This window comes from Cricetulus griseus, chromosome 4 (genome assembly GCF_003668045.3).
Source record: "Cricetulus griseus strain 17A/GY chromosome 4, alternate assembly CriGri-PICRH-1.0, whole genome shotgun sequence".
Lineage (NCBI taxonomy): Eukaryota > Metazoa > Chordata > Mammalia > Rodentia > Cricetidae > Cricetulus > Cricetulus griseus.
The window spans coordinates 47,730,314-47,874,492 of NC_048597.1; the positions used below are offsets into that span (position 1 = coordinate 47,730,314).

The 144,179-nt window shown below is 39.5% G+C and overlaps 2 long non-coding RNA genes across 3 annotated transcripts; both read left to right on the forward strand.

Annotated features, from left to right (window-relative positions):
- The first annotated feature begins 21,736 nt into the window (after nucleotides 1-21,736).
- On the forward strand, nucleotides 21,737-51,046 carry LOC107980349. The gene is made up of 3 exons (XR_003484847.2): nucleotides 21,737-21,784; nucleotides 22,199-22,243; nucleotides 48,300-51,046. It is a non-coding gene; the product is annotated as an uncharacterized LOC107980349 (long non-coding RNA).
- Nucleotides 51,047-66,123: 15,077 nt separating this feature from the next.
- LOC107978428 lies at nucleotides 66,124-80,159 on the forward strand. 2 transcript variants are annotated; one of them, XR_003484849.2, is made up of 4 exons: nucleotides 66,124-66,182; nucleotides 66,659-66,878; nucleotides 79,565-79,618; nucleotides 79,969-80,159. It is a non-coding gene; the product is annotated as an uncharacterized LOC107978428 (long non-coding RNA). The 2 variants fall into 2 exon arrangements; XR_003484848.2 differs by lacking the exon at nucleotides 66,124-66,182 and having other exon boundaries at nucleotides 66,423-66,878.
- Nucleotides 80,160-144,179: the final 64,020 nt, after the last annotated feature.

Consider the following 144,179-nt stretch of genomic DNA (forward strand, 5'->3'; position numbering starts at 1 on the left):
CATTCCATTCTTGTCCATAAATCTTCACTGATAGGTGTACCAATCTACTATTTTTCTCACCCTTTCCCTGACTTATCCTGCTTATTTTTAAGATAATATGTTTTAAAATTTCTCCAGAAGTGAAAATAGATTGTAACTCAGGCTTTTGTTGCTTATTCTTTCCTTTATTTCATGGTCATTCTTGTTCCAAGCTGGTCCTCGTTGACCTACTCAGAATCATTACTGGGAACCAGAAGATGGTATGTAATTGAATTGGTATCGCTGCTGTCACCATCAATTTGTGCAGGAAAAAAGGCTGAGGAAACACAAAGGCAGAACCTATAATTGAATTTGGTTACTCCAAAGGTAAAATACAGGAACAATTTTCAGAGAGCATGGCAGGTCAGTTGGTGAATGGGGTAGGGATGAGTGAGATAGATGGCCCCTCTAAGTTGGGAAGGGGATTATGAAAGCTGAACAGATGGATTTTGGATAACTGCTCAGAAGTCACCAACACTGTAACTTTCTCAAGGTCAACTGTTCTCTCTATTCAAGTACAATGAACAGTAAATTAAAAACAAGTAGGAGATCAAGAGTAGGGGGTTTTAGTTCTATTTCTTCAGCAAATATGAATTAATAACAAAATTATTTAATGCCTCTGGCCCACAGTTATCTTATTCTTTTTTTCCCTTTTGTTTTTTGAGACAGGGTTTCTCTGTGTAGCTTTGTAGCCTATCCTGGCACTCGCTCTGGAGACCAGGCTGGCCTAGAACTCATAGAGATCCACCTGCCTCTGCCTCCCCAGTGCTGGGATTAAGGCATAAGCCACCAATACCTGGCACAGTTATCTTATTCTTAAGACTGGGACAGTAATGAAATTCTTTTGTCTCAAGCCACTAGAGGACCAAATGATGTATCTTTGTCTTTGTACAGTGTGTCACTGTGTGAAATATTTAGAAGCTAATCCTAATATTATTCTATGATCAAAGCTTCATCCCAGCAGTGACTAATTATTTTAGTTAGCTTCTTTATTCATTGCAGAAAGCATACCACAGAGAATTGTCTATCTCACATTATATTTATTTAGCTTTCAACCTCCTATAAATATGCATTATCACGGTTGGAAATTTACCAACCCAAAGCCAGGAATATGAATGTGACATCTGATAAGGGTCCTTATATTTCAGCATTTATCTAGCCATAAAGAAGGATGATGTTTGCTTTGATAATGTTATATAAATGTTATTATTTGTTCACTTTTCTGCCTCTGATTTTTATGGCATTATTCATTTAAATACTAATTCTGAGGGCATCACATGACTAGACAGGAACCCTCAGAGATAAGATCGCCATCCTCTTTTCTATACAGAATTTTTCCTTTCCGCTGCTTTTGCTCTTCACATCTTGCTTTGTTTTATGATATTCTGAAGTCCTTTTAATGTTTTAATCCTGGTCTCAGTCATTTAACAGGAACACTGAACTGATTAAAACTTCTTCCTTCCAAATAATGTCACAGACTGTTGGGAGGTTAGCAGTGTTCACAGGCTTCAGCTCATTTCATTTCATTTCATGTCATCTTTTTCTTATGCTCAGAAATATTAGGAACTGGAAAATAAAAATTTGAGATTCCAATGAGAGTCTGAAATCTATTGTCCTTTAAGGACAGTGTTGTCCTAGTTACTTCTCTGTTGCCTTGAAGAGACATCATGACCAAGGCAACTCATAAAAGAAAACATTGAATTGGAGGCTTGCTTACACTTTCAGAGGGTGAATCCGTGACTATCATGGTGGAGAGCAAAGCATCAGGCAGGCAGCCATGGTGCTGGAGAAATAGCTGAGAACTTACATATGATTTTTGGCACAAGGCAGAGAACAGGAGAATAAGAATAGTGTGGTTTTTGAATCCTCAATGCCCACTCCTGTGGACACACATCTTCCAACAAGAACTCATCTTCCAATCCTTCAAAAACAGTTCTAACAACCAGGAGGCAAACATGCAAATATTTGAGCCTATGGGGACCATTCTCATTCAAACCAACACAAGGTCATCATATAACACACAGCACTTAAGCTTCTGATTTATACTTCTGTCTGAGAATAATTATCAGTAGCATTTTATTTTTCCCACAAAGACGTTTTAGTTTTAATTTAGATAACAAATAATATGACTACCTTATTAAAGACAATATTTTCACAGTTCCTTCTAGTTCTCAAAATTGTGCTGTTAGAACAAGAAGTGACTTTGGAGTTTTTGAACCTCTCACATGTACACTGAAGAACAGCTGTAGTAGTTCTGAACAATCAGACACCTTAGTGTTGCCAGAACTGGCCCTGTAAACTTAATGAACCAAATTATGTCTCTACTCTTAAGCATTTAGTTATAAAATTATAACATTAACCTAGAATCTAGAGATCCTCTTTCTTTCTTTAGTTGATGTTATTTTCTAATTATGGAATTATATATAATCTTCAAATAGTGAAATACCATGAACTTTATTATATAAACTGCTCTCATATGAATAAAATAAAGATAAAACCAATGTTCAACAAATTTACCACATATTTAGGACTTCATTAAGTACTTTTGTGTGTGTATATGTACACTAAGGGTCTATGGTAGTTTGAATGTAATTGGCCCATGAAATCTCATAAGGAGTGGCACTATTAGGAGGTGTGGCTTTGTTGGAGAGGGTATGGCCTTGTTAGAGGAAGTGTGTCACTGTTTTGAGGTTTCCTATGCTCAGGATCCTGCCCAGTGTCTCAGCCAACTTCCTGTTGCCTGCAAGTCAAGATGTAGCCAGCACATTTGCCTGCATGCCACCATGTTCCCTGCCATGATAATAATGGACTGAACCTCTGAAACTGTAAGTCAGCCCCAATTAAATGGTCATGGTGTCTCTTCACAGCAATAAAAAGCCTAACTAAGAGAGTTTCCTTGCAGAAGAATTCTACAAGCTTTCTAAAAGTAACAGGGATCTTTCTGTGTGGTCCAGAGCCAGATGACCCTTTACATTGACTATTCTGGAAATCTGTTCTATTTAGTAGTTCATGAGATTGAAATAATGGGAGGGAAGCTTTCTTTCCTCTCTTTGTTGCTCTCTCTCTTTTCATCAGAACCTGTCAGTTGGTTGTACAATGGGTTCTATTTTGAGCAGTTCAACCTGCTAAGAATTACCTGGTCATTGCACTGTGACTCTTGGCCTGGAACACTAATGGTCCTCTTTAGCTTGGATGGCTGTATGTAATTGCAGTGATATGTTTGATCAATGGTGACAGGAGACAGACGCCCTGAGAGCCCTCATTTCTCAGGTTGATCTGGCTTGGTGGACAAAATCTCCATTAGGCATAGAACCTACTTTTGAAACCTAAAGCATGGGTCTACAATAGAATTTTGAGATTTCTGCTACAAGGAAACCAATGAAATCAAACCAATTAATAATTATGAGTCCTATGTTTACATATTTAGCTTTTTCCCACTCATTAATCTGATAGAATGGAAACAGATAAAGTGGGAAAAAATTGACATCATAGTACTATTTTTGTTTTAGTTCCTACAGGAAGTCTTCTGCAGTCCATGGAATCATTTTGAAGAATGTAAAGGATTATTCAAATGATAGGTATACTTAAGTTTACTATACCTTCTTTGTAGCATTTATATAGATGTTGTGGATAGGATATTCAAGTATTGTATCCTGCCTAAGTCAAATGAGATAACCATAGTTTATGCCATTTGGCCCTATTTGGCAGGTTTAATTCCAGTGTACCTTACAGGGTTAAAATATTCTGGAGAGAAATACTTTAACACAGGTTGTTCCCATTATGATTAGACATACACTTTGATATAATGTAAAAAATGTCTCTCCACCTTAATAATCAAGTGGTACCCTTCCATTCTTTATCCAACAACAATTTTGATATAAATTATCTCTAAATTGTTCCTCACCTTAAAAGCAGGCTTCTTGAGAATTCTCTACTACTTCTCTCTCATCTTCTATTTTTTGATTTTCTCATTTCTAACACTGATCCATTCCCACAGGGTACCTGGCCTCTGCTACCTCTGCTATATTTTAAACTCATCTCTGTTCCAATCTTCACCTTCAGGGCCCACTGCTAATTCTCCTTTGCCACTATCTTTTGAACTCCTCCGAGCTGGGTTATCAATCCTAACAATAGAAAAAAATACTTTTTATGCATAGCACATTTATGGAAACATCACAAAAAAATCAAAATAACAAGGTTGATGACATTTTTCTGATTATTCAGTTCTACTTGACTTGGATTTGATATCCTGTTTAACGAAAGCAGCAATAGCAACAATAGTGGAATGTGGAGGTGTTTGTAAAAACAAAACAAAGCAAAACGCAGCGCATAGGATTAGCCCAGCTCTCCTAGCCATTCTGCTAATCAAATCAGTGATGCAATCTTCAGTTTTTCCCAGAAGGCCCCTCTCTCCATAATGACAGAGAATACATTTGATGCTTCTTACTATGCCCTAGATCCCTGACCCCTTATCCCTTTAAACAGTCACTGCAGCTAAAAAGAACCCCAATGACCTAGTGGCATTTACCTTCAGCTGAGTAGCCCACCCCCCCACCCTGCACCTCCCCTTACTTGTCATTGAATTGCAAATCTGGGCATGCCTCAGTGAAAGCACTTCAATTTCTCATCTGCATCTTCTCTCCCCTCCCCCTCAGGGACAGCAAAACCCCTAAGGAAATATAGTCAGCCTCAGCTAGGCTGCACCTCTGATCAGATTAACTCCATATTTAATGAGACATGTGGTAACAACCAGCTGCACTCCATCTCCTTGTACTCAGTGAAGGACCAATGGGTCTGGAAGACCCTTATTTGGAAGAGTTGGGACTATGGGTGGAACTTTGGAACCTGTACCTCTGACCCAAATCTTTGCAGATTTCAGTGGATTAGGCTTAAAACCTCAGAATAAACCTGAGTTTCCTTACCTATCAAGAGATGATAGAGTTAGGGATTTATCAATTTATGGGTTAAGCATTTAGCACTTAAGAAAACATTTCTTTTGAATAAGGTTATAACCTTTCTGTCTCTTAAGACTTCTGCCTTCCTTTTTCCTAGTATGTAGAGTGTGAAGATAAGTCAAGATAATACTTGAAAAGACATTGATTTGGTGGCTAGCTTCTTGACTTCATTGTAGATTTTGGAAATCAGCCCTCTGTCAGATGTGCGGTTGGTGAAGATCTTTTCCCATTCTGTGGGCTGTGGTTTTGACTTACTGACTGTGTCTTTTGCCTTACAGAAGCTTATCAGTTTCAGGAGGTCCCATTTATTAATTGCAGATCTCAATGTCTGTGCTACTGGTGTAATGTTCAGAAAGCAGTCTCCTGTGCCAATTCATTCAAGGGTATCTCCCACTTTCTCTTCTAGAAGACTCAGTGTGGCTGGATTTATGTTGAGATCTTTAATCCATTTGCACTTAAGTTTTGTGCAGGGTGACAGATAGGGATCTATGTGCAATCTTCTGCATGTCCGAATCCAGTTGTGCCAGCACTATTTGTTGAAGATGCTATCTTTCTTCCATTGTATAGATTAAGCATCTTTGTCAAAAATAAGGTGTTCATAGGTGTGTGGGTTAATATCAGGATTTTCAATTCGATTCCATTGGTCTATCTGTCTATTTTTATGCCAAAACCAAGCTGTTTTCAGAACTATGGCTCTATAATAGAGCTTGAAGTCAGGGATGGTGATGCCTCCAGAAGATCCTTTATTGTACAGAGTTGTTTTGGCTATTCTGGGTTTTTTGTTTTTCTATATAAAGTTGAGTATTGTACTTTCAAGGTCTGTGAAGAACTGTGTTGGGATTTTGATGGGGATTGTATTGAATCTGTAGATTACTTTTGGCAAGATTGCCATTTTTACTATCTTGATTCTACCTATCCAAGAGCATGGGAGATCTTTCCATTTTCTGGTATCTTCTTTAATTTCTTTCTTTAATGACTCAAAGTACTTACTGTACAGGTCTTTCACTTTTTGGGTTAGTGTTACCCCAAGATATTTTATGTTGCTTGTGGATATTGTGAAGGGTGATGTTTCTCTGCTTTCTTTCTCATTGGATTTGTCATCTGTATATAGTAGGGCTACTGATTTTTTTTTTGAGTTAATCTTGTAATGAAATTAAAAAGTGGGGTGCAGAATTAAATAGAGAATTCTCAACAGAGCCACTTCTGAAATGGCTGAAAGACACTTAAGAAAGTGCTCAAAATCCTTGGCCATCAGAGAAATGCAACTCAAACCAACTCTGAGATACCATCTTACACCGGCCAGAATGGCTAAAATAAAAACACCAATGACAATCTATGCTGGAGAGGATGTGGAGAAAAAGGAACACTCTCCTCCATTGCTGGTGGGAGTGCAAACTTTGTAAGATCACTTTGGAAATCAGTATGGCCGTTGCTCAGAAAATTGGGAATCAGTCTACCTCAAGATCCAGCAATTCCTCTCTTGGGCATCTACCAAATAATGCACGTTCATACAACAAGGACATATGTTCAACCATGTTAATAGCAGCATTGTTTGTAATAGCCAGAACCTGCAAAGCAACCTAGATGCCCCTCAACTGAAAAATGGATAGAGAAAATGTGGTACATTTATACAATGGAGTACTACTCAACAGAAAAAAAGCCATGGAATCTTGAAATTTGCAGGCAAATGAATGGAACTAGAAGAAACCATCCTGAGTGAGGTAACCCAGTCACAAAAAGACAAACATAGCATGTACTCACTCATATATGAATTTTAGACATAGAGAAAAGGATTACCAGCCTATAATCCTCTTCACCAAAGAAACTAGGAAACAAAAAGGACTGTAATGAAAAAATGCATGGACCCCAGGAATGGGAAGGGGCAGTAACTCCTGACCTAACTGGGAACATGAGGGTAGAGGAGAGGGAGCTGCCAGAATGAGAGAAGAAGGAGAGGAGAGGAGAGGAGAGGAGAGGAGAGGAGAGGAGAGGAGAGGAGGAAATGGAGGAGCAGAAATATTGAGTTGGGGGAAGAATAGAGGAGAGCAGGATAAGAGATACCATATTAGAGGGAGCCATTATAGGTCCGAGGAGAGATCTGGCACTTAGTGAGATTTCCAGAGACCTACAAGGATGACACTACTGACAATCTAGGCAATGGTGGAGAGGATAACCTAAATGCCCTTCCCCTATAATGAGACTGATGAGTACTTTTTATGCCATCCTAGAGCCCTCATCCAATGGCTGATGGAAGCAGAGGCAGACACCCACAGATATACATTGAACTTAATTCTGGAATTTAGTTGCAGAGAGGGAGGAATGAAGAACAAAGGGGTCAGTACCAGGCTGGTGAAACCCACAGAAACAGCTGGCTTGTACAAGGGGGAGCACATGGACCCCAGACTGCTCTCTGGGAGGCCAGTATAGGACTGATCCAGACCCCTGAACATGGATGTCAATTAGGAGGCCTCCACATTCTAGGGAGCCCCTAGTAGTGGATTAGTATTTTTCCCTTGTGTAAGAAGGGACTTTGAGAGCCTATCCCAGGTGAAGGGATGCACTCTTGGCCTGGACACATAGGGGAGGGCCTAGGCCCGACCCAGGATGATGTGGTGGATTTTGGGGAGCCCCCTTTGAGGGCCCTACTCTGCCTGGGGAGTGGAAGGTGGATGGGATGGGGGGTAGATGGGGGGGAAGGAGAGCTTGAGGGAGAAGGGATTGACACGTGAAGCAAGCTTGTTCCTAATTTGAACTTAAAAAAAAATTACAAAAAGAAAAGGTATTGATTTATTTGATTTCATGTGTATGAGTGCTTGTTTCCATGTATGTATGTGCTCTATGGGCACACCTGGTGCCTGAAGAGGCCAGAGGAGGACTGCAGGATATAGAAGGTTGTGTCCATGTACAGTTGTTAGGATCTGGACCTGGTCTTCTGTAAGAACAGCAAGTGCCCCTAACTTCTGAGTTATCTCTCTAGCACCAACACAAACTAATTGTGAAAGCTGCTCTCTGTTCAGACTTGTTTGGGATTTTCAGGACCTGGAAGACTTCAGTGGAGCAAGATACATTGAAGAAAGAGTGGGGAGACCACAGCATTGGCTATATTCATTGACTTCTTTATGTATTTGGCAAACTTTCAAAGAATGCTCACTAGATATAGGCATTCTGGTGAGTAAGGACAGTGGTTGACTGCAAAGAGCTCATCCAAATGGGAAGATAATGGCCCATCATCATCCTCTGTGGTCACAACATAATCAAGATCCATCTATACAAAGTACTATGGGTTCAAAGTAGAGCCTAGTAGATCTATTTCAGGAAAAAAGATTGCCATGCTCTGTGCATGGGCTAAGAACAATGAACAGCTCCACCTCCTTTATCTTTTTTGAATCTTCATTGCTAATCATCTTGACTTTTGCTTGCTCTGCATCTTTTTTAATTAGTTCAAATTAGAAACAAGGCTGCTCCACATATCAATCCCTTCTCCATTTCCCTCCCCTCCTCCCAACCCCCCCAGCCCCCACCTCATCCCCCCTCTGCTCCTCAGGAAGGGTAAGGCCCTCCATGGGGGTTCCCCAAAGTCAGTCATATCATCCTGGGCAGGGCCTAGGCCCTCCCACATGTGTCCAGGCTGAGAAAGCATCCCTCCATGTGGGATGGGCTCCCAAAGTCCCTTCTTATGCCAGGGGTAAATACTGATCCACTACCAGGGGCCCCACAGAGTACCGAGGCCTCCTCTTTGACATCCATGTTCAGGGGTCTGGATCAGTTCTGTGCTGGCCTCCCAGATATCAGCCTGTGGTCCATGTGCTCCCCCTTGTTCAGGTCAGCTGTTTTTGTGGGTTTCACCAGCCTGGTTCCGACCTGTTGGTGGCTCAAGCCTTTACTCCCACCACTCAGGAAGCAGAGGCAGGTGGATCTCCGTGAGTTTGAGGCCAGCCTGGTCTACAGAATGAGTTCCAGACAGGCTCCAAAGCAATATAGAGAAACCCTGTCTCAAAACAAAACAAAAACAAAAAACATATATCGCTCTGCATCTTAATCAGAGATTGTTACTAGGACAATTTTTTTCCAACTATAAGGTAGATAATTTCTAGAAATTATTTGACGTACTTAGTGCTTGTTTTGTTGCTTTTGTTTTTTGAAATGGGGTTTCTCTGTGTGACGGCCCTGGCTGTCCTGGAACTAGCTTTGTAGCTGGCCTGGAACTCACAGAGTACCACCTGACTCTGCCTCCTGAATGCTGGGATTACAGGTGTGTGCCACTATTGCCAGGCTTTATTTTTACTGTTTAAGAACAATACATTCTAAGATTAGAGTCTGTTGAATCTGCCTTGAGATATTTTTCAATTCAAGTATGTCATCAAATGTGTAGTTGGACTTAGCCAAACAATGTCTCTACTTATATATCCTAACAAAGAAAAGAAAATCAGCACTGTTTTAAAATATTAAATGCACAATGCTTTAGAAGACAAACCAAAGCCAGGATAGCCTTCAACTCTGCTGATGTTAAGAGAGCTCTGTATTCATCCCCAAGTACCGCCCTAGGCCTCTACATTATCTTAGATAATGTGTTGTATAATAGAAAAAGAATATTTCATTAGCCAAGATACCTGGGAATTGATTTCAGCTCTGGAATTAACTAGCAAGGTTAGTTAGCTAAACTGTTTAAACTGAGGATATTTTCTGTTAAATGGAGTAGCTGGATGACATATTCCCTAAGTTTGCTTTTAGCTGCAACAGTCTTTGTTCCTCTGTAAGTCACCTCAAGGGTGTAGAGTGGTTGACAGCAGAGGTTAAAGGTACCAAAATAAGTATGAGGGTGTCCTGGGGTGGCTGCTCTGGATAGCTGCCTCTGGCAGAGGAATTATCAAGCAGATTATTTATAAGGGAATGTTCCGGACACCAGAACATAAGTAAAGGAAAGCAATGAAGCAGCAATGATCAGAAGACAATTGAATCTATGACTTCGTCAATGGAAAGTAGATTTCCCCAAGCTGAGCTGAGCTGAGCTGGGAGACTGGTATGAGTCCTGGTGCCTTTATGTCTAACTATCACTGGATACATACAGGCTGTAAGGAGTGGCTTTCTTTAGCTGCAGCAAGGCTGACAATGAAGACTTCCTATAAGCAGAACTCACTGGTAGTTGAAAGATCAAGTCTTTGAATCCTGAGGAGGGATGTGAGTGTCTACTCTAGGGGTCTATGCACTTTCACACACTGTGAATACCAGAGGAATGTGTGTGAGAACACCTAATGCCTTTCCATGCTCAGTAAATGCTTATCTATCCATTTTTCCATCCATCCACCTGCACCTGCCTCACTCATCCATCCGCTTATTACCATTTTTTTCTTTTCAAAGGTCGTAGAACTGGGCTGTCATCTCCCTTACAAGGAATAAAAAGTCATTCTTTAAAGTAGGTTGAATTTATTAATCCCCTCTCAATCTGAAGCTATTGCTAAACTCTGATTATTTACCAACAACAATAATAAACAACAATTAAATACTGCTGTGCAGTTTACAGTATCTTTAAAATATTTAAATATTTGCTCATCTGAACTAGCTTATCCTTTACAAGCTGAATACAGATATGTGGACCCAGAAAGCCTGACTGAACTTGAAGTCACAGAGGTAGCAGGATGAAATGATGAATGTCAGACTTGGAATCCAGTCCTGTTGGTTTCTGGTCCAGGATTGGTCCTGTTGTGTGAAGCCAGCAGGATCTCAAAGGGCAACCAATGGTTTCCAGGACCCAGGCATTGAGTAGCTGGTATAGTAGGAAATTACCAATACGGAGTCAGGTAGAAATATAAGGGTATTTAATAGGGAAAAGCCTTACTTACAGAGCGAACCAGCCAGCTGGTGGTAGTCTGTACAGCAAGAAGCAAAAAGAAACCGAAACCGAAACCCAGACCCCCTACTCACTCTCACCACGCCCTCACAAGTCTGCCCAGGTAGTCCTGTAGCCAGCCCCTAAGAAGGCATGGCTACAGCTTCCCCTACAAGCTGGGTTTGTTATAGTAACACTGATTTGATGGATCTGGGAGCCTCTGGCCAGTTCTCATGACGTTTCAGATCCCAGGAGCTCACATAAACTTATGTACTGACTATCAATTGACCCATTGGACTTTTAATTTCATGCATAGAGTTTTTTATACAGTGGTTTTTGGGGGATTTATGGGAAAAGGAAAAAAAAAAGTTCCCAGTAAAAGAATGCAATGTGTCAGTGTGATATAGGTCACTGATTCTTTTTTTTTTTTTTAGGTCACTGATTCTTAAGTATTAATTTGCACTTTTGTCTCTTAGAGGTCTATTTAAGATGAGGAACGATTCAGCAGGCCTGGGGTAGGTACTGAGAGCTGTCATTTTCAGTAAGTGGCCAAGTGATGTTGATCCTGTGTTCTCATGAATGGGTTCCCACTGCTCCTATGAGAGAAATCACTAATCTTTTACAAAGGGAACACAAGATTAGTCCCAGCTCTGAAGGCTAGTTAGAACCAATAATCTGAAAGAAATAAGTTGGAAGGAATAGGTCACAATGTAGTGGCACTTTCTCTTCTCTTTTACCTTTTCCCAATTTTTTTACCATATTTAAGTAAGAAAGAAGTAACAACAAAACGATGAAGAAAGGAGTGGAATAAGAGAAAAAGAAAGCTTGCTTGGGAATGCCTTTGTGTGTGATCAGACCAAACCTTGCTGTGGGTCTATGTGATGCTAGTCATACACAAAATGCATTGGTTTGGAAACCATTCTTTCTTTTAGTAGGGTCAATATTATCCATTTTGTAAATGAGAGGAAGTCAGATAGATGAAACCTGCAGATGTCAGAGGAAAAGATGCTATAGACTATCACCCAGAGGAAAGGGAACCCTTGGGGTTAGAAGCTCAGAGGAAAGCTGTATGGTCCTGTTAACCAGCTTCTGCTAATGGACAGTGACTGGGTATTTACACAGCAGAGAGTTATCCTCTCAACATCCCTAGGGTACCACTTTCCTCCTTGATGATGTCTGTACTGTAGCATGTGTCTTCATTTCCTGGCTTTTCCGGATAGTGGAAGGGATGGCTGGAAACATGTTTTTGAAATGTTTTCCCTGTTAAAACATTCAAATTGCTTTCTCCTATGGGGGATGAAATATTTTCTGAATTTTTCCTGTATGGTTTCTCTGAGCAGTAGGAGGCAGGGAATCAGCTTTAGTCAGGAATGTTCTTGGGAAGGGCAGGAGGCAAGGTGTGGGGAGGAGTTGTTTTTCCTACATAACATGTTCTTTGAAAGCAATGCAAACAGCTATGAAAACCAGGACTGGCTCACTAGAGAGCAGCCAATACAGTGATGTAATACACATGTGAATGGAATACCTTAAATAGATAGGATCAAAGCGTGTGAGGTATTCTGTTGAGGGGAAGTGGGCCTGCTAGTTATCTGTGTTGTCTCTATTCTGGTCTCCAGGTGGTAGAGTTGGGTTGGGTAGAATGGATACAGGCAGCCATTGTCTGTATTCTCAACTGTGTGTGTGTGATGAGACCATGTGTCCCGGGAGACTTTGTGGGGAGAACCCAGTTCAGGCTCTGGCGCCAGCTTTCCAGAGGGAAATCAGAAGCATGGTAATTAGACATCTCCCCCCTCAGGCAAATGGGGAAGGAGTTTACTTTACCTCAATGCCAGCCTGCAGTGATGAAAACCAGGAGGGAACATCAGGATCCACCTGCCAACCCAGCCCACAACTCCCCTGTGAGAAATGGCTATCTGACTCTGCCGCAAAAGCTGTGGACTTGAGGATCTGGGTTTTTTTTCGTAAAATTTCCCCCCACTTGTTTGAATGATTTATTATGCAGAATCACATTCAAGCTATCTGAGAAAATGGCACAGCATGAGTCGGGGAGACAGAGAGAACTGGGGATGTGTGATTTCGCTTACAGGAAACCTCCATGGAACTAGAAATAACTGAAATTTAGAATAGCCTGTTTTGCAAGAACATGCATAGATTTCTTTTTACTGATTTGCATATGTTTTTCTATTGAGTTTTGCAGCAGGCCTTAAGCCAGGCACGGCAATGACTGTTTCATATATGTTAAGAGCTCAAGACAGAAAGTGAGAGAAATCTGGCTATCCCAGGGTCACAATTTGTAAATTGCAGATTTGCAACTCAAAGGTGCTTCCAGTGATTTTCAAAACTGATCTATTGGCACCTTTCCTATTGAACTGTACCTCCTTCAGGGGCCTGTAACACGATAAATAAAAGACCCAGAGACTGATATTGGGGTTCAAGCTTCAAGATGAAGATCAGAAAAGCAAAGCTGCCAAGCCAGTAGATCTTACTTCTAACTCAGCTCAGACCAAAGGGGTGATCCTTAAACTGCTCTGACATCACTGCTCCTCAAATTCACTCAGACTTCTATGCTTTCCTCAATGTGGCTAGAGACTAACTCTCAGACTGAATGTCTCTACCTTTTGTACCTCTCAAATCTTGGGATTAAAGTTGTCAGCTATGATTCACTCTCTGGTAGCCCAGGGTGGTTTTGGACTCAGAGATCCATCTACCTCTTAATCCTCAATCCTGGGATTAAAAGTGTGTGCCTGGCTTCTATGGATAACTAGTATGAATCCAGTGGCTTTAAAAAATCATAAATAATGTATCACCGCAGGGGCCTATTTTACTATTATCTGTAGAATATAGACTCCAGTCCCATTTGCACTTTGAGGTTATACCCTATCTGACTTAACTAAAGACCAGAACTTCCCCGTTTCATTCTGAGAAGGTATAAAAGGGACAGAGGTCACCATGCCTAACCTACCTACTGTGATTTTAGGTAAGCATTGGGTATCTGCTTTGTACTGGTGCTCTGAGGACAATCTCAGAAACACTAGAAAGGAGTAGATATTTGCATGGGCTTTGCAGTCACACTGCAGTAATACTCTGGCCTTGCTAGGGATTACTTATTCTGTTGAGACTTCTTTTACCCATTCTATAGCAAGGATATTAATACTTATCAGTTACTATGAGGGTTAAGGAATTTGTGAGAAGTCCACAGTACATGTAGTTCTACAATGTTGAGTTAATGTTCTCCATTTGCAGTAGAACCTTTGAAATAATATTTGATTCTGAAACACAAAATTTGAAGTAATTTTAGTGCACTTCAACTCAGCAGAAGGGACTTAGGTTAGAGAGATGTCAGTCCTTTTATAAAATAAGGTTACAGAGACAAAATCAGAGCCAGGGAATAAGTATATTCGTCTACTTTGTTAATCTGTTGTTCATATGTGGGAGATTGACTTTGGTAGGTTTAAATATTAAGCCAACTTCAAATCCCTCTTTTTCTTTTCCATTCTGACCAAGTCACTATTATGTGTTTTATCTATAGAACATTAAGTTTTGTCTTTCTCTGAAACCTGTTTAACATCTAGGACAGTAAGATTATCTTAGGAAACTTTCACATTCTAATCCGTAGAAAGGGAAATACTTGAGGTTTTGCTTGCATTTGTGATGGTTAATATTGATAGTAAACACGACAGGCTATAATATAGAGTTACCTGGAAGACACACCTGTTCGTACATATGTGAGTGTGTTTCCAGATAGATGTAACTGAGGGACACTACCTTAAATAACAGCATCATCATCCTGGTCTAGGGTTCTGGACTAACAGATAAAGGAAGCACCAGCATCCATCTCTTGCTGCTTCCTAACTGTGGACACAGTGTGAACAATTGCCTCACTCCAGCCCTTACCCTATCAAGTCTTCCTCATCATAATGAACTGTATCCTCAATCTATGAGCCAATATGAATCCTCTATCTTTCCTTGAGTTGCTTTTCCCCCTCCCTAGTTATTTGATCCTAGGAAGGAGAAAAAGTTATGGGTACCATTTTAAAAACAAACAAACAAACAAACAAACAAACAAAAAACCAAAACTATAATGAGCCAGGTGGTAGTGGTGCACACCTTTAATCCCAGCATTCATGAGACAGAGGCAGGTGGATCTCTGTGAGTTTGAGACCAGCCTGGTCTACAAGAGCTAGTTCCAGGAAAGCCTCCAAATCGACAGAGAAACCCTGTCTTGAACCCCCTCACAAAAGCAAAACAAAACAAAACTATAATGAGGTAGAAGAAAGCCATCTTACTGGAAATGTTGCCCCTCTACTGATTCATGGTTGGTTTTTAGTAACCATACCTCGATTGCTTATTGCTAGAGACCCTGTCTTCCCCATCCATTCATTTACTAAAGCTGTGATGATTTCAGCTAAAGACCATTAGAATTTCTCAGAAATTATCTTAAGATGTTTGTGGTTTGATAGCGGTAGGTGGGATTCATCCTAGAGACTGGCTGCACAAATCTCCATTGCCTCCCCATAAGTCAAAGGTATTCTTTGCATTTTGGGTTCCTAGTGCAGCAATTCATGGGTGAATTTCCTACACTGGAACTCTAGTTCCTTCCTGAATTGGACCCACAAACAAATTGGTCCACCTGTGAAACAAAACAAGAAGTTGTAACACTTGCTGTGTTGCATCTTTTTTTTTTTTTTTGCTGCCCAAATATTAAGAGCTAAAAAAATTTAAAAATCCAAAACAATAACTCAGTTTCAGAAGAAACACCAAGAATACTCAGAGGGATACAAGAATTGCCTAGATGCCTAAACACAGCAAGAGCAATGTCCAGCTGCATTGCAGCTGTGTGACATTTTCTTCTTGTTGCTTTTATTATTTTTATTTGGATTACAACAGTAATTTAATTCAATTTTTAATGAGGGAGGGGAAAATGGCTTAAGGACAGTGTCCATCACATGTAATTGAGGGGAAAAGGCTGTTGTAAGATTATCTGACCAAGGAGTTCAGAGATACAACCTTGTCTGCTAGGCAGAAGCAAATAGAAGCAGTGAAGGCAATTGGAAACATTAGGATTTTGCTAACAATTTCTACTTTCATTTATTGAGCAATTATAGATATTTTTTATACTTAATTCTTGCCACTCTGTTACTAAGTGTGTTGTGGAGGTTCCATTAATTGCATTAAAAGTATGTGTAAGACATAGAGCATTGATCTAAATTTTATATGTAGGAAAGCTCATTTATTCTTTTTTTAAAACACTGACACACAAGAAAATACATATTTAATCTTAAAGAAGGAGGTAAAATAAGATCAAAATGACATAAAATATAAAGTACCAAATTGGTTTCAAGGATGCAAAGACTATACTCTGTGTACATCTATTTCCTCCTTTGTTCTTTGGGCTACTATTTCATTTTTTATTTATTTTTTTGAGAATTTGCTAAACGAATACTGTATTTACATCATTTTTCTCCTTCCTCCAACTCCTTCCTTATCCCCCAGTATTCTCAAACTCATGACTTTATTCTTTAATTATTATTGTTAACACACACACACACACACACACACACACACACACACACACACACACTGATTTATAGATAGAGTTTGCCAATTCCCTTTAGTGTTGCTCTTACATACAGGTGTTAAGGACTGTTAAGAAGATTCCATTAGGGGCCTCCTCCCTGTAGAAACTGATTCTCCCTTTCTCAGCAGCCACAAATTGCCTTCAACTCTTCATCAAGGGGTGGGGCTGTGGAAGATAACACACGTCATCCACCTTGGCTTGTCCACTGAAGTTGTCACTGTTCAAGTCTTGTTTGATCAACCTTATTGTTGTGATTGCATGGGTGTGGCTTTTCTGTCATATATAGAAGATACTATCTCGAATCAGATTCCCTGACCCTCTGATTCTTCCTTAAGGTTGCCTGAGCTTTAGGTATAGGGGTTAAGTTGTCTATTTAGAAATTAGGGCAGGACATCCTATAATCAGTTATTCTCTTCATTTTAACCAGTACTGGATTTCTGTAATATTCTCCCTTTTCCACAAAGAGAAACCTCTTTTTGTTTTTTGTAAAATTGTACTATCCCCCTTTTGCTTTCTTTTTATTCCATACACAGATAAGTGTTGTTTTGTTATTAATCATGCATTCTAATTACCTATTCAGCATTCATCCTAATTATCCATTCAACATTCATCTACTTGCCAGGAAATCCAAGAGATGCAACAATTCAGAAGGCCAAGTTCTATTCTGGAGGAGCTTATAGCCTGTTTGGGGAAATAACTATGATAAAAAGCACAGTGTAAAATGTGCCAAAAGGGAAGTAGGCATCTTGGCTTCCTCATTTCTCATTTCCACAGATAATCAATAATTAATCCTACCTTGTATTTTGCTTATACCTGTCTTCCAAGGAAACCAAATGCCTTGCATATATGCTCTTGTGAACACTCTCCATAGCAGAAAAGCCTCATATTTGAGTTATAAAAGCCCATCAGCTTGCAGCCTGTGCAGCCCGTGTCTCACATGCTCTCTCATGCCATCCATTGGCGCAAGGCATTAAAATTCGGGTTGATCATCTAATGTACACGGCACCAGCACTGGAGTCACACACCTTATTTTGATTTATTTCTTTCAGAGCACACACCGCAACTTTTCATTTACAGACTATTCATTGATGAACCAGTTATTGGGACAGGAATGAGAAACAAAAAAAAATGAAGTGATATTTATCCCACTTGGTCAGCAGTATGAAAAAAAAGTCTAAAGGCAAATTTGAGAACTTTTGGAATGCTGAGTTATATGAAGACTAACTGTGCAGGCATGGTGCTGATTGCCTGACCCTCCAATTTTATTTACCTGTTTGTTTGGGTCCCTTATGCTCTCATTTGATCCCCTCCCAACTTAGAAAGGTCGCACTTCATTCTGGGTAGCACTTTTATCACTCCAGGATTTGGGACTCAGATGTGACTTGGACAGGGTAGTGAGACTGTAATGAGCTGGAGTTCGGCCACAAATTGTTTGCTGAAGCTCATGTCGCTTATGGCTCTGCTGTTATTCTTCACAAGACTAAAAGAGCTTTAAGGAAGCCATGTGGAGATTGAAGCAGGATGTCTGAGGAGACTGGACAATAACCAAGAAAGAAGACAGGAGTGGAGGGGCACCAAGGTTTAAGATGAGCCTGTGGTTTGTATAGCAGCCTACCTTGTATGTGATGTGACAGAGGTCCAACTCAGGCTATCAGAACCCAGAGAACAACTTATGGCAGCATAGAATCTAGCAGCCTTGGTCTAAGGAAACCCTGAGACTTTAGGATATCTTCCTTTGTTTCCCCACTATTTAGCTCTGGTCTCCCTCCTTCCCTCCCTCCCTTCCTCCCTCCCTCCATTCCTCCCTCCCTCCCTTCCTCCTCCTCTCTCTCTCTCTCTCTCTCTCTCTCTCTCTCTCTCCATCCCTTGGTTCCTCCTTCCGTCCCTCCCTCCTTCTCTCTCTTTCCCCTCCCTCCCTCCTTCTCTCTCTTCCCTTTAATGAGATAAATTCTTCCCATGAGGGTAGTCTTATGACTATTAACTGTCTCACAATTTTATCACTGGTAAGGGAGAGCAGGAAATTCTTCATAAATCTCAGTTATGAACATCCCTGGTGGAAGCTCATGATTGGCTTTTCTCATATTTTCTTCTTTGAATTTTTTGGAACAGTTCTGGGAATCAAATGAATGACCTCAGCAAACTTTCTGCCATGGAGCTACATCCCCAGCCTTAAGTTCTAGGTATTTTATTTACCTTGGTGTAAGAACACATTGATTGGAACCTCACCCCAATATAACAAACTGTTTCCTCTCCTGGGAAAAAGGAGTGATGTAAGCTGAAGCATCAATAATTACAAACTAGAAACCAGATTGGTCATCAGAGCAATAGACATGAGAAGCAAACCATGCATGAAAAATATACCTTCAAATACAGTGTTTCATTTCATTTGTTTTTATTATATGTTTTCCTGCTGGGCTGAAAGCTAGTGCAAGCCAACCAAAGATCTATGAATTTATGGAATCAAGAATTCCTCAACCTTATGTTCTTCTTATTGCTTCTTGTGGTCCATCCACACTATCTTTCCTGTGTCTGTTTCTTTTTGCTCATGTGTTTGCTGTTGTTTTTAATTTAAATTGTTTTCATCCAATACATTTTGATCATGTTTTCCACTCCCCAACTTCTTCCACCTACCTCCTTACCCTCCCAATTTTATGGTCTCTCTCAAAAGAAAAAAAAAAACAAAAAATATAAACAAAACAAAAACATGAAACAACCTCACACACACACACACACAAACTATGAAAATGAAAATCCAAACAAATAGAAAAAAGACGAATAGGACAAAAAATAAAGTAAAGCAAAATGAAATAAATAGTCCAAAAAGTTCATTTTGTGTTGACTAACTAATCCTAGACATAAGGCCTACCCTGGAATGTGGTTGATATAACTAGTGATACTCCATTGGAGAAAACTGATATTCACTTTGGCAGCAGGTATCAACTTCTCCCTCTCAGTGCTGGGGTCCTGTCTGGCTTGAGCCTGTAAACATCTTGTGTCTGCTGCCACAGTCTTTTGAGTTCATATGTGCATCATTCCTATTGTGTTTGAAATACACTGCTTCCTTGGTGTCATCCATCACCTCTGACTTTTACAATCTTTCTGTCTTCTCTTCTGCGTGGATCCCTGAGCCTCAAGGGGACAGATTTGATGAATAAATCCTATTTAGGACTGAGTACTCCAAAGTCTCTCATTCTCTGCGTATTGTCCAGTGGGCCCTTGTGTTAATTACCATGTCCTACAAGAAGCAGCTTTTCTGATGTGGGTTAAGCAAGACACTAATCTATGGGTATATAGTATGTCAATGGAGTAATTTTCTTGGTGTGTTCCTTTACAGAATAATAGTATTATGCTTTTTCTCTAGGTCAAATGAATGAATGACCTGTCTAGTCTCAGGTTCTTGGTCACTCTAGCAGTGTCAGGTAAGGATTCCATCTCATTAGAGGATTAAATGGAATAGGGGATGGGAGGGCACGGTAGAGGAGGGCATACAGGAAAGAATAACTAACATTAAAGCCTTTTGAAAAGTTTGTATGGCAACTTATTCCTGTCAAAGCTTACACACACACACACACACACACACACACACACACACAAACCAGAGATTGAGGGATAGCTTAAATGGAGTTGTCTTATAAAGGGGAGAGAATTACCCCATTAAAAATAAATCATAGGTTGCTAAATTAAACCCTTATTACTAGTAATTGGTTACATCTTTTGTAGTTGTTGGGCCCAGTAGGGTCCAATAGACACAACCTAAACATTGCAGGCTATTATTAATGCCATTGTTTTCCATGTAAACTTGATCGTAAGACCCTATCACTGAAGCCATGGTATACTTGAGTCATACAACATGGAGAAATCTATCTGACACTAATCTGGAAGCTTCATCCCTGTTGCCTAGCATTTCTTGTGCTGGAAGATCCTATGCATACTACTGAAGGAGAAAGGTAGTCTTCAATCTTACCCAGCTATGAACTCTGAAAGCTACAATAATGACCTGCCCAGCAAGATATAATCAGTAGCAAAATAATGGCATGAGTAGGTTATGGAAGTAACAGATCATTTTTGATTGGATTTTAAGTTCACTCCATGAGATGGGACCCATACTCAAGGCTGTCCAGGTGGTCAAGAACCTGAGGCTAGTTAGATCATGAGCCCTAGGAAAAAACCTACCACTATTCTGATAAATGAACAAAGTGATAAAAATGACTCCTCACGACACTGTTATATCCACAAATTAGTGCATCACTTGACTCTTATCAGAGAAGCGTCTTCTTGCTTTAGGTTGCAATTAGATCAGAAACCCATAACCAGTCAATGTACAGAGAGTAAGAGACTTAGAATGCTTGCCTCTAAATGAGATCACATCCCCGCGCCCCCTCAGTGATCAGGGATCTAGGCAGAAGAGGATAAAGGAAGAATATAAGAGAAAGATGTAAGGTGAATGACTATTAGGGAGCAGTGCTTTTCTCAGACACTAAAGGGCAGATGCATATAAGGATTCACAGAGACTCTGACAATGTGTACAAAACCCACCCAAGCTCAAGACATACCAAAACCCAATATGGTAAAGGGCAGGTGGACATGAAATCCTACACCTAGCTGAAGGCTTATTGGCTTTTGTTTGGTGCTGGTAGAAGGAAAATCAATTTTATTCAGTGGAGTGACACAGTATATTGACCACACTCCATAGCAGAACCAATGCTTAGCGATAGTCAGCCAACACAAACAGGATTTTGTGTTTTTAAAAAATTAATTAATTAATTAATCCATTTGTTTTCATAGAAATAATATGGAGATAAGTGGGTAGAGATATCTGGAAGGATCTGGCAGTAGTTGGGGAGGGGATGAATAGGCTCATAATACATTGTCTGAAACTCGCAAAGAATAAACAAAAACAGTTTTTAAAGAAGTATGGCCTCAGATCAGCACATCTCCCAAGCACATGTTAGAAATGACATTATTTCTCCCCCTATCCAAAGAATAGAGGGAAGAATAGAGGAGAACAAAATAAGAGATACCATCAAAGAGGGATCCAGTATAGGTTTAAAGAGAAATCAGGCCCTAGGGAAATGTCCATCGATCTACAAGGATGACACCAACCAACCGTCTAAGCAACAATGGAGAGGCTACCTTAAATGCCTTCCCCTGATAATGAGATTGATGACTAACTTATATGCCATCCTAGAGCCTTCAGCCAGCAACTTATGGAAGTAGAAGCAGATACCACAACAGCTAAACACTGAACTTAACTGGAATCCAGTTGCATAGAAGGAGTGATGAGCAAAGCAGACAAGACCAGGATGGTGAAACCCACAGAAACAGCTGACCTGAACAAGTGGGAGCTCTTGGCCCCCAGACTGATCACTGGAAAATCAGCATGGAACTGATCCAGACCTCATGAATGTGAGTGTCAGTGAGGAGGCCTTGGAAATCTATGGGGCCTCTTGTAGTAGATCAGTACTTATCCCTACCATAGGAATGGACTTTAGGAGCCCATTTCACATCAAGGGCTACTCCCTCAGCCTAGACACATGGGGGATGGGCCTAGGCCCTATCCCAAAGGATATGACAGACTCTGCAGACCACCTCCATGGAAAACCTCACTCTCCCTGGGGAGTAGAAATGGTATTGGATAGATAGGGTTTTAGTTAGGGGGGAGTGGTAGGGGAGGAGAGGAGGGAGAGGGAACTGGGATTGACATGTAAAACAATCTTGTTTCTAATTTAAATAAAAAAATGGAGGGAAAATGACATTATTTTTAATGTTCCTTTAGCAGTTTGTGTCTTAGCAATGTCTCCAATTGACTCTGTCCCACAGCCACAGCTTTAGGACATTTGCAAGCCAATTGATTTCAGCTGAAAGGTAAGGAGATACCCCTGGGGAATTAGAGCCCACTGCTCTAGAGAATTGGGGATTGGATACTGACGGCTATCTGTCATCACTTGCTGCTCTGAAGGGATTCCCAGAACTTCAACTCCACAGACTTGTAAATATATGATAATATTAGCAAACCAGAATGAATTGGTTATTGTCATGTTTTATATTGCTTGTTTACAAAACCTCACAAAACAAAATAAAAACCACAAACCCCACAAAATAAACAGTTTATGATCTCACATTTTTGTAAGTCATTTGGCCAATACAGATATCAAGAAGTTACAATCAGAATGGGCAGGGAGGCAGAGATGTTTCTTTATAAGGTCTTGGGGAGAATCTACTTCCTTGACTTTCACATGTCCCAGAGCCTACTTTACTTCATGCTTACAGCTTTAACAGTACATCCTGGTGACTATTCTTCTGTAGTCACATCTGTCTCTGGTCATAGCCAGAGAAAGCTCATCAATTGTTAGGACCATAGATCCTGAACGTAGTTGATTGTTCAGTCCCTTTTTCCATTTCAGGGACTCTATTCCCAGAACCTAGGATTAGGATGCAGACATCTTGGACAGCATGTACTCTGCCTAAAACAGTTAGCATAAATGGAAGGCTGGAATGCAGGACCTTCAGTATGAAAAGCAGAAGGGTCTTGGGTAAAACCAGGACAAGGCCATCCCTTAATTGGAGAACAGGGCACAGAGAAGAGTGACACTACTGTGATGGAGGTCACATCATGCGGTGTTGAGAGACCCCGAGGCCAATCTACACCTCCGTGCAGAACTGATGAGGAGGCAGATCTGCATTCCGTAGTGGACTAGCCCATGATTTTATGTGACCTGGCTCCAACTTTCTCATTTCCTTGCTACAACAGGGCCTCTCAGTTGTAGACCTTTTTTCCTCATAGTGAGGATAACCATACTAATTTATGGCTAATCTCTAACCATGGGTAATTCATTGTTGCTTATAAAATGCCACATTAACTACCGCTCTCATTGAGTTATCAAGTTCTGATAGTAGCAAAAACAAATCACGACATTAATTGTCTGAATCTGGCTCTGTGTGTGTGATCAGCATGCGACCAGGGCCTTGCTGCGCCCTAAAGAGAAATAGAGAGACACAGTCACAGGAAGGCAGCCTGTAGTACAAGCTCTTGCAGGGAATCAATGTTCCATGAGTATTTTACTGTGTATGGTATATATTAAGAACATATTTGTCCTGGGTAAATATCTAGCTGTCTTTAGTTCTATCATCTATTTAGATGAACTTCTCCCAACCCAAATTCCCTTTACCATAGAAAGCTAGAAATGGAAGCATAGCCTGTTAATTATGCAGCTGAAGTTTTTAGATGCAAAGTCAAAGCGATGTTTACCCCTCTGTTTATACTGACCAGCTGGAATTCAAGTCAAGTAAGGATTTGGCTTTCATGAGGGAAGTGATAAGTAACAGACTACATTAGAGTCCAACTGGTTCTTTGTTAGGGAGACAGCACAGCTATTTGGGCAAAGATAGATACAGAGAATTCAAATTCAAGTTCCTTATTACTTGTGTTTCTTAGAGGCATTTTTATTTCCCCTATCTTATTTGCTTACCTTTAAAACTATGTATTAATACCTAATAATTACTATGATTATATTTATTGTATAATCACATATGTTAAGCTCTAAGTATCTGGCACTCCAGGGTCATGGCACAGATGGACAGCAGTTATTAATATCATTAGTTAGTAATCTAGGTATTTCCAATAAAGGATTTATCAAAGTGTTAACTATTTTCACACTTTCCAAAGCTGCCTATTCAACAAGTTCTCTGTGTTGTGTCAGATTAAAACTGAGAATTCTGGCAATGAAATGAACAACACCCATTCTCCAGGAATTCATGGGCTCCCTGTAGAGATGCACTCTCTTGAGCCGGAAGCCAAGCTGGTGATATTCGGGGGAGCAGAGTACATGTGCACTTGGGAAGCAGTATGAGTTGAACTAAGGTACAGAGATGAAATCAGTCTGATGTGAACTGGGAGTCACTTCTCACTTGGCATTGCTGCAGCACTGCCTACTAAGGAGTGACTGGAGCAGAGGATGGAGACACCAGTGGGGAGCTGGCAAGACCTTCTGTGTTAGTATACATTATGTAAAGGATGTGAAACTTACCTTGAATGGTAACGACCCACTGGGAGTCTTAAGGAAGGAATGACCTGATGTCATAGATTCATTTTAAATATCAGCCCACCCACTCAATGAATTACAGATTGAAGAGAAACCATGCTGAAACTGGGCAAATGAATACCAGTCATCATATTTATACAAAAGGGAAACTGGCTGAGTTGCCTTGCGAGTATTTAATTGAGAAACTATTTACAGAGTAAATATGCACAGTTAAAGGACTCATGACTTCTACTAAAGCAACTGGGAAGCAATCTTGGTCTTGCAGGATTATGAAGAAATAAAGAAAGGTGGGGCTATACAAAGAGAGAATCCTGATAGTAGCTAGAGCTTTTCTTAGTATCAGAACTAAACTCTGAGGCTTTCATTTATGAACTGCTTCCTGGAGAAAATAAGGAATAAGAGAAACAAGGAAGGGAAAAGATCAATGCATATGTACCACTGCTTCCTACCTAGTGGAAGAAACCTGATGTGCTAGAAGTGAGTAGGAGTTACAGTCATGGTACCAGCCCTTAGATACCTGATTTTCATCTTGATCATTGGTGAAGAGTGGGAAGTACATGCTTACGGAGCTACAGTAGAGATTAGCAAGAGTAAGGATTTGTGATGTGGTGTGCAAATGTCAGGTTAGAGTTCTAGGGACATTAAAATATTTTAAATACGATTGGTGTAGGAAATGAACTCAGAACCAATGTCACTAGGGAACCTGGGTTTAGTTCCTCTGGAGTCTATGTTGATTTTCTGTACTGATGTTAGACTCTGAACCAGTTCCTAGGCATAATTCACTATGTTTTTCCTAATGAAATATCCTAATTATTAATTTCATATGATAATAGAGAAATTAAGAAATATTCTTGTACTTTAAACTAGATATAGCACCAAAATGATGACATATCTGGTACAAATTACTATGACTGCTATATTTTAAAAAAGCCAATATGTTAAAAAAAAAAAGCCAATATGTATGACATGGAATCTCTGTGACAATGTGGGTTCTGTTGGCCAGATACTTTACTGTTACCCAGAGTTATTTGAAACCTACAAGCTCTGAAAACAAATACAGTTGTAGCCTTCTGAAATGATTTAAAAATCTATGTCTTGTCATTGCCATTTTGTGTTACCTTCGAAATTTCTCTTGATATCTGGGGTATAGAGTAGCTCTTCAAGTGATGCTAACATCTGTCAGATTAGCCTAGGGAAGAGCCTGTCTTAACATATGATTCCATTGTGATCAGCTCAGGTTACTTCCAGTGGCAGCAGGAAATACTGGTAACCTAGGCAACACTGGTAGCCCTTCCTACTTTCTTTTAATTGAAACAGCTGTTGCTAGGATACAGTCTAACACCAAAAAAAAAAAAATAGGGAAAAGAGAGGGAGCAAGTGATTGAGAGGAAGAGAATGAAGGGTTGAGAGAATGAATAAAGAGAAATGACAGGTCTTGAAAGACTAAGGAAAATGTGAAGTGGAAACAGTAAGTGGAACTAGAAGGACAGACTTACTAACACCAGGCTGTTGTGTCATAAAAGTTAGCATGGGGTGGGAGTAGAAGTGGAATGTTAATTTCTAGCTTACTAAAAATTAATAATTCATGCTTCATTTTGATTTTGAGTTTTCTCAAGTAAACTACTTATCTTTAATGTGAGCAGCTTCATACTGCCTTGTGAAGAAAATATTCATTAGCTTTCTTTCCCTTATTTTTAATCAACTCTCTCAACCCCCATCAGTGCTCCTTCTTCTGCTGCTTCATTTTTTTTTTTTCAGCTAGAGTCAGAGAATAGCGTATCTGCAGAGGCTAGCACTATATTAAAATTCAGTGGCTGTTTCTCTGTCAGAAGGGCACAGGAAGAGTTTCCCCTGTGTCTAAGAGAAGTCATGACCCTGTCATCCATACTTCTGGCCTCATACTCTTTTCCCCCATTCATGCATATGCCTGGATCCTGGGTAAAGACGAATAGCTTAAGCAGCTGACATCCTCTGGGTTCAGGCGAAAGGTTATGATTGCTTTGGTCAGTGGTAGCTTTTGTTTGGCAGGTGAGTCATGCCGTGCAAGACTAACAAATCATGAGCATTGGCAGTTCTGTGGAACATATTCTCCCATCAGGGGTGTGGGTGGGAATCAATCTGAGCACACCCCCTATTTCCAGAAAACAAATGTGTTACCCAAGACAGAGTTCTAAAGCAATGTGTGGTTTTGAGAATGTTAGACAACTTGTAATAATTTAAGAGATTTTGTATGTTTGTTTGCTATGGTGTCTCTAGCACCTAGAACATTGAGAGCATGGTGGATACTCAGTAAGTGTTGATAAATGAATGGGAGCAGGGAGACAAAACAACCTACTCTACCTTTCTTGGCAACTGTTGCATCACTATTTCCAATCTTAGTGTCCAACAGGTGCCTAGCTAATAGCCCTAAAGGCTCGCTTCATTATCAATGTATTGTCTTCTCACTATAGTGATGGATTCATGGATAAGTATGACGGAGTCAAAGTGGTGAAACTAATTTCAGGCAAAAAAGAAGAACACTTCTCATTTTCTTCCCATGGGATGTGAATGAGCAATTGGTTTTTGGTTTGTTGCCTTGCTCTGTTTTTTTTTTTTTCTTTCTGTAGCCATTTATGAACATTGCAGCCTAAGGATGAATTAATTCTAATGAAGTGAGCAGAGAAAGGAGAGCTCTGATTTTCTTTCCCAGTAACTATTTCCAAGACACTTTAAAGCCACAAAAATTGGGACAAGTAAATTTAAGGACAAGAGTGAACTTTATCACCTGTATTTCACAGTGTACTGGAGCCACAGGTACACATGTTTGGAGATGCCCCTTTCCCAGTGCAGAAAATGCGACATCATTGTTCTACCTGGAAATTGCCTTTGTGTTTCTGCTTTACCAAGTTTCTGAAAAACTAACTAGCTAACTAACTAATTAACTAACTATCCCTCATCTGTGTTTGTTTCTTCTAGTAGTTTCCATCTGTATAGATGTGGTCTGAATGCTAGAGGTTTGACTGAGGGAGAGCCTTCCTTCTAGTTCATCATTACTTCCCATCCACATATCTGTTCCTGAACTCTTCAGATATTTTATCCAATGTTTTTTCTTAACAATCTTTCCCACTGGGCTGTGGAGATGATGCATTGGGCAAAGTGGTTGAAGAACAAGCCTGAGGGCAAGTGTTCAGATCCCAAGCATCTGAGTAACTGCCGGGTGGGTGGGATGGTTTTCCTGTAGTTCCAGACAACACGGGGCAGAAACAGCAGGTTCTGGAGCGAGCTGACTAGATAGAGTATCTAAATCACTGAGTTCTAGGTTCAAGTGGGAAACTCTGCCCCAATATATAAGGTGGAGAACAACCTAGACATTTGAGGTCAACCCCAGGCCTATAAAGTGAGATACACTGCTCACATCTTCCCACATGCTAACACATACATGCAGACATCCATACATACAAATTGACACCACATTTATCTATACAAACACAGAATATGAAGAAAACAGTATCTCTCTTATGAATTAAAATCAAGAACAAACACAAGAAGCTGTCCACACCTAACCTTACTGGAGTCATACAAATGTATGTGAGTTTTAGGTAGGCTTCATCCAGGATCTAGAAATTGAGGAATGATGGTTAAATGAGAAATCCACCCCCCTTAACCCCCTGGCTAAGTGCACAAATTTGAATACTTAGTTCCCAGCTGGAGGTGCTGTTTTTTTTGGGGGGGGGCGGTTATGGACTGTTTAGGAGGTGTAACCTTGCTGGAGGGAGTATGTCACAGGGGCAAGCTTTGAGAGTTCATAATCTTGTCTCACTTCCAGTTGGCTCTCTGTTTCCTGGGTACAGATGGAGATGTGATCTCTCAGCTTCTTGTTCTACTCACCTGCTGTTATGTCTTCCCTGCTGTGGTAGTGTGAATGTAATTGGCCCTCATTAACTCAGATCCATAGTCTAGAGATCCAGTTTCAGGACAGCTAAGTTTAGGCAATGAAAAAAAGAAAGCTGGTGAAGATGTAATTGAATGAGGGGGCCATCTTCAGACCCAGCAAGCAGCAGAACTTGGCAGCTTTGGCCATGTGGTTCTGGCTTTAGAGTTAACGATAGCAGAGTTATGGAATTTGCCTCCATGCCAAAGGGAAGCTGCTGAGGCCAGGCATGTTGTCAGGGGTGTCCCTGAATGGAGACCTAGAGAGGCCATTTTGTGAAGCTGAAGTTGAAGCCCGGATTGCCTTGGAAACCCCAAGAAGTTAGAGATGCCAGAGCCTTGGGATACCTGTTGAGGAAAGCTGCTGGCAGGGAATGGAACCAGCCCAAGAAAATGAAGTGTTTTGCATTCAACAAAACTGAACAGAGCTGGAAATTTGAAGAGCATTTTGACATCAGATAGGGAGCTGCAGAGTTTGGAGTTTTGAGCCCAGCTGGTTTTTGGTCTTGCTTTAGTCTAGTACTTCTTTACTATGCTCCCTTCCCTTCATTTTGGAATGGCAATGTATATTCTGTGCCATTATATGTTGGAAGTATGTGATCTGTTTTATTGATTCTGATTTTATGGGACATTACAGTTAAAAGGTTGCTCAGAAGAGACTTTGCACTTTGGACTTTTAAACATTGTTGAGACTATATGGACTTTTGAAGTTGGACTACATGCATTTTGCATTATGATATTGTTACAAGCTTATGGGGGTCAGAGCTTGGAATATGGTAGTTTGAATGTAATTGATCCCTATAATCTCATAAGGAGGTAAGGCCTTGTTGAACTAGGTGTGGCCTTATTGTAGGAAGTTATCACTGTGATGGTGGACTTTGATGTCTTCTATACTCAAGATACCACCCAGTATAACAGTTCACTTCCTATTGCCTTCTGACCAAGATGTAGCCAGCACCATGTCTGCCTGCACACAGCCCTGCTCCCTGCCATAATGATAATGGGCTGAACCTTTGAAACTGTAAGCAGTTATCTCAATTAAATGTTTTCCTTGTGCCATGGTCATGGGGACTCTTCACAGCAATAGAAACCCTAACTAGGGCATTGTGGACTCTCTCTATAGAACAATAAGCCAAAATTAAATTGTTTCTTCTATAAGTCTCTCTTGGTCATGGTGTTTTATCACAGCAACAAAGTGTACCTAATACAGGAGAGATCATTTGTGGCTAAAATTCTATGGATTTGACAATACTGTTTGCTTTGTATAATCATCTAAGGAAGCATAGCTTAATATTTTTATGCTTCTAATTTCTATCAGGCACATACCTAAGCACTAGGAGATTGAATAAATTTAAGTAATCTCATTGGGATGGTAGTAGATACATCATAGATAAATAAGATTTCAGGCAATGATACAAAACCCAAAACCCAAAAAAAAGGTGATATGACAAAGGTCTCTGGAGTGCTCAAAGCCCACTTCAGCTACGGTGGCCAAAAGAAGCCTTTTAGGAGAAGTAACAAGTGAATCAGAATGTAAATGATGAGAATGCTCTGATCCTCTAAACAGACAGGTGGGGCCATGTGAGACAGAAAACTTTAAGTTTGATAATTCCATGCAAGGAATGAACTTGAAATTCTAGAGAAAATGGGAAAACACAAGTATCACTGAAGCCAAGAAATGGCAAGGATGCAGAGAGAAAAAAAATTGTAAAAAGTCTTATAGACTATGAGGAGGAGCTCGAAACAGGACAGGGCAAGAGAGGTCACTACCCGACTTAAAAGTCCTGTTTGAGGAGAATGGATAACAGGGAGACAAATGTCTGAGCCAAGCAATCTGGTAGGAAATAACTACCATAACGTACTTGAGAATTGCTGGTGTCTTGAGCTAGGGAGGAGTTGTAGTGGTTGTACACATTGGACATGGGCAATGACTAAAAGGAAAAGACTCAGGGTTATCAACTGGCTTCTGAGCAGCTGGGTGAACAGTGATGGAATGAAAGGAAGACATGGATTGATAACATCTGGGAAGATTAAAGCCAGATTCTATGTGTTAAGTTGAAAGTTCAATATATTAAATTGTGATAGAGGGAAGGAGTCTCAGGAGTAGGTACAAATTTTAGACTACAATGGTCTGTAAGGATAGAACTAGATGAGATCATGAGGAAGAATGTAGGTGTAGAAGCTCAAAGGGGATTTGAACAAATTAGAACTTGACAAGTAAATCCATGGACTGCGGAAACTAGCCAGTGTTCTCTCAGTCAGAAGGGAGAAAAGTAGGCTGTACTGAATAAGGCTCAGTGGTCAATTGGATGTGCAGAGTACTGTTAGCACCTGTGACTATAGCAAGGGCAGTTCCAGCAGAGAAGTAGGTTAGAGATCAGGCCAGACTGAGTGGGAGTGGAAACAGATGAACAGAGAGGAAAGCAAGAAGCAAAGACAGCTGTTTCAAGAAGGTTTTCTGTTGAGGGAAGGAAAAAATGATGCAGGTTTTGGAAGAGGGTTGGAGTTCAACCAGTCCTCTTGGAGCATTGGATTGGAGGTGTCTAGACCAGTTTTGAATGTGAAATGCGCCTTCTAATGACTGTCCTCATAATGACTTGAAGGTCTTGAGTGTGAAAAAGTAGTTTGAGGCTGTCTACAAACAACACTAAAGTCCTAAGATCAGAATCTCAATAGTGTGGTCCAGTAAGCAGTTACATTTGGTCTGTTCCTGCCAAACCCTAGCAACACAAGATTATAAAGAATTCAGCTCTTTATTGAACTGTCTCTATAAAGCCGTTAGTGCAGTGCTATCTTTAGTGACTAATGGAAAGAGAAAGCTTCCTTGGGTGATTTCAAAGAAACAAACCAACAAAGCAAAATTAAATTTATTCCACTGCTACTACAAGTAGAAAATAAGGATGACCAAAACCAAGACACCCCTGTTGAAGCAATCCATCTATTTTATTTTTCCATTTACCATTAATTTGGAAGAAAAAGAATTGGCCTTTCTTTTTATTTAGGGACCTTGATTCTTTAGGCACTTTAAGGAACTAAGGAAATTGGTCTCAGGCTAGGACTAAGTATAATGCTTATAAAAAGATAGAGACTAAGTTCTAATAGTTGAAGGCTGAAAAATAAAACATTTTATTTATTGTTTGCAAGTTTTTCCCTCTACAGTAGAAATGAGAATTAACTTTAAGGTAGATTATCAATGGTTCTTGAATGCTTTGCTTGTTTTGCTGCTGCTGCTGCTGTTTAGGGGAATGTGAGCATTCTATTTGACTGGGGAAGCTTTGACTGGAGACGTGCCTCACTGCCTGGAGATGTGCCTCAGACTGAAGTGGTTAAGAATTGTGTAGAGCATGCTTAGTGAACCCAAGGGATGATTTCCCTTGGAGAAATGCTTTCTGATGCTTTTCTAAATTCAGCTTTGGACTTCCTCGTGCCTACACAATATTAGATTTTCTCACAGAATTGCATGTACTTTCCCTTCAATAGTTGCTTGGAGAACAGGTGGACTAGAGGGATTTATGACCTGAAAACTGAAAAAAGATATAGATTGTGTTTTGCACTTAAACATGGCCTATTCTATTGGAGCTTCATCTAAGATCTTCTCTAAGACTCAACCCAGACAAGACCCATATTGTTAGATTGCTGATATTTTCTATTGTGGGAAATAATGAAGTTGGATTTTATCCTTAGAGTTAAAAGGATGATCCTCCACCCCCCAAAAAAGAGTGGACATGCATTTTTTCCAGCCAATAAAAGGAAAAAGCAAATCTAAAATTAGAGTGAGGATTTAGAAAGGTGGCTGTGGAATTACATGAGAATTCAGTTTTCTCCTATTTCTAAGGAATCATATTACCATAAACTGGCAAGATGAAAAGTCTAGGGAGGCAGTTAGCTGGCCCAGTCAATCAGATTTAACCAGATGTTGGGTAGAGACCTACTGTGCCAAGTGTAGGTGTTACGCTCCAACATCAATCAAATATGCAACAAGTTCTAGCCTCCCGAGGATCCCCAAGGCTTTCAACCAGTCTTATTAAAACTCACAGTCTGGTCTCAGCTCTACTTCAGGGAAAAGTATGGTAGGAAACAGTGGAAGGAAGTTATCTTTTGTTTTAAAAAATGTACCAAGTAGCTACCGTTTGTGGATTTCTCCTAAGGAACTATTGGCAAAGTTCATTGTGGTCACCATATGCTCATTACTTCTTTGATTACTTACTCATTCAATTTATTGAATACTTTCATTTCTTAGAGCCTATGCTCCATGAGCTAAGTACTGTGAAAAATAAATAGAACAGGTTAAGAGAGTTTGAGTAAATGGCCTTTAAAACATGATCTTTATTTTTAAAACAATTTTTTTATTTTATATACCAATCCCAATTTTCCCTCCCTCATCTCCTCTCACCCCCACCTTCCCCTCACCCCACCCCAATCCACTCCTCAGAGAGGTTGAGGCCTCCCATGGGGAGTCAACAAGGTCTGTCAAATCACATTGAGTTAGGACCAAGTCCCCGAGGCCCTCCTCCCCCCATATCTAGGCTAAGCAAGGTATCCTTCCAAAGGGAATGGGCTCCAAAAAGTCATTTCTTACACTAGGGATAAATCCTGGTCCTACTGCCAGTGGTCCCATAAACTGCCCAAGCCATGCAACTGTCACCCATAATCATAGGGTGTAGTTCAGTCCTATGCAGGTTCCCCACCTGTAAGTCTGAAGTCAGTGAGTTCCCACTAGCTTGGGTCAGCTGTTTCTGTGGGAATCCCCATCATAGTCTTGACCCCTTTTTGTAGATTATCACTCCTCCCTGTCTTCGATTGGACTCCGGGAGCTCTGCCAGTGCTTAGCTGTGAATCTCTGCATCTGCTTCCATCAGTTATTGGATGAAGGTTCTATGATGACAATTAATGTAGTCATCAATCTGATTATAGGGGATGGAGAGTTCAGACACTCTCTCTACTATTGCTTAGGGTCTTAGCTGGAGTCATCCTTGTGAACTCATGGGAATTTCCCTAGTGCCAGGTTTCTTGCTAACCCTGTAATGTTAAAACATTTTAAAGCAGAGATCTGGAGGAAATGAGAAAGCCAGCCATGTTACTATCTGATGGAGAACATTCCAGGCAGAGCAAGGAGGGAACAATTGCTAAGCCCCTGAAATAAGGTCATTGCCACTTATGTCTTGGTTTGTGATTATACAAAATACCACATACGCTTTAAAGATAAAGAAATATAATGCTCATAATTTTGAGCCTGGAAGTCTTAAGTTAAAGAACTGGCAGCATTAAAATCTAGGGAATCTTTCTCTTTTCCTAGGATGGCACCATACTGGTGAGTCCTCCAGAGAAGATAGACTCTACATCCAAACATGGCTGGATGTGTCCCCTGGATCCTTTCATAGTGTCATTGGCATCATTTATAAGGGTTCTACTCCAACAATTTAGTCAGCTTCTGAAGGCCCTCCTCTTTATGCCTTTATGGTGGGATTCTAAGTTCTAACCTATGTATGTTGGAGCAACATATACATTAAGCCATAGTCCTATGTTTGAGGACTATCGAAGAGTTGAAAAGAAGTTGCAGGAAAAAATGGCTCATCAGTTAAGAGTACTGGCTGTCCAGTTCAATTCTCAGCATCTGCAGGGCAGCTTACAACTATCTATAACTCCCAAGGGACCCACACCCTCTTCTGCCTACCTTGGGCACTGTACACATACAGTACATACACATGTATACATGCAGGCAAAAGTAGACATACACATAAAAATGAGAACTAAAGGAAAATTTTTTAAAGAGTTGAAAAGAACAGAAACAAAGAAAAGGATAGGCTTATAAAACAGGTCAGCCCTTTAGGGCACACAAGGGCTTCTGGCAGGTGTTCTCTGATCAAGATAGGAGGACTGTTTTACCAAGTGACATAACCTAACTTATGTTCTAGAAGGACAGTTGGCAGAGGAGTGCAAAGTGGACTGTATGGAATATGGGAGAGCCAGGATGCCATTGTATACTTTTTGTAATAACATAGCTGAGGTCTGGCTTTATGCCATCCTTCCATTTTCAGCCCACACTCATTCTGCTTCTCTTCACCTTCAAACCGGTTCACTCATTAGTGTTAATGTCTTTCTTATCTGCTTCCATCAGCAATAGTAGCCTCCTTTCACTAGGTGCTCAATATAGTGTTATTAAAATGAATATAAATAAATGTGGCTATGGGGAAAGGGAGTATGGTCTCCAGGTAGTCACTAAAATTAGAGCACATGATCTTCAGGGGACCACATTCAGTCATTAACCCAGGCATGTCCTTTGCAGTGGAGAGATCTGCGGATAAGACTGGTCTGGGGGAAAAATGCTTTACAGTGATAAGAGTATACATTCTAGGAAATGTCTGACCTACAAAATACTTGACTCAGAGTAAACCCCCTTTACTTCAATATGGAACAGACTTCCATTGACAGTAATGAGCTTTGTGTCTGTATGTGTGTGTGTGTGTGTTATGTTATCTCTCTTCTTCACTTTCTTGATGCTACCATGTTCTTTATTTTATGTAAGCGTGATAGCAATAGATGATAGTTGCTATTAGTCAGTATACTTAGAGAAATAAATTGGAGGCATACCATATCAATCACTAAAATGATTTTGGCATCACTGTCCTGCTATTTTACCACTGTGTAAATAAGAACTATCTCTTTCAGAGCATAGTAGAAAAAAGGGAGATAAACTCTCAGTATGATGACCTTTGCCCATTGACTGGTGACTGCAAAATTCTGAATGGTGCTCAATACAGACAGGAAAGATGCCATGGCTATGATGGCTCCTGAAGTTTCCATATTGTTTGGATTTATACAATAGGAATGAGGAATACAAATCGAAGTAACAAATGCAATACAAATGACTATTTCACTTTGCATAAGTGTGTACAATAAAGACTCAAATTTGATAAACTGTCGCATAGACAGGATATGAGCTCCATGCAGAAAGTCTCTACAGGGGTCAGAATAGTAACTACAGTTTACTGAGTACTTTCATGCTGGGCCAAGCACTTGACTTTAGGTTATCCCCCCAAAAGACTTTAACATCTTCAGAAAACCCTGAGGTTTTTCAAGGACATTAGGAACCTTTTACAAAGCTTCATCTGATTGAGAAAGTGGGATTTAAAATCATGTTGTTCTGATTCCTTACTCTTTGCTTCCTGCTCTTACTATCTCTGAGTTCAACAAAGTCAGAGGTGGGGCTTGTTAGATTAAAACTGAGTCCATATAAAGACCTGGAGAGAAAACTAATCTGGCCACCTCTCTTGAAGGAGTCAAGAATCCTTTGGTAGGACATGGACACCGAATGTATGAACTATATTGGAGCTGACCCTCCTGTGTCATTTGCAATTGATAGTCACACTTAAGTGAATGGCTAGTAGACTGTTTAGTCAACGTTACAGTCTCTTGTGACTTCCTTATGAGTCTATTTCCATCCTTGTGGCTTCCTAGTTAGAGGAACTCTTGAGGGGCAAATTGTTTATTCTTACTCTCCGGTTTGTCTAGTTTCTTATTTGTGTCAGCTAGGTAAACATCTGCCTGTTAATCCTTGATGCTCCCTGATAGTTAGGTTAAAGGTGAGAGGAACAGTACCCATGTGTGGTGTTTCTCAAAGCCTGACTTTTGGCCCCCTCACATCAGCATGAAGTAAGGAGTTGCTTAGATAAAAATTCACCTCTTGGGTCCCTCTCAGATCCACTAGATCAATATATTTTTAGATGAACTCAAAATTGGAACATTCAAATAACCTTTCTAGAAAAATTACGATCAGTTATGTAGTCTTTAATACTGGCATCTTGACATGGAAGGAATCAAGACTTACAATGTTACTAATTTGTCCCGATCTACTGCAAACAGAGAAAGTAGGATAAAAACCTGATAGTACTAAGGGGCTGTGTGGTGACTTCCTTTTTATAAAAGATTATTTTTCTTTTGTTCAAGCTTGCAGGTGACATTTATATTTAGTCAACTTCACTTTCAATGTGGGTTCTTTGTTTTCGCAAATAGACAAGTCTTTCAATTTGATAACTGTGAAGCTCAAACCTCTCTTTCTCCCCTTCTCTCTTGCCCAACTCATGTCTTTTTTAGTCCATCCCTCCACCCCACAGTATCAAATAAATATCCTCTCTCTAATTTGGGTTGTAGCTGCAGCTTCATTTTGAACATGTATTATGTATATTTGGAATTTCCAGGACTGCTTCTCCATCTGCCCTTCCTCCAATGGTATTTATATATAAAATGGGCTGAAAGAAATCAGGGAAAGGGGCTGTTCCAACCCGAGAGAGGGAGGCTGCTGTTTAACACTGGGAGCTCATTAGCTCTTGAGGGGATGAAACTGACAATATTCCACCTCCTCCACAGAGGCAAGCACATTGCTTCCTTCACCCCAAGGCTGACCTCAGAGCCCAGGTGCAGGTCTACAGCACCTCATCATTCTGTCACCCTAGACTACATCTGTCATAGTCTCCACTGTAAGCCTTCTAATGTCAACTTTTCTCCACACCTGGGGCTCGTTCCTGAACAATGATCTCAGAAAGATGATCCTAGACTTCCTTTTATCTGTTACAATGAGTTTAATGTCCACAGAGCCCAGTGACATAGAGAACTTAAGGGTCTGGTCTGAATTGAAATTCCTGGCTCATCCTGCTGTGGGACCTTAGCCAAGGATCTTAGTAGGTCACCCTTCAATTTTCCAGTCATGAATGACAAATAGCAGCCCAACCCACACTCGATTTCAGCACACGTGCACACTTATTTTGTGGGTATTTTTAAAGGATAGTAATAATATTGGGCTTGTCATCTCTAATCCTTTGGTTGGCCAGAGAACAATGCTGGAATTGTTTCGTATTCCATATACAGGTTTCTGAGTTCCAGAGCTTAGGAGGTGCACCTGTTCTTTTCATCCTCTGTACCACACAGAGCACCCATGTTGTTTCTAAAAATGCCAGCAAAGCAAGTTACAGAGTCTTCCCCAGCATTACAGCAGTAAGGAATGTTTTTAATTGAAAATAAAGTAATTTATGTACTGCAGTGTATTCTGATCATTGTTTTCCCTGCCACTCCCAGATCCTCCCCACGTCCCTACCTTTCCAACACCATGCCTTCTTTCTCTTTCTCTTAAGAAAAGAAACAGATAACTACAAAAAGACAAATAGGAATACAACAAAACAAACAACAAAAAGAAAAAGAAACAAAGAGCACAAAAATGTATACAAACAAAGAGGCACATGAGAAAAATGTGTAAGCACATACCATAAAATACAATCGGAAAGCTAAGAAAATGTCCACACAAAGGGATATGAGACAAAAATCTTTGAAAGAACGTTTTTGTGTTGGCCATCTACTGTTGGGCATGGGATCTGCCCCTGCCCTTAAGTGTGGTTTATAAATCCAGTGAAACTTCCTTGGAGAAACTGTTATTTCCTCTGCCAGTGGTTGTCAGTTGGAGATAACTTCTTGGTTGGGGATGGGAGTTCATGTCTCATGTCCTCCTCCCCATCTCAGTGCTGGGAGCCCAAATGGATTGGACCTGTGTAAGCTCTGTGCCTGCTACTGGTCTTCATGAGTCCATTATGTGCACCAGTCCTGAAAGGCACTGTTTAGAAATTATTTTATCTCAGCAAAGCCTCCAGTTAACCCCTTTATAATGCTTGTTTGTTTTCACAACAAATGCAGAACAGTTGTTCACAATTGGCAAAAATATCTATCTTGTAGGATAAAGATCTTTATAAATGTTCCTTTTACTCCTTTTACATCTTGGAAGCATAGGCTAGTACCCGATACTGAATAAATACCTAGGTAACTAAAGCGAGACTTTGCCCTGAGAATAACAGTAAAGGTTCTGTAATATTTACAATATCAAGTGGAAAGTGTAAGAAAAGAAAGACAGGTGTCAAATGGGGAAATTGTGGGGCTGCTGAGATGTCTTGCTACCAAGTCTGAGGACCTGAGTTCGATCCCTGGATCCCACATGGTGGCAAGAGGCTATCAACTTCCACAAGTTGTCCTCTGATCTGTACACATACACACATGTGCATATGCATACCAGCACACACACACACACACACACACACACACACACACACACACACACACACACTAAAATACAATACAATTTTAAAGAAGTGGAATTATTAGTCTCTATTTGAGGATGTGTGCATGAAAGGGTAATATGAAAATCTACTTTCTGGCTGGGTGTTAATGGTGCACGCCTTTAATCCCAGCACTTGTGTGGCAGAGGCAGGTGGATCTCTGTGAGTTCAAAGCCAGCCTAGTATACAGATCGAGTTCCAGGACAGGCTCCAAAGCAATTCAGAGAAACCCTGTCTCAAAAAACAAACAAACAGACAAACAAACAAAAAAGAAAATCTACTTTCTGTACTTTTTACTAGATGTCTTAATCATTAAGGCATTTTCCCCACTAAACCCTTTCAAATTGTCTTTGTATTGTTGATGACAGCTTTGAATACAATATGAATAAATACCTCTTAAGCACAGAGTTCTCAAATGCTTCTAGTGTCTAAGTATATTTTTCCATAGGCCTCTTGGCCAAAATAATAGCTAATAATTCTGTTTATTAGATCCAAACAACTTAAAATCATTTATCATCTAAGCATTTAGTAACTTTTTAAAAAGTGTAACATAAATTGCAAGTTAAAATTCTATTTTTTTGTACATGAGTGTTTTACTTCTATGTATGGATATGCACCACATGTTGGCCTTGTATCCAAGGAGGTCAGAAGAGGGCATTGAATACCCTGGAACTGGAGTTGCAGGTGGTTGCGAGACACCATGTGATTGCTGGGAACTGAATTTGGGTCCTCTGCAAGAACAGCCAGTGGTTTTTTAATTTCTAAAAATTACATTTAATTTTTAAAAATGCATTTTACATACCAACCACAGCTCCCCCACCCCACCCACATCTCCCCAATCCACCCCATCTACTCCTCAGAAAGGATAAGGCCTCCCATGGGGAGTCAACAAAGCCTGGCACAGTCAGTTGAGTCAGGACCAAGCTGTCCATCCCCATCCTGTACACCCATACCCTCCCCCATCCCCGTACTGAGGCTGAGCAAGGCATCCTACCATTTGGAATGGGCTTCAAAAAGCCAGCTCATGTACTAGGGATAGATCCTGTCCCACTGCCAGGAGTCCCACAAACAGAACAGGCTACAAAAGCGCCAAGCCATCTCTCCATCCCTAAATTGCAATTTCTTTAAATTTCAACCTTAGTCAGATGTAGTTATTTATCCTTGAGATGTGTGGTCCTGGTGGCTACCCCGTCCTTAAGTGTGCTTTATATATTCAATGAAACTCCCTTGGAGAAATTAATATTTCCTTTGCCAGTGATTGTCAATCGGAGATAACTTCTTGGTTGGGGATGGGAGCTCATGTCTTATGCCCACACCTAGGACCCAGGTTTGGTATTAACAACTCAAGTCCTGTTCACACTGATTGTCACATGAATCCTGCTTCTCATCACAGCTTTGACAGCTATGACATCCTTGAAAGTATAAAATGACCTTCAGTCCTGATGTGCATTTGCTGTGGTGCTCCAGAGAGTCTTAGCCTGCAGGGATTGTGGGCTTAACCACATCAGGTAAAACAGTTAGTAAAATAGTATTTGTGTCGGCAATGGGAAGATGGTGTGTTGGAGTAGGAGATTTATGGAATAGCTCCATGTTCTCCTCTTATTTTCCTTTAAATCCAAACTGTCTCAAAGACTGTCTTTAAAAAGAAACATGGAGCCGGGCGTTGGTGGCGCACGCCTTTAATCCCAGCATTCGGGAGGCAGAGGCAGGTGGATCTCTGTGAGTTCAACTACAAGAGCTAGTTCCAGGACAGGCTCCAAAGCCACAGAGAAACCCTATCTTGAAAAACCAAAAAAAAAAAAAAAAAAAAGAAAGAAACATGAAGTCACAAGCTAATCATCTTACATGAAGATCATCCCAACTCATTTTCAGATTATGCAGGTTTGACTTTGTCTAATATTATCCACCCCACCCCACCAATCTTTCTCAGGTAGAACTAGCTGGTACACCCATTCGCTCAGTTCTTTAGAGTACAAATAGCCCTACTACAGTGAGAGACAGCCCCACGGTGAAAAACAATACAAATAATTCAGAGATTCACATCTTTACTTTTATCCGTGATGTGGCAGATCAACCTAAGATAGCCTCTGTCTCTCTTCTCCCTTTAATTCTGTCTTTCTCTCTCCTTTTTCGTTTCATTGTTCATTTATGCCACCATCTATATCCAGCACCTATTTTGCATTAGGCACCAAGCAAAGTGCTTGACTCTGCACCAAGCTCAGCCGACTTGATCACCATCACGTAACACTTAGAGTTCCTTGAGTGCTATTTTTGTTCATCCAAGGAATGAATATTCACACATCACTCCCTGAGTCCAGGCTCTCAGCCACACACAGGTGTCATAAAACTGAGTCATGGGGAAATTGTGCTTGACAGATTCCAGGAGTAGATTTTTGATGTCTAATTTAAAATTTGTTCTTTACATCTTCTGGACCTAATCTTTTTTTGTGTGTGTGTGCTCCCTAGGATTTTTTAGGTTTCCATCTCCCTTGGAACCCCACTCAGAGCAGAATTACTTTTCTCCTAATTTCATACCACTGTTCAGTCAACTTGAGGAAAATATATATGGTTTGGAGCTCAGCATCTCTCAATTTACTTTCCCAAGAAGTTGCCTTTGTTTGTTTGAGAACTATTAGCCCAGTTGTAATACACACAATTATACACGGCATCAATATTTGGCAAAACAATGATACCCTTTAAAGAAAATGGGTTGAGGAGCCTGTTTTGGCAATAATAAAATACACCATCTTATATATGCTCTAATGATAATCATTTGATACTTTTTATAATATTGATACATATATATAATATATAATATTGAATCATTATATTGATTGTATACTTACTGAATTGTGCATCAAATACACAAGCAAATAAGCTAGATTCTGTAAGCTTGTAGCCTATTTTTGAAAGGGAAGAGGTACTTCATACATTCACATAAGAATATAGTATATGGCCAACTGGAAGTACTTTTAGAAACTTTAGTAATTAATTAAATAGTAAGCATGTCATTATTTGTCATTACAGGGATATTTTTGATGATACAAAGACATATTAAAAGATGTGTAGCCATAAATCCACTGGAAATATACGTGTCACAGCATGGATAGTAATTACTACTGAGTGACAGATTTATAAATCAGATTCAATTTTCCTCATTTTGGAAAGGTTTGTCTTCTCAATCAGTGATGACCAGCAGGAACAGAATGCAAGGTGGTTGCTAGTTAGCTTTCTCTAGTAGTTACATTTTATAAAGTAAAAAGGAGAAATCAATTTTCATATTTTATTTACCTCAACATATCCAAGATATTTTAGCATCGGTTGTGGTTTCATTCAGTTGCTGTGATAAAACATTTTGGCCCCTTGAAGGAACAAAGGGTTTATTTCATTTTGCACTTCCAGGTCACAGTCCATCATCGAGGGAAGTCAGGCCAGGAACTCAACAGGAGCTCCCTCACAGATCAGGAAGTGAAGCAGAAGCCATGGAAGAATGCTGCTTGAGGCCTGCTCTCGGCTCCCTCCTGGGGCTCCTGTTTAGCTAGCTTTCAACCTACAAATGTCAGCCTCAGTGGGCTGGGTTCTCCTACATTTAGTTAATAACATGATCCCCCACAAACATGCCTACAGGCCAATTTGATTAAGGCAATTCCTCAATGGAGTCTTTCCTCTCAGATACCGCTAGGCTGTATCATCTTGACAATTAAAGCTAACTAGGGCAGCATATAAGCAACATAACTTTTGTTAATGAGATATTTACACCATTTTTCAATACTAGGCCTTTAAATTAAGGTGCACATTTTTAAAGTAAGCACGTTTTTTAATTCAGAGGAGCTGGATGGTGTGTGTGTGTGTGTGTGTGTGTGTGTGTGTGTGTGTGTGTGTGTGTGTGTGGCATATGTGGGCATACATGCCTATGAGAACAGGAGGAGGCCAAAGGAAGATGTTGACTGCTCTGCTCTATCACTTTCTGCCTTAGTCTCTTAGACAGTCTCTCTCATTGAACTTGAAGCTTGCTGTTTTGTTCAGCTGGCTAGCCATTTAGCTCCAGGGGTTTTCTGTGTCTGCATACCTACACTGGGGTTATTGGCATATATGTCCATGTCTTGCTTTTTACAAGGGTCTTGCTTTTTAAAAAGTCATGTCCTCACACTTGTGCAGTAAGTGCTCTTATTCACTGAGCCATCTTCTCCCCCATCTTTTTTCTGCCCCCACCTTGGTGATGCTGGAGAAATGAATGTATGTTAGGCAAGCACTGTGTGTACCAGTCCACAAGGCATATTTTAAGGGCTCAGTAACTTCAACTGACGAATAACTTCTCTATCGCAGTAATAGAAATTTTATGTATTCTGTGGTGAAGTTTCGTTACTTCTCTTGTGAGAAAAACACACAGAAATTAGAAATCAAGAAATCTGTTGGGAAGGCAAAAGACAAACAAAATGACAAGTGCATTGTGGCTGTAGTAGGAGAGGTAACATTTGTTTGGACAGCTGTTTAGAAGGTAGCTGATACAGAGCTTGAAAGATGAATATGTTTTAATGAGAATATATAAGGTAAAAAAGACTGGCAAATCTAACAGATGGTTTCTTCAAGCCTATGGAGAAGAGATCAAGGTACTTGGGGGGCAGGGGTTGAGTATAACTAGTTTGGGGAACACGTGATACATGTTATACATGCCCAGAATTGTTGAAAGTATGTAAAGTGATGACAGGAGCGATGTTTCATAAGTTCATGTGTGATGGATATCTAAGAACTTTGTTAGCTACAGAGGAATTTGAGCTTAATGTAAAACCACTGTAGAGCATGAACATTGCAAGGTTACACACACACACACACACACACACACACACACACACACACACACACACACACTGAGATGACTATACAAGATAAAGGTAGGGACAAAGAAACTAATGACCATGTTATGAAAATGTATTTGTAAGACATTTTGGAGGTGGGTAGCATGTCATTGGTTAATTAAGAAGTTTTTTTCTTAGAAGGGAATAATGAGAATAATCCTTAAAATTTGGGAATTAGCAATGAAATGGGTGTTGGAGTCAGCCATAGTGTCTAGGAAGAAAGTGATGTCATATACTAAAATAAAAGATGACCATGGAAGCAATGGAAACTTAGGGAAAGTTAGTGAATTTGAATTAAGTTATTAAAGTTGGGGTGACCATTTGGCATCTAGGTGGACATAATCAGGAAAAAGCTCATACAAAGAGTCAGAAGTCTGATCTCCAGTCTACCCTCATTCCCATCTATAATATCCTATTATCTTTCCCCCTTTTCTTCTTCAGATTCTCCTTTATCCATTCACTTTTAAATTTCCATTCATATACTAATGGTAATAATAAGTAAAATCTCCAGGAAGCTTACAGTGTGACAAGCTTACAGTGTCTGAATCTCCATATTCATTCCTGTAACAGTCATGAGAAGGTAAACCAGATGAGGGAATTTGTGTTTAGAGCACTGAGTAGTTAGGCCAAGACCTTATCTCTACTGTATGTGGAGTTCAAACTCTGTCAACTCAAACTCAAGTGATCTACTTTCTGGTGACTCTCAACTTGGTTTCATGCATTGGATAATTCTGTATCAATATCTTTTCTGAAATCTAGATTTGTATGTCAAGGTGCTTATTGGGTATTGCTACCTTTGGAGGTTACTATTGTCATCAAATACCCTTCTTGATCCAATAACTCCTCAGGCATCTGATCCTACATTCATATCCCTCTTAAATTCATATTTGAATGTATTGAGCTTTCTACAGCTAAGTAAAAGCCCATGCTTAATGGGTTTATTGAGAGCCAGGTTGATACAATGCTTTCTCAGAGAACTTGATCAATGAACAAAGGGAACCTAGTTTTATGTCCTTGCTCAGGGGTAGACTTGGCAAGATCTGGTCTGGAGCTTGGACCAGGGCCTCAAAGGAGCTAAAGTTTAAGTTCCTGGGAACTGAAGAGACTGGAGTTATCAGTCCCAAGGCTGATAAGCACTCTGTGACACATTTGAGATATCCCATGTCTCTTTAGTGCAACACTGCTTGATTAGCTCCCTGCTGACTTTGTCCTGTTGTATGATGACTTTTTGCTGACTCTGTCCCATTTTTCTCCCTGGAGAATAATATATAAAATTCTTAATAAAATTTCTTGGCATAAGATACAGCTTGTGCAAGACTTTCTTCTTCAGGGGCCTGACACTGAAGAATAACCTGCTGGTCCAGGCCAGATCTTACGGTATCTTACATAGTTCAGTCTTTGAGATCAATACACATAAACCCAACGGCAGGGGCTGCTCATTGTTTGAAATCTTGTCCCTCCACCAAAGGGAGGTACCAACCACCAAGGTTGCACCCCTACCGCACATGCTGCCTGTATCCTATGGCTAAACATTGCAGTGATTCCAACTTAGCTACCTCCAGCTTCACAACTCCTCTCATAGATTGATTGGCTTAACCTCCTGTTAGAAAGTGTGTTGCTCAGCAACTTCTCCCTTTGTCTAATCCTGTTCCCTTACACTCTGACAAGTGTTTTCTTATACCCATAAATCAGATGCAAATCCTTTCCATAAATATACGTTCAAATCTTTACCTCACAGTCTGCTTTGCGAGAGGCCTGTTTTAAAAGCATTAACACCAGAGTGGTCCTAGGAAGCAGTTCTGGCAGGTGGAGTGTGTCATCCCTTGGCTGCCTGGCAGTTACAGGTGCTAGGTGAGATTTTGATGGCCTGTGGGTGTACTGTCACATGGCACAAGTTTCATCTCCCATCAATAGCACAGGGACTGTACTAGCAGTTGGGGGGTTGTAGAAGCATAGATGGTATGGAGATCTTGGGCTCAGATGGCTTTGGCTGTGTGCTGTTAAGGCCTTTGAGAAAAATAACGAGTGAGGTCAATTAACCTAGCATTTAGGACAAGCTGCGAGACCCAAAGAGCTTGTGGGTAGAGAAACTCAGGACTAAACCTAGATCACGTTTTTAAGTGTAGCAGTTTCATAGAAGATGGATTGGCAAATCCTGACAAATCTGTTTCACTAAGACCTGGCTTTAGCTGGGAAAGCAGGAAGTTTTGTTGCTGGGAGTACTTCATCTAGGTTGATGCATTTGAAAAGAAACGTTTTTTGAGGCAGTATCCCACACTAGCGCAGGTTATCTTGGAACTTACAAACTTGCCTTTCCAATGTGCACTGGCTCATAGGCATTATGCTGTAATACTTGAAAATCTTGAGCCCCAGATATCCTCTGAGCCACAGAAGGTTCTGCTCCTTCTTGCTGAAAGCTACCACTTCCCCTTGGATTACAATCTTCTGATATAATGTAGACCCTCTCTCCTTTTGTTTTCTCCACCTACCTCTGATTTTCACTTTCCTCCTGACCACCAGAGCAACAGCAAAGACCATGTAGTTACAGTACAACGAGTAGGGGAGAAAATGGACTGCATGTCTCACGCCTGCAGGACCTGGACAGCCTGTGTTAGTAGAGTAAAAAAGGCAGAGGGAGTTAAAACAGAAATCTGGATGAAAGAGAATTTATTAATATGGAAACACTTTCCATTGGTACAGGGCTTACTACCTTGTAAAGAGCACGGTAAAACATGCAAAGGTGCAGCTAGAACAGGTCTTAGAAGTTTAGGAAAAGCTACAGGTTATATTGAATAGTAAAAAGTCCAAAATCATGGCTCATTATGAAAAACGATTGACTCAGAAAGTTCACAGAAATACTTGTACTGGAAGAGACATATTGTGTAAAGCAGAGTGCTTACCTCCTAACCATGTTCCACAGGGATCCATTTACCAGCTGATAGACAAGTCACTGATGGGAGAGGGAAGGACATCCAAGAGGAAGTAAGTGGTGACTGTCCTCTGTAGACCAGGAACAGCAGGAAGATGCTATGAAAGAACTGAGAACCCTGATAGAAATAAAGAAGATGCCAGAGCAATGAGTACCCAGTAGTAGTTTATTACCATTGGATGGTATATGGTCACAATTATAAGTGGTCCCTGGTGGTTTGGATGAGAAATGCTCCCCATAAGCTTATGAACTGGAATGCTTGGTCATAAACTGACTGTACTGTTTGGGATGATTATAGAACCTTTAGGAGGTAAAACCCTGCTGGAGGAAGTAAACTACTGGGGTCAGGCTTTGAGGTTTTTTGTTTGTTTGTTTGTTTTGATTTTTCGAGACAGGGTTTCTCGAGACAGGTGTAGCTTTGGTGCCTATCCTGGCAATGGCTCTGGAGACCAGGCTGGCCTCGAACTCACAGAGATCCGCCTGCCTCTGCCTCCCGAGTGCTGGGATTAAAGTTGTGTGCCACCAATGCCCGGCAGGCTTTGAGGTTTTATAACCCAGATTCATGTAGTATTCCCCCTCTCTCTCTGCTTCCTGTATGCAGACCTCTGCTTCCTATATACAGAGCTCTGCTTCCTATATGCAGACCTCCACTTCCTGTGTGCAGACCTCTGTTTCATAAATGAAGACATCTGCTTACTATATATAGACTTCTGCTTCCTGTATGCAGACCTCTGCTTCCTATATGAAGATCTCTGCTTCCTGTATGCAGACCTTTATTTCCTATATGCAGATCTCTGCTTCTGTATACCCTTCTCTGCTTCCTGTACACAGATATTTATCCTGTAAGCAGATCTCTGCTTCTTGACTGTGGCTAGCCTCCCATTCCTGCTGCCATGCCTTTTCTGACATGATGGAAGTTATCTTCTTTGAAACTGTAAACTAAATAAATACTTGTCTCCTCTAAGTTGCTTTTGGTCATGGTTATTATCATGACTAATTCAGTGACCAATCTGAGTTATAGCCAGAAATGTTTGGCCCAAACAGGTCCATGGAGATGAATAAGGGGGAACCTTTAGGCAACCATGCAAGATATGCCTGACCAGTCCATTAAAATCAGTTAAAGACAGAAAAATCAGAATTTTGAGAGTTTTACCTTGAGGTGAAAATCTCAGGAAACTGAGTCAGTAAAGTTTTAGATTTTGCTGCTTGATAGCTAAGTTAGGTATCCAAGGAAAAGGAACTCATAACTTCATGTTTAGTGTTTGTTAGGTATAGGCACTTGGTTCTTCCTCAAGGAACCTATAACTAGTGATTTTACCTAGGGTAAGAGAGAACATGCAATTATTTGGACTAGTGTTCAAAAAGTCTATATTGACAATGATATCTGGGGTCATGCAGTGGGCATCTATGAGAGCCAGTTAATAATTGGAGATCTGAACCACTCCATTTCACAGTGGGTTCAAGTTCATGGAGTCAGTAGGTGGCCCTTTACTAGTCATCAAATATAAAATCAGAGTGAGTCTATATGGTACTTGGTAGACTGATATGCTTTCTCATTGGCCATTGAACCATCAATTCCTTCTTCCAACTGAATGAGACTGCTCTCAATCTTTTAGAGAAACCTGATGGATCCACTGGGGTACTCACTGAATTGTTCCCTTCATCACCAACATAGTTTCTAGAACAAGTGGGTAGATCATTGCAGATGGTAGTGCTCTGCCCAAAACAATGAAGCAATGGAACTATTTACAACTGCCGTGCTACTCTAACACTGTTAGAGCTTCATAGCCCCATTTTCATTGATCTTGAAACTCAGATCTTCTTCCTCCATCCTTTTCAGGAAGATGTACCAGTATCAGAGTGTGTTCATTTGGAATGAACGTAGTGTCGCATGTTCTTGCCTTGAACTGTTTTATCTTTCCTGCCCTTTGTCATAATATAGTCCCAAAGAGCATGGATGCTTGTTTAGATTATTTTTTCCTTTTTGTGTATTAGGGAAGTGAAACTAGGATTTCATAGAAGATAGGCAGTACTCTATCCTCAAGGTACCCCTCTAACCTCTCTCTCTTTCTTGTTTTTCTTCTGAAGAACATGATTGTGATGACACAGGTTGAATAAACTGGATAAGGAAGAAATGAGAAGTACTTTGGAAGCCTTGATAAAATATACATACTTCAAAAAATGGAAGATAAATGTCATGATCATTCATGGCTGTGACATGTAGTTTTAAGGGAGATAGTTATTTTGGGCATGTCCGGATACTCTTGCTGAAGAAGAGAATATTTCATTTTACATTTTCCACTTTTAAGGCCTCTGTGGTTTCTGAGGACAGCATATTTCATAGTTGGCACAGGCTGTAACCCATGCCCCAAGCAACAGAGAAGATGACTAACTTTAATTAAAACTCAGAATAAGAAAAGGTTCTGCAGTATGTCTGGAGCATATGGTCTTGAAGAAGTAATGTTATGTATGTATGATGTGAAAAGATGTTTGAAGGTTTTGGAAAACCCAAGTAGGCAAATTACATCATGAACTCTTAAGATTCTCAAGCAAGACAGTGTCATCTATAGAGATCTATAGAGGAGAGCTAGAGTCTAACGTATTATTGGTTAAGTATTCTGACTGTGTTACTGGGACTTGACAGAGAAAAACATGCCACTATCAATCGACTATGCATCAAAAACTTATTCATGTGAGCCATCTGATACATCAAGTTGGGCTGAACCAATTGCAATTCATCATGAACTGGAAGGGCTGTATGTAGGCTTGTGGATGAACAGAGCAGGAAAGCACACATGGATGGCAATTGCCACAGACATCTACGATAGCTACCATGTCACATGGCCCTTCTCCCTCAGCTCATTCTCAGGGCCACATAAGGAACCTTCTTATCAGATAACAAAAGAGAATGAGGAGAAAACTGTTCATACATAGGTTGTCTCTATACATGGCTGTAAGCTGGGAAAGCACTGCTATGACTCTCTAGTCCCATAAACTACAAATGAATAGTGTCAGGAGACCACAGCTGTTTCTTCTTTTTGCAAAATAAAAAAGGAATCATTGGAGATAAGGATAAAAAGGAAATACAGGAAGTTTCCTACAGTTCAGATGGGGTTTAAATGTCTTTGTAGCTCATGATAATGCCCACTAGAGATTGTTCATCAAGGAAGAGGCATTAGATAGCTAAGTAGACAAAATGACTCAGCCAGCTGATGTCGCGCAGCTTCTGTCATCGATTACCACAGTGTTGGCATAATGGTTACATTACATTATATTCTTGCCAAAGATGACTAAATGTCATTGGTCTCCACTAACCAGCTATTGATGCTACCTACATTCGGATGGGTTCAGTCTCCCCTAACCCCCAGCACTTGTCACTGTCCCACATATCAGTCCCCTCTAGATATACCTTGTAGACACACAGATCTTTGCATCTGACAACAACACGAATAATTAGAATCTTGGATACAATTTCATCCTTCAAGGACACCAAGCAGTCACCTAGGGGCAAGCTGATTATTTTGGAACCTATTTAATTCTTGAAACGGTAGTTATTCACCTTGGCTGGGAGAAACACATATTCTGGTATCAGTTTCCTTTTCTTTGCTGCTGACTCTCATTCATCACCACCATCAGAAAGATGCACAAAGCATCTACTGATACCACACACTTGAAACAATTCAATGTGCACAACTGTTTGTTTCTGACAGTGTTTAGTATTCATCTGACTTCATAGTGATAGCCCCAGCAATCATGCTAAAGGAAGATTAGAAATCAAGATGGAAACATTGGATCATAAATACAGAAGTGTGGCAGGCAAATGGGAGGAACTGCAAAGACAGGAAAAGAGGTGGGCCAGAGATGAGAAAAGATTTCTTAAAGCAGGATGGGATGTCAAGCTGCTCAGACATCTCAGGTAGCAATGTGTTTCACTGTGGAGTTCTCACTGCACTATCCCCCCGCCCACCCTTTATCACTTCAACAATCTTTTGTAGCCCTTTAACTTTATACATTTTAAAAAGCACTCTGTTGAATATTGGGATGCTCAGATTCTTTTCCTTCTTTTGAGAACTTGAGTTGGGAGAGACATGAGAAAGAGAGAGTTAATTATTGGAAAGGGGCTGAGACTACACAGTCAGCCAGCAGGTTGAGCCTAGGCAGACATAGCAGGCCTGTGACTGATTTAAATTCACTCCAATAAATAAAAAAATGACTATTATTTATTAGACCAAAGGGAAGCAAATGGTTTGGAGAGAAGACTGAGGAAGAAAGGCAGTGTGGTGGTCCAGTGGGAGAGACATTTGTACAGTAGATGAGAAAGTCAGCAGTGGGGGGAGAGGCTCCCTAAAGCTGTTTTCTCCTTAACTCAGGCAATGTCCTAGTTGTTAGAGTAAATATTCATCTTCTCTGTGTAAACTAAATGAGTTGTTTTGCAAACAGAAGAACACATGAAACAGAAGCATGCCACATAAAGACTTGTGTTTTCTTTTTTAAAATAGTACTTAAATTTTTTGAGATTATAATATAATTACATCATTTCCCCTTCCCTTTCTCCCCCCAAACCCTTCCATGTACATGCTCTTGCTCTCTTTCAAATTGATGACCCTTTATTCTTTAATTATTGATATGTGTATGCAAATAAAACCTGTAATTGAATATATATGTAAAGTGTAAGGCCAAATAAACTTGTTTCCCTTTAAAGCTTTTGAATCTCAAGCAGTTTGCCACTGTGAAGGAAAACCTATATCTGAGAATTCTCAGCCTGTTCTTCATGTTATACTTCCCTATTAATTTTAGAACTCTAGTAATATAAATAAATATAAATATAAATACAACCTGGTCAGTCTGTTTCCTATATAATGTCACTTGTATGTGTCTGTTTCCAGGACTTGATCCAAATCCAGTGATCTTACATCATCTTTGCACCTGCCTAGCCCTTCTTTATATACATCCTGATTAATTTTCTCTATTCAATCTTCAGTGGGATGAGGAAAGTCAAATATTTCTCAAGGTGTGATTCATAGAACCTGTTTTACTTTTTTATTTGTTTTTTGCATTATTGAAGTGATACTCATGAACTGATCATTTAGACCTTGCCAACTTGTCAGTTTTTTAAAACAATTTCATTATGTGTTTTCTTACAAAATATCTAATCAGTTCTCTTATTTTCTTAAGTATGGTCAAGTTTTTTTGAACTCTATTATACTTGTTTAAAACAAGTAGAAACAACGGAACATAAGAGTTAGGGTTGATGCTAGCAGGTCATTGACAACTTGTTCCTCTTTGAGATCTTACAATAGAAGACTTTCAGCTCAGCACTGTGTCAGTCAAGGTTCAAACAGAGAAGGAGTGAAGTAGTATACTGTATTAACACATTTAGTCCAATTGTTTTAGAATATTGGTTTATAGGGGCTTGCTCCATAATTCTGAGATTAGTAAGGGCAGGGTATGTATCAAGAATGTGCTTAGAATTCTCAAATAAAGGTTTTCTATCACTATGACAAACTGCCTGAGACAAAAAAAAGAAAAAGAACTGTAAAGGAAAAAAAAGGTTCATTTACTGGTGAGATGGGTCATCATGGAAGGATGCTTGCTGCTGAGACTGATTCCTGTGGGAGGTGAGAGTGGACTACTTCAAGTCGTTTCTGACCATGCTTCTCATGCTATAGCTTTCCCATCCTCTCCTCACACGAAGAACAAACAAACGTCATTTTAAAGAAAAATAAATAAATTTACTCTATTTCCTCACTGTCTTCATGTCACGGTTCAGTTATCACCTTCTCATGGAAGTCCTATGGTTCATTCCATAATCAGCACCCTCTTGCTATTTCTTATCCTTATGGAATTTCTCTCCCCCCTGTTCTTTTCTCCTTTGCCCCATCACTGCCTTACACAGCAAGTATTTGATATTTATTTGTGCCTCACATTTGACAACAGAGCTCTGGACTGCAATGTTTACTGCAGTGCTTATAACACAACCTGGGATGCGACTGGAATTCAAAAACATTTGTTTAAAGGATGAAAGGTAAATAATGTCTACTTTAAACAACAAAACAAAGTTAAATAACAACAACAACAAGTCTCAATTCCCCTCCTTTGAGTATTATACAATACTTTTGTGTTGAGGGAAAAAAAAATCCTTTTCTATATCAAATTTGGCAAGGAATTCTGTCTGCTTTTTTCTTTCTTGAATGGAATTGTGCTGTCATTTCTCCCATGGCTATTCATCGAATGGTTGTTTCTATGGTTACCATGTTATTTCTAGTCAGAATCCTGTTGAGGAGAAACCTGAATTTGGTATCTCAGGAAGTCAAGATTCCCTTGACATCCTATAAAGATACCAATGAATTTCCACAAATCAGCTTTCTGCCTTATTCAGTAAATTAGTTGGGGAGATGGAATGGAAGACATCTTTGGGGTTCAACACCAGAGTTCTAAAAAAATGCACCACAGGAAATAAATGAAATGAGTTACCAATATGTTTGTGTGGCAGTGATGGTCCCAGTGAAATCAATCCAATTTGTCTTTGCCTGCCACTAACGGGTCCCTGGCATTCTAAGTGTCACCATGCCCTCATTGTTGTACCTAATCATTCTTTAGATTCTATATGCAGTTTGTCCTTTATTCTGGGAGCAGAAATACAATTTCAGATGTATATACTTCTACGGTCCAATTTGTTAGTTCACCCTAGAAAACAAATGAACTATGCCTAATGATTGCTATTCAATGAGAACATCAGGAACTGGCTGAGCTACAGCCCAGAGCAGCTAGCTGCATAACTTAGAAACATGCCTTACTCCATATGCTCGATTTCTACATGTCTAGAGAATCACTATGAAGAAAAAAATTTATTCCCACCTGTCTCATTTTCTTTTTGTGTCCCTTCTTTGATCCTGTCTGATATTTGTTCCATTTGTCTCTAAGCTGGCTTCTATTACTCATAATCTGCCCAGGGCAAACCATGTGCAGCTGTGTCTTTATTGAAGAATGAAAATATAGAAGTACTTCTGCAACTATGCAGGTAACTTCACATAATCTTTAGAATAAGGAATATTGCAGAATACAAATTAATTTGCATATGTATGCTGCAAAGAAGAGAAATCATTATGCACAATGCCACCTCTATAAGGTGCCTTATAGTTTTTGTCTTCTAGCTTCCTTTCATAGGCTAACTCTCTTGGCCTAAATGTTTTTCAGTACATATCAACTTTGAAATATTTAAGCTTTTCAGGGAGCTTGGCAGTGGTGGCACAAGCCTTTAATCTCAGCACTTAGGAGGCAAAGGCAGGCAGATTTATGTGAGTTCAAAACCAGCCTGGTCTACAAGAGCTAGTTCCAGGACCACCTCCAAAGCCACAGAGAAACCCTGCCTCAAAAACAAAAACAAAAACAAAAACAAAACAAACAAACAAACAAAAAAACCCAACCAACCCCTCCCCCCAAAAAGAGAAAAACAGGGAAAGCTGGCTAGTATAGTATATGAAATATTTAAGCTTTCATTCACCTACAGCCCCAAGATTTATTAAGCGTATGTTATACGCTGTGTACTCTGCTAGGAATGATAACTGGTTTCTCCTCTCTCTGTTTCTCCCAGGTCCCCCTCCCACCCCCAGCCTCTCCTCTCCTCCATATCCACATCTCCTCTCTTTCCCTTCAGAGAAGGCCAGACCTCCCAGGGATATCAACTGAGCTCAGCATACCACAATGCAGTAAGAGTAGGCACAAACCCTAATATGGGCGAAGCAACCCAGGAGGAGAAAAAGGGTCCCAAGAGCAGACAAAAGGGTCAGAAACAACCCCCACTCCCACTGTTAGGAGTCCCACAAAACCCCAAGTGAACAACCACAGCATGTAGGCAGATGACCTAGTGCAGACCTGTCTGCAGGCTCCTGTCTGATTGCCTCCTCAGTCTCTATAGGCCCCTATGAGCTCTGCTTAGTTGATTCTGTGGTCTGTGTTCCCTGGTGTCCTCAGTCCCACTTGTTTCTACAATCCTTTCTCCCCATCTTCCAGAAGGTTCCTGGAGTGCCAACTAATGTTTGCCTGTGGGTCTCTACATCTGCTCCCATCAGCCGCCAGAGGAAGCCTCTCTGATGATGATTGGGCTAAACACTGATCAAATAGTGGAGTATCATTAGGAATCATTTGGTTCTTCCCTGTGTGCCCATGCCTGGAACACCTGGATGGCCAGAAACTGGAAGTTAGGTAGCCCATTGGTCTCTAGTTTTAAGAGAATACCCCAAAGCAACAGAAAAGATGATGTAACATCATATAATCAGGCAAGATGTTGTCAAACTGCTGAAACAAATAACAGCATAGACACAAAATAATTGCTGATCTATCTGGATAACTCTATCCCCCATTTCCTTGGTGAATAGCCTCATTGATTCTTCATCATTAAAGTTTTTCCTACACTACCTTTCCAATTTTAAAATAACCTAAAGCATGACATCAACCTTGTTTAAAATCTTCCTTCTTGCAGATGTATTTTATAACCAAACTGCTCTGTCTATATGGCATAGTTCATTAGCTTCCTGACTAAGATATATGACTTGTTCTGGGTCTGTCTCTGCACTAAGTACCTGATACTTCACAGATAATACATAAGAATTGGTGGTGACTGCTTGAGTGTTCATGGTCTACCTACTGGATTCTGAAACATGTCTTTCATTTTGTCTCCTAGGAAAAATGGCAAATACTTGTCAGAGTAATTGAGTAATTGAAAAAGTTATTTTGGCAGTTTCTAACCAACTTAGTTTTTAAAGGTTGAGTGAGAGTGAATAGAATCAGTGATAAGATGATGGGATTTCCTGGGTCTGGAGAGATAGGAAAATACAACATCTTATATAGGCCACAGGACAGTGCAGCTGTTTGTATCCTTATTCAATCAAATATGGATGAAAAGGAAATATTCATGTAATAATAATTCAGCTAATAAAATGGACTGAGTCATGCACAGTTGGCTCTGAGGCAGTTCTCTTCCTGAATGTGACTAGGGAGATACATTTGTGATTTCTCTCAGCCAAAAATGGCCCAGACTTCCAATTCCTATGAGGAACTCACCTAATTTATTTCTCTGATACTGAAATGAAAATGCTAAAGTACTACAAGGCTTATGGCTGAGTCCCCTGTGGCTTGGCACTCTGACAACAGGAACTGCACCAAGATCTCACAGGATAGTCTGAGCAAGGCTCAACATACACTCTGATTATCTCTTATAACATCAGAATGGCTCTGATGTTTACTTCACTGTGAGTTCTTGATTATTGATTAGAGTACTATATAAGGCTATAACCATAGATACTGAGATACTACCACAATATACACTTTAGCTTGTTTGGTAAAGATCTATTTTGAGTGTGTGTGTGTGTGTGTGTGTTTGTGTTTGTGTGTGTTTATGCTATATGTGTGTGTGTACCCATGGGGCTGTCAGATTCTCTGGAAATGGAGTTACTGGTGATTGTGAGCTGTGCACCATGCAGCTAGAAACTGAACTTGGTTCTCTGGAAGAGCAGCAAGTACTCTTAACCACTGAATGACCTTTCTAGAACCCTTATTTAAAGCATGAATGGACCTCAGAGACTCACATCTAGGGCTTGTTTCTTGGGAGGTTACAGAACCCTGAGAGGAAACTTACTGGAAGGAAATAAGTTAGGATATTGAGGACATATCCTTGAAGAGGGTATCATGACCCTAGAACTCCTCTTTCTTGCTCTTTTTGTTTATACTAGAATTCTTCCTTTTATTTCTTCCCCTATTTCTGGGTACCTGAGTGTACTTACAATCTAAACTCCATGATTCTTATATTTGCTCAGTCACATAATTTAGCCAACCAGATACTTTACCTCAGATATTTGTTGTAGCAACAATAAGTTGACTGCTACAACAAATATATAGTCAGAAAGCCAAATTTTCAGATTTATAGAAATACAACTGAAGTTATGAAATACATAAGATGTTTGGTGACAAATATTCATACATCATTTATCTTTCAACTTTCTAATTCATTTTATTCTGTCAGCCTCATTCCCATAATCATTGTTTACACTGGAATTCCTTCTTATATTTTTTATATTTCTGCTTATTTGACTATACTTATCATCTAAACTCCATGAATGCTTACACATGTATAATATCCCTCATAATCTGACCAAGCAGACAAACACATAAATAACATAAATAGATGAACTTTTAAATACCTTATTTTCCAAATCAGATCAAATCACATTCAGATTTGAGGTAATCTATATTGATTTAGGAAGTTAAAAGTTATAATCTTACTCTATTTTTAGCTGATAGATAGTATTTTGTATAAAGTGAATAGAACTTAGCTCTACAGACATACAGTAATAATGCTAAAGAACTTCATGAATGTAGGTATCCTGAGACAATATTTGGACTACTGACAATAATAGGCTCTGCAGAACATTTGAATTTGGATCCAGGGCATCCACTTGCTACCTATGCATTACTGTTTACTCTCTACTATGATGTGAGCTGTTGTATGGACTACTTATGAGCTACAGGTTACAGTAGAAAAAAACAAGTATCTGAAAGATCTACCTTCAAAACAAGGTGTGCTCCAAACTTGTGACTGTTTATGCTTTAACATTATGCTGCTGGATTACTGTGGGCTGGAAGCTTTAATATTCTCATTCAGTTTATGGGTGATTGAGGATACAGTGCATTTGTTTCCAAGTTAAAAACAAAAAACAAAAACAAGCTTGATAGCTTCTTGGATTCAGAACAGCCACCAGGTAAACAGGAAGAGCTCAGTTAATAGCTTCCCGGTCAATAGAAACAGCCTGTTACAAAGATGAAACTGAAGGGGGCTTATGGGAGTAGTTACATTTATCAAAAATTAGTTCCAAACAATTTTCTCTGTTCAGTTACACAGCTGGGCAGTCTGTGTTAGTGACATTCATTTGAATTTACTTTGCTTGAACTTGACTCAAATTACTCTAATTTTTAAAAGGTGTGTGTGTGTGTGTGTGTGTGTGTGTGTGTGTTACCTTCATGTATGTCTGTGCATCACTTCTTGTATGCCTGGTGCCCGGTGCCCACAGAGACCAGAGGAAAGCATTGGATTCCTTGGAACTGGAGTTGGAGTTTCAGATACTGAAGTTATCTGGGTGCAGGAAGTTAAACCCAAGTCCTCTGGAAAACACACACACACACACACACACACACACACACACACACACACAAAAAAAAAAAAAAAAAAAAAAAAAAAAAAAAAAAAAAAAACCAAAAAAAAACCAGCCAGTGCTCTTAACTGCTGAGCTCTCTCTCCAGCTCCAAGAGTGACTTAAGAAAAAAGCTTTAACAAAGGAGCTAAGATGGTGCTGCAGAAACAGTAGCGCTGACCTAGTGAGAGCATGGAGACCCTAGTCAGAAAGCGGGGGAAACAGCATTGGACCAAACCAAGCCCTCTGAATGTGGGTGCCAGCTAGGAGGCCAAGACAGTCTATGGGTCCTCTAACAGTGGAGCCAGTCTTTAACCCTAGAGCACAAATGGACTTTGGGAGCCCATTCCCCATGGAGGGATACTATTACAGCCCAGACACATCAAAGATGGCCTAGGCCCTCCCCCAAATGACATGATGGACTTTGAAGGTCCCCATGGAGGGCCTCACTATCCATGGGGATGAGTTGGGGGATGGGTTGGGGGGTTGGTGGGGAACTTGGGAGGATGGAAGGACGAGGGAATGGGGGGGATGGATATGTAAATATGAGTAGTAATTAAAGAATTTAAATAAATAAATAAGTAAAAAGAAAAAAAAAGCTTTACAAGTGAAGTCTGCGAAAGCACACAAAAAGTTACAAACAGTAACTTCCATGAAGCTCTCCAGTTTTTCTATTTACTAATACCTATCTGCAGAAAACAAAGCCAAAACCAAACAAACAAACAAACAAAAAAAAAACCCTTAAACTGATTTTCATATCTCAGTAATTCTTATTATCTACTAATTGTTTGGGGGCCTAGCCAAAAGCCAAAAATATATTAAATATGTCAAATTTGTATAGTGTTGTAAATTTGTAGTTTATTACTACCATGGATTTATAATGTGGTTAATTTTTAAAGTAGTACCTGCCGCTGATCCTATCAAATAATGGGACACTGGCCAGCATTTCCTTTCCAACTCTACCATGTCCGTGGCCTGGAGAACATTTTGGGATTCCCAGGACACATGAAATGTAACCTTATTGCTATCTCCCAGAAAGTTCTTCGGCTTGTTCATTTATTAAACCAACATCACTGAACATGAGAGCCTGAGCGTACCTTGCTGAACAAAGTGTAAGGGTCCCTGCCCCCCATTGAACAGCTAATGCAGCAGGATTTGAATAAAACTGGCTTTCATGGACTTCTCAGAACTGACTGGAACATATGGTGGGCCTGCCTAGGATTCTCATCCAAGTTCAATAAATGACGAAACAGCTGATCCAAGATCCAGGTTAGAACCTATTTTCCTGGAGTGTGGGGACCCTGGGATTGCCTGGAGGTTGGGAAGCTTGTTTTATGATAGGCCTCTATGTGGAGGATGCAGAACAGTTTCCTGTTCTTTGTTCCTCATGCTGTTTTAGTTAAGTGGATCTTGCTGTGAGGTTGCTCATCCCACATGAAATGAAGAGCAACAAAACAGCAAAACCAGGAGCAAAAGAAACATTCTATTTCTTGTTAGTTCTCTCTGTGAATATGAGAATCCCACAAAATTTTGTCTTTACCATCCATGATTTTAGAAACCACTGTTTTTGGCTGTAGCCTGGTCCAATTCTGCTCAGTCTGTGAGACTTGGAAAACTACCAAGAGATCTGAGAAGGAATCACAGTGACCTAGAACAATTTCTTTCTTCAGTCTCTGCCCTAAAGCTGATCTTTGGCTGTAGGCCTCTGGTACATGGTACACTTGCCAGGAGTTTCTATATAAAAATGAAGTAGAGCTTTGGTCTAGACTCCTCCAATGATAATTCTAAGTTAAATTTGTAGACCATCTTATTCTGTATATTGATACAAGAGATTTCTTTTTAAAATTTTACTATTTGGCACAGCAGATTGTCAAAGGATTGAGATTTTAAAGTGATTTAAATTGTCTTTTTGAAACACCTGAGAGTTATATAAACTCTAAGGCAAAAGTATCCTTTTGTTCTGAATATCTTGCATTCATTTAAGCACCGATCTCTAGTAAATATGAAAATCGACATATTGAGAAAGATTAGCAACAGCTTGAGACAAAATTGTGAGCAATTTTGCTCCATGGATGATAATGAAATGATAAAGATGACTAACAGCTGATCAATCTCCATGACTGTCTACAAAGATGCAGGGGTGTGTCAGCCATGACCCAAGTAACTTCTGAAGAAGTAGGATAATCTAGGGAAGCCTCATAACCAGTGTTGCTGGCAAGAAGATTTTGACACACTGGGAATATGAGGACACTGGAAAGAATTTGTAAAGGGTGGTAACGTCCATGTTTCACATATATAGTATAACCATTGCCCTGATCCACAACTTGACGTATGCTTGTTGCAGACATTTAAATTGCAGATGAACTAACAGCATTATCACTTCTCAACTGAAACTCTGCGTGCCCCCAAGGCCCACAGCACCACTCAGCTGTTGCCCACAACAGGCAGTCAAAGCTTTCTGTTGGATGGGGCTTTACAAAGAGGTTTTATGCTTGTTTGCTTGCGTGTGTGTGTGTGTGTGTGTGTGTGTGTGTGTGTGTGTGTGTGTGTGTGTGTGTGTTGTTTTATTCCCCTACGCCCAGGAGCAAGTGACACTAAGTACCCCAAGTCTCTCCACTGCTCAGTCCTTCCTCTATAAGTGTCTCCTCTTTCGGGGTTTGGAAGGTAGCTGTTTCTATGACTGTGCAAGAAATCAGCCTGTAATGGCCTTCTGTGGAAGCAGGAACAGTGCTCCTGTGGCCAACCAATTATACCACAGGCTAGACAGGACAACTCATATCCGCTCTGGTAGAAATCCAGGATGCAGCATGATAAATCTTTATAATGACTTCTGATTGTTGGACAGAAGGAAAAGTGACCCCCTAACCCTACCCCAATTTTCTTTTTCATTAGCCCCCTGATACTATCTTCTGAATAACATTAAAAGTAAGCAGCCTATAAATATTCCACAAGCTCCCAATACTAAAAGCTGATAAAGTTTATTGTACTTATAAAATAAATAGAAGGGAATGCTTTCACTTTCCTCTTTACAGGTCTGTGGGGAGATCCTAGGTATAATTTATTGCTTCAATTTTAAAAATGTAGTCTCCCTTCAAGCATGCGTGCACGCTCTCTCTCTCTGTGTCTGTCTCTCTCTGTGTCTCTGTCTGTCTGTCTGTCTGTCTGTCTGTCTATCTGTCTGTCTGTCTCACACACACACACTCTCTCTCTCTGGTATCTTATGTTCCAGGCAAAAGTATATGTGAATATGCTCCCTTAGACATTGTCAAGACTTCTGCTTCAGACTCTAATTTTCATTGTACTCCTTTAATGAGATCTTCAAAGGTAATTCTCTCAAGTTGTCCATTGTCCCCTCTATTTCTTTTCCTATTTCCCCAGTACCCCTTTACTGAACATAGTAACCATTCTTTCACTGTGTATAAGCTTCGTCCTATTCTGCTTTTGTTCCGCAGTACTTGTCAATGCAGCTATCCGCTTATAAACATATAAAGTAGACATTGGGCTACAACTGCATATGTAAACTCACCTCTAGGAGTGCACATTACAGACTTTGCCATTATTGAGTGTTGAAGCTGCTTTTGAGTGCTTGATGTACAGGATCTGAATGTCAAATACTCCCTGAATGCAGAGATAGAAAGGGGAGGCCAAGGTAACTTCTGGGCCTATATATGATCTTTTTTATTATCTTACGCTGTTTATAGATTCTGGAAAACCAAGGCTTTGTTGGAGATAAAAATGGCAAGGACATCATCATCCTTGGGCATCATCCTGTGGGCATCATCTGGTGTGATATCTCTTTCATTCACACTACTCATGGTTCCCCTCTTTTTGAGGTGCTGTCTCTTGAAAGCAAGTTTGGACTTGAATTACCATCTTATTTTTTGGAATCAATATGCATGTAAACACTTCCTTTGGTTAATACACCCTGCATACTATAAGGCAGAGGCAGTAGTAGCATGTTTGTTTCAGGATGAGATAGGACAATAGCATTGAGTTCCTTCATCACCAGAGTGGCCAATTAAAAAAAAATACAATCCAGGAATTCTACTTAAAGATTATAGAAGGTTAGCCTTACCAAGAGTGACATAAAGTGTAGGCATGTCTTTAGCAAGGCCTGCTACAAGAAGGTTATTTACACTCACACATAGAAGGGCATGTTACAAAAGGATATATACTGGTTTAGACCATTAAGAAAGCACCTTGTTCACACATGGAGGGCCCTAGGAAAGGGAAATAGTTAAGAACTCCTGGGTAAATGGGGAGGGTGAGTAGTGGGGAGGGGATAGAGGATGGGAGCATGAGGGGGAGGGATCCAGAGGGCGAGCAATGAAAGAAATAGAGGGGAACATTATGAGGTTAGGGAGAAACCAGGAGTTAGGGAAATTCCCAGGAATCCACAAGGATGACCCCCAGCTAAGACTCCCAGGTAGAGGGGAGAGTATTCTGAACTGGCCTTCTCCTATAATCAGATTAGTGCTTACCTAATTGTCAGCACAGAACCTACATCCAGTACTGATGGAAACAGATGCAGTGACCCACAGCCAAGCACTGTGCTGAGCTCCTGGAGCTTAGGTGAAGAAAGGGAGAAGAGAGCATATAAACAAGGGGTGGGGGAAGGTCAAGACCATGGTTGGGAAAACCACAGAAACAGCTGACCCCAGTTAGTGGGAACTCATGGACTATGGACTGACAGCTGGAGTTCCTGCATGGAAACTAATTAAATCCTCTGAATGTGGGTGACAGTTATATGGCTTGATCTGTTGGGGTGGCCCTGGCAGTGGGAACAGGACTTACTCTAGGTGCATGAACTGGCTTTTTGGAGCCCATTCCCTATGGTGGGATACCTTGCTCAGCCTTGATGGGGAGTGGGGGAAAGGGACTTGGTCCTGCCAGACCTTACTCTCTTTGAGGAATAGATGGGACGGTGGGATAGGGGGGTGTGGGGTGGAGAAGGGGAGGCAAGGGGAACTGGGACTAGTATGTAAGATGAAAAAAAATTTAAAAAGAAAGCACCTTGTTAATTATTATTTAAATACCAATACCAGATATTTATTGGGGCTGACTATAGTACAGGAGTTCAGATATATTAAAGTATTGTTTATCCCTTAAGTTTTATAATAAAACTGAAAAAAATTTGTCTCAGTTTAGAAAAGAAAAAAATTATATTCAAACAGGTGAAGTAAGATCTAGAAGTGGGTATCCACTTTTAGGCATACAACATTACAAGGACATCTGTTCAACTATGTTCATAGCAGCATTATTTGTAATAGCCAGAACTTGGATGAGACCTAGATGCCCTTCAACTGAAGAATGAATAAAGAAAATGTGGTATATTTGCACAATAGAGTACTACTCAGCGGTGGCGGGTGGTGGAGACACAGGACAATGGAATCTTAAAATTCTCAGGCAAATGGATGGAAATTAAAAAAAAAAATCCCGAGTGAGGTAACCCAGTCACAAAAAGACAAGCATGATATGTACTCACTCATATATGGATATTAGACATAGAACAAAGGATTACCAGCCTACAATCCACACCTCCAGAGAAGCTAGGAAGCAAGGAGGACCCTAAGAGAGACATACAGAGAAAGGGAAAGGGATAAGATCTCCTGAATAAATTGGGAGCATGGGAGGAGAGGAGAAGGAATTCAAAGAAAGAGAAGGGGAGAGGATGATATGAGGGAGAAGGAAGATTGAGTCAGGGGAAAAATACAGGAGATCAAGATAAGAGATACCGTAATAGAGGGAGCCATTATACATCTAAAGAGAAATCTGGCACTAGGGAAATGTCCAGAGATCTACAAGGATGACCCCAAAGAACAATCCATGCAATAGTGGAGAGGCTACCTTAAATGCCCTTCCCCTATAATGAGATTGATGACTACCTTATATGCCATCCTAGAGCCTTCATCCAGTAGCTGGATGGAAGCAGAAGCAGATACCCACAGCTGAACTGGAATCCAGTTGAAGAGAGGGAGGAGTGATGAGCAAAGGGGTCAAGACCAGGCTGGAATAACCCACAGAAACAGCTGATCTGAACAAGGGGGAGCTCATGGACCCCAAACTGACAGCTGGGAAACCAGCATAGGACAGACCCACTGAATGTGGGTGTCAGTTAGGAGGCCTGGGCAGTCTATGGGGCCTCTGGCAGTGGATCAGTATTTATCTCTACTACATGAATGGACTTTGGGAGTCCGTTCCACACAGAAGGACACTCTCTCAGCCTACACACACAGGGGAGAGCCTAGGCCTTGCTCCAAATGATGTGACAGACTTTGAAGATCTCCATGGAAGGCCTCACCCTTCCTGGGCAGCAGGAAGGGGATGGGATGGGGGGTAGATTGAGGGCAGGGAAGGAGGGGAGGGAGAGGGAACAGGGGTTGACATGTAAAACAAGATTGTTTCTAATTTAAATTTTAAAATCATATTTAAAAAAAAAGAGCTACAATTGTGGGATTTAAAGCCTATGTCTTCTGTCGTTCTTTAACCAAGTGTAATTTTGAAAGATCTGAGTTAGTGAGGTTCCAATGGTTAGCACTCTGAACTCCGGAAGATCTGACTCACAATGCAGTCATGTCTATGATTTTTTTAAAAAGATATATGGAACTTCAAAGTTGTTTGCTTTTTGTCTTTTGATATTTTTTACAGTTAAAAAACCTACGTAATACCTAGACACATTTGATCTTTCATTTAAAAGGTACTACAGAGGATGGGGACATGGCTCAGTGACCAAAGTATTTTTCATGCTAAGTGCTGTGATCTGGATTCAGATCTCTAGCCCTTACATAAAAAGGTGGGTGCAGCTTCACACTTCTGTTGAAAGACCCCCAAAGAGGTACTTTCGTAGAAGGAGACCCGCACCCAGGAATCAGCGAGACCACAGGCTTGGATGAAAACCGCAAGAGGTTTTATTAGAGACGCGGTACCCGGGGGCGACTTAGCTTCTGTGTGGCTAAGCGCGCTGAGCCAAGGGAAAGGGGTCCTTATATAGGGAAAAAGGCGCAAGTTAGAAGCAGGGATTCTATTGGATAATTCAAATGAGGCATTGTACAGAGCTATTCCCATTGGTCAATGTAAATGAGGCGCTATACAGGGTTATTCAAATGAGGCACAGTACAGAGTTATTCAAATGAGGTGAAACACAGAGTCTTTCAAATGAGGCGAAATACAGAATCATTTCTATTGGATGGTTCAAATGAGACACAGAGCCATTCCAGATCAGCATATTCTCAAGGTCTGGTGTCTGGTACAACAGACTCAATTCCCCCCCCTCCGCGTCCAGATGGCTGACCTTGGGGGCGGAGACCTTGGGACGGAGTGTTTCTCATCGGGCGGGGGCTCAGGGGCAGGGCTCCAGGCCGGCTCACTTGGTGTTCGTTCTCGTGCCGGCCCACCTGGTGCTCGCCCTCGTGCCGGCCCACCTGGTGCTCGTTCTCGGGCCGGCCCACCTGGTGCTCGTTCTCCGGCCGGGCGTGCGGCGGGTGGTGGGGGAAGGCCGCCGGGGGTGGGGATCAGGGAAGCCGCCGACAGGAGGAAGAGGAGACAAACTTGAGAAAGAAAGGGCTAAGGGGCAGGGGTCTTTCACTGTAATCCCAGTTGCAGAGAAATGGAGACAAGAGGATCCCACAACTCTTGCTTGATCAGTTTAGCCAAATTGATGAGCTCCAGGTTCGATGGAAGATCATCTTTTTTAAAATAATAAGATGGAGAATGATAGAATAAGATACCTAATGTCACCTCTGGCTTCCACACACCAGTGTAGACATGCACATACACCTCCCTCACACCTGCACAAACACAAACACATACATATGTATACACCACACACATATACATTAGAAATGTATGTTCAAAAAAGGGGTGAAATAGACAGGGAATATTCACAACTAAACATATTATATATGGACTTATTATTATCCTGAAAAATTATATTTCTAAAACAAACATTTTCCCCATAGCTTTGGAGGCAAAAAAAAAAAAAACCTTATAGCCAACATCAAAGCATTTCACTCTCTGTTCAGTATTATTTTCATAGGTTGTCCCAAGTTTACTTAAAAAAATACTCTATAAACTTTTGGTCTTAATAGGTTTATGAGAACATCAAACTAAATGGAGAGAAACGCAAAGTGATTCCTCTAAAATCAGGAACAAGACAAGGCTGTTCACTCTCTCCATATCTCTTCAATATTGTACTTAAAGTTCTAGCTAGAGCAATAAGACAAGAAAAGGCAATCAAAGGGATACAAATTGGAAAGGAAGAAGTCAAACTTTCACTATTTGCAGATGATATGATAGTCAAAGTAACCTGAAAAACTCTACTAGGGAACTCCTACAGCTGATAAACATAGAAGAGAGCAGCATACCATATCAGAGAGAGCCATTATAGGTCCGGGCAGAGATCTGGCACTAGGGAGATTTCCAGATATCTACAAGTATGACATGAACTGACAATCTAGGCAATGTTGGAGAGGATAGCCTAAATGCCCTTCCCCTGTGATGAGACTGATGACTACTTTTTTATGCCATCCTAGAGCCCTCACCCAGTGGCTGATGGAAGCAGAGGCAGATACCCACAGATATACACTGAACTGAACTCTGGAACCTAGTTGCAGAGAGGGAGGAATGAAGATCAAAGGGGCTGGTACCAGGCTGGTGAAACCCACAGAAACAGCTGGCCTGTACAAGGGGGAGCACATCGATCCCAGACTGCTGTCTGGGAGGCCAGCACAGGACTGATCCAGACCCCTGAACATGGATGTCAATGAGGAGGCCTCTGCACTCTAAGGTGCCCCTGGTAGTGGATTAGTATTTTTCCCTGATGTAAGAAGGGATTTTGGGAGCCCATCCCACGTCTAGGCCTGGATACATGGGGGAGGGCCTAGGCCCGGCCCAGGATGATGTGGACTTTGGTGAGCCCCCATTGAGGGCCCTACCCAGCCTGGGGAGTAGAGGGTGGATGGGATGGGGTACAGGTAGAAGGTTGGGAGGGAGGGTTGAGGAGGAGGGGAGGGAGAGGGAGGAGGGATTGACATGTGAAGCAAGCTTGTTCCTAATTTGAACTAAAAAAAATTACAAAAAAAAAGTTTGTGAGGAGTGCAAAAGCAACAGTTTTTGATAAATTACCAAACTTCTAGGTACACACTCAAGTCTATTTCTGTTTCTACCACACAGCATCAGACAAATTGGTCTCCTGTCCATTTCTGTTTTTTTATTTTCATTTGAAATATCTCCATTCTTGCTAATCAGTAACCTTTGTATTAGTCCATATTCTCCAGAGGAGAAACAACAGACTTAGAAGAATAAAAGATTTATTAGAGAAGTTGATTTGGATGATTATGGAGGCTAAGAATTCCCCCCAAAGATCGCATCTGCAGCACAGAGGCCATGGGATGCCAGTACAAGGCTGGAATCTCAGAACAAGGCAAACTGATGATGTCACTCAGGCCAAGACCAGAAGTCTGAAGATCCAGGAGTGCCTGGTGTAAGTCATCACTTTTGGAAACTCACAGACACAACCTGAGATGTTGTATCTGTCTTCTAGGCATTCCTTAATCTACTTAAACTGATACCTGAAAGGAAACATCATTGTGTCTCTGCTTCATATATTTTGTACTGTTTTCTACACTCTGCATACAGAACCATCTTGTTCTATTGTCAATAGACTTTCATAGCAGTAATAAACATCTTAAAGTAAAAACTAGGTGAGTTCCCTTCTCATAGAAGTGTTTGACTAATTCCATCATGTTGGGACAGGTTTAGTTCTAAAGCCAGATTTTGAAAAGTGACTTTAAATAATAGATTCAGATATACAGGAAAATTAATAAGATAGAAGAGAGAATTCCTACAAAGCCTGTACCCAGTCTCTGCTATTAACATTGCATGCCATTAGTATGCTGAACATTTGTCACAATTAACTAGCAGATACTGATATATGGTTATTAGATGAAATCCACCGTAATTTACCTGTCCTCAGATCTTACTAAATGTCTTTTTCAAAAGTCCCATGATCTCTTCCGTAATACCACATCAGCCCTCATGATTCTCAAGGCTCCTGTTGACTGTGACTATTTCTCTTGTTTTTGATCACCTTAATGGGCCTGAAAATTGGACATGTGTTTGACTGGATTCTCCATTACTGGAATTTTGGGTTTTCTTGGTTAGACAGAATTTATGAATCTTCAAGAGAAAGCGCTAAGCCAAAGAATGTCATTTTAATCACATCATATCAAAGGTATCCATAGGAACAAAATCAACCATTGGTGATCCTCACCTTACCTAGAGCAGTGTTTTCAGATTTGTCTGTCATCAGCTCCTTCCCCTGCTTCCTGTTCAGCCTGTGCTATTTTGAAGAAAGTCACCAGGACTCATACCTAGATAGTAAGGATTAATAATAGTCCCCCTCATTGAGGACAGAGGAGCAACATAAATAACTAGGGATTGTTCTGAAAATAATGTTGCTTATTTTGTGCCATTTATCCAAATGTTTGTTGGCATAAGAATAGAATTACAGATATTTGGTTATTTGTGTTATAGTTTCAAACTGCCTTAGTTTTGCCCTCAAGAGATTGCTTTACTCTTGGATGTTGGTCTTTGGCTTGGTTATGGAGTTTTTGTTTTGATACAACTTATTGGTAGAGGAATTTCCTTTTTTTCTTTTTATTTATTTTTATATATTTGAATTACAAACAAGATTGAATTACATGACGATCCCAGTTCCCTTCTCCCTCCCTTCCTCCTCTACCAACCCCCAATTAAAATCCTACCTGTCATATGTCCTTTCTTCTAATCTACACCTGACTCAAAATTTCTGCTGCCTCATGACCTTGGCATCCTTCCTTTTCTTCCCTTCTCACTCTCGTAGCTTCCTCCCCCTTCTTCCCATGTTCTCAATTTGCTCAGGGGATGGTGACCCTTTTCCCTTCTCCAGGGGACAAAGTTGGTCTCTTTTATTGGGTTACCTCGCTCAGAATGGTTTCTTTGAGTTCCATCCATTTTCCTGCAAATTTCAAGATTCCATTATTTTTTCTGCTGAGTAGTACTCCATTGTGTAAATGTACCACATTTTCTCTATCCATTCTTCGGTTGAGGGGCATGTAGGCTGCTTCCAGTTTCTGGCTATTACAAATAATGCTGCTATGAACATGGTTGGTTACTTTTATTTAATTGATTTTATTGGATTTTTTAAAAATATCACTTCCTTAGTCTCTGGTACTGTAGGATAGATAATCTCAAACTTATGGTGTATATTTTGTGCCTCAGGACAAGAAAACCTTTTCTCCAAATAGCCCTTGTGTTTCTTATTAGCAAATGGTACTGGGGTCTGATGTGAGTGCTGTCACTTATTGCTACTAGGATGCTGTTGTTTCTAGACTCTGTTTGCTGACATGTCAAAGAAGTACAAACACATATATACTCACAAGCATGCTCATATCAATAAATGTTTCTATCTGTGAAGATCTATGTCTTTATTAAGCTGCAGAGATCTCATACCAATGTATGTGATTCTGATTTATTACTATGTGAATCAATCTTGCTTCCTCCTTCTGTGTATCTGTAAATTCACACTCCAATAGTAAAACACCTGGTGCCTTCCAACTGCCATCTGCTTTATATATATAATAATCCAGACACCATGATCACAGGACTTTGTGTAATTCCTTTGCCTTTAGTCATGAAGCCTTCACATCAATTACCTTTTAATTCTCTTAGAATTTTTAAAACATAATGTTATTTTCAGTGATATGTAAGAATTCATAAATTAATAGAGCAATATGGTGTTTCAATGCATGTATATATTGTGTCATGTTTTGGCCAGATTAAACCAACTATCACTGCACACACTCACCTTTCCCTTATTGTAAACCTTTTAAAATCCTTTCTTCTTGCTTTTCCTAAAGTACCATATATGAGCCCTGTCTCTGTTTCTGAGCACTGCTCTCCCCGAAGTCCTTTAGGAGGGTCCTTGCACACTTGTAATCCAGAGAAGTGCTCCTGTCATAGTCAGCCTTCCTTTATGGGATACTACAATTTTTTTCTGAATAGTTTTGAGAATTTCAAAATAGACACTCTATGTTCTAAAGGTACATAAGTTTTGAGAAAATACATAATGTTTGGCATATAGATAATTTAATTGTTGTAAACCTCTTTGCTTTACCCAGTCAATTTTTCCCCTTCAATCAAATGCCTATTAATCAACAGTGTTTTTCCTGACTCTTCTTTTTGCCTTTCCTACAATGATATGTGTGGAATTGTGAAGTATGCAATATTGTCAAACTGGCTGCCTTCAGTTAGCCATATGCATTTAAGGTTCTGTCATATTTTGATATCTTCATATATCACTTGCTTTTATTGCTGTATAATATTCCATTGTACTGTAGTTTTCTATTTTGTTAATTCATCACTTGAAAGGCACCTTGCTTACTCCTGTTCTTTGGAATTTAGGAATAAAGTTGAAATATACACCTGTGTGAATATAAGTTATCAAATCAGTTGAGAAAGATGTAGGAATGTAATTTCTGGATCTTATGGTAAGACTAACTTTGTGAAAAACTATCAGGTCATATTCCAAAGAGGCTTGATGCCCCTCCAGCAATGGCTCAGACTTCTTGCCCTAAAACCTTTGTAGTGTTGTTTCATGTTTGGAGTTTATTCAAATTAGTTAATAAGGCTGCCTCTTTATTGTTTAACTTTATAATTCTCATGTGATAAATGATGTCGAGCTTCTTTTCATATGCATGTTTTCTGTCTCTTCATCATCATTGAAGAAATGTTTGCTTGGGTATTTTGTGAATTTCAGTTGTTTACTTATTGTTATGTATTACAATTCATCTTTATATTTTGGATACAAAGCCTATGCAAGTTTTGTATTTTATGAGTATTTATCCAAGTCTGTCTTCTTTTAGATGAATTCTCTTAATAATGTCTTTTATAAAGCAGATTTAAATTCCAGGTGTGTGTGTGTGTGTGTGTGTGTGCGTGCGCGCGCGCGCGCACACACACACACACACACATGTGCCACATCATATTTGTGGTAGTCAGAGGACAAGTTGTGGGAGTCAGTTTTCTTCTTCTATCATCTAAGTACCAGGCTTCGAATTCAGGTTGTCAGGTTTGGTAGCAAGTGCTTTTACTCACTGAGCCGTCTCAATTGTCCATGTTTTCGTTACCGAATCTTGGCTTTGGTACTTAACTCGAAGTTCATTATTAAGCTCAATGTCTCTTAGATTTTTCTCTTGTATTTTGCAAAAATTCTTGACTTGTGTATTTTATATCGAATATATGGTTCATGTGGAATTTTTCTGAAAAGTGTACATTGTATGTCTTGATAATGCTTAGGCAAATAGACATCCAGTGTTGAGTACTATTTGTTGAAAAGGCTACAAAGTACGTGTTCTGCATTGAAGTGATTTCCTGTTACTGTTGGGAATCAATTAAATATTTAGCAAAATAGGTTCTCTTTATCTGGGCTCCCTCTTAGATTCCACTGATGTCTGTCCTTTCAACAATTCTCAGAACTTGATCATCATATTTTTATCTTAAATCCTGAGGTTGGATAGTATTGGTCTTCCGACTTGGCTCTTTTTCTACTTTATATTGACTATTCAGGGTCTTTTGCTTTTCCACATGTAATGCTTTTAATATGTCTCCCCCAATTTTTTTTGTTGGAAATGTAATCACAATGTAGGAGTGTTGGGAGATCAGGCACAACAGGTGATATTTAGGTTGTAAGTACCTACTATCTTAAATCTATTAAATCCATTAGAAAAAGAACTTACAAGAGTTTGTTAGCTCTCTTATGTACTTGTCCTTCTGCCTATTGCCATGTGACAGTGGAGTAAGAGGCCCCCTACTAGTTTCTGCTCTCTCTACCTTAAATCAAGGAAACAAATGTTTTAATTCCTTACAAATAATCTAGTCTTATATATCCTGTTATGCCAACACACAGTGGACTAAGTCACCACATAAACATATGTACATGGATAGCTACAAAATAGCTTGCAGAAAATTTAATTTGGATTATGTTGGATGGATGTGTGAACAGGGAAGAATATGTGTCTTATCAATATTGTCTTTTAAGCTGTAAACATCCAATCTTCTTCCCAACTTTAGCTTTCCATTGGTTTCTTTCATCAGAATTCTATAGTCGTCTACATGTGCCCATGCATTTATTTTAAAAGATTTATACTTTTAAAGTTGCAAAATTTTCTTGTGTGTGTGTGTGTGTGTGTGTGTGTGTGTGTGTGTGTGTGTGTGATGTATGTGTGTTGGCACATGTGTGGGCCCAAATGTGTCTGCATGCATATAATGGATGAAGATTGACACTGGGTGTCTTCACCCTGTATATTGAGACAGGGTTTCTCACCACAGAATTCAGCTAATCTGACTGGCTAGTTGGTTCTGGGGAATCCCTTGTCTATACCTCTTCAGCTTGCTCTGGGATTGTAGCCACTACCTCCCTGCATTTACGTGGGCAACATGGATCTGAACTCTGGTCCTCACACTTGCATTAATAACTATTTTACCTGCTAAGCCAGCCACTCACCACCACATTGCATCTTTTTTTTTTTGGTCTATTTTAAGTGGTGTTGTGTTGTTAATTTTAAGTTAAAATTGTATGTAATGGTTTATTTTCATTTTCATTTACTTCAAAATGGTTTTATTTTCTTTTCATTTGAGATTTCTCCTTTGGCTTGTGTCATTTTTATCTGTTGCCAAACCTACAAACATTTTGGGATTTTTCAACAATCTTTCTGTCACTGATTCCTGTGTTGATTCAGTTTGGGTCAGAAAACATAGTTTGTATAGTTGCTATTGCTTTAAACATGTCAGGGTGTGTCTTGAGGGCCAGGACATGGTCTGTCATGACCGATTTCCCGTGCCATCTTAAGAACCATGTTTGTTCTGCAGCTGGATAGGGACTTCCATAAATGTCAGTGATAGCAAGTTGACTGATGGTGTTGTTTGAGTGAACTCTATCCTTACTGATTTTCTGCCTGCTTGATCTAACAATGACTGTAAAAACAGTGTTAACTCTCTGGCTGGAACAGTGGATCTGTCTTCTTTTCCTTGCTCCATCAGGGTTTTCCTCACGTATTTTGACACTCAGGTGCTTACTCTTAATGCCTGTTATGTCTTCTGGGAGAGCTGACCTTTCATTGTTGTAATATCAGCAATAACTTTCCTTTACCCTATGCTCTTTTTGTCTAAAATTAATACAGCTCCTCTCATTTCCTTATATTTTTCTGAACAATTGTGTTTAAGACTTCTTTGTGTGTGTGTGTGTGTGTGTGTGTGTGTGTGTGTTTTAACTTAGAGTAAGTTTGTAATAGAGAATATGTAGTTGAAGCTAATTTTTGTTGTCTGTTTTTCACACTCTCTGTCCATTTATAAATTTAGGTTGACACCTGGTATATTTGTACAGTCTATCCTTTGTATTCTTATTAGCTTCTTTTGATTTCTTTCTCTATGGTTTTCCTTCTCTGAGTATAATTTAATGTTTTATATGACTTATTTCTTTACTCTGAACATAGAAACTACACAAATCATATTTTAGTATTTGCCTTTAAGTTTGGAATATACATTTACAAGATTCTAAATACGCCTTTAAACACCACCATGATGCTTCACAAGTAAACTTTTCAAGGTGTGTTATCAATTCTTCTAACCTTTACAAAATTTGCTTCTCTATTCATTTCATGCACTTTAGTCACTCTGTATGTTGTTGTTACTGGTACTTTTAAGAGTCATCAATTTGATTAACCAAGAACAAGAAAAAGCAAACCTTTAGTATACCTTTATTTCTTTTCTGGTTCTCTTCTCTATGTAGGTCTGGGTTTCTGACCTATACCATTCTTTTTTTCCCAGCAAAACTTCTTGTAACATTTTATTTTAATTGTTTGTGGCTCTAGGAATCAAACCAGAGTACTTACACACACGAGTCAAGTGCTCACAACACTAGAGCTTTAGCCTGGCCACTCCTAACAATTTATATAGTGCTGCTTTACTACCATGAATTCTCGCCCTTTTTTTGACTGATAATGCCATCATTGTCTGTACTTTCTATACTTCCATGGGGTAGTGAATTTCAGGTTTGTCATCCATTCATTTTTAGAACTTTAATACATTCCATTCTCTTATTGCTTGCATGGTCTCAAATTAGATGTCTTTAGCAATCTTTGAAATTATATTTTTGCTTTGTAAGATGTTCTTACACCATTGGCTTTCAAAATATTCTTCTTTGATTTCCTGCAATAATATCTGTCTGTAATTTTCAATATGTGTATTTTATGGTTAATTTGAGCTTCCTAGATCTTTAGTTTGTTGTGTATCTGTATTTTTAAAGTACATTAAGTCATTAATTCAAATTAATTTCCATTTTTGATATTCTAGTTAAGCATGTTTACACCTTTGGAAACTACTCAATGTTTCTTGAACATTCTGTTCTTTTTCTATAAAATTATTTTGGTTTATAAACTTCTGTTTAGCATATCTTTCAACTCGTTTATTTTGTCCTCAGCTGTGCAGTCTACTAACAATCCCATCAGACTCTATTTCCTTCACAGTGGCTTGTTGGTTTGTTTTTTACTATCTTCAGACTTTGCATCTTTCTTCTGGTATACCAGCGTGTTCTTGCATGGTGTCTATACTTTTTAATTAAAAGCCTCAGTATACAAATTAGTCACACATGTTTTAAGTTGCTTGTCTGAAATTTCCAGTTCCTGGTGGTATCTGATTCTGGTTGTGATGCTTTACTCTACTGACTGTTTTTTAACTTGCCCTTTTGTGTTTTGTGCATTTTCTCTTTGTTTGTTTTGCTTTGTTTTTCCAGACAGAGTTTCCCTGTGTACCCTTGGCTGTCCTAGAATTTGCTCTATAGACCAAGCTGGGCCTTGAACTCAGAGATCTCTGTACTTCTGCCTCCCAAGTGCTGGGATTAAAGGCCTGTAACACCACTCCCCCAGCCCCAGTTTGTATGGTTTTGTTTTTTATTATTCTCTCATATATTACATCCTGACCATAGTTTCTCCTCCCCATCTCTTTCAGTACCTCTCCCTTACTTCCCCCCTCCCCCAGACCATTCCTCTTCTGTTTACCTACAGAAGAGAGCAGGCTTCCTAGGGATATCAAACAAACATGACATAACAAATTACAATAAGACTGGGCACATATCCTCATATCAAGCCTGAACAAAGCAACACAGAGGGAGGAAAAAGATCCCCAAAGCAGGCAAAGGAGTCAGAAACATCCCAACTCCCACAAAACACCAAGCTACACAACCTTAACATATATGCAGAGGACTAAGGTCAGATCTATACAGGCTCCCTGATTGATAGTTCAGTCTCTGTGATCCCCTGTGAGCCCTGGTTAGTTGATTCTGTGGGATGTGGGGGTTTTTGTTTTGCTTTTGTAAGTCAGACAAAATGCATTGGGAAATTTTTCTGTGATCATGTTTTCCTTGCAACATCTTTTTTTTTTTTTTTTGATAGGCCTGTTTCAAAAAGAATCTATTTTCAGTCTTCAGTCTTTTCTTTGTTGTAAAACTGGAAATAACAGCATCTCAACTCTTTTTCAGGGATACTTCTAAAACACCATCAAGGTGTCTAATGTCAGCAAGTGTTTACTGAAATACAATTTTAAAGTAATATGCAATTATGTTCATGTTTTTACAACTTCAAACACCATATAAGCACAAAGATTAAGAAGTGAAAATAACTCATCAGCCACAGTTTTCCCTTCAAACTGTTGTTTTGGTTTTTAAAATAAGATTCTAATAAGTTCTACAGCATTATATGCACACTTTTCTGACTTCTTTCTCTTTCAATTGACAACTGTCTGTTATATATTTATTAATTATCAGTGCTGCTCCAGATGCTTGGAGTATGGCAGTGGACAAAACAAAGGTGCTGACTTGGTAGATCCTATAGATAAAGATAATAAACACGAGTAAGTGAATATATAATGCAAAACAGAAAGTTACACTGTTAACGAAAAATTTAAGGCTAGAGAGGTCAAGAAAGACTTTTTTCTTTATACTTTCATTCTTAAATTTCTTGTCAATTACTAAGGTATTATACATCAGTTTATTCTTGTGCATTTAATATTCTTAAATATTATTGAGTATAGCTTAATACTATTGAAATAATTACTAGACATTATTAAACTATTATGGTTCACTTATTCATCAGCCTACTGTGTGTCAGACACTCTTCTATATGCTGAAGAATGAGAGATAGTGCTACATGCTTGGGAGTATTGTTAGACATCAATCAACATTCAGATAATCTCAGAAGGAAGTCACCTGATAATTGGTCTATTATACAATGCTCAGGTATTGATGTCAGTCATTCTTTCATTATAGCCTTCTGTTATTTAATCCTATGTGAATTTCAGTTCCCTCTCTAAAGATTATCTGTTCTTTCCTTCCCAAAGTAGAAACCAAAAAGAAGATATTGCAATGTGTCCATAGAGTATTAGAGCAGCCATGTAATTAGATTGTTTGTAGTCTAGCGAAGATAACAAATATTTACTCCACCAAAGGACAAACACATTCCACCTGAACACTGCCCTTTGTTGCAGAAATGAATATGATTTATTTTATATAATCTGCACTTATTGTTTTTCTTGCAGATAGCTTTGCCTAGAGTTTTCTTGAGAACAGGACTCTTTATTTTTTAAATTAATTTTTATTTAAATTAAAAATAATCTTATTTTACATACCAATCACAGTTCCCTCTTCCTCCCTTCTTCCCATGCCCCCCACCAACCTCCCATCCCACTCCCACCCACCCCTCAGGGGAGGGTGAGGCCTCCCATGGGGGAACATGAAAGACTGTCACATCATTTGGGGCAGAACTTAGCCCTCCTCCCGTGTATATAGGCTGAGAGAGAATTCCTCCCTAGGGAATGGGCTCCCAAAGCCCATTCATGCACCAGGAATAAATACTGGTTCCACTGCCAGAGGCCCCATAGCCTGTCCAGGCCTACCAACTGACACCCACGTTCAGAGGGCCTGTTTCCGTCTTATGCTGGTTCCCCAGCTATCAGACTGGGATCCATGAGTTTCTTCTTGCTCAGATCAGATGTTGCTATGGGTTTCTCTAGCATCATCTTGACCAATTTGCTCATCACTTCTCCCTCTCTACAAGTGGATTCTAGGAGTTCGGCTCAGTGCTTAGCTGTGATCTATGATGACATTTAAGGTAATTATCGGTCTCATTATAGTGGAAGAGTATTTAAGGTGGCCTCTCCATTATTGCTTAGATTCTTAGTTGGGGTCATCCTTGCCAGGTTTCTTGTTAAACTCATAATGGCTCCCTCTATTAAGGTATCTCTTTCCTTGCTCTCCTCTATTTTTCCCCCAACTGGATATTCCTGGTCCCTCATGTCCTCCTCTCCCCTCCTCTTCTCCCCTTCTCTTTCTCCTAACACCCTCGCCCCTCCCACCATGCTGCCAATTTGCTCAGGAGATCTTGTCTCTTTCCCCTTCTTCTGGGGACCATGTATGTCTCTCTTAGGTTCCTCCTTGTTTCCTAGCTTCTCCGGCAGTGTGGATTGTAGGCTGGTAATCCTTTGTTATATGTCTAAAATCCATGTATGAGTGAGTACATACCATGTTTGTCTTTTTGTGACTGGGTTACTTCACTCAGGATGGTTTCTTCTGGTTCTATCCATTTGCCTTGGAATTTCAAGATTTCATTGTTTTGTTTTGTTTTCTGCTGAGTAGTACTCCATTTTCTTTATCTATCCTTTGGTTGAGAGACATCTAGGTTGCTTCCTGGGAGAACAGGACTCTTGAAAGAAACCTTAGCCTCACATACAAGATGAGATTGAACAAGTTTTCTAAAGGGATTGATTAATTTAGTCAGAACAGATGTAACATTAAGTGATGAGGGAGGAAAGCTCACCCCCATCTAAAATAAAATAATATGACATAGAGGAAAAAATACTAACTAAGCAAAATAATACTCTACTACTTCTAAAATCCTACTGTAAGGTATTTTGAATAAGAACAACATACAACTTTTAAAAGCAATATTGGGAAATGTTTTACAAAATGAATGAATAGTTGATAATGACACTAAATATTCTCTAGTCTAAAAGTGATAAAGTTGGAGCCTAGACAAAAGACACAGAAGGCATTTTACCAAGGAAAGTTACACAAAGTAAATAATAGAATCAAAGAATTTGTATTATGATTAGCCACTATGGAAATGAAAATTTAAACCATGAGATATAAGTACATATCTATCAGAATGTACATACATACATACATACATACATACATACATACATAATTTGTGAGTGTAATGAGACTAAATATGTACAAGAATTTGGAAATCACAGATCACTAACTAATTACCAGTAGAAATGCAAAACCATACAGTCACTCAATTTTGAAGTTCCTTAAAAATACTGTGTAATTACCATGTGACCCAGAAATTACACCCCTAGGCATTCATCCCAGAGAAATAAAAATGTTTAGATAAAACCTTAATACTACTGATTATTGGAGCTTTTGTTCATACCAGTCCAAACTATAAACAATCCAGATAGTGAATGATAAACACTCTTCAGGCTTTATGCCACAAAACACCTCTCAACAATAGGAAGGAATGGAAATATTTTGTACTTAACTCCATCGTTGTCAATATCCTGACACCATTATGGAATCAACTCTCTTTTTCTCTAGTCTTCTAAAATGTTAAGTATACCCAATTTTATAATGTCAGTGTCTTATATCTTATGTTCTAAATTCTCAATTGAAATATGCTTGTCTTGAGCAGACACATGGAGTTTCAAGTGACATAGAGCACTGAGTTCTTAGGATTTATTCAAGGCATTCTTTAGCACCTTATAAGGATTTCTCTCTCTTTCAGTAGCCCTTTTTGGTTTCTCAGTCCAAGTGATCTGCAATCACAACAGCTTACACTCAGCTCCTTGAACTTCTTCACAGTTCCACAGCACCTGACTCCTTGAAATTCTTTTTCTTGTCTTCTGTGATGCACTAATGTTTTGATTCTTCTGTTTCATTTAACACCTGTTTTCTACTGCTAAATGTAAATGTTAAATTATTTTATCTGAAGCTGGGGAGAAGGCTTAATTGGTAAATTCCTTACCATCTAAGCATGAAGACCCAAGTTATATCACCTGAAACCAGGTAAAAAGCTGGGCATGGCAGTGATGACCTATAACTTCAGTGCTGGGTCAGAGAAAGGACAGAACTATCCCTGGGGCTTGCTAGGCAGCTAGTTAGGCAATCAATGAGCTCTAGAGTCAGTGAGTGATAGAGGAAGATACCCAGAATTGACCCCTGCCCTGCATACATATGTACATGCACCACACACATACATGTGTACACAACAACACAAACACATCACATATCTTAAATACAGAAACACATGTTTTATAAGCCATTTTCTTTTCTCCACTTGCATTAAGCTATTTCTGACCCTTAAAAATAGTTCTTAATTTTTTTTAGCTGGCTAAATTTGATGAGCAATGCTATCTTAATTTGTCTGAGGCTGTTCCAAGCAATTCTCCAAGTAGAACACATTATCTTTTCTTATCTATTTCCTGAATATTGTCCTTGTTTTGTATTCCCTATGCTTTATGAGGACCCACCAATACCAGTAATGTAGACTACTTTGTATAAGCAGTCTTGAGAATAATCAAGAAAACTTTGAAATTTGCCCAAGGAAGTTACCCACTCTTCTTCAGTAGCTTCATCTCTTACTTCCATGCATTATGTTGGTGCATCTGTTTGGTCTTTGCCACAACAGCTGTACGAAAGCAGGGATGACAGCACTTTGGGTCAGCTGATGAGAGCTTTTACTCTCTGACTTGTGGCTGCTATACTTCTGTTATTGCCTGAAGACTCCACTTAAGCATTCTGACACGACTATATGGGACAACCTTTGACTGGTAAGAATAAGAGACCGAGACCTTAGCTATAAATCCAACCCATTTGAGCCTTCAAATGGGTATTTCTGAAATCTGTTCTGCAGGGAGTCTCCAGTAGGATTGTATTGACCCTCAGTTTCATCAGCCATAATTCCCTGAACTACACATCCTTGAACTGGCATTTCCAGTCTCTTCTTTCAGTATTCTCATAATCCAGTAAAGATTTCTTCTAAAAACATACTACATGATTCTAAACACTTTTTTCAGACTCCTGTTTCTAAAGGGAAGACAACACTCAATATCAATGCCTGAAATGCAAGGGTAAGTTACTTGAATTTCATCCATGGGAGATAAAAAGTCACTGAACATTTAATAGCTCTGATTTAGCAGGGTCAATGTATTTCAGGATTTAAGGTAAACTGAATAGTGACTTTTACTGGGTCAGGGATAGTGAAGAGGACTAAAAGCTGGGGACTGTACTAGGGCATTGTAAATGACCTCAGATGATATGTTATTTTGTACATTTGGATGGTCAACAACATACTCATATGACTGTATGTCTGGGTGTTAGCGGTTAAGTTGAGTTTCCACATCCAGATTCACTTGTCAGATGTATCTTGAAATGTTACCTTATTTGGGAATAGGGTCATTGATAATGTACTTATTTAAAGGGACACCATATTGGAGCAGAGTTAGCCCCTGTTCTCCTGGAAAGAAAATGGATGTGGATTTCCACAGGGTGATCACCCTGTGAAGATGAAAAGCAGAGCTGAGAGGAGCCTTACTACCAATATATTACAACCTTGGTTTTCAGCTTTTAAAATCCTAAATGTGAAGACAATAAAGTTCTATATTTAAGCCATCCAGTCTATGATTGTCTGCTATGATAACCCCATGAAGCTAACATACTAAAATGAATAATTAGAAATCATTAATACAATTAAAGAAGCCAAGAAGGTACATCTACTGAGGTAAAGAGGAAAGTGGAAACAGGCAATGCTTCAAGATTTTGGCATGTTTGGCTCATTGAAAGAGATATATAAGAGACATGGGTGCAAATTGGAATTTTCGTGTGATGGGGTGAGAAACATGGTCCCCATTAATTGAGTTGGAAAGCAGGGCATTACGTGAAAAGGACAGAGCTCATTTTCTGCATGTAACTAATGAATCTGTACTTGAAAAGCATGCTGTCTCCAAAGCCTTAGGTGCAGAGAGGAACCAATTAGGCAAATTGAGTGAAATTCAGATAAGGAATTTATGAGAATGGAAGATGGGCTTTGAGAAAAGATGAAAGGGAAGAAATGTACTTAGTTAGACTAAGTGATGATTAGGTGGAATTTGACGATAAGGGGTACACGTTTTAAAGAGGAAGTATCAAATAAGCAGCAAAGTGATACAAAGAAAGATGCAAGCACTGTGCCAATTTTATTTTTATAAACAGGAAAATATATTAGTAATACACCCTTGATAAAACATTTCTAACAAGCTAACAAATGCAGAAGTCACAAAATGAATAAGTTAGATTACAAATGTTTTAAAGTTTGAAACAATTTTTTTTTTTTTTTGGTTTTTAGAGACAGGGTTTCTCTGTGTAGCTTTGGAGCCTATCCTGGCACTCACTCTGGACACCATGCTGGCCTCAAACTCACAGAGATCTTCCTGCCTCTGCCTCCCGAGTGCTGGGATTAAAGGCGTGTGCTACCAACGCCCGGCTTAAAGTTTGAAGCAAATTTTAAGTATGCATTATAAGCAAAAAGAAATAAAAATGAGAAAAAGTGTATCTACAAACAGTATATAGGTAATTGGTTGCATTTATGAAGTAATCTTATTAGTAAAAACTTCAGTATATTTAATTCTAAGTTAGGAAATTTATAGGAAATATTAATATGTTAAGTAGGTAAGTAGTTGAAAAGATGCTTCAAGTGACTATTTTTCAAATCATGTAAATTCAAACTACAGTTTTCTTGTTTTAAGTCCTGAAATGTTGGTCAGCACTCAGTACAACTGGCACTCTTGTATTTTAGTGAGGGGATGAAACATATATATATACATATACATTTAAATATATGTATATGTCTTCTTTCAATATAATTTCAAAATTATTTTAAAAAATTTAAATGTGCTTATGCTTTATTTCAGCTAATCAACTTGTAGGAAATTATTTTACAAAACCTCTCAAAATTTCACAGTGGAATGTGTAGCATTATGCTTCCCTGAATAGTTACTTGGGTTATGAAAAATTAGAAACAATATTAGTGCCACTATTAATAAAGAAATATCTAGAAAGTATAGCAAATGATACATAATTGTGATGGCAGTAATGAATACTATGAAGTCACTGTAACAATGAGGTGTTTTTCTGTATAATTGTTAGCATCTAGGAAGACATTTGAGACATATATTTTAACTATGAAAAGTTATGAGCAAGGTGTTGGTAGTAAGCAAATTGCTATGAAGAAGGCTGTTAAGAAGCCTTACTAATATTTACCACAGGTAGGTGAGAGTGAGAATAACTTTTATTTCATTTTGAACATATATGAATCATTTGAAATACTTCAGTGTGAATGACTTTCTTTTATGACCATAGTTTGTCATAAAAGGGTAAAGAATCGAGTGATGAGCAAAGGGTCTAGACCAGGCTGGTGAAACCCACAGAAACTGCTGACCTGAACATCGGGGAGCTCTTGGTTCTGAGACTGATAGCTGGGATACCAGCATGCGACTGATCCAGACCCCAGAAACATGGGTTTCAGTGAGGAAACCTCGGAAATCTACAGGACCTCCTGTAGTTGTTCAATACTTATCCCTAGCACGGGTGTGGACTTTGGGAGCCCATTCCACATAGAGGAATATTCCCTGAGCCAAGATACACGGGGGTGGGCCTAGGCCCTCTCCCAAAGGATATGATAGAATCTGATGACACCCTATGGAAGGCCTCACCCTCCAAGGGGAGCAGAAAGGATATATGATAGGTAGGGTTTTAGTTGGGGAGGGGTGGTAGGGGAGGATGGGAGCGAGAGGGAACTGGGATTGGCATGTAAAACAATCTTGTTTCTAATTCAAATAAAAAAATCTGCAAAACAAAACCAAAAAAGGGATAAAGATGTCCTAATTAGAAGTGGCCCTGCTAGGAGGCATCTGATGCCAAGGGTTTGCTTGCAGGATCTGAGATCAGCAGCGGCACCCGACACACTCCATCCATCAGCCCAAGTAGGCCAGGTGCTGTCTCTGGTTCCGGTTCAGTGGGATCCACCACACCCGGACACTGCCAAGGTCCTGGTGGCAGTTCTGCCTCCATGCATGACAAGAGGACCTACATCAGAGTATTGGAACTTCTGCATCTACCAGAAGGGAACCTTGGTCCCATACCCACCAGGAGAGGAAGAGACTCCTGCTACACCCACCAGAAGAAAAGATGAGAAGAAGTCAATGTAAAAGTATATTCAACAGCAGAAATCCCAATATGACACCACTGGAACCATACACCAGCAAGACCTGAGCATCACAGTGCATTTGAAGCAGAAGAGAATGACCTTAAAAACATCTTCATGAAAATGATAGAGGACCTCAAAGAGGACATGAGAAAATCCCTTTAAAAATGGAAGAAAAAACAAACCAAAAATTCAAAATATCAACAAATCTCTCAAGGAAACGGTTCAAGACCTAAAAACTGAAATACAGACAATAAAGAAAGCACAATCTGAGGGAATGCTGGAAATAGAAAAGCTGGGTAAACAATCAGGAACTACAGACATAAGCATAACCAACAGAATACAAGAGATGGAAGACAGAATCTCAGGAGTTGAAGACACAAGTGGAAATAGAATCATCAACCAAAGAAAATCTTAAGTCCAACAAATCCCTAACACAAAATATCCAGGAAATATGGGATACCGTGAAAAGACCAAAACTAAGAATAATAGGTATACATGTCCTTATTTGCAAGGAGGCGCCTTGTAGCCTCCAAAGGAGTAACAGGTCCTGGGATTCTCTGGTAAGCCAAGAACACATGAAAATACATAGATTTATAGAAATGGGTTAATAATTAAGACAGATCTGTCCAGTGTGAAGCCCTAGTCATCGGTCAACAGTTTTGTAATTAATATAGCATCCATGTGCTTATTTGGGGCTGAAGGGCAGTGGAGAAACTCCAGCAACAGGGGACACAGGAAGAATTGCCCATCATTGGTATTTTTTTTTCCGAGACAGGGTATCTCTGTATAGCTTTGGAGCCTATCCTGGCAATAGCTCTGGAGACCAGGCTGGCCTCGAACTCACAGAGATCCGCCTGCCTCTGTCTCCCCAGTGCTGGGATTAAAGGTGTGCACCGCCACCAATGGCTAGGTTTTGTTTGTTTTTAAGGGCATTTCCTCAATAGAATTCTGGTTTACTCATGTCAGTTTTGATAATCAGATGTACAGGCCAACATATATGTGGTCATTCTATGGTGTTTTACAGTGCAGGATTTTACCAAATATTTATCTAAAATTTTAAGCCATTCTCTAATAAAACCTTTCACTGAAAAAAAAAAAAGGTGAAGGTGAAGAAATCCAACTCAAAGGTGCAGAAAACATATTCAACAAAATCATAGAAGAAAACTTTCCCAACCTAAAGAAAGACATGCCAATGAAAATACAAGAAGCCTACAGAACACCAAATAGATTGAACCAACAAAAGGTCTCCTTGCCACATAATAATCAAAACACCAAACATACAGAACAAAGAGAAAATATTAAGAGCAGCAAAGGAAAAAGTCAAGTAACTTATAAAGGCAAACCTATAAGAATTATACCTGACTTTTCCATGGAAACCCTGAAAGCCAGAAGGTCCTGGATAGATATTCTACCTACACTAAGAGACCATGGATGCCAGCCCAGACTACTATTCCCAGCAAAGATTTCAATCAATATAGATGGAGAAAACAAAATATTCAATGACAAAACCAGATCCAAGCAATACATATCCACCAATCCAGCCCTACAGAAAGATCTGGAAGGAAATCTGCAACCCAAGGAAGTTAACTACAACCAGAAAAATATAGGCAATAGATAATCAAACGTTACCAACAGCCAAAAGGAAAAAGGGATAGAATCCCACACATAATTTCACCACCATTACGAAATCAAAAACAAACAAGAATGAACAATCAATGGTCATTAATATCCATCAACATTAATGGTCTTAACATGCCTATAAAAAGACACAGATTAGCAGAATGGATAAGAAGACAGAATCCATCCTTCTGCTGCATACAAGAAACACACCTCAACTTCAAAGACAGATGGTACCTAAGAATTAAAGGTTGGGGCATTTTCCAATCAAGTGGAACTAAGAAACAAGCTGGGCTAGCAATCCTAATATCCAACAAATTGGACTTTAAACTAAAGTCAATCAAAAGAGATGAAGGAGGTCACTTCCTACTCATCACAGGAGAAATCCATCAGGACAAAGTCTCAATTCTGAACATTTACACCCCAAATACAAAGGCATTCACGTTTGTAAAAGAAACATTATTAAAACTTAAATCACACATAAAACCTCACACATTTATAGTGGGAGACTTCAACACCCCACTCTCACCACTGGACAGGAACACCAGACAGAAACTTAACAAAGAAACAAAGGAACTAATCAAAGTGATGGCCCAATTGGACTTAACAGATATCTATAGAACATTCCATCTAAATACAAAACAATTTACCTTCTTTTTAGCGCCACATGGAACCTTCTCTAAAATCTACCATATACTTGGCAACATAGCAAACCTACAAAAATTTGAAATAACCCCCTGTATCTTATCAGTCCACCATGCTTTAATGTTAGAGTTCAACAACAACATGGATTACAGAAAACCTACAAACTCATGGAAATTAAGTAACACACAATTGCACAATTCATGGGTCCAGGAAGAAATAAAAAAAGAAATTAAATATTTCATAGAATTCAATGAGAATGGGGACACAACATATCCAAACCTATGGGACACTTTGAAAGCAGTGCTAAGAGGAAAGTTCATAGCGCTAAGTGCCCACATGAAGAAACAGAATAATCACACTAGAGAATTAACAGCACATCTGAAAGCTTTAGAAAACAAAGAATCCAATACACCCCGGAGGAGCAGATGCCAGGAAACAATCAAATTGAGGGCTGAAATCAATGCAATGGAAACTAGGAGAGCAATACAAAGAACCAATAAAACGAAGAGTTGGTTCTTCGAGAAAATCAACAAGATAGACAAACCTTTATCCAAACTTAACAAACAGCAGAGAGTGAACATGCAAATTAATAGAATCAGGAATGAAAAGGGGGTCATAAGAACAGACTCAGAGGAAATCCAGAGAATCATCAGGTCACACTTCAAAAACCTGTATTCCTCAAAATTCGAAATTCTAAAGGAAATGGACAATTTTCTGGATAGATTTCACTTACCAAATTAAATCAAGAACAGATAAGCAACTTAAATAGACGTATAAACCCTTTTTGAAATTGAAGCAGTTATCAGAAGTCTCCAAAACAAAAAAAAAAGCCCAGGGCCAGATGGCTTCAGTGCAGAATTCTACCAGAAATTCAAGGTATAGCTAATACCAATTCTCCTCAAAGTATTCTACATAATAGAAGCAGAATGGTCATTGCTAAACTCTTTTTATGAGGCTTCAATAACCTTGATATCTAAGCCACACAAAGACACAACTAAGAAAGAGAACTACAGACCAATGTTCCCTCATGAACACTGATGCAAAAATTCTCAATAAAATACTGGCAAATTGAATCCAAGAACACATCAGAGAAATCATCCACCATGATCAAGTAGGCTTGATTCCAGGGATGCAATGATATGAAAATCCATCAATGTAATCCACCATATAAACAGACTGAGGAAAAAAAAAACCACATGATCATCTCACTAGATGCCAAAAAAGCCTTTGACAAAATCCAACATCCCTTCATGATAAAGGTCTTAGAGAAATCAGGGCTAACAGGAACATACCTCAACATAATAAAATGAATATACAGTAAGCCGACAGCCAACATCAAATTAAATGGAGAGGAACTCAATGCAATTCCTCTAAAATCAGGGACAAGACAAGGCTGTCCCCTATCTCCATACCTCTTCAATATTGTACTTGAAGTTCTAGCTAGAGCAATAAGACAACAGAAGGAAATCAAGGGAATACAAATCAGACAGGAAGAAGTCAAACTCTCACTATTTGCAGATGATATGATAGTCTACATAAGTGACCTGAAAAACTCTACCAGGGAACTCCTACAGCTGATAAACACCTTCAGCAAAGTGGCAGGATACAAGATTAACTCAAAAAAATCTGTACCCTACTATATACTGATGAAATATTGGTGGAGAAAGAAATTAGAGAAACATCGCCCTTAGAATTGCCACAAACAACATAAAATACCTTGGGTTAACACTAACCAAAAAAGTGAAAGACCTGTACTGTAAGAATTTTGAGTCTCTAAAGAAAGAAATTAAAGAAGATACCAGAAAATGGAAAGATCTCCCATGCTCCTGGATAGGTAGGATCAACATGGTAAAAATGGCAATCTTGCCAATAGCAATCCATAGATTTAATGCAATCCCCATCAAAATCCCAACACAATTCTTCACAGACCTTGAAAGAACAATTCTCAACATTATATGGAGAAACAAAAGACCCACAATAGCCAAAACAACCCTGTACAATGAAGGAACTTCTGGAGGCATCACCATCCCTGACTTCAAGCTCTATTACAGAGCTATAGTCCTGAAAACAGCTTGGTATTGGCACAAAAATAGACAGGTAGACCAATGGAATAGAGTAGAAAACCCTGATATTAACCCACACACCTATGAACACCTGATTTTTGACAAGCAATCCAAATTTATATGATGGAACAAAGAGAACATCTTCAACAAATGGTGCTGGCATAACTGGATGCGGACATGTAGAAGACTACAGATACACCCAAGCCTATCACCAGGCACCAAACAAGTCAAAATGGATCAAAGACCTCAACATAAACCCAGTCACACTAACCCTATTAGAAGGCAAAATGGGAAATACCCTTGAATTAATTGGTACAGCAGATTGTTTCCTGAACATTACAGCAGTAGCAGAGACACTGAGATCAACAATTGATAAATGGGACCTCCTGAAACTGAGAAGCTTCTGTAAGGCAAAGGACACAGCAAGACAAAACGTCAGCCCATAGACTAGGAAAAGATATTCACCAACCCCACATCTGACAGAGGGCTGATCTCCAAAATGTACAAAAAACTCAAGAAGCTAGTCTCCAAAACACCAAATAATCCAATTAAAAAGTGGGGTACAGAACCAAATAGACAATTATCAATAGAGGAATCTAAAATGGCTGAAAGACACATAAGAAAGTGTTCAATATTCTTAGCCATCAGGGAAATGCAAATCAAAATAACTCTGTGATACCATCTTACTCCTGCCAGAATGGCCAAAATCAAAAACACCAATGACAGTTTATGCTGGAGAGGATGTGGAGAAAGGGGATCACTTCTCCACTGCTGGTGGGAGTGCCAACTTGAACAGCCACTTTGGAAATCAGTATGGTGTCTCCTCAAGAAAATGGGAATCAGTCTACCACAAGATCCAGCAATTCCACTCTTAGGCATATACCTAAAAGAAGCACATTCATACAACAAGGACATCTGTTCAACCATGTTCATAGCAGCACTATTTGTAATAGCCAGAAACTGGAAGCACCCCAGATGCCCCTCAATTTAAGAATGGAATGAGAAAATATGGTACATTTACACAATGGAGTACTACTTTGCAGAAAAAAAAACAATGGAATATTGGAATTTGCAGGAAAATGGATGGAACTAGAAGAAACCATTCTGACCGAGGTAAGCCAATCACAGAAAGACAAACATGATATGTACTCACTCATATATGGATTTTAGACATAAAGGATTACCAACCTTCAATCCACACTGCCAGAGAATCTAGTAAACAAGGAGGGCCCTAAGAGAGACATACATGCTCTCCTGGAGAAGGGGAAAGGGTCAAGATCCCCTGAGCAAATTGAGAGCATGGGAAGAGGGGGCAGGGAGCTACAAGAATGAGAAGGGAAGAAGAGGAAGGATGCAGAGGTTAAGAGCGACCAGAAAGTTTGAGTCAGGGGAAGAATAGAAGAAAGGATATGTGATAGGTAGGGTTTTAGTTGGGGGGGTGGTAGGGGAGGACAGGAGGGAGAAGGGAACTGGGATTGACATGTAAAACAATCTTGTTTCTAATTCAAATAAAAAAATCTGAAAAGAAAAAAAAAGATTCCTAATTAAGGGAGAAAAAAATCAAAGATATTCCCTGACTACTGTTGAGAAAGTTAAGAGAACCATCTAAAAACACTTCTAGTATGAGATGCCTAAGTGCCAAAGTCCTTATAAGTTAGCATTTTATTTTTCAAGAGCAGAAAACTCAATATGAAATTTTATCCCAATAAATTCATTCCAATATATCTTTAGATATTATGGATTTAAGTTTAGAGTTTCATTGAAAATTTTATGATGCAAAGTAAATTTTCTTTTCTCCTCCGTGCATGCTTGAGTTAGATGCTGAAAAACTAGATGAGGGAGGACAGTCACTCACAAGCTCACAAAATGTTGAGTATATTCATATCAATAAGGAATCCTTTCCTTAATAATGTCATTACTAATGCTAGGTGAAATAACATGTCACTTTATTTCAAGAAAAAAATGACCAATAATGGATACACAAGGCATTTTTAGGTAAGACTCTTCCCTGAAAAACAAATCAAGACATTTCAGCTTGTAACAATTTATATTGTTGGGGAAAAGTCATACTGTATGTGGATTATCTATTATATACATATATCTAGCACTTGCCCTCCTCTCTTCGACTCCTGGTGACCTGCTCTTTTCTTCCTGGCTTCAGGCATGAACATACCAAGATTTACACTGTCACAGCACCCTACCCTTGTGGTCACAGTGTTAGTTATGGATTAAGATAATCAGAATCTTAGATTCAGTCCTGCCAAGAAGACAGGAGAGTAAGTGTGAAGTGATTTATTACGAAATGTGCCCAAGAAAAATAATGTAGCTGAAAGCTGAGGAGGAAGCCAGGCAATTGATACAGAGAAGGAGAGTCATGCAAGGGTCCAGTGGGAGGGAGTGTCCTGTGAAGGGACATTTGATGGTAGTCTTCCCACCCACCCATGGTACAAAGGCTCGCTGGAAGTGCTGGAAGTTGTACCATGGCTATACTTTATTGCAGCAGCTGAATACCCAATGAAATCAGAAAAAAGAGCACATGGGATGATGCTAAAAGAAAAAGTGAGTTGTATGATTTTATGGCTTATCTCTCAGAGGACATGAGACAAATTATGGATGTTGCCAAATAAGAAAACTCAGTGGGTCTAGTCATGTGGGCAGTTTCTGCCCAGCACATAGTCAAATTCCAAATGCCCTAGGAAAGCTGGTATCCATCATCAACCACGTGATTTGTGCTAAAGGATTAGGAAGAGTGACTTTAATCAGAGGATGCTGCACTATCTACTGATTTCCACATCCTCAAATGCCAACCTATGACCACCGAGGCTTGAGTAGTCCTCCCTAAAGCTTGCAATTTCCTCTAGCTACATTTGCTCTTTGCTGAAAAGATGCTCTGGGCTCCTTCCCATAGGAGGGTTCTGAATGCTGTGCAGACTACAATTCATTTTTGAGCAAGGCAGCTAAGATTCTATTTCCACACCTGTCTGTCATTGTTTAAAGGACACCCACCAGGAACAGCTTTCTAGGCACTTTTTGACATCTGTAAGTGTATCCACACCGGTTCCAGCTGCCCAAGGGCAAGTCCTCCAGCAAAAAGTTGTAGGAGCTTATTGTAATGAGTGACAGCTCATGGTGAGAGTCAAGCCTAGAAGATGGACCTGGACCTGAGGGGATGTAGGTGAAGGACTGACAGCATCTGCTATGTCACCCACCCTGGGATTGTGTATCCTAAACCAAAAATAGAGAATGGCCTTTCTTGAGATGAATAAACAGGCAGAGTGTGAGCCTCAAGCTGTCAGGAGCCAGATTCTCCACCATGGGTACAAGAGCTTTCCATGGTGGCTGAGGATGACATCAGCACACAGGGAAAAGTCAGCAGAAGATAGATTTTATCTCTCAGCACACAGAGAGAAAAAAAACTACCTGTTGACTTGCTTCAGGATCCCCTTGAAGCAGTCAGCTTTGCCACCTCTCCCTTGTTTTTGGTCAATGTGAATATTCTCCTGCTTCCTTGTGTATTTTGCATCTGCTGTTTTAATTTAGCTTTGTGACTTATAACCACTTGACAAGGTCTTGACTCTATAAAATAGACTGCTTTTTTTTATTATGTAATGAACCTAATAGACCATGTGAACCCGATTCAGAGACATTTGAAGGCAAATTTTATTTCCCTTTGAAGGTAAGAATAGCTTGGTCTGTGTATTTTCTAAAAGGGATTTTGAAAAACCAGAGCTACCATTCTCACCCATTCCACCAACCACCTCTTGCAGTCTGTTTTTATAAACTGTGTTTACATCTTAAAGTTAATTACAAATTATGAAGTTCAAATTTCAGTGTTCATAAAAATACTTTTTAATTTCATGAATAAAATGTATGTGGAAGATTTTCTCTCTTTTATCTGTACACTCACCTACACAATAACCTTGACTTTGTCTTTTGGCCAACGTAAACTGAAATATTTATAATCTTGACCTTTTCCAAAGGTGTTTGCCAATCCAAATCCTTGAAAACAGTAAGAGAATAAAACAGATTTCTGAGGCAAAGAATTGTCTTATTATTTCTAATAATCTTTCATAATATTACATGTAAATTATCTAAAAATTAAAAATTCCATCTTGATAGAAATACATAGGTAGCTGAACTGAAAAAGCATGAAGACATGCAGTAGGAAGTGTGGGTTAATGGCAGTTACTGACAATCACTAAGTGGACCACTATAATGAGTGTTTGAAATCTGTTAAAACTGTTATCTGCTTGCCTACCAAAGGGGAGGACTTGCAGAGGGAGGACTTGATGAACTGAGGTTGCTTGGGACAGGTGAGAAAGAAACTGTGAACATGAAAGGGCAAGGGCAGACTTGAGGGACCACTCAACCATAATGTGGAGGTAATTAATATTGGTCTGCACCTTAAAGATACAGCCATCAAAAAGAGAGAAAGTGATGTGTTTTATTAACACACACTCCTTACACTCATATTTAAAAACAATGGGGATGTGAGATTCGTCTGAGAGAATTTCACATCCCAGAAATATTTTTGGAACTTTCTCATCTTTTGTGGAAGATAAACTGGTGGTAGAAATGTGTCTTTTTACTACCACAAACTGAAATGTACAATTCCCTCAGTTGCCTTCCTGTCAATATTAACTTTACATTTTTCTTAACATGTCATCTTTCTGTGCTGACAGGAAGAAGAAAAAGAAACATGCTAATTGACTGAAATAAAAGTGGAATTTCCAAGGCTGACTATCTACATCGTTCCTTTGCTGGCTTTTCATGGGTAACAGAGTGTCTAATGTTCAGGGACAAGAGGATTCAGACCACAGGGTGCCTGCCAGCTCTCTAGAGGCCAGAAACCCGAATTTGCATGCATATAAATGAGGCCAGAAATAGGTTTCGAGAAAAAAAATGGAGCAGTGTGCTAGAGCTGTGCACTGTGTAAAGGGACCTGGACTCACTGATGGAGGGGAAATCTGGACACTGTTAGATGGAGGATAGAATGACAATAGGAAAGAGCTATTCAGGGGCATGATATATTTTCCCAGTGTGCTATGCCAAGGCAGCGTATTGTTTAATTGTGTAAAGTATGAGACCCAGGACCTCCTTTCCTCTCACCTTCCAAAATTGCTTAGGCTTGCAGAAGGAAAATTTGGCATCCTTTTCCATTCATTTCAAAGGATGAAAGAAAAGGCCAACATAGAGATGTATTGATCTTTGGAAAGGTCAGGTGCAGATTCATAGGTCAAAGTGCTACTTCTGAACAGTTAAGATGCCATGTGAAGGGCTGATCCACAGGAAAAAAAATAAAAACAAAGGAATATTCCATGCTTACAATCAACATTTTGTAACCCTTTTTAATAAAGAGCAACATAGTACTATATATGTATGTACCCGTATTATATATGTATATGTGCATTGTGTACATATACACATGTGTGGACACATATGAAGACATTTATCATTATTAACTTTAAAATAGAAGTCTATTTCAGAAAATAAATTCAGTCACTGTAAAAATTAGAAACATACTTATTGCACTCCTTAGCCTTGAAGTTAGAAAAAGAAAAGTTATATCAAGAAAGTTAAGGGAAGATGGAAAATAGGAATGAAGAGAGTGAAGCAAAGGGCATATAAAGCAGAAAGTAGGCATTTAAAGAGGAATTAAGAAAGAAATAGGGAGAAGGAATAAAAATGGGTGTGGCAGAAAAATCCCAGTTTTGATGCTCAATACATGTCCAGTGTCTATATCCCCACAGTAGGGAAAAGGGCTAGGAGGGCAGATGAGAGGACCAGTGGACTGGAGAATCTTGATAATTAAGGCTTCTGAGATGAGCATGCTGTTTGGAGATCCTCTGTTCTTTGACATACCATACTTTTTTTTTTTTTTTTTTAAGGGAACTGCATTCACACAGGGACCCTTTAAAATGAGAACAAACAGTCTAAAGCAGTTCCTTCAGAATTTGAAATCTGTTATGTTTCCTTTTCTAAGTTCACAGCAAAGTTTTGAAATAAAATGCTCGTTTCTTTTGTGGTCTTTGCTGTCTCTTCTTTCTTTTCTGATTCTTTTTGGTTTTTTGAGACAAGGTTTCTCTGTATGGCCTTGGCTGTCCTGGAACTCACTCTGTAGACCAGGCTGGCATCGAACTCATAGAGATCTGCTTGCCTCCGCCTCCTGAGTGCTGGGATTAAAGGTATGTACCACCACCACTCAACCAGATGTTTCTTCTTACATGTGAAGAAATGGACACATTTCAGAGTGTTGCCCCAAAGACTTAGTGATTCTGAATATCACTGTAGAAGTTGGCTGCAACTTGTTCATTTTGTTGGTTTCCCTTTTGATCTGTCATTCTTTGTACTTTGTGTTGGTCTAAGTGCGAATAACATGTAACTGAACCCAACCATCCATGCTCCCATCTTCCCTGTGTAAGTCTTATGATGTAGCCCATATCTCTCTAAGTATGTTTGTACAGTGCCTCATACTCTAGGGAAAGATGTTGTCTCCAATCTAACTCCCTTGAATCACTCCTCCAAAACAAACTAAATCCGTTTGCATGTCTTAATGCTGGCTTCCTCACTAAAACTGTATATGCCTTTTTTTATTTGATTACACAACACCTTTTTCTTCCTAAAAGGATTACATGCTGACCACAAACTTCTGAAGAATTCAATATCCATATACCACATATACGTAATTATATGTTTACCATTTTAAAACATCTACATTACAATTTCCATGAGCATAAATAACCTGCTTTCTCTCAGATGACCCACAAAGTACAACAAATATGTTCTTTTTATCTTTGCACAGGGCCAATACAACACAGTGTATCTCTCAAACAACTTCTGAGAACACTTGGTTGCACATATAACTGTCTATTAAGCACACTCTGCATATTTATATATGCATCTATGCTTTATAGCTGAACTTTTTCTTGGCCACTGAGAGCTACCACAATAGCCTTGCACTTTGTGTTCTTTGCTAGTGAAGTTACCACATTGTTCTACAATGTTATTAATTCATTGTATATGATCCTATATTAAATAATATTTTATACAAGTATCTATTGTACATTGATTATATTAAGCCAATACTCATTTTTCACCATTCCTACTGTTAGTCCCTTTTGTTGCTTTATAATATTTTCACTTTAATGCCATATACACACACATATGATTTTATATATCTATTTAAAATTATTTAAAAATTCTGTATATTTGCCGAGCAGTGGTGGCTCATGCCTTTAATCCCAGCACTTGGGAGGCAGGGGCAGAGGCAGAGGCAGGGGCAGAGGCAGAGGCAGAGGCAGAGGCAGGCAGATCTCTCTGAGTTCAAGACCAGCCTGGTCTACAAGAGTTAGTTCCAGGACAGTCTTTAAAGCCACAGAGAAACACTGTCTCGAAAAAAAATTCTGTATATTTAAAATCTAAAACCTATAATGAGAGAAAACGTAACATTTGGCTTTCTGAGACTGGTTTAATTTACTCAAAATCATTATGTTTCATTCTATCAATTTTCCTGTGAATGACAGGACTTCATTGTCTGTGACAATGAATATACATATTCTTTATTGATTCCTCTGTAGCTGAATGCCTAGATTGGTCCCACAACTTTACTGTTCATAGTGTCATATAAACATTGCCATGCAAGTATTTTTGTGACAGGTTGACTTGGAGGCCTGTGGGTAAAGACCTAAGAATGTCAGCAATGTGACAATCTATAAATTAATGAGCATTTCTTAGTGGGAAGGTAAATAATTAAAAAAGAAGGAGGTTTATAATGAATGAAAACACAGCTCCTGAATCATTGACTAAAAACCCATGATGTTTAAAGAATACAGTCATTTCATGCATCAGTCACTACCTTTATCTCCTATTTCTGTTCATTTTTATTATGTTCCTTGCTGAGTTTTCACTTATCCAGGGAGTGCCTTTCCATTTCAGATCTCAAAATAGACCAGTTTTCTTCTCTGTGCTAATTGAAGAAGACTCCAATGTAGTCAAGGAGCAACAACAACGACAACAAAACAAAACATCAAGAATAACAACAAAAACGCACATTAGATTTTATGAAAAGATCATCTAAGTCATATGCTGTTGTCTTGGATGAGTGCCCTTAAGATGCAGTATTTGCCTCAGGGTTCTCAAGGGTTCTCAAGTCATAGAACTTATAGAATGAATCTCTGTCTCTCTCTATATACATATAAATAAATATATGTATAGATAATGTTATATTATAATATATATCTATATTATGTTAAAGATATATGAATCCAATATATATGTATATATGCATGCGTATATGTAAATGTATATATTTGAATGGTTTACATGTTACAGTCCAGCTAATCCAACAATGGCTAGCTGTGAATGGAAAGTCCAGGAATCTAGTAGTTGCTCAGTCCCACAAGGCTGGTTGTCTCAGTTGATCTTCCATATATGTTGAAATTCTGAAGAGGTAGGTTTCAATGCTAGTGAAGGAATGGACTTCCTAGGAAAATGAAGGCAAGCAGGCAAACAGCAGAAGGTATGGCCCATATTAAAGGTGTGTCTTCTTTCCTTCAGATCTGGATCAACCGTGTGTATCTTCCTACCTCAAAGATTCAGACTAGAAGTGGATTTGCCTACTCCAAACCAAGTAGAGAATCTCTCACACTTGTGCCTTCTATTTCTGGGTTACAGTTCATTCCAGATCCAGTCAAGCTGACAACCAAGAATAACCCAAACATCTCACACACAGCTAACCCAGAAGATGGAAGAAAACTGGTAGTGCCAATTGTCACTGAGTAAACGCAGCATTTCACTAGACTTGGTCCTTAGGTTGTCTTATGTATTTAATCCAGCCAAGTTTCAAGCTGTTATTGTTGTCAGAGATATAAAGGTGGTCCTTGCCTACAGTGAGCACACAGTGGAGCAGGTGGCCTCCTGTCTTTCATCTCTGTAAGTCCAATAGAAGTCATCAAGACACTGACTTTATTTTTAAATGAATAAGTTTTCAGCTCTATGTATTAATATTTGCCTTCTAGGATGGAAAGTAAACACCTTATGAAACACTAATGATTCATCTCTTAGACAGAGAGTCTCCAGAAGATTTTGTTTTGTCTGGGTTAGTCAATAAAAATGTCTGAAAATTATACACAATTTGATTTAGGTGTAGCAACTGGTTGTAATATTGAGAGAATTCTGTGGGTAAATTGAGATAACACAGCCATCACAAAATATTGATTTCATAATTATTGTTATCCTTTATGTGCTAAGCTCTCAGAATGCAAAAGTGAGCAAGACTGTCATGGAAGATGTGATCTAGTGAGAAGAAAATTATCAAGTGAATAAAATAATTGCAAAGTAGGATAAATGTCAAGAAGGTACTTAATGCTATTAATAAATATTAATAGTAATAATGAAGGAATACAGGATTACCCCTTTGGGTGGGTTAGTTTCATAAGGCCTTTCTGAAAAAAAAAATGAGATCCAAAAGATCTAGTCCTGGGCAAGGTAGGCTTGGCAGGCAGTCCTGGCTGAATGAAATGCATGTGTCAAGACTCTGAAAGAAGCCTAACATGTTTTGAATCTTATGATCAAAAGCAAGGGAAACCAGAGATGAGGGTATAGCTTGGCCAAGGTGGAATAGAACCTTCTGGAGTACAAGGCCATGAGTAGATAGGCAGAAGGGTTATGAATTCCTGGTTAATATTTTCAGAAGACAACTCCTTGTTCTGCTAACATGTAATGTGAGTGAGTAGCCACACTGAAAGAAGAAGATGCCAAGAAACCACTGTGTGTCAAGTGAGCACTGTTGGGGGTCTTATGCGAGGCTAAAAAGACACAAAGTGTAGAAGCAAGTGGTGTTTAGATTAGATGGAAGCCAGTTTGACTTTATAAGCATATTGATTTGGGGTTTTATTATGCTTGGAACTTCTTAACCTGTTTAATTACTTCATGTCATTAAAAAGAGATGACACATTCTTTTTGAATGAAGTGAATGTTTCATTCATAGTCATTGACATGCATCTGACCTGTCACTTCTGAGAACTACTCAGATATCTTACATTTATTATTTATCTTCCATATAAGTACTTCATATGCTTTATGATTGTAATAGTCATTCTTTGTATTTCACATTCTCTAGTAAAAACTAATTGGTCAGATACAACTTTATTATGGCACTTTCTACATCATCTATCCATTTGCAGAATTGACATATAGTCATATGATTAAAAGATTCTTAAACTATGTCAGTACAGATTCTACCATATTTCCTAGTTCAGATGTTAGAAAATTTTGCTCAAAGACTTTGCCATAATATTTGCATCAATTTGAAATTTTGTTTAAGGTATGTACTTGTAGGTATTAATAATAAAGGTTCTGAAGCATATGCTATTTGAGTAAGTATGAAATATTCAGAATGCCTGTGCATATCATCTCCAATTCCCTGCTGTTAGAATATTTTTCTGCCTAACACTGTCCTTAATATGGTGTAGGTGTTTTTCAGATGTTCATGGAATGAGTCAATGGTTTTCTTTTGTTAGTGATTACACAGTGGCATTTACTGGTCATTTCTTTGTGCTGATATTAATACTGTTGAAGGCCTTCTCATCTAAAAAAAGATTAGGCACTAAAACACAATGTAGTATGTCTACTTAATGGAATACTCTTCTTTAATAAAAGAAATAATGTACAAGCAACTCTCAAAGTCAACAGCAAAGCAAGCGGCATAATTTAAAAATGGGCAAAGAACTAAAGCAGAAATTTCTCTAAAGAAGATACCCAGATAGCCAATAAGTACATGAAAAGATGGTTGACATCACTAATCATTAGGAAAAGGCAACATAAAATGCAATCTCACATACATTAGGATGGGCACTATCAAATAAAATGGAGTAATACTGGCAAAGACATAGAGACATTGTAGAAACATTTCTAGTAAAAAAAAAATGTAAAATGTTGAAGCCATTGTGAAGACCAGTTTTATAGTTTCTTAAAAATTAAAAATTGAATGGTTTTAAAACTCATTCTTCTCTGCCCTGAAGTTTACATGAAGTTTGGAGGGGTAAGTACTGTGTTTCTCATCTTCAAAAAGGAAGAAAAGATTTTGTTTTCACTTCTCAGCTTTTTCCTACTCTTTTGAGATTTGGTGAAAAGATTGGAAACTTTCCCAACAGCTGAATTTCAGATTTTAATTAGAAAAAGACACACAAACACACACACACACACACACACACACACACACACACACACACACACACACACACACACACACCCATAGATCAGTACTGCTCTCAACATCTGCCAGAGAAGGGTTTTTTGTTGTTGTTTTGTTTTTATAGTGGATAGCAGTCAATGAAGAGTCAAAACTGGTCAAAGTGCTGGGAATAACTCACCGTTGAGTTCTCAGCCATAAATGGGACATCTATATTAATTCTCTAAAGGTTTTGATAACAAGACCAAAGGGTGGGTGGAAAAAGTGTAAGAACAAGAACGGAGTACAGTGAGGAATGTTCTGAAATTCTGTCTTCTGGACATGGCATGGTCACAGTACTGATGAATTCGTATCAGTTATGGTTGCCTGCAAGACTGTACTAGATCAATCTGTTTAACATTCCTGCACTGATAGGGAAGGGATCCATAAGACTTGACTCCAGATGAAGATCTATTGGCAACTGATGGCCACTGTTGGGGGGAGACACTCTTTTTGGGAATGTGGCCACTGGCAGTTTACCCATGTTCATGCAGGTAGCACTAACTGGACTTAGTGTGGACAATAAAAAGAAAGAATAAAAGGATGTGAAGGCAGAAGAGGAATGTGTTGAGGGATAAAGAGAAGAGGATGGGGAGTGTTAGGCTGATTTGGTCAAGATACATTGTACATAATTATGAAACTGTCAATGGATTAATAAAATATTAGTTGATAAATACAGTAAATTAACAACAGTGAAGAAGAAAGGAAAAAGAGAAAAACACAATAAGCTAGAGGGATACTGAACCATTTTCCTTTGTGAAAATAGCTTCCCATTCTGACTGGAGTGCCACAGCTATTGCTCATCATATTGCACATAAGGATCATAGTGATATAATATCATCAACAGAACAAGGCCCAAGTCTGTTAAGTTGCTCACAGGTAGGAATACTGGAGAAGGTGAGTGAGTGAGAATGAAAATCAGGAATCAAAGATGAGAACAACTAAAGGCAAATCCTAGGAAATCTGTTATCTCACAACTCATTAGCTCTTTAAAATTCAATTATGTTATCAATATCTTCCATGTTCCCAACTTACATTTTGAGGCTATCAGTCTTTATTCATGAATTTTCCTGTGAGTCATCTTTATTTGGAAATGGATTCATCTTCAGCTTTCCCTTTTTCCAGCAAGCATTTTTTCTAGCTCCCCCTTTCAAAGCTAGATCCACTCGAGGGATTGCTTCACTGTCCCTCTTTATAACTGACAGGCTATCACTTCTCGGTTATGGCCTGACTTCTCTCTCCAAGGTTGTTTGTGTTGTCACCCTCAGAAAGAAGGATGTGACTACTCTGTGGTGCTCCACAGGGTGGAATGAAGATTAATAGTGGGAAATAAGAGAAAGAAAAATTGTATCAGTTTGTGGAGGCCCTTTCTAATAACTATAACTACATGGCAATCCCTAGAAGTGTCCAGGTAGGAGCCAGCCATTTGTCATTGCTACTAGCAAAGGGATGCTGGCACTTCAGTGTCATAGCAGAGGACTTAGTCTTTCCAGGTTCCTCCCAGCTCTATGATTCCATCATTCAGAGAGGATTATTTTTCTCATTTTTTTCATTTCCAACATCTAAGCACAAGGATTAAATAAATAAATAAATAAATAAATAAATAAATAAATCCTCTTTGAGATGTCCCTAAGTTTTCCCCTTACCCAGCCCTTCATGGACTTTGCACTTTGCACTATTAGACATTAGTGATTCCACAATTCAGTGCAATGATGGATCCTAGATTGTGTCTCTAAGTCTCAATTTAATTTTCTACTTTAAAAATATTTAAGATGAATTGGCATGAAAAAATAAAGGACTGGATTGGTGTTAAAAGAGACTGAAGAGAATCTTATGTCATTATAATTTCTCATCCTTTTTTTCTCATGTGCCATCACATTAAATTGACATTCAATTTCTTATATATCTCTACAACCCTGTTGAAATTTTACATTTGTGGGCTAAAGGCTCTTCTAGATTTAGACTGAGTGTATTCCTGCATCCCCCTCTCCATTTTTAGCTTCTAGAAATCACCTATTTTTCTTTCCCTGTGGAGATTTTCTGCTATGCTCATTGCTTTAACAGAAACTCTGTTCTAGACAGCTTCTTTTATTTTTTGTGATTAAATTCTCAACCTGAAATCTAATATGGAATAACAAGGGGACTGAAAATTCTTCACAGACAGTATAAAATACAGAGGAAGCCTAAACATTTTGAGACTGGCTACCTTAGAGAGAAGCATTCCTTCTGTGCTGACCTAAGGTAGATGGAAAGGGTTCAAAGGTAGAAATTATGTGCCCTTGTAAAGACTTAATGCATAGTGTAAAGGATCGTATATGACCTGGGATAATCCTGTGAGCTGCAAGATGGGAGGGTGCTTGTTCACACAGTGTCAAAATGACCTCAGCTATTCATTAGCCACAGAAGAACTGCCTTGGATCTTAAACACTAACCTCATAACGGCTTTCATAGCCAATGTCACATCTAGATTGTTATTGCTAGAACATCCTTTGTGGAATCATTCATGCCCTTTACCAGCTTAGTCATTCCAGGACAAAGGACATCATCCGTGTGAAATACCAGTACAGTAACTAGTGTGTTGAAGGCATTCAAGACAAATGAAGCCTTCCCTTCCCTCCCCCACAACTACCTCACTATCTTTCTATTTTGCTCAAACTCTTCAGCAATAAATAAGCATGAGATGAAATAGAAATGACATTCTTGCCATTTCCATTCCTTTGAGGTGGAAATATGAATTGAGCCTTTCTTGATAGGTTTATCCCACGCTATCTGTCCAAATGCAAGGGCTGAGAGAGGGGCTAATAACACAACACACACACACACCCAGCCATATCAGCCTTGTATAGAGTTTTATAAAGTCATTAAACCTTCAGCAAATCTACACAGGCTATTTGCATTTTTCACTGCCATTTTTCAGTTGCTTTCTTTCCCAGGAGTCAAATGTACATTTCTTTATTCCCTTAATGTCTCTGTTAAATAAAAAAGCATCCAGCATGCACACAGCAATTTCCATAGTCACTATAACCTACATGTTCTTCCTACCTACTTGTACCAAAGATTGCCTTATCTATTTTATACCCCTGGTAATCAGCGTATTAGTTCATTCCCAAGGCTACTTATCTGAAGATAAAAACCTGGGGAAAAAGTTGTGATTTCTGTGTATGTCTTAGATGGGGCAGGGAGGTTGAGCTGGTCTTGAAAGAAGCTAGCACTCCCTGCATGCTAGTGCCCCCCAAGCTCATCAGCTCATTACATCTCCAATCTCTTGATTACAAACCTAGGGTAACTTTTGTCTTGTACTTCCTCCTTTTCTAACAGCCAAACAACTTGGAAGTAAACTGAGAGCAAGCAACAATCAGAGACAGCCTCTGCTCCCTCTGCCTGGAGTCCCACAAGAAGACCACCTGGAAGGCCTGCAATTTTCTGAAGTGAAGGGAAAGGGAGTGCATGGGGGAGAGGTTGGAGAAGGACTGGGAGGAGAAGAGGAGAGGAAACTAAATTGGGTTGGGAAAATGAATTAATTGCTTAATTAAAATGTTTAAAGTAAAAAAAAAAAAGCGAACTGAGTTAAGTGGGAAATGGCAAAATTGTCTCAAGGAATGAACAAGTGATGCCCCTTCCTTTAATCCACTGGTATAAAGTTGATCATTTTGAAATGGGATAGATTTTTTAAACAAATATAGTAAATATTCAAGTCAGTCAATGAACCAATATAAGAAGTGGAAAGTAGCTACTGTTTCAGGAGGGAGGGGAATGGTGGCTTCTCACTCCAGCTAGCACTTGGACACACAAGCTCCTCCCATTGTTTGATCTTTGTTACTGCATATGCATTGGAAATCAGGACAGGGACCAGACTGTCAAGGGTGTGGAGCAGTGACAGAAACCGACATCTACTCCATCCTGGTATCTGGTGATTGTTTTTAAAAGGTAAGCACTGAGAGGCTAGAGCCCACAAGAACTTTTAGAAACTTCTTCATTTTGAAAGGAGGAAATTTTATTTTATGTCTACCTCATTTTTCTTCTGATCTTTCTCCATGTTTATAAAATCCTCATGTAGTTATCACCTCTTTTGGGGGACTTCCTTGTAGAGATGTCCTCCCCAGTTAGCTTGCCCCAACCTACCAATATGCAAAAGCTGCTAATGACCTCTTATTTCTAGTTAATCATAAATAAAGCCCAGGTTTCAGAGGCAGTACTTTTCACTTAACACACTCATTTACACTAACATACACTGTGTTATTAAAACTGGAGCGAACCAATTTCTGAGGTTATTTTCAGTTTTTTTTCTTTTCAAAATTTAATTGAGACATATTTACAATATTCTTCCTCTTCACCTCTCTCCAACCCTTCTCATGTCTTCCCTCTCATTTCTTTTCAAATTCAAGGCCTCTTTTCTTTAATTATTATTGTTACATAATAAAATACAAATTTAGCCTGTGGAGTCTGTTTAGTTGCTCATATGTACACAGTTTCAAGGCCATCTGCTTGTTCTTAACCAACCATTTAGGGGGCTCATCCCTGGGAAATGTTAATTCTCCCTTTTTCAGCAGTCATTAGGTACCTATGGCTGTTTGTTCATCAAGGTATGGGACCCTGTGAGACCTCCCTCATCCACATTAGATTGGCAACTGCTGTCATTTGCATTTTTTTTTTTTTACCTAACTGAAACGTTATTTAGAAGTCACAGTGTCCTACAGATATTGGAGAGAAGACTTTTCATAGGGTTCTGACCTCCCCCAACCCTACTTCTTTTCCTATAACAAACCATCCTTTTGACCAAGCTTTGCTTCCTCTGTCATTTGGAACTCCTGTAAAATTCTACATTCCATGGGACTCAGTGATGTAGAGGGAAGGGACATCATGGAATATGCAAATGAATATGTGAATCATATTCTCTTTTCTATAGACTGACAATTTCCTCACTTACACTCTTAAGTTTTTAAAGATAGCCCAGACTCTACCAGCCCCTGTTTAATAGACAGCCTTTATGCCCAGAGAAAAATGAAAAAAAAAAAAAACTACTCAGCTTAACAGTTAAATAACAAGACACCATTATCTTTTTACTTTTATATCTTGCTTCACAAATGTCATATTATCCTTTCCTTCATTAAATGTGCATACATTTTTAATAGAGAACATCACACACTTAAAAGCTAGATATCATGTATCTTCAGGAAAACACATTCTTTTGTCAATGCCCTGCTTTTATTTCAGCTTTAACTAACACCCAATAGATTAGTAAAGTTCTTTATCACATTATTTTTAGGAAATGAGTCCCTACATATCTTCAGTATACGTATTAATAGGCTCCTTTACAAGGTGAGCCAAGCTCAGGGTCATGTTTGGTGCATGTTTCAATCTTGGTTTTGTGGTCACTTGTGCATAGAAAATGAGCATGGGAGCCGGTATGCACTGTTTGTACACATGACACTCATTACTAGAAGATATTAATTTATAGCAAGATATTAAAATAAATCTTTTTAAGCTCATTGTTTAGCCGGAATCCCTAAAGGTCAGTCCAAAACGAAATAAGCATTTTCCCAGTTTATATTCTAAAGTGAGATAATTCATCAAGGAGGCTTGGTGAATAGCGTTATGACTGTTAACCAGTCATATACAGGGAGGCATAGAAGGACAGCCTTTATGTCATAGAAGGAAGACAGAAGGAAATAGGAATATTTAAATGTAAGTTAAATTGGACATTTCTGCTAATCAAGAATTTTGGACCAAATCAGTATGCTTAAATGTCTGCTCATTTGCTTAATCATTACACAAACAGCATGCAATCGATTTTTAACAGTTCTATTTGCTGAAAAGTGTCCTGGCTTGTGAACAGGAAAACATTTGCTTGGTTTTCTGTGTTGATATCCTCAGCAGAAGCCAAAGGAGAAGGTGATGTGAAAAAATGTTTGGAAAAGGTCAGATGTGGCATGCCACAGGTATGTTCTTGTAGCGTTTAGCATTTGTTGTGATGCCTTTTCTGTAGTGGCACAAGACCACCATCCCCTCCCCAGAGGCAATTGCCCTGTGTTCTAAACATATAAGTTATTCCTTTGCCTATAAGAGACTTCTGTGATTCAGTCATTACTTAATTGGAACACTCAATTCAATTATGTTTGATTAGTCCCTATTCACTGATGGGTCATTTGTAGACTCACTCTAAATTTGTGCCATGTATTTTAGCTTACTTATCAAGTGTTACCAAAGAACAATTTTTAAGACTGGATAATGATTTGAATAATTTTATTATGATAGTTGTCTTAGTTACTTTTCTCATTTCTGTGACAAAATATCTTATAAAGCAACTCAAGGAAAAGAGGATATATTTTGGCTCACAGTTTGAGAACACAGTCCATACAGACATGGTGGCAGGAGCATGAGGCAGCTGATCACATTGCATCTGTTGTCATGAAGCAGAGAGTGAGGCATGCTGGCTCTCAGCTCCCTTTCTCCTTCTTCAGTGCCTGTACCTCAGCCTAGGAGATGGTGCCACTCACGTTCAAAGTCAATCTTCCCTCCTCAGTTAAACCTTTCTGGAAACATTGTATACATTCCCAGCAGTGTGTTTCCTCAGTGATTCTAAGTTGATAAACAAAAACTAACCATCACAAGAGTCTTACTGGTTGGACCACATCCATGTTTTTCTTCCTGAATGGCTCATGCCTTTAATCTCAGCACTCGGGAGGCAGAGGCAGATGGATCTCTGTGAGTTCGAGACCAGCTTGGTCTACAGAGCTTGTTCCAGGACAGCCTCCAAAAGCCACAGAGAAACCCTGTCTCAGAAAAAAAAAGATTTTCTATCCCACTGCCTTTTCAAGTTTCTAGATGAGGCCAATGAATACCCTGGAAAAGGAAGAAGCAATTGGTGTGAGGGTGGGTTGGGGCAAGGAGAGCAATCATTGCCTATTACTTCTTAACCTGTCCTTCAGATTTTTCTACTACCATATACCCAAAATAAAACATTGAATGCATCTAGGAGACTAAGTTTGTATATTTAATAATTTAAATGTATTATGCTTAGAAAACATTTTTTCAAAACAAAACATGTAAGCTAAAATTTATAAGTTCCATTAGTCATCATTGTATCAAAATACCTAAGAAAACCATTTAAAACAGGAAAGTAACATTTTGGTCCATAGTTTCAGATGTTACAGTCTATAGTTAGTTGGCATCCTTGCTTTGGGTCTGTTTGATTAAGGTTGGAAAATCATGATTGAAAGCCGTAGTTAAGTAAAGCTACTTACCTCAGGATAGGTGGTGGGGAGTAGGAACAGGACCTGAAACGGACCTGGAAGGGGCCTGGAAGAAGATATGTCTTACAAAATCATGACCTTCGTAATCTGCTTCTGTCAATGAGGCCCTACTCCCTGATTATCCATCAAACTACAAATTGTGCTATTGAACCAGTCACCTCTCAATAGTCACCCAAGCTGGGACCTCAGCCTTTTAGTGGGATGTTTCATCCCAAATGGTATTATGTCATTATGAATTTGATACAATGAATAATATCACACTAATAATATACTCATTTATTTGAAAGTGCCTATACATATTTATAGTGGGAAATTACCAATACGGAGTCAGGTAGAAATACAAGGGTATTTAATAGGGAAAAGCCTTACTTACAGAGTGACCTAGCCAGCCGGCGTGGCAGCAGTCTGTACAGCAAGAAGCAAAGTGAAAGCGAAAGCGCAAATGCAGTCACACTACATCACGCTGACCACGCCCTCACAAGCGTGGTCAGGCACACCTGTAGCCAGCCCCTAAGTAGGCGTGGCTACAGCTTCCCCTACACATATTATTTTTAATTAATTTTTATTTAAATTAAAAGCAATTATTTAACATAGCAATCCCAGTTCTCTCTCCCTCCTGTCCTCCTGTTCCCTCCACTAACCCCCATCTCAGGCCCCCATCCACTCCTCAGGGAGGGTGAGGTCTTCCATGGGAGATCATGAAAGTCTGTCACATCATTTGGGGCAGGACCTACGCCCTCCCTGCATGAATCTAGGCTGAGAGAATATCCCTCCATAGGGAATGGACTCCTAAAGCCCATTCGTGCTCTAGGGATAAATACTGTTTCCACTGTCAGAGGCCCCATAGACTTCCCAGGCTCCCCAACTGATATCCACATTCAGGAGGCCTGGTTCAGTCTTATGCTGGTTCCCCAGCTGTCAGACTGGGGTCTGTGAACTCTCACTTGCTCAGGGCAGATGTTTCTGTGGGTTTTCCAGCATGGTCTTGACCCCTTTGCTCATCACTCCTCCCTTTCTGTAACTGGATTCCAGGAGTTCTGCTCAGTGCTTAGCATGCTTAAATGATGGCATTTAAGGTAGTTATCAATCTCATTATAGGGGAAGGACATTTAAGGTAGCTTCTCCACTTTTGCTTAGATTCTTAGTTGGAGACATCCTTGTGGATCCCTGGAGATTTCTCTAGTGCCAGGTTTCAGGTTAAGCCCATAATGGCTCCCTCTATTAAAGTATCTCTTTTCTTACTCTCCTTCTCTGTTTTTTCCCCAACTTGACCTTTCTGATTCCTCATGTTCTTCTCCCCTCTCTTTCTCCTACCTCCCCTCCTGTTCCCTCCACCCCTACCATGCTCCCAAATTGCTCAGGAGATCTTGTCCATTTCCCTTTCTGGGGAGTCCATGTATGTCTCTCTTAAGATCCTCCATGTTCCCTTGCTTCTCTGGAGTTGTGGATTGTTAGGCTGGTTATCCTTTGCTCTATGTCTAATAGCTACTTATGAGTGAGTATGTATCATGCACATATTATTTTTAAAAGATCTCATTATTTTTGGTTGTGAGTCTAGCCTTTAATGGCTGAGCTATCCCTCCTGGAATTCAGTTGTAGAGAAGGAGGAGGGATGAGCAAAGGAGACAAGACTGTGCTGGAGAAACCCACAGAAATAGTTGACCTGACCTAGTGAGAGTAGAGACCATAGTTGTAAAGCTGGGGAACAAGCATTAGACGGAACCAAGCCATCTGAATGTGGGTGCCAGCTAGGAGGCCTGGAAAGTCTATGGGACCTCTAACAGTGGAACAAGAATTTATCCCTAGAGCACAAATGGACTTTGGGAGCCCATTTCCTATGGAGGGATACTATTGCAGCTCAAATACATGAAAGAAGGCCTAGGACCTCTCCCAAATGATGTGACAGACTTTGATGATCCCTCGTGGAAGGCATCAGTATCCTTGGGGAGTGGATGGAGGTGGGTTGGGGGGGGTAATGGGAAGCATGGGAGGATGGGATGGTGAGGGAATGGTGGATTGATATGTACAATAAGATTATTTATAAAATAAAAAATAAAAATCTCACTATTCTCTAAATCTACATAAAAGTCACTAATATACATTTAGTCGAGGAAAACTGCTAATTCTAATTTGTTTTGTTTTTAGTTCATTATCAAGTTACATGTATTTCAGCAAGAATAGTCAATTTCAACATCAATAATATATAAATTACTTAGCTAAACACATGGACCTGAGAGTTTATTAACATCTGTGAAAAGGTTTGCCAAACATTTGATAAGTAGTGTCAGAGAAGACAAAGTATTGTCACGTGTTTTCTGTGCATTGTCTGCTGACATACAAATGAGAAACTATCACCAGAATTAAGTCTCATGTTCATTTAAGTTCTGCAAATTCAATATTCAGACATCATTACAAGTGAGCAAATCAGCTCAAAGAACCACTCAAGTGATGAAATGTTAGAAAAATGTATGGATCACCAAACGTACAACTGGTAACTAATTGCCAATCACTGGTCTCATACAGAATTCCTGTGCAGTGCAAGAAGGGGGCATTGTATTCAGTGAGGTTAGGAGGGGGAAGCTAGGTATAACTCTATGAGACTTACCGGAGAAATTCAAACCCTATTTGAAAAGACAACCACAAATGATAGTTCAAGAGGAATAGTAACAACTGCAAAAATAATCAATCTAAATATTCTTTGCAGAGGAAACTGTTTAGTATTCCCAATAGATAATGAGGTGAGTTCCACCTCACCTCATTTAAAACAGCTTTAAAACCTGTATCACAACTTTTTGATAATTAAGCTTGGCTCTCTTAATTTAGATATTTTGGTGGCATGTCAGTATAGGGCAATCTAAGTGATGAAACACACTTTTGAATACATTAACTATGAATTTATATGCTATTGAAAACATTCTACTCTGAAATACAAGACTTTTTTTTCCTTTGGATATTAAACAAAAGGATCTAGGAAACATCCGCTTAATGTAAGAGGAGAAATCATTTGGCAAGGCGGGGATGAAGATGACTAACTAAAACTTTCTAATTTTGTGGATTTCAGCTTAACAAGTTAGAGCTAAGATTTTGAAGCATGCTACTGTAAAGAACTGATAAGAACCTCCAGAGATGGCAGGTAGGTTCCTATTGCCGAAGACACCATGCACTTCAGACACAGAGGTCCCTTATCTAAAACTGACCTGAATGTTTTCTCCCTGAAGACTAACTTTCATGGTGCCAGAAGTGCTATGCAGGTTCCCAAAAGAGGCAAGCAACCAAGAGTCCTACCAAACTATGATACCCATGAACTCTATCAATGACCAGCATAGGGCAATAACCCTAAAGGTGTAGTAGTGGCATGAATATCTTGGTGGTAACCAACAATCTCTCTAATTGGACTTAAGTCTCACACAATAAGAGGGAGACCATGTCTGGTACTGGAAACCTAGCCTACTACACAGGGATAGTGAAGTCATGGTTATTAGAGAAGAGCACTCAACCAATACTTTGCTAAACAAGTATAATCCTAAACTACATTCTAAATACCCATCCTTATAACCACAGGAAAATGTAGTCCTCATCAAGAAAAATTCTGTTTGCAACAGACAAGGAACATCACAGAAACTATAACCAATAAAAATGCTGAGTTGCGAAGCCCAGTTTCAAGGGATACATCTAAAAAACAACTCTGTACCAAAGGCCCAGGGGTTGGGAAGACTGTAAGGGCCAAAAGATTGGGAGGTTTGCTATGAGACTATGTCTCCCAATAATGACAGAAGCTTTACCCATAAAGTCTCACTGACATGACTGCTCAAACATGAGCTGAATGAATACAACAAAACCTTTATGCCAAAGTGGCAGAAAAAGCCCAGGAGGCCTCAACCAGAGAGAAAGAACTACAGATAACTAAGGAATGCTGAGAGTAAGAGAAATAATCTTATACAGTGAATCGTGCAACAACTGGTTATCAAATAGCAAATGGTTAGCCCTGAAAACATACCTAAAAGTAACATTATACAGGCTGACCAAGTTATATTTTAGGAATGTGTGTGTATATACATATACTTATATAAATGCAACAGCAGTTAATGAAAAAAAGAGGCTATGAATTTGAAAGAGAGCAAGGAAGGGTGTGTGGAAGGGTTTAGAGGAAAGAAAGAGAAGGGGAAAAGGTGTGGTTATATTATAATATCAAAATGAAAGAACTAATTTTAAAAATAAACAAAACAAAAAGTAGAAGGCTTTTTAAAAAGGGAAGGGTACCAAGGCTATGAATTGGTGATGTTGTTACTGAGGTACAGAAGATAAAAATTGTGCCTATAGTCAAGGATTTTAACTCAAGCTATTCCATTAATGAATTAAAATCAAACACATCTTCTTTCCTGTCTCCCCCTTTCCCATCATTCATCCCAACAAAAGGAGACAAGAGACAGGGTCTCATTTACCCAAAGTTGACATATGCAGCTGATGATGGCCTTGGACTTCCGGTGACCTTGGACTTTTGGTGAGCTTAGATTTCTGATGGCCTTGGAATTCTGATAGCCTTTGGCTTTGGATGGCCTTGGACTTCTGCTTCCACTGCCCCAGTTCTGGGACTACAGACACTCATCGTCAAGCTCAGTTTATGATACGTTGTGGACTGAACTGGTTTGTGCATGCTAGGCAAATGCTCTACTACTGAGCTGCACTTTTGTGCTAAGTTCTACTCCTCTTTGCACTTAGTTATCTTTTTAAAATCATCTCTATCTAGGTTGTTTATGCATTATGGTATTGCATAATGTTGCATTATGACATGTTCTATTGAAGTGGGAGTTACTATTTTACTTTAGTGCAAAGAAATCTGGAGTTTGACTTATAATTTGATTAAATAAATTACAGTCACACATTAGTCTACCAAATATTTCCTCTGAGCTTTGCAAGCCAAAGTTTCAGTCACAGCCCCATCCCCATCTATATTCCCTCATTAAGAGACCACTTGTAATCCAATTTAAACAGCATTTCCACCATGTGATGATGATGCACACTTTAATGACAGCTGTTGGGATACAGAGGCATGTGGATTTCTTGTGGGTTCAAGGCCAGCCTAGTCTACTACACAGAAACCCTATCTCAAAAAACAAAACAATAACAGCAAAAGTTTTGAGGGATAGAGAAATGGCTCAGCAGTCAAGAACACTGGCTTCTCTTTCAGAGGTCCTGATGGTTCACAACTGTCTATAACCATAGCCTCATGGCATCAGATGACCTCTTCTGATGGCCAAATAGATGTACATGCAGGCAAAACATCCATATACATAAAATAAACAACTTACAAAACCAGTATTTCCAACATTTCTGTACTTTATATTAGGAGATTTAAGAAACTGTTTCAAGCAACGGAGATGGAGTGATAAATAAAAGACTTTCTCTGCAAGTCTGAGGACCTGAGTTCAAATACCCAGCATCCACATAAAATCTGTGCAGGTATGGATGGCTCCTACTTACTGCCAGCTCTCAAGAAGTCGAGATAGAAAGTTTCCTAGGCAAACTTTCTAGATATATTAGCTTATTCAGTGAGCTCTGGGTTCAGTAAGAGACTTTGCCTCACTAAATAACATGGAATGCGATGGATGAAGATCAGACAAAACCAATGGCCTCCACTAAGGCATGCACACATGTGAAAACAAGTATACACATTGAATGTGTACCACATGCACATACACACAAGGAGAAAAGGAAAATTACCTTTCAAAATCCATGTACTGCTATGTGGTATTTTAAATGTAAAAATAACCGGTTATCTAGTTCATCTCTGTAAGTAAAATGAGATAAGAAATCTCTGACACTAATAGGATGATCACAGTGTCAGCCCACATTGTTCTTCTTGTCATTGATATACTAGCATTTTACTTGTAGTTTTAACTTGTACACATTTTAGTAATGACTATAGAAGAATTCACCCACACTATACTGGAACAAGATTTTCAGTCATGTGGTATCAAATCAGACAGTCTGGTACTTGGGATTTTTATCAAGTAAAAGAAACTGAAAACCCGAAGTGAATAGCCATTATTTAATTGTTAAAAAGAGGTTTACTCAATATCATTGTGGGTTGCTTTGTGAGTAGACTTCCAAATTCATGAATCATTAATCACTAAGAACAAGGCTAAAAATGTTTTTCTAACATTTTCATGTGCTTGTTTCCTCCAGTCTGGAAATAAAGGGAGGAACTTGGTGCATGAAAATAGATAATGCTGGGGTAGTAGTCACTAATCTTGGGGCATTTTCCCACATCTCCTTCCCATAACACGCATCTTGGGGTGGGAGTGTATTAAAAAAAAACAAAAAACAATCCCTCAAACCTTCTTTCCTTTTCTTTCTTACAGCTTCCTTTTCCTACCATCCTGGGCACCTGGCTGCCATTTCCTAAATGCCAGTGTGATTAATGAGTGCCAGAGATAGCAGATGGGAAGGTAAGTTTCCCCTGTCTGACTCTTACATTAGCCAGTAGGATTTCTTGTTATTTCCCATAATACTCCATTCAGCTGATCACTAAACAATTAGATACAATGTGAGAAGTGTTTGGTATTTGTTCAATACAAAGATCTGCATCCGAGATTACCCAAGACTCAGCTGAAAACAGCATTTGTGAATTTGTTTACTAATCTCACATAAACCCCAACCATGAAAACACTACTGAGCCCCACACAAGAGAGACAGATTCCACAGCTCATCTGTGTTTTGTTCCCCAGACATACCTATTGGACCCTTACTAGGCAATGTGAAACTTTACAATAGAGCTTTCCTAGCATTGATATGAAAATTGGCTTCATTATGCTATAGACTTCGGTAAATTCCTACCGGGTTTGTAAAGAAATCCCTGCTTCCATTTGTTCAGAGTCCTGAATGGTGGCAGGCATGCTCCCTGGAGCAGCTCCCATTATTCAGGGACTATTTTCAAGTCAGAAACCAGTGGTGTCTTTAGATTGTTCTTTTCTTCCTGTGGCAGTGTGCCTTTTGGTCATTTTGCTCCTCACTAAAGCCCAGCAGGTAGCCATGGCAAAATGAGTAAAAATCAATTCTATTTTGGTGGTTGTGGGTAATAAAATAAGCTATTGTGATGATGGAGAGGACATGGAGGCTCCTGGCTGTAATGAGGTTTATGGATTATCTGTGCCTCAGTGATCAAGGCTCACCTTTCAGCTGTGGGGAGCTGGGAGATGTCTATGAGAGAAAAAGTCTAGCTTTATAAATTTGTTTTGCTATCACCTTGACTGTTCATTTTTCTTTAATCATAAAAGCAGTGGTAATAAAAGCCCAAGCACGATATATAGGTATGAAATAAGAAGAACTTTCCCTTTCCCATTGTCCTACTCCCAAGACGTAACCTGGTTTGGGATGTTTCTATGTTTAAATTTCTGGTTGATGATTTCTGTTGATATAAATAATACTTTTATATCTCAAACAGTAACCAAAGAAATCAGCCCACTAACACTTCTCTGGTCTAACTTTCTTCATGCTCATTTTAATATTTTAGATTTCATTCTACTTTTACAATTTCAAACAGTATATTTTAAATAGATACTTTAAATGCTGTGAATATATACTTAATATATATTCATATATATACATAAACATATATATATATATATATATATATATATATATATATATCCACCTATTAATTACCTGCTTATATCTATTGTTGGTTACTTTTGACTTTGTACCATGTAAGGTAAATAATGACTATTTATTACCTAGCTGTACTTTTATGGATATATATATAGTTTATGGAGTTTAATTCTTAAAAAAATCAAAGCTAAACAACTTTTATAAATATTCATTTATCATAATTCATTGTGAATGGACCTATGAAGAAGCCAATGTTTTCCTTGTATCAAAAGCAAAACCCTCTAGTGAATATCTCTAGGAAAAAGTTCAAAATCATGCTCTATTTTTACTTTGTTTTTTTTTTTTTTGACACACAATGGTCCTTATTTGTTTATTATAAACATTTGCTGTTAATATAGCCTTCAGCTAGTTTTGGAGATTCATTTGTGTTTTGTTGCTTCCCTTTGTATTTTCTAGATTTTTCAGATTTGGTAATTAAAGTTTTAAAAGTCCTTTCTATTGTTTCTCTGACTTTCACTGAAATCTGTTATAAACACTTTCATCTCTAATTTTATAAAATTGTGTCTTATTTCTCTTGCTAATTTGGCTAAGGTTTTGTTATCATTGTCTAGCCTTCCTAAGTAACAAATGTTTGATTGACCCTATACATTATCCTTTTTGGAGTTCATTAATTTTTTTTTCTTTTTCTTTTTCTTTTTATTATTAATTATTATTATTATTATTATTAATTCAAGTTAGGGAACAGGCTTGTTTCACATGTACTTCCCCTCTCCCTCTCCCTCCCCTCACCCCCATTCCTTCTCCCCCACCTCCAACCTACCCCCCACCCCATCCACCCACCACTCCCAGGCAGGGTAGGGCCCCCAACCGGGGCTCCACCAAGTCCACCAAATCTTCCTGTGCTGGGCCTAGGCCCCTCCCCATGTGTTCAGAGACAGAGCAAATCCCTTCAAGTGGGATGGGCTCTTGAAGTCCCCCCCACCCACCAGGGCAAAACACCAGTCCACCTCTGGAGGCTCCCAGGAGTGCAGGGGCCTCCCCATTGGCATCCATGATCAGGGGGCTGGATTAGTCCTGTACTGGCCTCCCAAAGAGCATCTGGGGTCGATATGCTTTCCCTTTTTCAGGCCAACTGTTTCTGTGGGTTTCTCCAACCAGGTACAGACCCCTTCGTTCTTCATTCCTCCCTCTCTTCAACTAAGTTCCAGATTTCAGCTCAGTGTATTTCTGTGGATGTCTGTCTCTGCTTCCATCAGCCACTGGATGAGGACTCTAGGATAGCATAGAGAGTAGTCATCAATCTCATTCTAGGGGAAGGGTTTCTAGGCCATCCTCTCCTCCACTGCCGGACTGTCAGATCGTGTCATCCTTATAGGTCTCTGGAGATCTTCCTAGTTCCAGATCTCTTCTCGGACCTATAGTGGCTCCCTCTGATATGGTATCTCTCATCCTGCTCTCTCTCCTCTATTCTTCCCCCAACTCAATATATCTGCTCCTCCATTTCTTCTCCTCTACTCTTCATCTTGTGCTCTTATTGTGGCAGCACCCACTCCCCTACCCTCATGCTCTCAATTAGCTCGGGAGTTCATGCCACTTCCCATTCCTGGGGTCCATTTATCCCTTAGAGTCATTCATGATTTCTAGTTTCCTTGGGGTAGAGGATTATAGGCTGGTAAACCTTTGCTCTATGTCTAAAAATCATATATGAGTGAGTACATACCATGTTTGTCTTTTTGTGATTGGGTTACCTCACTCAGGATGGTTTCTTCTAGTTCCATCCATTTGCCTGCGAATTTCAAGATTCCATTGCTTTTTTCTGCTGAGTAGTACTCCATTGTATAAATGTACCACATTTTCTCTTTCCATTCTTCAGTTGAGGGGCATCTAGGTTGCTTCCAGGTTCTGGCTATTACAAACAATGCTGCTATGAACATGGTTGAACATATGTCCTTGTTGTATGGACATGCAGTATTTGGGTATATACCCAAGAGAGGAATGGCTGGATCTTGAGGTAGATTGATTCCCATTTTTCTGAGCAACCGCCATACTGATTTCCAAAGTGGTCTTACAAGTTCACACTCCCACCAGCAATGGAGGAGTGTTCCTTCTTCTCCACATCCTCTCCAGCATAGGTTGTCATTGGTATTTTTGATTTTAGCCATTCTGACAGGTGTGAGGTGGTATCTCAGAGTTGTTTTGAGTTGCATTTCTCTGATGGCCAAGGATTTTGAGCACTTTCTTAAGTGTCTTTCAGCCATTTCAGATTCCTCTGTTGAAAAATCTCTGTTTAGTTCTGCACCCCACTTTTTAATTTCATTGTATGGTGTTTTGGTGGCTAGCTTCTTGAGCTCCTTGTATATTTTGGAAATCAGTCCTCTGTCAGATGTGGGGCTGGTGAAGATCTTTTCCCATTCTGTGGGTGGTCGTTTTGTCTTACTGACTGTGTCCTTTGCCTTACAGAAGCTTCTCAGTTTCAGGAGGTCCCATTTATTAATTGCAGACCTCAGTGTCTGTGCTTCTGGTGTGATGTTCAGGAATCGTTCTCCTGTGCCAATTTGTTCAAGGGTTGTTCCCACTTTCTCTTCTAGAAGATTCAGTGTGGCTGGGTTTATGGAGAGATCTTTGATCCATTTGCACTTAAGTTTCGTGCATGGTGACAGGTATGGATCTATCTGCAATTTTCTGCATGTCCGAATCCAATTGTGCCAGCACCATTTGTTGAAGATGCTATCTTTTTTCCATTGTATGGATTTAGCACCTTTGTCAAAAATAAGGTGTTCATATGGTGCGTGGGTTAGTATCTGGGTCTTCAATTCGATTCCATTGGTCTATCTGTCTATTCTTGTGCCAATACCAAGCTGTTTTCAGAACTATGGCTCTATAGTAGAGCTTGAAGTCAGGGATGGTGATGCCTCCAGAGGATCTTTTATTGTAAAGAGTTGTTTTGGCTATCCTGGGTTTTTTATTTTTCCATATAAAGTTGAGTATTGTTCTTTCAATGTCTGTGAAAAACTGTGTTGGGATTTTGATGGGGATTTCGTTAAATCTGTAGATTGCTTTTGGTAGGATTGCCATTTTTACTATGTTAATTCTGCCTATCCAAGAGCACGGGAGATCTTTCCACTTTCTGCATGGTGTATTTTCTTTAATTTCTTTCTTTAAAGTCTCAAAGTTCTTATTATTGTACAGCTCTTTCACTTTTTTGGTTAGTGTTACCCCCAGATATTTAATGTTGCTTGTGGATATTGTGAAAGGTGATGTTTCCATGATTTCTTTCTCATTGAGTTTATCATCTGTATACAGTAGGGCTACAGATTTTTTTGAGTTAATTTTGTATCCTGCTACCTTGCTGAAGGTGTTTATCAGCTGTAGGAGTTTCCTGGTAGAGTTTTTCGGGTCACTTATGTAGACTATCATGTCATCTGCAAATAGTGAAAGTTTGACTTCGTCCTTTCCAATTTGTATCCCTTTGATCCCCTGTTCTTGTCTTATTGCTCTAGCTAGAACTTCAAGTACAATATTGAAGAGGTATGGAGAGAGTGGACATCCTTGTCTTGTTCCTGATTTTAGAGGAAAAGCTTTGAGTTTCTCTCCATTTAGTTTGATGTTGGCTATTGGTTTGGTGTATATCGCGTTTATCATGTTTAGATATGTTCCTGTTATTCCTGTTCTCTCCAAGATCTTTATCATGAAGGGATGTTGGATTTTGTCAAAGGCCTTTTCAGCATCTAGTGAGATGATCATGTGGTTTTTCTTTTTCAGTTTGTTTATATGGTGGATTACATTGATGGTTTTTCGTATATTGAACCATCCTTGCATCCCTGGGATGAAGCCCACTTGATCGTGGTGGATGATTTTTCTGATATGTTCTTGGATTCGATTAGCCAATATTTTATTGAGTATTTTAGCATCAATGTTCATGAGGGATATTGGTCTGTAGTTCTCTTTCTTAGTCTTATCTTTGTGTGGCTTGGGTATCAAAGTGATTGTAGCCTCATAGAAAGAGTTTGGCAATATCCCATCTGCTTCTATTGTGCCGAACAGTTTGAGGAGTATTGGTATCAGCTCTTGTTTGAATTTCTGGTAGAATTCTGCAGTGAAGCCATCTGGTCCTGGGCTTTTTTTGGTTGGGAGGCTTTTGATGACTGCTTCTATTTCATTAGGGGTTATGGGTCGATTTAAACTGTTTATCTGATCTTGATTTAATTTTGGTAAGTGATATTTATCCAGGAAACTGTCCATTTCCATTAGATTTTCGAATTTTGTGGAGTACAGATTTTCAAAGTATGACCTAAAGATTCTCTGGATTTCCACAGTGTCCGTTGTTATATCCCCCTTTTCATTTCTGATTTTGTTAATTAGTGTGCTCTCTCTCTGCCTTTTGGTTAGTTTGGCTAGAGGTTTGTCTATCTTGTTGATCTTCTCAAAGAACCAACTCTTTGTTTCATTGATTCTTTGTAATGTTTTCCTAGTTTCTACTTTATTGATTTCAGCTCTCAGGTTGATTATTTCCTGGTGTCTACTCCTCCTTGGAGAGTTTGCTTCTTTTTGCTCTAGTGCTTTCAGTTGTTCTGTCAGTTCTCTAATGTGACTTTTCTCTAGTTTCTTCATGTGGGCACTTAGTGCTATGAACTTCCCTCTTAGCACTGCTTTCAGAGTGTCCCATAAGTTTGGGTATGTTGTGTCTGCATTCTCATTAGATTCTAGGAAGTCTTTAATTTGTTTTTTTATTTCTTCCTCAACCCAGGAATGGTGCAATTGGGTGTTATTCATTTTCCAAAAGTTTGCAGGTTTTCTGCCATTTGTATTGTTGCTGAATTCTAGCTTTAATGCATGGTGGTCTGATAAGATACAGGGGGTTATTTCAATTCTTTTGTAACTGTGGAGGTTTGCTTTGTTGCCTACTATGTGGTCAATTTTAGAGAAGGTGCCATGTGGTGCTGAGAAGAAGGTATATTCTTTTGAGTTTGGATGGAATGCTCTATAGATATCCGTTAACCCCAGTTGGGCCATAACTTCTTTCAGGTCTTTTGTTTCTTTGTTAAGTTTTTGTCTGGTGGTCCTGTCTAGTGGCGTAAGGGGGGTGTTGAAGTCTCCTACTATAAGTGTGTGTGGTTTTATGTGTGGTTTGAGCTTTAGTAATGTTTCTTTCACAAATGTGGGTGCCTTCGTATTTGGAGCATAGATGTTCAGGATTGAGATTTCATCTTGATGGACTTTTCCTGTGATGAGTATGAAATGCCCTTCTTCATCTCTTTTGATTGATTTTAGTTTAAAGTCCATTTTGTTAGATATTAGGATTGCTACACCTGCTTGTTTCTTGAGGCCATTTGATTGGAAAATCTTTTCCCATCCTTTTACTCTGAGGTATCGCCTGTCTTTGAAGTTGAGGTGTGTTTCTTGTAAACAGCAGAAGGATGGATTCTGTCTTCGTATCCATTCTGTTAGCCTATATCTTTTTATGGGTAAGTTAAGACCATTGACATTTAGGGATATTAATGTCCATTGTTCGTTGGTTCTTGTTTGGTTTGGATTTATTGTTGGTGGTGTCATTGTGTGTGGATTTTGCCCTCCTGCTTCTTTTTGTGTTTGGCAATATTAGATTATCTATTGCCTGTGTTTTTGTGCATGTAGTTATGTTCCTTGGGTTGGAGTTTTCCTTCCAGAACCTTCTGTAGTGCTGGATTTGTGGATATGTATTGTTTAAATCTGTTTTTGTCATGGAAAATCTTGTTTTCTCCATCTATAATGATTGAAAGTTTTGCTGGGTACAGTAGTCTGGGTTGACATCCATGCTCCCTTAGTGCTTGTAGTGTATCTATCCAAGAACTTCTGGCTTTCATAGTTTCCATTGAGAAGTCGGGTGTGATTCTGATTGGTTTGCCTTTATATGTTACGTGGCCTTTTTCCTTTGCAGCTCTTAATATTTTTTCTTTATTCTGTAGATTTGGAGTTTTGATTATTATGTGTCGGGGGGACTTCTTTTTGTGGTCTAGTCTGTTTGGTGTCCTATAAGCGTCTTGTACTTTCATAGGCATATCTTTCTGTAGGTTGGGGAAGTTTTCTTCTATGATTTTGTTGAATATGTTTTCTGTACCTTTGAGCAGTGTTTCTTCACCTTCTTCTACACCTATTATTCTTAGGTTTGGTCTTTTCACGGTGTCCCATATTTCCTGGATATTTTGTGTTAGGGATTTGTTGGTCTTGAGGTTTTCTTTGGTTGATGAATGTATATCCTCTAGCGAGTCTTCAATAGCTGAGATTCTCTCTTCTGTCTCTTGGATTCTATTAGTTATACTCACATCTTTAGATCCTGATCATTTATCTTACCTTTCCATTTCCAGCATCGCTTCATTCTGTGTTTTCTTTAGTGTGTCTAATTCAGCTTTCATGCTTTGAACTGTTTCAAGAGCTTCCTTCACTTGTTTGGTTGTTTTATCTTGGGTTTCTTTAGCTTCTTTAAGAGATTTGTTTATTTCTTGAATTTTTTGGTTTGTCTTTTCCTCCATTTGTGTAATTTTTTGCTTGCTTTTTCTTCTATTTCTTTAAGGGATTTTCTTGTTTCCTCTTTGAAGGTCTCTATCATCTTGCTGAGATAATTTTTGAGGTCCATCTCTTCTTCATGCACTATGTTGGGCTTTTCAGGTCTTGCTGGAGTGGAGTCCCTAGATTCTGGTGGTGTCATATTGGTCTTTCTGTTGTTGAGCGAGTTCTTATTCTGTCTTCTTCCCATATCTTTTTCCAGTGAGTGCAGGTAGGATCTCTCTATCTCCTCTTGTTACTTTGTAGTGTGTGTGGACCAGGAATTCAATGTCCGAAGCTCTGGATGGTTTTGCCTCTCCTCGTAGCCTCCTCACTCTGATGGAGCTAGGCCTCCTGGCGGATCGGTCGCCAGGAATGGAATGAAGAGTGGCCTGTACCCAGATTCAGGGAGCTCCTCCCTGCCTGGGCGTGTCTGTTTCAAGCAGGGACAAGCCTGGAGGGATCTGGGTGAATGGCACTTAGGACAAGAATTGGGTAAAAGCAGGGGTTGGCTCACCTGGTCTGCGATGAGTCGACGGAAAGGGAAGGAAGAGTGGCCTGTACCAAGCCAGATTCAGGGAGCTCCTCCCTGCCTGGGCGTGTCTGTTTCAAGCGGGGACAAGCCTGGAGGATCTGGGTGAATGGCGCTTAGGACAAGAATTGGGTAAAAGCAGGGGGTGGCTCACCTGGTCTGCGATGAGTCGACAGCCATGCTCTATTTTTATTTGCTTTGTAAATATGCAGAAATGTTCTCTAGTACCTTTATATATAGTATATATTAAATGTTTTTGCATTTTGTGGATTTTTCATTGTTGAAAGAAAAATAAAATTTTACTTAATCCCCAAATTATTTATACCCTGTAACAGGGAGGATTTTCTTCTTGAAAACATTGTTTTTTAGTGGCTTCTAACTGCCTGCTTTGATGTTGCTTAACACACTTTGTGGATTTATTTCTTCATAGCTTTGTCACAATTTTCTCCCTCTTGCTTATGTAGTTTAATTTCAAAGCTCTAGAAACTCTTACAAAGATCTTTCCTGGATTCTTTTTCAGCTTTTACTGCTTTCCCTAGAAATATTATCTTATTTGTTTAGAAATATTGAATGAAATAGTAGGAGCATTTGCATGCCTCTCCCCAACACTCCACCCCTATTGTGATGACATTTAGGCGGGGTATAATATTGTTTTTATATTGAGTGTATTGTATGGGTGCATACATAGATACCTGTGTGTACAAGTTTCATAGCATTTACTGTACTGTCTCTTCATTTCTTAGGTGATGAATTAGAAATTGACAACTTGTTCATGGATTTTATTAATAGCACCCCTTCTCTTTTGTATCAAAACTTGGAAAAATATTTTTCCTCTACTTTTGAAATTTGAATTCTTTTATTCACTTTACATTACATTATACCAGCACTGAATCTGAAGATGTAGATCCATTTTAGTTCTAAATGATGATGTGTTACATTAATTTAAATTTTATTCTTCTCTTTCACATTTCTTTTTTATAAAATATGTACTAAATGTATTGAATAATCTCTAGTGACCCTCTAACTTTGAAGTTTCCTATGATATTTCATGTCATTTTATATATTGTTTTAAAATAGAAAGGAAAAAAATTACAATTCTACCATAGCCCACTTCTTACTCTATTTTCTGTTGCAATGAGAAAATGCCCAAGACTAGGTAATTTATACACAAGCAAGGTTTATTTGCTTATAGGTCTTTATGTCTGAGACCATGTGCTGTCACCTACTAACTTCTGTGAGGACCTTGTGTCATATGTGTTACATGATGAGAGTGCAAATAAAGAGAGCACATTTTTGAGAAATAGAAAAGAGACTTTATAACATCTTACTCTTTCATAACTAAGTCAGTCCTGAAAGCTCTAACTTGTAAGACCTAACACAGTCTCTTGAGAAAACACAAATATACTTGTGGTGGTTTGAAAGAAAATGGTCCCCAAAGGGAGTGGCACCATTAGGAGATGTGGCTTTATTGGAGTAGGTTCTTGTTGGAAGTGTGTTACTGTAGAGTCAGGCTTCTATGTCTCATGTATGCTCAAGCCACATCCAGTGGATCAATTCTCTTCCTGTTGCCTGTGGATCAAAGATGTAGAACTCTCAGCTCTAGCTCCAGCACCATGTCTGTCTGCACGCCACCATGATGATAATGGACTAAACCTCTGAAACTGTAAGCCACCATGCAATATTTTCCTTTATAAGAGTTGTTGTGGTCTTGGTGTCTCTTCACAACAATAGAAACCCTAGGACACCACCCATAACAATTGCATCTCTCTGAAGTAGCTTTCTATAATCTCTAGCTCTTAAAAAGTCCATGGCACTAAGACCAAGCATCCAGCAGTATCAGCTTTTGCTAGACATACCATGCATAAGATTTTGGCTTAATTTTTTTTGAAAAGACAATTATATTTTAAATTTCCCAAAATTCTTTCTTGTAGTCTGATTGAAATAGCAATACTTTTTCTTTTACAATTAATCTTTGTAAATCTCTCTGAACATACTAAATAAAATATTTTCAAAATTTGAATAATTCTTTATTAAGACCAGTGGTTTTAGTGCTCCTGCTCCTTCTAATTTTTGTCTGCTTGTTTGTTTGTTTGTTTTTTCTTAAAATCTAAATCTCATCAATTCTAATAAATCTACTCTTCTGGGCACCAAGATTTTAATAATTCTAGAATCTAGAGATGTGTCTTTGAATTAATAGTATTTCACACCATAATTGAAATACATTCTTCTCAGATGGCATATAAAACCATATACCCTATAATAGATAATCACTTGTTACAATCAAACAAATTAATTGGTAATCCGTAGTTGGGTGTTGTATCCATACATGTTTTGTCACCTGCTCTGGGATTTTTATAAAGACATTTAGCTTCCCTCACCTGGGGATTTAAGCTGTTGATAGTAGGTTTTGATTGACAAGTTTCAGTTTGGGTTAGACAAGAGAGAGAGAACATAAGGTTAGATGAAGAAACCTTTACTTTAGAATGTGAGACATAAAAAAGCCTGGCCATTCATTTTTTAAAGTGCAGTTTTTTAGTCTGACAATAAATGATTCTACTATTCATTGGTGCAGGGGTTAAAAATCAGACATTAATTATTATTATTATTATTCTCTAGGAAGTTTGCCATCTGGATTTTTGCCTTACTCCCTGTGATGATTAATCTTGTCAACTAGACAGGATTTAGAAGCACTTAGGAAATTCTTATATGGGCATTTGTAAGGGTGTTTCCAGAGAGGTTTAAGTGAGGAGTGGGAAAACCAACCCTGAATGTGGGTAGCTATATGATCAAAAGGAAAAGGTGAGCACAGACCCAGGATTCATCACTCTCCTTCCTGACTATGTATGAATGCAATGTGCCTGGCTACTTCACACTGCTGCCATGGCTAGAGCTACTGTCTTCCCCACCATGAGCCAAATAACTCACCCTTCCTTCCTTCCTTCCTTCCTTCCTTCCTTCCTTCCTTCCTTCCTTCCTTCTTTTCTTCCTTCCTTTCTTCTTTTCTTTCTTCCTTCCTTCTTTTCTTCCTTCTCTCCCTCCCTCCCTTCTTTCTTTCCTCCCTCCCTCCATTCCATCCACTGATAATTTGTCACACCAACAAGAACAGCAACACACTTTCCATTCTTGAGTCCATACCAATTAATTGTCTTTAGATGTTTTGAATTCCACCAGATCATCTGCCAGAGCAACAGCATTTTCTTGTACTATTTTGACTCATGTTGTCCACTTTGATTTGCCCATCGATATGACCAGAATGACCTGTGCCCCTTCCTCAGGTAGCTTAGATCAGAAGTTATCAAACTTGTCCTGCACATTGCAATCATCTTGAGAGCTTCAAAAAGCACTGACCTTTGTATCTCCCTTCCGGGGATTTTTTTTTTTTTCTGGGCTGGCCTGGCTAAATCTAAATTGCAGCAAAGTTTGAAAGCTATCAGCCTAGAGCAGCTCTGAAATTGAAAACATCAAGAGGAAGCAGGATACAGTATTGATTGCAACTCTGTAGCCAAATAGCCTAAGTTTATTTCCCAGTTTTTTCACTTAATATTGTGTGACTACAGGCAACTTCATTTCTCTGTGCACCAGATTTAAATCGTTAATATAACTCCAGTTTACCTGCAATTTGGGGAAACTACAAATTGGATTGTAACTACAATAATAAGAGTCCATGAGATCACTATAAAGGTTTAATAAATCAATACTAAACAATACTTAGATCAAAAGGTTATACAAGTGTAAAGTAAATGTATCAGCCCCTGAACATTATTCTTATCTCTTAAAATCTTAGGCTCTTACTCTTCAACATTCTGAACAATTTATTTTCTGAGTCCATCCACAGTCTTCTTCATTTTCATAAGGATCCTAGACTCTATAGTCCATATTCTTTGCAGCATCCTGGAGATTTTAATCTTGCTATTTTTCTGAAGATTCCTTCATCCATTAACTCATCCTTTGTTAAAATCTATTCCTCAGATTATTGTTTAGAAAAAAAAAAAGGTGTCATTACAAATTTAGTGTTTCATACCCAGTGCTACATGGGACAGCTGCACTACCCAAACAGTGTTTTCTCATATGCCTTTGGTTGGTTCTTCCACGACCCGCAGATAGATGCCCTCAAGCCTCCTCTCTTTCTATAGTCATTTCATTAGGGCTCCTCTCCATCTTAGCAAGAGTCTTTGTCTTCTATTTCATGAACAGAGACTCTCAACGATCAACGCTGTCTTTGTGCAAATAGATCGATTTGCGCTCTCAGGCTTTCTGCTCCTTTTAGATCCAAAGAGCAGGCATACCTTCTGCTCAGAAAGAACTTATTCTCTCGTGTTCTCATCCCTCTTCCTCTCTTTACTCCCTCTGCATTTTCACATTCCTTTACCTGGATGATTTTTCATCTTAATTTACAAGCATGTTTAAGCCTCTTGGGGAGAAATCATCCTCTCTATGAACTGTTATTTCTGTGCCATTCACCTCACAGCTAAACTATTCAAAGAACAGTGTATACTTATCCCCTTCCTTGCCTCAGTTTTTCTCTCTCTGTTTCACCAAAATTAAATGGCTCTGTCATGAGCCAATGAAGTTTTATGAGGACATAACTTCCAAATTTATTGATTTTTTCCAAGTTTCATCTTATTGGGCTTGTGTCTAGCAATGATACAATGTATATCTTCCTGTTAAATGGTCTTCCATTGTGTCTTCTGAAATACTGTTCTCTGCTTTTTCTTCTTGAATGCTCCTTTTCAGACTTCCCTGTACGTTAATTATTTGCCTCCTACTTACTATTGTTGTACCTCATCAGATGGCCTTGGCTTCCTAACTTTGGATGTCTTCTCTAGTGCATTCTTTTCAGTAACTGCTGAGAATAAGCTGTGTCTACAGTCTCAAACTTGTCCTAACCCCTCAATTGTTTAGATACAATTGTATCTGGAAGTTCAGAGCATGTTGTGAAATTGAGCTCTTTTGCCCTCACACCAGTGTTGTCTTCCTTTAAGTATTACTAAATTATTGCTGTAGTTACCAATGATGAGTGAGTATCTTCTAAGACCAAGTTCCAGAGTCACTCTTTGCATCCTCCCTGCTTGCCCTTCACATAGGAGAGAGTTTTCTGAATCCAGTTGTGTCTACTTCTATCGTCATTCTCATCCGCTCCCTGGCCCGCCACCTATCACCGGTATTGCTATGTAATCTCAGGACATGGAAGCTCCTGTCTGTAACTGATTCCCCTACTTTTCCTCATGTCTTCCAATCCTTCATTCATTAGGGAATTCTTCCCAAGACTTGTGTAAAAGGAAACAGACATTGGATTGTTCTATGATTTATGGTATACTTATTTTGCTATGTCCTATAAACCATTATGAAGAACGATATGGACCACTGTGAGGAAAGTGTGAGGCCAGTTATATTAACTGTTACTTATACAATGGAAAAAAGAAAGCATCTTCAACAAATGGTGTTGGCATAACTGGATTGGGACATGTAGAAGACTGCAGATAGATCCATATCTACAGCCATGCACAAAACTTAAGTCCAAATGGATCAAAGACCTCAACATAAATTCAGCCACACTGAACCTCCTAGAAGAGAAGGTAGGTGGTACCCTCAAACAAATTGGTACAGGAGACCACTTTCTGAACATAACAGTAGTAGCACAAACATTGAGATCAACAATTAATAAATGGGACCTCCTGAAACTGAGAAGCTTCTGTAAGGCAAAGGACACAGTCAGCAAGAAAAATGCCAGCCCACAGAATGGGAAAATATCTTCACCGACCCCACATCTGACAGAGAGAGGGCTGACCAACAAAATACACAATGAACTCAAGAAGCTAGCTACCAAAATAACCAAACAATGCAATTAAAAAGTGGAGTGTAGAACTAAATAGAGAATTCTCAACAGAGGAATATAAAATGGCTGAAAGACACTTGAGAAAGTGCTCAACATCATTAGCCATCAGGGAAATGCAACTCAAAACCACTCTGAGCTACCATCTTACTCCTATCAGAATGGCTAAAATCAATAACACCAATGACAGTCTATGCTGGAGAGGATGTCGAGAAAGAGGAACACTCCTCCATTGCTGGTGGGAGTGAAAACTTGTACAACCACTTTGGAAATCAGTATGGCAGTTTCTTAGGAAAATGGGATCCAGCAATTCCTCTCTTAGGCATATACCCAAAGAATGCACATAAGGACATAGGTTCAACTATGTTCATAGTAGCATTATTTGTAATAGCCAGAACTTGGAAGCCACCTAGATGCCTCTCAACTGAAGAATGGATAGAGAAAATGTGGTACATTTACACAATGGAGTACTACTCAGCAGGAAAAAAAAAAAAAGGAATCTTGAAATTTGCAGGCAAATGGATGGAACTAGAAGAAACCGTCCTGAGTGTGGTAACCTAGTCACAAAAAGACAAACATGGTATGTACTCACTAATATATGATTTTTAGACATAGAGCAAAGGATTGCCAGTCTACAATCCACACTGCCAGAGGAGCTAGGAAACAAGGAGAACCCCGAGAGAAGATTGCATAGTCCCTTGAAGAAGGGGAGGGGACAAGAACCCTTGAACAAAGTGGGAGCATGGGGCATGGGTGGAAAGGAAGGAGGTGGGAAGGGATGAAGGGGAGGGGGAGGAGAACAAGAGGACTGAGACAGGGGAGGAATAGAGGAGGGCTAGAAAGGAGATGCCTTGATAGAGGGAGACAGTACAGGTTTGGAGAGAGGTCTGGCACAGGGGAAATGTTGGGGGATTCACAGGGATGACCCCAACCAAGAATCCAAACAGTGGTGGACAAAATGTTGTTGATGCCCTTCCCCAATAATGAGATTGGTGTCTACCTTGGTTACCATTCCTAGAGCCTTCATCCAGTAGCTGTTCGAAGCAGAAACAGGCACCCACAGCCAAGCACTGAACCATACCCCTGGAATCCAATTGTGGAGAGGGAGGAGGATGAGCAAAGAAGCAAAGATGGTGCTGCAGAAACCTGCAGAATCAGTGGACCTGACCTACTGGTAGCATGGATATCCTAGTTATAAAGCTGTGGAGACAGCATTGGACTGACCCAAGCCCTCTGAATGTGGGTGCCAGCTAGGAGACCAAGACAGTCTATGGGACCTCTAAGAGTGGAGCCAGTTTTTAACTCTAGAGCACAAATAGACTTTGGGAGCCCATTTCCTATGGAGGGATACTGTTGCAGCCCAGATACAGCAAGGAGGGCCTAGGCCCTCCCCCAAACGATATGATGGACTTTGAAGGTCCCTGGTGGAGACCCTCACTATCCCTGGGGAGGAGTTGGGGGATGGGTTGGGGGGGTTGGGGGGGAACATGGGAGGATGGGAGGGTGAGGGAATGGTGGGATGGATGTGTAAATATGAGCAGTAATTAAAGAATTTAAAATAAAAAAGGAAAAAAAAACTTAAGGCAAAGAAAAAAAAAGAAATTAAAACCCACCCTGCACTGGAAGAAAAGTGAGCTACATTTCCTCACACTGATGGACAGTTTAACTCCAGTTTGAAGCTATGGAATTTGCTGTTTCCAAAGAACAATAAAAGAACATCAAGTTTCAAGAGATCACAAATCGAAATGTATCACCTTTATTTCTAGTAAGTAGAATTATGTCTCTAAAGATATACCCTGGGCCAGCATGATTGTCACGTGGACCTCATCAGGAGCACAGATTCTTGGTTTCTTCTCCAGATGTGCAGATGCACTGAATTAGAGACCTATGGACAGTGCCAATTACGTGTTGGATGAGTCACTCTGGACAGTTCTCATGCAGGGGACAGTGGGAGAACTTCTGGCCTAGATTCATAATCCCATATAGTGGTATTGAGGAATTGTCAAAAATAAGAATAGATATTGTTACAAAATATAAATGAGCTAGATTTCTATAAAATACAATGTAAAAATTTCTTAGAAACTTGTTAAATCAGAATTCTTTACAGATAGTCACTCTTCCTGCCAGGGGAGTTTTCAGGTTACCTGTATCTGGGGTGTGAGTCCCTGGCTCGTCATTAAGAGCATGGCTTCTGTTTCCATCTGCATCCAGAACTTTTCATTCCATAGTCTTCCAAAGCAACCCAACTCCAAAGTCAGTCCCTGGAGACCAACAGAGAATTTGCAAGAGCTTGGCTTAGGAACATCTGTGAGGACTCTGAATGGAAACAGAAAATGATGAATATGCTAATTAAGCATAGGCAACATTGTTGGGAATGTAAATATGTGGGTCTGGGTGTAACTTTTGCTATTTCCCATAAGTGGCATGTATGAACTAGCATCTAGCACTTTCTTCCATATCACTCTTAATTCAATATGAGGTTCTGTGGTCAACAGTGTGGTTTGGAAGAATGGAGAGAAGCCATCCCCACAGGCTTGGAGACAACTGGCACAGTAACATTTGCATTAGAATTCTAAGTGTGACAGGGGTGAGCCTAGGCCCTATCCCAAAGGATATGATAGACTCTGGTGACACCCTATGGAAGGCCTCACCATTCAGGGGGAGCAGAAAGAATATGTGATAGGTAGGGTTTTAGTTGGGGATAGGGGGGTGGTAGGGGAGGAGGGGAGGGAGAGGGAACTGGGATTGTCATGTAAAACAATCTTGTTTCTAATTCAAATAAAGAAAATCTGCAGAAAATAAATAAATAAATGTATGTATTCAAAAAAAAAAAAAAGAATTCTCAGTGTGTGTTTCTCACAGTGTACCATCAGAGTAGTGATGCTGATGTGATGTTTATAAAATTCTCCCATCAATTGACCCTAACTGGTTTCCTTAAGAGGGCCATGAAACAAAACCCAGCCCCTTCATCAGGCTTTCTTGCAAAACTATGACTTCATTTCTAAAGGGATAGGCCTCAACACTTGGTGACACAGAAAATATAGTTGGGGAGATAGGTTTATTTTCCCTTAAAAAAAATAGCACTTATGGTTGCTCTTCCAACATATGAGGGATATGATGATAGGGATTGAGGTTTGGAGGGAAACTGTTTTTCTAGTGCTGGTGAAGTCTTCACTAGAGTGAGTCATTGCAGCCATAGAAAAATGCCATGCTCAGGAGCCCAGGAAGTGCTGGAGGCAATTGAGGTATGAGAGAGCCCTGAAAAGCCCAGCTGCAGAGGATGGCGTGAGCCGAATGCCCACAATGGTCAGCATTTCGGGCTTTGTTATCAATGACTATGATTTGCTGCACAAGTATTTGCACATGAAGGGAACTGGAGGTGTGGTCCAGTGACTGCCTCTGTCTCCATATCTGTGAGGTTATTGGGAAGGGAGCAGCATGTATCACAGTTCTGGAGGACCAGTTCAGAGAACACCTTCCAGGGAAGCTTTAGGAAGAAGCAGTTACTGACAGCCATGGGGTATTGGTGTGGGCTGGGTTTCTCAGTGACTTTTCCATTCTCAATTCTACTAAAAATGGAACACTTGCCCTATCTGATTAATGTCAGCCAGGGTAGGGAAAAAAGAAGGAAATGTAACCATTTCCTGAAAAACAAAATTACGCACCCACTCTGCCATGGGAACTAGTGTGAAAGAAGATGATCACAATAGCAGAAAACTTCAGACACAGATTTATGGGGTTTCCGGAAGTCAACTGCTTGTGTACTCCAACCCAGGTTGTTAAATAGCTGCTAATCTCAGTGGAGCCCAATAGCCCACAAAGACAGAATGTGCCTGTTATCACTGGCATAGTCAAGAACAGTCGTCATAAGACAGTGGTAAGGAAGGTCCAGTGTCCCATAAGTCTTTCCTGGACAACTTCAGAGGGAGTCTTTCAAGTTTAAAAATTTCCCAGCATTACACTGAGGCCTCTCAGTGGAAGTGACTGGGCTGGGACCAGGAAGTGCATTTTGTTATCAGGTATTAGACTACCAGAGATCATTGTTTGAACATTGTTTATGGACAATATGTATCCTGGAGTTAAATTTCCCTAGACCAGAAATAGGTAAGTCTTGGGCCAGATTGTCTTCGTGTGTGTGTGTGTGTGTGTGTGTGTGTGTGTGTGTGTGTGTGTGTGTGTGTGATGTATGGTATTAGTGATTGAACCCAAGGCTTTGCACATGCTAGACAAATGCTCTACCATTGAGCTATATCTCCAGTTCTCCCTTTACTTTTATTTCAACAAAGGATTTCACTCAATTGCCTAGGCTGGCTTTTATCTCGCTCTATAGAAAAGGCTAGCCTTGGACATGATATTCTCTAGCCTCTGCCTCTCAAGTAATTTGGGTCGCAAACCTTATCCATCAGGACCTACTGGACTCAAATTACTTGAAATGAAAATGGCTAGTTATGAAAGTCCTCGAGTTAGTAATAGCCAAAATCAAAAGAAAGCATGGTGTCCCTTTGTGAATTAAAAACAAGTGTGATTTGCTTAAAATGATATGCCTACTCTGGGAAGAGTATGCTAACTGGAGACCTTCTATGTTTTCCTTCATTGTCGTCAGTCCTTGAATGCTTACGGGAAATTCAAGACACACTGTGATGTTCTATTTCTTTGTCAGAGTCTGTGCCTTGGCTATTGGCAAATCAATAAGACAATGGAATGAGTGCTGGTGAGATGACTCAGCAGGTAAAGGCGCCCAACTTGGATCCTCAGAATCCATCCAACACATGATGGAAAGAGAGCACCAAGGCACACAAATGATCTTCTAATCCCATTCCTCCACAAAACAAGTAAATAAAAATTCAATTAAAAATTAAAACAAATAATTGTTTTGAAAAAGAAAATGGAGTGACGAATAAAAGAATTAGAGAATGGAAATTTAAACTAAGAGCAATATTTTCTGAATTTTACTGAAATAGAGAATGTAGAACATGAGATCTGATGGTCCTGACCTTTTGTATCTGGAGCTGTCACACGGTGTAAAGGATCCGAAGGGGAAGAGGTTTCCAAGCATTGGTGTATCTCTGAATGGGAGCGTTCCTTTTGTGTCCCTACCCATAGTGCTGGGTAGGAAGCTGTTCTGAGAATTGATGCTGTGATTCTCAACCCACAGTCTGCAGATCTGTACACCAAACAAAAAGCATGGCATATAAGGTCCCCTAAAATTGAAACTCTGTGGTCTCAGCTTTCAACATATCTGCAGCTTCCCAAGTGTGCATCCACCATGGAGAGCACAAAATACAAAGGTTTGCAAAAACAAAGTCTAGTATCTGAATTGCAAATTCTGAAAATCTATTCAAATCCTGTCCTCCATCCCCAGACAGAACAATTAATAACATCCAGCCATTTGAGTCCCTTGTACAAGAACCAGGCCATACTCCTAGGTGTCTACATTCTATAGTCTGAAGTATCCACAAAGCACTCAATAAATACAGAATGAATAAACAAGTGGGAGCCAAAACAAATATAATTTCTTTACCAAGAGAATTTTGTAGAGGAAGACCAAGGCTGATAATTAAATATAGAAAGTTTGGCCCCTGTCTCCTCAACAGCCTGCCATGAATTCTACCTCAGATGAATATTTTTTCTTTGTTTTGCATTGAATATCTACAGCTATATATAAAGTGAACGCCTGGTGAGTGGGTGGAGGATGGTGTTCACTCTTATTTAGTGGAATGTGAATATGTCAGAATCACAGAAAATAGAAAGAAGGAGGTTTATGCGAAAGCTGTCGGTTTCCATGCCTGGCCTGCGTTTAAAATCGGAGATGGTGCCGAGATGGTTCAAACTTAATATTCACATCCATTTTATCACATAAAATATGATCATTAGGAAACAGTGTTTGAATGGTAGCTATTTCCTGACTGACAATAGCCATCCGGTGGTGCCCACTTCCCCATATGCTTGTGACTGATAGAATTCTGATAGTCTGAAAAACAGTGGGAGGAAGGAAGTAATTAAAACTGAAGGGGAGACTGCAGGCAGGGGATAGACACCAATTTTATCTCACACAAGAATATCCCTATACCTATTCTTTTGAAATGTATGGGTGGGGCAATAATACTATTTTTAAGTCTGTTTTATATTCTCAAGTTAGCAAGCAGTCTTACCCATAGGATATGTCAGGAAACCCTGAGGGTGGGCACTGGTGTTTAAAATAAGCTTAAATTGTAGATTAAGAAAACAGGAAGATGTTAGGTTTGCATACTGTAAGTGTAGAGAAAACTGGGAAGGCAGATGACGTAAACCTGAGCTCTGTATCCCAACCTAGCAGTATGTCACCTGCTTCCCACCAACCCAAGCAAAACCTCCTTGTCAACAGCAGATCCTTTGTCTGGCAGGACAGGGCATGGGGAGCCAGAGAGAGGCCTGATCACAGACTCTGAATGCTGCAGAATCTTCTTGGGCAGCAAGCATTACTTAGGAAGAGGAAGAAAAAGAAGGTGCTAGGCAACAGTTTGTGAGCATTGAAATGTCAAAGCAAGATGCCTTAAATTGCAATTTGTGTGCATAGTGTAGTGTGCTCTGTGTGTGTGTGTGTGTGTGTGTGTGTGTGTGTGTGAGTACTACAGTATGTTGTGTGTGTTGCATCTATCTTATTGTTTTCATACAGGGTCTCTCACTGACCTGGAAACTCCCAGATAGAGATAGTTTGGCAGGCCAGAGACCTCTGAAGATCTTTTGGTCTCCATCTCCCAATGCTGTGTGTACTCTCATGCTCAGCTTTTACTATGAGTGCTGGGGATTCAAACTCAGGTCCCCATGCTTGCACAGCAAGCGCTCCAGCTCTGAGCCATCACATCAGCCCCCAAAGTTACAATTTTAATTTGAGGACTATCCAGTTATAAGAAGTGATTTGTTCATTAAAATTCTTGTCCATTTCTTTCTCAAATTTGGTTAAAGTTACAGTTGCCCTTGTACTTGGGTAGAGGGTGTGATGACTTGTAACCAGTGTGATAATGAGCAGAAGAAGGAAAAACCAGTTATGGTCTTCAGGATTCAGTGGTATTCTTTTCTTTGTGCATAGACCAACCAGAGAGAATCTAATTCTAGAGCAGGAAGGTGCCCCAAGACAATGTCTGTGTCCTCATAACAACCAATCAGATTGTGTCTTACTTCTACTCCTCAGAGTTTTATACCATTCTGTAAAACCACTGAGATTTTGGAGTTTACCTGTTATAGCATAGATGTAGCTACTGTTTCCAATCCTTTCACAAATATGACTCCGATGATCCTATGCGCCATGTTCTTGAATGTTCTCTGTCATTCTTGGAGCATCTTCCTGACATTACTGCTTCTTCTCAGGGCATGCAAGCAATCTATTCATTCAGAATGTCAAAAATGCACTTGTGGTTAGAATAGTAATGACATTTAAATAGATACTGGATCAACAGAGGTTTTTGTTGTTGTTGTTGTTTTCTTTGACAAAAAGTAAAAGAATTGAAGGAACACAATGAATACAATGTGTTTAGTCATTATGACATTTTCCTCCCAATGATACATACCTGTAGTTTTAATTAAGTTTCAAGGTCCCATGTTCATGCAGCCTTCAGTTTTGCTCTTGAAAATAATTGGAATTAATTAGAATAATGTGGCAATTTAAACAGCTCTGTACTCTCAATCTGAAGCAGGAATGTTGGAATAAGTAGTATATCTCTGCATATCTAGAGTATGAACCCGGGAACTGAACACCAGATAAGGACCAGAGAGAAGTAAATCAACCATTCCAGGGGAGAATTTACTCATGTTTTATTGTTTAGTTGATTTTCAGTATTTTGGTTGTTGTTCTTTTGCTTGTCTCTCTGTTTGTTTGTTTTTGTGGCATTAAGAACTGATGTATGATAAGCAAGCACTCTACCCCTGAGCTACATCCCCGGCCCCTTTTACTTTTTATTTTGAGACAAAGTCTTCCTCAAGGTGGATTTTCACTCATTTTGTAACTTAAGCAAGTATCAGCCTCCCTGGGTCAGGATTACAGGGCTACATCATCAAGTCCCACTGTAAATTTGAATGTTTAGCTACATTGCCCTCATATTTACCTGGGTAAAGAACTGGGGTAATAAACAGGACACTGTATCCCAGTCTAAGTCAAAAGCCACCTCTAAAAGACTAATGGCCTCCAGGAACATTCTATCCGTCACTTGCTGTCAATTTTCCTATATCCAAGGATAAAAGAGGAATCCCTTCTTCAACAAAGATGACCTTCTGCCTTCAACATTTCTCACATTTCTGCTGCCTGTGTGGTAAACCTGGTTATGCAGCAAAAATCCATTTAAGGATAAGGCTGTTTAGGCATGCTGAGTGAAAAAAATAGGTAAACTTGAGTGTACAGCTGAGTGTTGACCTTCAGGAACATAGTAAGCTATAAGATGCCCAGTGGCTGGCTCAGATAGAAAGAAAGGAAATCTATTTACTCATCTGCCTGAGATAACTGGTGAACTATTAGAGTCAGAGAAATAAATTTCGGGAGCCTCCTCAACTTCTAATTTTCAAGGATATTCTCATGCTTGTTTTTAGTGACATGTCTTAGTAACATGACATCACAGGCAATTGCTAACTCATGCCTTTGACTTACTCCTCTCCCTTTCTTTGGTATCTGTTATTTAAACTTGCCTTTCCATGAGGGCACTTGCATTCCTCATGCATGCACACTGGTCTTTTGTTTCTAGCAGATTTCCCACCAATTTCTCTCCATTCAGAGGGATCCTATATACTGGTTCTACCAAAAAGATTGAAGGAAGACCCCTTATGTCAGTAAGATAAAAATTTAAGATAAAAATTTAAGATAAAAATTTACAAAAAGTACTACTCATTTTAAATTACATCATTACTAGCAAGTATATTCTTTTCCCTGTAAATCCTTTGGCTTTTATTTACTTATTTACTAACTTGTTCATTTACTTATTGATATTGATATTGAACTTAACTCTGATGTACATGAGCTAATGGAATGCAAACACATTCCTACCACCTTTTAGACATATTGGGAAGCATTTGAAAGATTCTGTCAATTACTTTTGTTAGTTTTTCTTGCTGTGAACATAGGACAATTCCCACAGAGATTTTTGTCATTATTCTACTCAGGAATTAAAAAGACATATGGAGCAGAGCCAAGTGGAAACAAGCAGAAACAGAGCGTCTGTAGCCATCACTGTCATCTAGTCTGGTGCCACTAAGAGTCTAGGTTTGTTTGTGAAGGCAGTAAAGCCGATAGAATACCACTCAGTCATGAACCCTGGGGTAGATTTTGTGAATGAGAGGTAAACCTTTTGGGTCAACCTTTCAGGGTGTCAATTGTTACAACTGTATTTACTCTGATGTAATAGTTCTTTCCCTTCTTTCAAAACCCTAGGACACTCAGAAGTCCCTGAAACAGGATTGTGAAGATATAGAGGAGGAAAAGTTTGCATTCTGGTTGAGACTGACATTAAGCAGCCTGAGACCTCTGTAAAGAGTCAGGACAACAGTGAACACCCACCATCTGCATTTTCAACAACTTAGCACCTCACGGGGGGGGGGGTATTTTTATGTGTACTCTGCACAACCACAGAGATAAGCCTGGCTTCTCCTTTCCTCTTTATCCTAATTGTACCCCCAGCAGATTAGCTCCTTAGCAGCATAGTTTATAAAGAGCCAGGTCCTTTTACAAATGCCCCTGCAGGGGTTGCAATAGGGATGGGGAGCAAGGAGGGAGATGGAACTGGGATTGACTTGTAAAAGAAGCTGGTTTCTAATTTAAAATTGGAAAATTACAATCATAAAAACAATAAATGAATGAATGAATGAATGAATGAATAAATAAATATGCCCCTGCAACCTGAAGATGCTCTCATAATGACCTCAGTGCTCTCTGAGAAACTTCTTGGATACTTTAGTTCTTACTCTAAGCCCTTGAACTATTCCTTCACTGTGAGTTAAGCAGAGGTCAAACTTAGCACCTGCCTTGTGCTATCCTGCCCCCCATCTTGCATACTGTTTTTTTTTTTTTTTTAAATCCTAGATTGTAGCTTTATTTATTTGTTTGTTTTGGAGGGGGTATCTGCTGTTCTCAACTTATTCTTCTTTTTATTCTTTTTCCTTTCTATTCACCCAATTACTAGCAACCTATGTCATTCAACCACCAAAAGATAGTTTTGCACAAATCGCTTGTGTTTTAGAACATCTTGAGAGCATAATACTTGAGAGCTTCGTGCTCTCTTTTCTCCCTATCAAGGATGTTTATTGTAGTAAACAACCTTGAAAAACAGAAGCCATGTCTAGCTCTAGAGAAAAGGGTTTCTTTGTTGTCCATTAGAACAAAGATAACATCTTCCAAAGATTGGATACATTTGCTTTTAGCCTAATACTGAAAGCTGAGGTTTCCTAAGTTCATTGTACCTTAGATGTGACAAAACCTAATGTGTTCACTCCAAAGCATTTCTTTGTGCTTCCCTATTTCATTTTAGAAATCTTACAAGACACAGAGAGCTGGCATGGGCATGAATCTTGTGATACCTGCTGTTCTGTGGGTAATAGCTCTTCATCTTTCTGACAGAGTCTTAGGTTTCTGCCAGCATCTATAAAATAAACTCTTGCATTGTTAACAATACTTGACATATTTTTATCTCCTGTAAGTTATAATTAGCCATAAACTAATATCTATAAGTACACATGTTTATGTTTATCATATATCTTTTTAAAACATGGTTGTAAAACAATATATCCACAGCACACATCATCACTATAAATTTCTTGCTCAATAAAAAGTTGTTGAATGAATGAATGGGTTTAAAATTGTAAAAAAGATTATATACTATCTGCTATAAAATGCTCAATACTTTTATACTTGTAGTTACTGACAATACTCTCAGTAGATGAGATGAAAGTCAGTGTTGACTTTAGGTGCCCAAACCAGCAACCTAAATCTTATCTCTACCTCCAAGAATTGAATGTACTGGTTTGACAAGAACAGGCAAAAACCTCTCATTCCTGCCTGTCCAGGATTAGAGAGCAGACCTTTCATTTTGTAGTCGTCTTGTTGTCTTGGACACTCTCCTATGTACAGTTCTCTCTTTGGATACCATGCTTTAGTTTTTTCCTTTTGCTGCCCCTTGACTGGTTTCATCACTCATAGAAAGCCATTCTGGGCATTTTATTTTTGTGTGCTGTTTTTCCTGGTGCTGACCTGACTGGGTTTATACCTAATGGTTTATACCTATAATAATAGTTTATACCTAGACTATACCTCTAGTATAGTCTAGGCCAGTGGTTCCCAAGCTTCCTAATGCTGTGACCCTTTAATACAGTTCCTTGTGTTGTGGTGACCATTCCCCACAACCATAAACTTATTGCTACTTCATAATTGTAATTTTGCTACTGCTATGGATAGCAATGTAAATAGGTTTAGAGACAGAGTTGCCAAAGGGGTTGCAATCCACAGGTTGAGAACCACTGGTTTAGGGAATGGTGTCTATATTTCTAAGTGGCCCTTTCTATGGCTTTGGTTGTGAAGCCCAATTCTAAGGCTTTCCACCACTCTACGAATTCTGAATTTAAATGTATTATGCAACTTTATAGATATTTTCTAGTAGGTGGTATTTGTCCTGTTAGCTTCTCTCCACGTTAATCTAGATTCTCTCCCACTCCTACTTTAAGAAAATAGAAGAAATCTGGCTAGGATCATATTGACATAAGTTTTAAAGCTAGAGCTAGAATCCAGATGTTTTGAGACGCTATTGGTGGGTCTTAGATAGGTAAGGACACCTATAGTTATCCTTTAGTAAAACCTGTATCTATACTAGACCCAGTAGAGAAGAAGAAGGGGGGAGAATAGCACTTAAGAATAATAGGACAAGGGTTAAGGGTTAAGGGTTACCTCAAGCCCCCTACAGAAACTAAGATCTGCCTTGCCTAGTGATGGAAGAAGAGCATCTTTCTCACTGAGTCTCAGCAGAGGCAGTAGATGGTTCTACATTAAAGATATCTTTGTTCCAGGGTCATAGCTGTAGAGTTGGGCCCCTTTATTTATTCAGGCAGTAGCACATCTCTGCTGAGTGTGACAAGGCGTCCAGGGACTGTGATGCTTAAGCATAAGAAGCCAGCCACTTTCTAAAAATAGGTAATCACAAATCAACCACGTTCACACATCAAACATTTTAGTGTAAACCAGAGCAGCTGAATTATAGTTGTTTTACAATCATTGAATTTACATTTCAGTTGCTTTTAGGAGATAGCTATGAAACCAAAGAAAGTAGCATTACACAATAATATGTGTTGGCCTTCCAAGCATAGCCTAGAGGGTCCCTTCCATTTTAAGTGAGTGCTGTGTGGACTGAGTGCTCTCAGGGATCACCACCTTTGAATTACTGTCACTTGAGATCAGGGGTGGGAGATAATGATCAAGTGATTATTTGGTCTGGCTAATTATAAAGCATGCATTGAAAGTCTATCATGTACTAGTTACTATACAAAATGATAAGGACATAAGGAGACGATATTTCAGCTTACTTTTGAAAGTTCTAGTAAGCATTTGTCAGTTATAAAATATTACAGTTTGTCTTGGAGCAGAAATTATATAAGCTAGAAATATAAGGCAGTGTATTACCAGTGATGCATATAATTCAGAATACATATATGAGGAGGGTATTAGTAGAAGCGCGCGCGTGCGTGTGTGTGTGTGTGTGTGTGTGTGTGTGTGTGTGTGTGTGTGTGTGTGTGTGAGATACTTTTCAAAAACTAGGGTGTGGCTGTGAACTTTGGGAACTTTGGTGTAATTGCAAAGAAAGTAACCAATTCGGATGTTATGTGTATTCTACTGTAATCATAGATTTGTGCCTTGTCCAGTCAACATCAGAGAGGGTTCCTCTGGCAGTGATGGGAGAAGGTGCAGAGAACCACAGCAAGACACTCTACTGGGGGAGTTTAAATTGAAAGCCTCTGTTGGATCAGAGATGGGAACCCTGTGGAAGAGGAGGAGGAAATATTGTTGGAGTCAGAGGGCATGGAGGACACCAGGAGAACATGACCCACTGTAACAACTAAGCAGGCCTCATAGGGGCTCATAGAGACTGAAATGGCAAGCATGGACCTGCCTGGGCCTGCACCAGTCCTCTGCATATATGTTATGACTGTTAGGCAAGTGTTTTTGTGGGACTCCTAACAGTGGGAGCAGGTGTATCTCTGACTCTTAACCCTGCCCTTGGGATCAGGTACTTGAGTGGAGTTGTCATTTACTAAAATAGAATTAGAAGTGTGTTCATTTGAATAAGATGAATTTTACATGCTTGTGGAGCATCTGGGAAAGATGGATAACTAATAACTGCTTTTCCTTGCCATCTTTTGATTGTGTGTGTGTAAGTTCATGTGTATGCCGTTGCATTAATGTTGGGTATATGTGTACAAGTACATGTGTATGAGGAGGTCACAGGTTAACCTTAGGTAGGTGTTGTACCTTAGGACCAGTTCCTCTTATTTTTTGATGACAGTCTCTCCTTGGGACCTGGACCTCCCAGATTAGGTTTGTTTGGCTAGCCAGGGCACACAGAGGACCTTCTGTTTCTGCTCCCCCAGTTCCGGAATTACAATTGTTCCACCATGCCCAGCTTTCTACCTAGTTGCTAGAAAGAGAACACAGGTCCCCATGTGGATGTTACTTTGCCAACTCTTCCTTTCCCTTCTTTTGCTTCATTGTGCTGGGGCTTGAATGCAGAACTCTGTGTGAGCTAAGCAATTCTTCTTGCAGCTATCACTGTGTGAGCTACCTTGCAGCCTACCTATTGATAGTCCCATTCATGAGTCAAATCTCAAAAAATGACACAGACTACAGGCATAAATCTGGGATTCATGGCTGGAGATGGAGTAGTAGATCACATCTCTTGGGAAATAAAGTACATGGTTCAACATTCTATATTGGTGTTTCTTAAGCCTTAGCATATACACAGATTATCATAATTTGAATTTTGAACCTTCCCCCATGGAGCTGTGTGTTTGAACACATGGTTGCTACATGATAACCCTGATTTGGGAAGTTATCAAACCTTTGGGATCTATGATCTACCTGGGCATAGAACTCTGGAAGCAGGCTTTGACAATAATATTATATTACATTTACATTAGCTTCTGGTACCTGTCCAAGCTCTCTACTTTCTGACACTGCAAAATATCAACAAAATATGAACAAATCTCCCACCACCAAGGTCTGAGCCTCTCCAACCACCATGCCTTCTCTACTATGAAGTATAGACTATAATCTGAAACTGTGAGCCAAAACAGATCTCTTTTCTTCTAAGTTGCTTCTTTTATGTATTTTGTCATAGCAACAAGAAAATCTACTAATACACAAAGCACCTGAAGAACCCATTACAAAATAAACTTTGTGTCACTAGATCTAGTAATATCCATCATTTTTAGCAAGATTCTAAGCTATCTTGCCTAAAAAGTTGTTATAATACATTAATAGGCAATTAGTGAGGTGGTTTGTATAATGTTTGAATACTTGGTTCCCAGTTGGTGGAACTATTTGGGAAGGATCAGGAAGTGTAGCCTTGTTGGAGGAGGTATGTCACTGGGGGTGGTCTTTGGGGTTTCAGTAGACCAAATCATTCCTACTTACCTCTCTCTCAGTGCCTTGTGTTTATAGATTAAGATGTTAAGCTCTCAGCTAGTGCTCCAACGCCAAACCTGCCTGCTGCCATGTTTCCCACTATAATGGTGGAACTCTCATCCTCTGGAACAATGAGCTTCAAATTAAATGTTTTTTATTTTTTAATTTTTATTTATTTTTTATTTTCTTGGTCATGCTGTTGTATCACGGCAATTGGAAAATAACTTGTAACTGGAAGTTTCTCATCCCTCTGCCAGTTCCTGAATGACCACTCTGAAGCTTAATATTAATTACAAACTGTTTGGCCTATTATCTCAAGCTTATTATTAATTAGCTCTTATAATTTAAATTAACCCATTTCTATTAATCTGTGTATTGCCATGTGTCCTATGGTTTACTGGTGATGCTCTGACATCTTTCTCCTTTGGCAGCTGGATGGTGTCTCCTTGGTTCTACCTTCTTTCTCCTTGTAACTCTACTTGGATTCCCTGCCTGGTTATATTCTGCCCTGCCATAGGCCAAAACAGCTTTATTCATCATCCCATAAAACCAACACATATACCTAGCATACAGAAGGACATCCCACATCAGCAACTAAGAAACATAGGTAAATGACAAGACACCCACATAGTAGTAGTCAGAGAGCCCAAAAGGGCACAATGGCAAAAGGGCGAGAGGGAGAAAGAAATATTATCTTGGAATCAAAGGAAGAAAGCTTCGTAAAGAAGGAAATGTTCACAAAAGTCAAAGGATTCTAGCAAGAAGAGTAGGAACTGACTGGTAAATGTCATCTGAGATTGGCAATTTGAAGGTAATATTGAACTTTGACATGACAGTTTTGTACCGTGAAGAGGACAGACACAAATTGTAGTAGGGAACTGAGAAAATGGCAGGTTAGGAGAATGAGATAGTATGGACTACTTGTTGTAAACAAAGCAAAGCAAAACTTGTCTGTCCTGATGAAAAGACAGATCTAGTTATAAGAAAGACAAAAAGCTGACAACGTGTCACCATTTTTAAGACAGAGAAAACACGAGGTTTGTGGTAGACAGAATGATTCCCAAAGAGACTTAGCAGGTATAATTAAATTGAGATTTGAGATGGAGATGTTGCTCTACACTACCTAGATGTGCACCGTGGACACGAAAATCTCTAAAAGAAGGCACTGAGGACAGGATCAGAGAAGAAGATGTGACAACAGAGAATGGAGTAAGTGATGCTATTTCTCATTAGGGAGACTAAAGAGGGCTGAAAGTCAACGTGTATAGGTGTGCACTAACATCTGGAAAAAGCTAGGAAGGAATTTTTTGTCTTCAAAAACTAAAAAGTTGTTGTTGCAAAATATTTGTTTACACTGGGTGATGAAGATGTTTAATAGGTTTAATAAGGAACTGAATGGCCAATAGCTAGGCAAGAGAGTATAGGAGGGGCTTCCAAGGAGAAAGAGGAACTCAGGTTGAATCTAGGTGTGGCAGAAATGCCAGTGAGACACTGAGGACATATGGTACAGAGGAGAGGTAACCAAGCCACGTGGCAGAACATAGTTTAATAGAAACAGGTTAATTTTTTAAGTTATAAGAGCTAGTTAGGAATAAGCCTAAGCTAAAGGACAAGCTTTTATAATTAATGATAAGTCTCCATGTCGTTATTTGGGGTTTGGTGGTCCAAGAAAGTCTGTTGAGAAAGTCCAGCTACAAGTTGTGTTGTTTTCAGCAAATAAATGTTCATTCATTTGCTGCAGCTGTAGTAGGAAAAGAACCAAGCCATCTCTGAGTGTGCCAAGAGACAGAATTACAGGGAAGGAGGAAGTCACATCTTCCCCCTACCTACAGAAGACTATGACTCACACCCCTGTCAATAAAAGCTAGCAAGAGAACAAGCATAACAATTTTATTTAACTAAAGCTGCACACACACTCAGGTCTTCTGAAGTGAAGACCCAAAGTTCCAGAGCAAACTATTTCAATGTACACAGGATTGTGATTAAAAGGTCATGACCTACTGACAATAATTGGGAGCAAGCCAGAAAGTCTGTTTGTAGAGACTCCTGTAGAACCTGCAGTCTAGGACAGAACCCCTCTGGAAAATGGCTTTAAAACCCCCAGAAGAGGTAGGTTGTGACAGGATCTTGCTCCAGGGAAGGAAGGGTTTGAGAGTGACCATCAAGGTGCCATTCTTTGGGGTTGCGTGTTTTGCCCTTAACAGAGCCAGATGTGGTGTCTCTCAATCAGGAGAAGGGGATGCAAGAAGTCTCCTCCATGCCTTCAGGTTGGGTGTGGAGGCTACAGAGAACGTAACTGTTCCAGACTCATGTCCACTTCTGTCTCATGTACAGCTCATGTGCAGCTTGCATGAAGAGAAAATAAAACAGCCTGTAGCACTGGTTCTCTTGTGCATTTTAAATGTGAAGTGTGGTAGGGGCTTCAGTGTAACCAAAGGCATCCCTAAGCGATTTCCATATTAAACTGAGCTCTGCTGGATGCTGACAGATTGGGGGCCTGGGACCCTGACCTTGAGATTTCTTGGAAGGTTCCAAGGTCTTCCCTGAGCTATTTCTTCTTAAACTGAAATAAAAATTGAGAGAGAATCTGGTCCCTTAGTCCCTTTTATCTTTTTCCACTCTGCCTACATTCTCTCCTCTCCTCATAAGGTTCAGGTTAATCAGGAGACCTCTTTCTTCTTGCAGCTCCCTAAGGCCCTGTCTCACCTATAAGAGAGAACCTGGCTCCAGGATTCAGGAGACTGCTTCTGGTTTCCATGGAGACCCTGTTTGATGTCAATGGCTGCTTCGGGAGGGAGGGAAACCAGGGTGTCTGTATTTGAAGGATGGAGAGTGGGGGAAGGAGGAGGATAGGAAAAAGGAGAAAGGGGGATGAAGAGGTTGATTTTGTTCAAACAGGAGAACAGAAAAGTTAAGCTGGGTTACTTGATCTCTTTGCATTTCCAGAATTCAAAACGGACACAGCTGGGGCGGTGGCAGAGGGCTGTTTATTTCACAAGGAAGAAATACCCTGCAAAGGCCCATTTCTGATATCAGAATGTAGGTGACTGAATTACTTAGGCAGCTGCAGTCCCTGTCCTTGTGGGTGGGTGGCTCCTTCCTATACCGCTTCAGAGTTTTCCCTTCTCTCCAAGTCAATTCTTAAAGGCTCCCACTGCTGTGAGAGGGGCCGCGCCTCTCTTCTTCCCTACACCTTCCCCCACCGGGTAACTAAATACAAAGCCTGGCAAAAATGCTCTCCAAAGCTTTGGGCTCCGGATTAACTGCTATTTATTTAGCCAAGTCTCCAGTAAGAGAAAAGGCGCAGGGTGGGGGAGGTACTCAGGCAGAATTCATGCTAAAATTGAATTGCAGGAGGATTCAGATGACGTCAGCTTGGATAAAGGTCTGGCCCAGAGAATGTTAAATGTGGCTGAGTGACTAAATCCTCTGAGAGAATCAGTGGCAGAGACCTCTGTGAAAGGACCATGCCTCTTGTTTGAAATATTAAGCATGTGGCTCAGCTGATCTCCGGCTGTAACT